A 144,179-nucleotide genomic window follows, 5' to 3' on the forward strand; every position below is an offset into this window, starting at 1 on the left:
TCAGAGAACAGCATTCAATTGCATATTTCTCTATTGATAGAGCCAAAATATATAACTCCTAGTTAAGCTTCTGGTTGAGTTCCTATGTGCTTCCCTGGGCCAGTCCTCATACAAAAGAAAAACTTGGCATATTCTGCCAGAACTTATACTATTTAATGGGCATAGTGGATATTAAAGAAATGCTTGTTGATTAATTGGTAGCCTTAAAAAATCCAAGATCATCTACATACCACAGTGCCGCTAGAGACAAAACAATATTTTTTTTGCTAAAATTTTGTAATGTGAACTTTCTTTTTTGTTCAGCATCAACAAAAATCAATATTTCAATATTTCAAAAACATAAGATAGTATTATATTTGGACTGATGAACTTCTATCATGTACAATTTTATTAAAAGTATCTTTGAGAAGGGAGTTAATGCTGTTGCAAGAAACTATGGAAGGGTTAATAGAGGAAATAATATCTGAGCTGAGCTTTGGAGGAGGAGAAAGATAAGGAATGTATGCAATTTCTACTCAGCCTAAGCAAACACATACAGGGTAGAAATGAAAACAAAATTAAGAAAGATCCACAATTGAGTTTGACTGAATTGTAATGTTATGGCATTTAAAAAGTTCGAGAGATATAGTTTCTGGGTGAACTAATAAAGCTAGCATATTTATTAATAAAAAGAGTTCAGTGATGCTTTCAAATGCCAAAAAACACTCATAATGGTGGGCTCATAATTTATATATTCTTCGGAGAGTGGGTATTCTTAAGAATGACAATCAACTCTGATTGGTGAACAATTAATGAGAGAATAAATTTATAATGGGAGGTGGGTTATATTAAAATGAGGGTCTTTACTACATTTACTTGGATCATCCAAGTCTAGGTCAAAAAGACTTATCAATTTCCATATCATCTGCCTGACAAAAAGGAAAATCCATATTTTCCCAGCCCTGTTAGAGTAAACACAATGAGAAGGATATTAGCCTTAGAATTTCTTTTACTGTTTGATTAATCTTAGCCTGAACAAATCTTTACCTAAGATTTCCCACATTGGTTGATTTCTGGATGAGAAAGAAGACAAGGGGGAAAATCTTTGTCTTAATACAATAATTAATTATTAATACAAAAGAGAAATAATTGTTTCTCTCAAAGTAATTGAAGGGCAATAATGTGAAACAAACTTGGACAATTAAATTAGAGCCAAGTTATGAAGGTCTTTAGATGGCAGGCTAAGGAATTTGAATTTCATCTTGCAGACAATTGAAAGTGACAGAAGAGAAAAAAAAAATGACTGAGAAGGAGAATTTCATGATTGTATCTGTTTCTTAGAAAAATTATTTTGGCATCTCTGTGAAGTTAGAAGACAAGGCAAAAAGAAAAAAAATTATTCTGATTTTTTGGACCTAGTCTTTCTTGCAGTTCCTGACTATCTCTGCTATAGTTGTGACCCCTTTTTCCTATAATACCACCTTTTTGGTAAATTTCTATGATGGAAACTTTAATGTCCTTTGTTTTGGGGGAGAAGGAATGGGGCTGTGGCTTCCATAGGTGTGGGCAAAGCTTCTCTTGTCCAGTCCTTGTCATGTGCCTTTCTATGACATCAGAAACATCAAACCAGTGAAACTAAATCCAATTCTGTCCTTCCCTTATAAAACCTATGGCCCTAGGCTTTATCACCAAGTGCCCTATCCCCATACTCTCCATACCATATTCTTCTCTGGCCCATAGGTGAAGGTTTGGGCTTATATTATGTTTGGGCTGCCCTAGTATTTCAGGAGCAGGAAGGAAACAAGCATTTATTAAGCACCTACTATGTGCCAACCATTGTTCTAAGTGATTTACAAATATCTCATATCACAATAGCTCTGAAAGATAGGTGATATCATTACCTTCATTTTATAATTAAGTAAACAGAGGCAGTCAAAGAGTAAGCGATTTATCCAGACTCACAGTTAGTAAATGTTTGAGGCTGAATTTGAACTCTAGTCTTCCCTACTCTTGGCCCTGATGTAAAAGAATAGGCTTCCCTAGCACATTGGTTTTTTTTATGTATAAAGGGGATGGCTATTGTCCTGTTGTTTCCCTCTATGCCTTAATTGTGTTCACTCCTAACCTTTCTACCTCCTTATCCTCTTTTAAAGTTCAGTTCAAATGGTACTTCAAATATGGAGATTTTACCATCTTCCTATGCTGTTAGATCTCTTTCTTTCTTCAAATTACTTTAATATCTGTTTTTAAATGCTGAAGAGAGAAAATAATGAGAATGAACCATTCCAGGGGGGTGGAAACCAAAGACAGATTGTAGTACTAGAAAAATAGATTGATTGATTAAACTATACACACACACACACACACACACACACACACACACACACACACTCACAATTTCCAATTTTTAAAAAATTATCACATAAACTTGGACTTAGGAAAGAAAGGATTCAATGCTGCTTTGCCAGAAAAGAAAGGACAAGATTTGTCCTCAGCTTTGCTATTTTTTAATGTATATATATTTACTTTCATTTCCCTCACATTTACACATAAAGCTTAATAAAAAACAATAATAAAAAAATTAAAAACTTTAAGAAAAACCTTTATCTACTTTGAAAAATGGCACATAATAAGGATTTATAAATGCTTATTAATTGACTGAAAATTTTGATGTAGATTTTTATCAAGCATACACATTCTTCTAGAATGTGAAATTCTTAAGAACAGGACTGTTTTAGTCTGCTGACTGTAATGAAATTCCTAAAGCTCAGGTATGACCATGATACCCAATTCAATCAGTTCCAGTGGCTCCCTAGTCTCGGTTCAAATATAAAATCTTTTATTGGGCTTTATTAAGCCCTTCATAACCTTATTACTTCCTATCTTTTTATTCTTTTTGCATCTTACTCCCTTTCATATATTCTGTACAAATGTTTGTCCATTACCTATGCTACCCCACCATTTTTTTATATGAACTTTGAACTCTTCCTGGCTAGTTAGAAGAGTAAAACCTAAGAAGATTCTAGTTTATTAAGTTGAAGATAGAGAGTTTGTAATAGGAAAAATATGTTTTAGTTTAAAGGATGATTAAAGGATGGATCCTGAATCCAGAATGAAGTGGTTAAGCATTTCTTTAGCACCTACTATGTGCCAAGTACTGTGCTTAGAAAAAAGCAATGAACTGGGCCTAGAATTGAACAGAAGAAAGCCCACAAATTGGATCAGAATGATGTGATACTTTCAATAATAATCTATTTTTTAACATCAATGGAAAGCCAACAAAAGATATATAGACTAATGAATGCTGCTAGTTAACTCTTGATTGAGTAAACCATAAAATATAGTGGAATTGCCTTCAAAATTTCATTAAGATTGTTGGTGGGTGAGAGCTGTGATACAAACTCATTTGAAAAGAAAGGAAACAAAGTTGTTTTAATTCCTTTTGATGTAATGCTAACAAATAAGGGGTATATAATTCAGAAAGTTCAAAACACAGTTAAACAAATGAAAATTGTTTGTCCAAAGTTCAAAAACAGTATTTGAATTACTTTTGTGCCCATCAACCTGGGCAGGACCAGGGTGAAAGAAGCTGGAGGTAGTCTTATCTTATCTGGTAAAAGTTCACAAGATAATAGTAAATCCAGCTGTAATATAGTTCATTGGTCTGGAAATAGTGGCTTAAGATTCTGTAGGATTTCTAGTCTAAGGGACTAGTATTTTAGTGTCTTTGCTTTTTTCTTTATAATGTTTTTTAAAAATGGCATTGTACTGAAAATACTTTTTAAAAAAATGACTCTCCTTTTGTAATGGAGGGAAAATGTATTGTCCTATAAATTTATATAAACTTTGTTTTTAATACATTGTTTTAATATTTTGCCATGTTATACCAAAATTTTAAAAAAGAGTCGTAACACATTGTAATGGATAGAGTTTATCTCAAAGTCAGGAAGCTGGGTTCAAGATCCTAGTCTGATTTAATTTGGCTATGTTTCCTTAGGTAAATCACTTAATCTGATAATGTTCTAGGAAATTCTCTAAAACTATTAGTTGAAAACAGCCCTGGCCTGCATCAGTGGAGAGAGTTTCCTCACCTGGGAGCTCTCTATACTAATGAAATCACAGGTCTGATTCTTATCCCCAAGGTTTAAAATGACCTGAAGGATCTTGAAGGGGACAAAGAAACAATATGTTGTTTGAACATTCATGTCATTTTCACAAATGCTCTTAGGAGCACTGCATAGCATTCCTCCTAAAACTACACCATTAGCTTTCCATGGTCAGTCATCCTTCCCACCATCCTCTAGTAAGTGGATCCATGCAGGATCTAGGCTTACCACACTTTACTTCCACTAAAAGGGTATTTTAAATGTGTCAGAGGAAGGATCCAAGGAATGAGCTGTATCCAATAGTACAACGTTTGTATAATTGGGCAGTGGAGTCAAGTGGTAACTCAGTTAATTTTCACTTCATTCATTTCAAGTGACAGCTATTTACACCAAAATAATTTTCTCTGTTTATTGACTCGTGTTTCCTAAATGTCACTTCATTTTTCTTCAATTAACATTTTCATTGGTCTGACATTTCTACAAGCTAATGGGTGGTTTCACAACTGCTGCCTATTAAATAAATGGGACACAAACAGCAGAGACCATCAGACAGATCCAGCTAGGAAAAAACAGGAATGTCAGGGAATCATTCTGTCAAAACAATGGTCAAAATTAGGTTTGTTTTTTTTTTTCTTTTTTTGGCCCACATACAATGTTAGGACCAAAAACCAGCTGAGAGAACATTCATTCCGATCCTCTTAGATTATAGATAAAGAAACTGAGGCTTGGAGAACTGAAACAACCTGATTAAGGTCATATAGTTTTAGAACCACCAATAAAACATGTATCTACAGTCATCCGTTCATCTTATTAAGCACTTGCTATGAACTGTGCTCTTTTTGTTGCTCTCCCTTTGGGAACAATACCAAGGGAGTTTGTGACATCTGTCCCCTCAATAATCTAGTTCTTTTGTGTCCTTGGGAACTAATACATCTATGTTGGAGGGAAGGGGACAGTAACAGCAATAATGACAAGAAATGACCTGGTTCCATAATGCAAGCTTCTCCCTTAAGGACACTCTTTCTGAGAAAGTCCCCTGCCCTAGAAGTATGCTTGTCATGGGCTGCATATAGGTCCCTTTCAAGGGTCAAGTACTCTGACATAAAGTTTTGCTTAAGTTGTTGTCCATGGTAACTATTACTTCTTGATGGACTTTCTGCCTGCCAGATGGCTGAGCCACTCTTTCTTTTTTGTAGGGATAGTAATTGTTCTCTAATTTTAGATTTTTCAGTTTTATCCACATGTGGACCCTGTAGCAAACTCCTCAGCACATACACAGAAGTTAACCCTTCTAGGAATGCCAGTTGAACTCCTACTTACTGGGAATAGGACAGTACTAAAAGAAGCAAAAAAAGAAAAGAAAAAAAGTCAGAGTAGTACAAAAGAGGAGACACTGAATTTAGAAGGTTCCTTTTCATTCACAAGATCAGATCAGATTTAATTTTACCACTACTTTTATAGGCATGTATACAGGGTATACCCAAGATCTCAAGGAAACAAAAGACTTTGTATTTAATTTGATAGCATTATATATTTTTTTAGTTTTAACAATGAATTATATTACATAATAAGTTCTGTTGTATGATTAAAAAGTTGTAGAAATGTAGAAAAAAAGCCAAGTTGGCTTAAGCATGAGTCCCCACTAATATGGAACTGCATTGCCATTGTCTTCCTCTTCTCTGATTTTCATTCTGGAAAAATCATGAGTAGTGTGGTGGAGGGGCAATTAGGCAGACTTCCTGGAACTCTATGGGAAGACCAATAAAGGATAATTGATGGAGATAGTTTAGAGAACATAGAATGGGACAAAAGGAGTTTGTAGGTAAAATGAGCTATTTTTGCTAGGAATAGGGGCCAGGAACCTGGAGTATCTCCAAACACATCAGTAGATCTCTAAAAATACCAGTAGATCTCCAAAACACAAAATTCACAGGTGGTCAATATGATAGGTAGCCAATCAGGAGGCAGAAAGGGAGATCAAATGAAGGTAGAGAGCCAGGGGCCTAAGATTAAGGGGGATAGAGGAAGGGAGTAGAAAAAAATCTCATGTCTACAATCTTTACTTGTTTATTTGAAAAACCTTTTTTTTTTTTGAAATGCCCACATTAAAATCAAAAGGGGATAATGATTCATCAATATTTTGATTTCCTCATGATTTTATATATTAAACAAGCACTGAATTCATCAGTTAATTATAATGATATTAAATCTTAGTGAATAACATTTTTTTCTAAGTAAAAAAAAAATCTATATTGTTAAATTTGGGGCAGCTCATAAAGATAAAAATCATGAGAACTGATGTTTTTGAATATGCCTAGTTATCACTATTGTAAAAAATTTGATATTCTGAGTCTCTTTTTAAGTTGTTGCAGAAACCTTATGTAGTGAAGGTACAAGACTGTCAAGAAAGTGAGGAAAAGGTACTAAGAATCACAACGTTTATAGATTGTCCATAAGCTTTATTTTGACTTGTCTTTAGAACACTAAATGTAAGGAGTTGAATTATATTAATCTTGACATTCTAACTATAACCCAAACCAAAAGAAAGATGAAAGCTGCTGTGAAGTGGAAAATTAGCTTACAGGTATTTGTTGGAGAGGCAAAGAAAAGAGTTAATGGGATAGAATTTTATAATATACCCAAAGATAACAAGAAACATGGTTTCTTGGGATATTTGGCCATCTGTACTGCAGTGCTTATGATAAGCATTTGTAAAAAGACCACTTTGAAAATGTTTGCATCTTATATACCAACATTGATTGTTGAGCATGAACTGGTATAGAAATTCTAGGAGGACTTGGTAAGACCCTCCAAATTAGAACATAGGAGAAAAGCCAAAGACTTAATAGATTTCACAGAAATTTTATGCCTCTCTCATACATTTTCTTTAAGAATTAATGTGTTGGAAATGGTGAGCACCAAATAATTCCTCTTGTGACGTGGAAATTCTCTCTGATTTACTGTTTTTATATAGTCAGTCTATCAATTTGATAGAAATAGGATCAGAAATAATAAAATAATAATGATGAAAGATACAGCATACAATTGAAACAGCTATGAACTTTTTAGACAAGGAGCTGATAACAAAAAAATGGAAAATGGACAAAAGAAATGACATCAATAGGCTTGGAGAGACTTACATGAACTGATGCTAAGTGAAATGAGCAGAACCAAGAGATCACTTTACACTTTGACAACGTTATTGTATGAGGATGTATTTTGATGGAAGTGGATTTCTTTGACAAAGACTCAATTTCAATTGATAAATGATGGACAGAAGCAGCTACACCCAAAGAAAGAACACTGGGAAACGACTGTGAACTATTTGCATTTTTGTTTTTCTTTCCGAGTTGTTTTTACCTTCTGAATTCAATTCTCCCTGTGCAACAAGAGAACTGCTAGGTTCTGCACACATATACTGCATCTAGGATATACTGCAACATATTTAACATATATAGGACTGCTTGCCATCTAGGGGAGGGGGTGGAGGGAGGGAGGGGAAAAATCGGAACAGAAGCGAGTACAAGGCATGATGTTGTAAAAAAATTACCCTGGCATGGATTCTGTCAATATAAAGTTATTATAAAATAAAATTAAATTTAAAAAAAAAGAAATGACATCAATACCCCTATAATATTTTATCAAAAAGCTAAGCCAATCAATGTAAATTAATTGCTGCAAAGAGATCAAAAGCCCATAAAGCAATCTTTAATATACTTGCTAGAGAAAGACAATTGTCAAAATAATACTGTATTAGAATATATGTAAAAATCTTATTAAGAATGAACAATTATGAACAATATAATTTCATAGAAAAGATAGAAAAACCAGTTTAAAGAAAGTTCAACAAAATATCCAACTAAGTCAAGTTATAACATTAAAGGATAAAAATGAAAAGAAGCTTACAAGCAGAAAATAAAACAAGATTTGCAAAAGTCTTTATAATTAATTATTTTTTTATCAAGAATTATGGAACTATCACACTGGTACTTTAACATCAGTTGCAGATGTGCTTATGGAAGAGATAGAAATGACACTAAAGAGAAAACATATAAGGGATAGAGTAATATTGACCAAATAGGTATGTAAGGAGATCCTTTCTTGAAATGACACAATTGTGAGGGCATTGAAAGGCTGATATGCAAGGTATCTGAAAGAAAGAAAGATACCAAAGAGGTAGGAGGAGGGAATCTTGTATTTAAAAGAAGTGATCAAAAGAACATAAATAGAAACTGACCTATATTCTATCTATCCTTTCATCTACACAAAAAATATGAAAGGCACCTATAATGCAGTTTCCTTGATAAGGATGTTAACAAGGATTAAGTAACTGGCTTTTATAAGGTATGTTCCACGATAGATTACATTTTTACCATTTCACAATCAAAATAAAAATGTAGAAAATATAAAATCAGTTCATTCTAAATGTTATTATAAAACTATATTAAAATAACCTCCTTCCAGGCTTCTTTACTGTAAGGTTTCTCCCATCCATCAAAATCTATTAAGGTTCTTTGATAACAGAAATATGATTGTCTAATAACCTTGACGATTAATTTCAAATGAGACATGGAACAGAAATATATATTCTCAATAAAGATATTTATCACTATTATAGAACATTATACCTATGAGGAAAATGAGACCCAGAAAAATTAAATCACTTGCCCAGACCATACAACTATTAACTCGGGTCTTCCTGACTTTAAGTTTACCTCTTTTTTGAAAAGATTCAGAATAGAATCCAGTTTGTAGATGGAGTTCCTATGGATAGTCCTTCAAATGTTCCTATTTACATATAACATTGGGCTGAATATGACAAAACCGTGGAACCTTATAGAATCTCCTGGATGAGCTTTATAATTCCTCAAAAGAACTTGGCTTGTCCATTTATACAAGAAAGGTCAAGTGGATGAAGAATGTCTATAGCCTACATTCCAACATACAGTTGGATGAAAAACTTATAGAGCCTGTCTGAGAGAGAAGGGAGGTGAAATCAAGGGAGGAGGGAGAGAGGGAAGGTAAAATCGAGGGAGGAGGGAGAGAGGGAAACAGAGAGGAGGGGGAAGAAGAAAGAGGGAAGAGGGAGGGAGAGAGAAAAACAAAGAAGGGGAAGGGAGAAGGAAGGGAGGGAGAGGAGAAGGGAGAAAAGGAAGGGAAGGAGAGGAGGGGAAGGAAGGAGAGAGAGAGAGAGAGAGAGAGAATGAAATAAGCCCACTAGGAGAACTAGCTAAATTTCCTTCAGGAAATTGCAATGCTCTTTTTATAGCCACAAACTTCTTATGAAAGCAAAGGCCCATATAAAAAATGTTAGTAATTTGTTATATGGTAGTAAGATATAGAATACAGCTCCAAAGAATAATGTCACACAGAGGACAATGGGGAAATGGATATACGATGGCTTTGAGCAAATTGTAATATGATTCTGTGAAGAACTTTGAAGAGGAACAAAAGATGTCATCAATAAATTGCAAGGGATGAGCTGGTCAGATGGTGAGAATAAGGGATAACAGGCAACATAGTATGAACGCTTCACTGGTACATTCTAGATGTTAGAAAATAAACAGAACAAACATTGGATAGACCACTTGTGAGAAGACACTAGTAAGAATCATATTGGATGAGCAGAATTGAATTTCTTATCTGCAATGTAGAGAATTTACAAGTCAGTGAAATTGCAAAGTCTAAATAATTTAAGAATTATTTTCTTTAAATTATTTTGTTTCTTTAGTTTGATTAAAAAAAATATCCTTCATGATTCAGCATTCAACAAATGCTCACCTTTTAAGGAAATAAAATTCCCCAGGTAAGCATTTTAATGATATGTGCTATGCTTTGGACTACTACCAGCATCAGTGCATTCCTCAGAGGTCCACTCTGCTAATTATATTGGTGCTTGTAACTGATCCAGGAGGTAGATTATCAAGGACAGGTCCAGGTGACAATAGCCATTGGGGATCTATATTCATGATAAAGTTTTAACTAGCTGTTCTTAAAAAAAAAATAGGGTCTGACCATACAGGTGAGGGCATGTCTTCTGTCAGTATTTTTTTTTTCCCATAAATTCCTACTGAGCCACAATATCTGGCCTGATATGACCAATGAATAGATATGACTAATTTAAAAAGACCTGATATTCTAGAACTAAAATGAAAGCTCTTTATTTGGGGTCTATAGGGTACTATGTCTGGACATAGTATTCATCTGTACCACCTAAGTTTTTTTTTTAATTAAAGCTTTTTATTTACAACTCATATGCATGGGTAATTTTTCCAACATTGACCCCTTGCATAACATTTTGTTCCAAATTTTCCCCTCCTTCTCCTCATTCCCTCCCCTAGCTGGCAGGTAGTCCAATCCATGTTAAATATGTTAAAATACATGTTAAATCCAATATATGTATACATATTTATACAGTTATCTTGCTGTACAAGAAAAATCAGATCAAGAAGAAAAAGAAAAACTGAGAAAGAAAACAAAATGCAAGCAAATAATAGAGTGAGAATGATATGTTGTGTTCTTCACTCTGTCCCCATGGTTCTCCATCTGGGTGTAGATGGTTTTCTTCATCACTGAACAAATAGAAGTGGTTTGAATCATCACATTGTTGAAGAGAGCCACGTACATCAGAATTGATCATCGTATAGTCTTGTTGTTATATGATGATCTTCTGGTTCTGCTCATTTCACTTAGTTTCAGTTTCATATAAATCTCTCCAGGCCTTTCTGAAATCATCCTGCTCGTCATTCTTACAAAACAATATTCCATAACATAATTTATTCAGCCATTCTCCAATTGATGGGCATCCACTCAGTTTCCAGTTCCTGCTACAAACATTTTTGTACGTGTGGGTACCTTACTCTCTTTTAAGATCTCTTTGGGATATAATGCCAGTAGAAACACTGCTGGATCAAAGGGTATGCATAGTTTGATAACTTTTTGAACATAGTTCCAAATTGCTCTCCAGAATGGCTGGATTCATTCACAGTTCCACCAACAATGCATCAGTGTCCCAGTTTTCCCACGTCCCCTCTAACATTCATCATTATCTGTTCTTGTCATCCTAGCCAATCTGACAGGTGTGTAGTGGTATCTCAGAGTTGTCTTAATTTGCATTTCTCTGATTAATAATGACTTGGAACATCTTTTCATGTGGCTACAAATAGTTTCAATTTCTTCATCTGAAAATTGCCTGTTCACATCCTTTGACCATTTATCAATTGGAGAATGGCTTTGAACTATTATAAATTTGAGTCAATTCTCTATTTTAGAAATGAGGCCTTTATCAGAGCCTTTGGATATAAAAGTTTTCCTAGTTTATTGCTTCCCTTAATTCCCAAGATTAGTCTTGTCTGCATTAGTTTTGTTTGTACAAATACTTTTTAACTTAATATAACCAAAATTATGCAATTTGTGGTGAATAATAATAATAATCTGTTCTTCTTTGATCACAAAGTCCTTCCTCCTCCACAAATCTGAGAGATAAACTATTGTTGGAAGCCGAAGGCCCCCGCCCAGGTGCCTTTCTCATGGCCCTAGCCCAGGTGCCTTTTCCCCACCCCTTGCTGCAACAGAATCGCGCAGGTGGTCAAACAATCCTGAGAACTGCAACCGGGCAAAACGGTCTTGAGAATCAATCTTGAGTTGTCACCACACTATGTTCCTGCTCACTGGACCAGCTATAGCCCATGTTCCTTTCCCAGACCACCCTACTTCTCTTTCCCATGCTTTTTCCTATATAAGTTGTATCCTGAGAGCAATAAACTGAGACCTTGGCAACAATCAGCCTCGTCTCCCTCCTCTTTCTCGCCCATTTCTCCTCAGGCTGGAAGCCCACACGAGTAACGAGGTCTCGGTGGACGAGACAGGTGGCGCCCAATGTGGGGCGCCACCTGTCATTTTGTGCTTGTGAATCATAAATGCAGGCGTGTCCTTTGCCCCAGATGAGGACCGGGTCAGGACCCTGTCATCTGTTGGACAAGGGGTCTCTCCACATGGCCTGTGCATAAGTATTGGCTGTGGATGAATGCCAAAGGCGGTCAGTGGCAGATTTGCCGTCAATATCATAAGAAAATTCAACACAAACATTGCATGATTTAAAAGAGTTTTAAAATTACCTGCTTTAGGGTATAACAAACTATCCTTTGTTCTTCTAATTTGTTTATAGTATCATTCTTTATGTCTAGATCATGAACCCATTTCGACCTTATTTTGGTATACGGTGTTAGGTATATTGCCACTCAAAATAGCCTGAAAAGGACATTAGAAGCAGGAAAAGAATGATTTGGACAGCAAATGGAAATCTGCCCTCTTGCAAGTTCCACTTTATCATGTGTGTGTGTGTGTGTGTGTGTGTGTGTGTGTCTACAATACATAATACAATCCCAAAAGTATCTACATTGATACATCCATATGTGTATATGTTCATAATTATGTAAAGATACCAGTACTAGGAAGAAAAGTAAGGTTTGGAGGGATATGGTGTATTTTATTGGCCCTATAACCTGCCCTTGAACCTGCTTATCAGTAATGTTCTCAGTTCATAGCAATTTCCATCAGTCTGCCATGACTACTCTTCTCCTGATTCTCAATAAATGGTTTCGGGGGACAAACTGCCCTGATACCCCTTCTAGGCCTGCATGTTTCTCTTATGGCTTTATGGCATCTTCTGACACTTTAGATGGCATCCTGTAACTCTCTTGGTATGCTTTCTACCATACTAGTTTCCAATTTTCCCAGCAGTTTTTATCAAATAGTGAATTTTTTTCCCAAAAGGTGAGGCCTTTGGGTTTGTCAGGATTGTTATAGTCATTGACTATTTTGTTGTGTGATCCTAACCTATTCCACTGATTGACTACTCCATTTCTTAGCCAGTACCAAATGGTTTTGATGACCGCTGCTTTATAATATAGTTTTAGATCTGTGTACCACCTAAGTTTCATGCAAAAATTGGATTATACAGTACTATGGTTCTCCACCATTACTAGAATTTTAATTAAGCTGAAAAATTTGCAATTGCTTTAAATTCAGGTCTGTATTGCTTTAGTACTAATCAATTATTTCAACTACTAATTGGAAGATGCAGAGTTGAAGGGATACTTACCTTTTGCTGGATTAAAAACTGAGGCTTTAAAGTCCATGGAAGCTCTTGAATCCATCAATACTAAGACCCTCAAAGTGATGGGAAAGTTTGATTTTGAGCATGAGGAATACTAGGTTAGGTAGTTAGAACTGGTCAGCTGAGAATAGATGGGAAAAGCCTATTATGACTCCTCCTCTTACCCCCAGTGGCAGATGATTCATCTGCCATGATCCATTCATGCTTCAGGGGCTGAATGTTAGGCAAAAAGGAAACAGAAACTAAGTCTGGGGATGTCTGCAGCCCTCTCTCTATTCCTATGCTTCTGATTCCAGTTTATCTCATTTGAACAACAAAACATAACATTGTGTGTATATGTATATATGTGTGTGTTTATATATAAAGAAATACATATATGTGTGTAGATAAGTATATGCATATATATGAATACATATAATGTATATATATTTATATATATTATGTACATAATATACATAAATACATATGGATACAAACACTCTTTTTCCTTATCTCAATCCACTAATTTCAATTTAATTTTTATCAGCCAACCAACTTTATCACAGATTAATAATTTAAAATTAAAAATAAATGTTTAGGACAATAACAAAGTGCTGCTATTAGGACTGTGAATTTATCCAGCCCTTCTAGGTGGCAGCCCTCCCAAAATCATTTGACCCAGTGATATCACTACTAAACTCATATTCTAAAGTAATCAAAGAAAGATGAAAAGAACTCATTTGTACAAAGACTCTTCCCTCTGGGATCATGTATGCAAAGGTAATAAATCCATTTTTTACCAGATATTCCCACCTCTCTCAATCTCTTGCTGGACTGGCACAGAGATAAATTTCCTACATCCCTGCCCTTCATTCCTCACTCCCTAATAGGCAATTTAGAAAATTTACTCATTTCATTTGTCTCAATTCTCTTCTTTTTTAGATGACAGGAAGGGTTCCCTATTGATTCCAGTTGACTCTTTGTCTAAAAGTCTATATAATTATGAGCCCTAAGGAGTTCTGAGCCTTTGATCAGAGTAGGAAAGCCATTGCATGGTTCTATGTCTGCAAATCACCTAGAGTATGCTGCCCTTGATTGGGGGCAATACAGGACCCCAACCACAACTATTCTCTGCTGGCATTGATGTTTCTGTTCCCCTTGTGAGTAGTAATAAAGTTCTGGTAATTGCTTTCTCTCCCGGCTCTACTATTCTTCACCTGAACTATCTTGCACTATACTATAATTATCATACCATAAGAAATAATGAAATGTACAGTTATCAGGGAATCCTGGGAACCCTTACATGAACCGATAAAGAGGAAAGGGAATAGAACCACAAGAACAAAATTGTAAACAATTTTTGAAACCCTTATGAATTCTCTTCAATTCAATGGTCAACCACAGCTACAGAAGATGAATATTGAACCAAATTATCTACTTCCTGACAGCAATAGACTCAAAGTGTAGAATAAGACACATATTTTTAGACATGGCCACTGTGTGGATTTGTTTTGCTTGACAAAGTTTATTATGTTTCTTGTTATTCTTATTATGTTATTAAGTTTATTGTATTTCTTTTGTTCACTTAAAGGAGAGGGGAGGGTAAGAAATAATGCTTCCAGAGAAAGGGAAGGAGGGGTAGAAAATGCATAGAGAAGCCCAGATATTCAGAAGAAAATAATCAAGATAGTTTTAAAAGTAACAGATTAAACAAATTAAAAAGCAAGATACATGTAATAGAGATTCACAGTTTCACATACTTTACATATTATTTTTATGTTCCACTTAGTATATAGAAATATTATATATATATATATATATATATATATAAAAGAATAAAGCTCCCCAACCCTATTGCCATTAAAAACTGCCTGAAACAGGACATTAGAAGCAGGAAAAGAATGATTTGGACAGCAAATAGAAATCTTCCCTCTTGCAAGCTCCACTTCATCATGTGTATATATTTATAGTACATAATACATTCCCAATATGCATCTATACTTATACATCCATATGTACATATGTGCATAATTATGTAAACATGCAAGTACTAGGAAGAAAAGTAAGGTTTGGAGAGGTTTGGGGTGTTTTATTGGCCCTATAACCTGCACTTGAACTTGCTTGTCAGTAATGTCCTCAGTTCATAGCAATTTCCATCACTCTGCCATGGCTACTCTCTCCTGATTCTCAATAAACAGTTTCGGGGGACAGGGCAGTTTGTCCCTGATACCCTGATACCCCTTCCAGGCCCACATGTTTCTCTTTCAGCTTAATGGCATCTTCTGACACTTTAGATGGCATCCTATAACTCTATTTTTCTCACAAGACCATCTAGTTCAAAGTCAACAAACCATTACAATGTGCCAGGGAATTCTAGGTAAACCTTCCTCACCATTCCTCCGAGTCCTAATTTAGGTCACAACTGAAGGAAAAAACTTGAACCAAAGACACAGCTGAACACTCACTTTTAGATGAGCATAGTTACATCCACCCAGGTTAATTGATAGTAATGTGTGTCAGAAGTTTGATATATTGTGGGATAGAATATCCCACCTCTTGATATTGCAGGGGCACTTAGAAAGAGAAGCAACTGATTCAATCTCTGCTAGGATGATTTAAGGAAATTGTACACGCGGCAAACATATTTAGAAGTCAGATCGGAAGGTATGAGGGTCAGTGATCATAGGAACTCACTTTCACGTGTGCATTTTAGCATAAAAATGGAAAGTAATTGTAGGAGATTATGGAGGCCAGGAGCATTATCTTGTATCTCCTTCCTCACTATGATTATCATGATATGTAAGGATATATGTGCACAAGTATGGGGCTTGTGGCCTTGTAGCTAGTTTCACAGATCTGCTCAAACTAATTCTGAGGTCTAGATCTTCTTGTGTCCTCTAGCACTCTGTCCATAGAAACCACAGAGATTGTAAATGTTCATGCAGATAGTGTACACATTTGATTAATGGCCACTCACTTATTGACTCCTAAAACTAATGTCTAACATGGAAGATCACTAGAATCCAGAGCTCGTGTCAAATTTCTCTTGAACATAGTCATCGTTCTTATTCTGATACTTCTGATTTATTCCTCCCAACTTCCTACCCATTCAAACTGCTCCATGCAATGATTTCACAAAACTAATTTCACTTATCTTTAATACAATTACTAAGAGTTAGTCATGATTCTCTTAAGTAAAACTGGAATATAACTTTCAGTTATAAGCAGCCTTGTGCCTTCCTATGGTGTTCCCCTTGAAACTTTATTTATCTATACCAGTCTTACCTTCAGGAACCACTGCTGGCCCACAGAAGTTGAGATATTGGCTTGCATTGATTTCAGTCCTGGAGAGCTTAGCCTCTAATGAGAAAAGGGTAAATTTCCTGTTTTCATACTCTTAGCTCAGAAGATCTCTACCTTAGTACCCCAGAAATGATTCCTACAATTTTATTGAGGAGGGAGTAAAAATATATATAATATAACATATAATACATATATAATGCAAATCAGCTACATGCAGGAAATTTATTCCTACACACAAAAAGAAAGCTAAATACAATACATTCATAAACATGCATTTGACAAAGGAAACTTGATTCGGTAACAATTACCATCTGCAAAAAAAAAAAAAGTTATAAAAAAAGATATGGTGACCATATGTCCCAGATTTGGGAAAACAGTTCTAATTTTAAGGAAAAAAAATACTTTTATTGATCCTTTTCAAAACCCTTCTTTACCAGATTGGGTATCCCAGTTTTTGTTATGGAAAATATTATTAGACATATGGTATGCCACAAGATTCAGAGCTGGAGAGACCTTCCCAATCAAACTAGTTGAACCATTCTACAGAGAAGGGAATTGAATGACCAAAAGGTAAAGAAACCTCTTTAAGATACAAGTAAGTAGTAAAGCCAAAAATTTAAACCTAGCTCAAAGGATCTAGGAATTGGAAGGCACTCAGAGACAATTTAGTCCAACACATGGCTGTGTAAAAATCCCCTATATGATATCCCTGTAATGTGGCCACTCAAACTGTGCTTGATGACTGCTAGAAAAGGGAAAAACTACTTCCTAAAATGTTCTATTTTTGGAAAGTTCTAAGTTTTAGGAATTTCCCTGTTAGGATTCTTACAAGGTGCCAAATCAGTGGAATTGATAAGATAATGATTCTCTAATTTATATGTACTTTGCACTTACTATAATTCCATAAGATTCACACCTTTAAGAGACCATATATAAGGAGGAGCTCTCAGGGCCAAAAAAGAGAAACCTATTAGAAGCTCTGAGCTTCAGCCAGGATCTAGTCAAGAAAATTCACAAGCCAGAGAAGGCAGCTTAAGCTCTCAGTACCAAGGAGAGAGATAGGCCTCTATTAAAGCTAATCAGGCCCCAGGAAAAGATTCAAGACTTTGAAGGAGAAAATAAAGGATTTAGGCTTTCCTCCTGGCTACATTTGGGGTGATTATATGAAACTGAAACTAAGGCTGCTCCCAGAAGCCCCCCAAGAAACCTGCACCCAGAGAACTTTATATTTTAGAGAACATTACATTTTCCCCCACCTCCAGTCTATTTCCTACCCCCTCTTTCAGCAACTTGTATAAATTGTTCTACTTTCTGTTTCCTGGCTCAAAATTCAAAGATGTCCACGATTTTCTTTTTTTTAAAGCTTTTTATTTTCAAAACATATGTATGGATAATTTTCAACATTTACTCCTGCAAAACCTTTGCTCTAAAGTTTTTCCCTCTCTCCATCCCCTCCCCAAGATGGCAAGTAATCCAATATATGTTAAACATATGCAATTTTTCTGTACATATTTCCACAATTATTTACTAGCTGTGTTATTTCAGCATATCACTCAGTCTATGTTCTGATAGACTCTAAACCAGAGATTTTTAACTGGGCCTCATAGGCATAGATTTTTATTATTATTTATTTATTTGTTTGTTTGATATTTTCCCCCAGTTACATTTAATTTTAAAAGGATTTTATTTTCAAAACATATGCATATAGTTTTCAACATTAACCCTTGCAAAACCTTGTATTCCAATTTTTTTTCTCCCACCCCGAGACAGCAAATAATCCAATATATGTTAAATATGTGCATTTTTTCTATATATATATTTCTATAATTAATCATGCTGCACAAGAAAAATCAGAAAAGAAAAAAATAAGAAAAAACAAAATGCACACAAACAACAAAAAAAGTAAAAATGCTTTGTTGTGATCCATCACAAGACCACTAGAACTGGCCTCAATCATTGTTGAAAAGAGCCACATCCATCACAATTGATCTTTGTATAATCTTGCTGTTGCTGTGTACAATGATCTTCTGGTTCTGCTCATTTCATTTAACATCAGTTCATGTAAGTCTTTCCAAGCCTCCCTGAAGTCATCCTGCTGATCATTTCTTATAAAACACTAATATTCCATAACATTCATATACCATAACTTGTTCAGCCATTCTCTAATTGATGGGCATCCACTCAGTTTCCAGTTTCTTGCCACTACAAAAAGGGCTGCCTTTCCTTTATGATATTTTTGGGACATAAGCCCAGTAGAAACACTGCTGGATCAAAGAGTATACTCAATTTTAAAAAACCCAAAATAAAATAAAATAAAATAAAAAATAAATGATTGGAATACAACAACAACAAAAAAGAGTGTACACAATTTGATAGCCCTTTAGACATAGTTCCAAATTGCTCTCCAGAATGATTGAATCAGTTCACAACTCCACCAACAATGTATTAGGATCCCAGTTTTCCCAAATCCCCGCCAACATTTGTTATCTTTTCCTGTCATCTTAGCTAATTTGAGAGGAGTATAGTAATACCTCAGAGTTGTCTTAATTTGCATTTCTCTGATAAATAGTGATTTAGAGCACTTTTTCATATGACTAGAAATAGTTTCAATTTCTTTATCTGAAAATTGTCTCTTCATATCCTTTGACCATTTATCAATCGGAGAATGGCTTGAATTCTATAATTTGAGTCAATTCTTTATATATTTTAGAAATGAGATCAGAATCATTTATCAGAATTCTTGAATGTAAAATTTTTTTGCCAGTTTCTTGTTTCCCTTCTAATCTTGTCTGCATTTGGTTTTATTTGTACAAAACCTTTTTAACTTAATATAATCAAAATTATCCATTTTGTATTCAATAATGTACTCCAGTTCTTCTTTGGGCAAAAATTCCTTCCTTCTCCACAGATCTGAGAAGTAAACTATCTTTTGTTTTGCTTATATCATGCTTTAAGTCTAAATCATAAACCTATTTTGACCTTATCTTCCTATAGGGTGTTAGATGTTGGTCAGAACTTCCTTTCTGCCATACTAATTTCAAATGTCAAATAGTGAGTTCTTATCCCAAAAGCTAGGGTTTTGGGGTTTGTCAAACACTAAATTACTATAATCATTGACTATTTTGTCCTGTGAAATTAACTTATTCCACTGATTGACTACTCTTTCTTAAGATCCACTATTTTCCTTTTTTTACTGAGGCAATTGGGGTTAAATGACTTTCCCAAGGTCATGTAGCTAGGAATTTTTTAGTGTCTGAGTTCATATTTGAACTCAGGTCCTCTTGGTCAGGGCTGGTGCTCTATCCACTGTGCCGTCTAGCTGACCCAATATCCACTATTTTTAAAAGGTATATTATAATAATAACATAGCATTTTAAAATTTGCTAAGAATTTTACAAATATTATATTGCTTTATTCTCACAATTCTGAGAGTTAAATGTTATTATCACCCCCATTTTGCTAATAAAGAAAGTAAGGAAGACTGTTAATTGATTTGTTCAGAATCACACAGCTAGTAAGTATCTGAGGCAGGCCTCAGGCTTTCCTTATTCCAGGAACATCACTCTATTGCCCATATAATAGATAAGAGTGATAGACTTTTAATTAGGAAATACCTGGGTTTGAATTCTACCTCTGATGTTTAATTAGCCTTTGTTTCCCAATTTGTAAAATAGAAGGTAATAAATCTATACAACCTACTTCACTGGGCTGTTGTAAGGATCAGAATAATTAACATACATACATACATACATATATAAATATATTTATGCCACACACTTATAAAATCAATCTTGCACATGTAAAATATTGATCAGCTATTATTACATAATATAAATAAGCCTTAAGAGTCATTTAAGATCAGATTTTGGTGAATCATGAATATCAGGTTCCTTCTATATTAATTTTCTTAGTTGCAATCAATTAGCAATAATAATAACACTAATATTTCACTTTAAGATTTACAAAGCACTTCATATATGTTATTTCATTCTATTAATATTATTACTCCTACTACTGCTAATCACTTAAGGCAAATGTGAATTTCTATTAGAAGATTTGTTTTGATATGTTTTTCTTTGTAGGGTATGGTATATAGTGGTAAACAATATTTCCTTTATTTCACAATATGCCTTTTTCCTCATTACAAAATTATAGAAAATAAAGTTTAAAGTAAAGGAACTAGCAGGCACTGCCCATTTTCAACACTCAAAAAATGTGAAGCAATGTCATGTCAACACCTAAAAAAATATATTGTCAAGAACTCTTAGAGCACTGGCAAAACAAGGTACCCAAGGCAGAGTAGAAAGGCTGTCAAGTTCTCCATATTGTTCTTGATAGTATTATCAATGACTCAGAAGATGCTCTTGTAGAAATATTTTTCTTACTTGGATCAGTTGGATCCCTGGGCACAGCACCACTAAGTCTGCTTTTTCTACACCAACTCTTATAGTAAGGTTGCCCTTTTTTTGAAAATATTTACTTTAAATCTCTCCCCATAATGTCTATGAAACTAATCTGTACTTTCTTTTCTTCAGGGGGCAGAGAAGGAAACTGAAACTGGAGAAAGAGAAATATTGCAAACAACCCTATGAAGACATAATTATTCCAACTGAGGAATGACATAAAAGAAAGGATTAAAAAGAGCTAGATTACCAACAAGTGAAAAATGGAAGAGGAGGATGAAGAAGAGAAAGAGAAGGAAAGAATTCTTCTTCTCCAAAGTAAGGATTTTGAGTATGGTTGAAGATTTTTCACATATACACACATACATGTATACATATAGGCAAACACACAACAAAGTAAGGATTTTGAGTTTGAATGTAGATTTTATAAATATAACAAATGTATAAATAAATACATACCTTAAAGCTTAAATTTGAACTTAAGATTGTTGGAACAATCCATATATAATAAGTACATATCTGTGTGTGAGTCATATGTTGAGACAACCTATTTATGTGTAATATTTACTTGTATGTATATATATGTATCCATGTACACATATAGAGGGGGTGGGGAAAGAAGAGAGAAATGGAGAGACAGAGACACAGAGAGAGGGACAAAGACTCTAGATAACTCTCTGAGGCTTTAAATTACAAAAAATTTGCCAGCCTCACGAGTAGAGGGAGTTTCTTCATCGGAGAGTTCCCTATATCAGAGAAATCACAAGTTTATTCCTCATATATACATATATATGATATATACATATCTAATAAACCTACATGTGTAAGTTTATATGCTTATGTATATATTTAATTAATTATTAATTAATCCAGAAGAAGAGAAGTTTAAGGATTATCTACTTTTTTCTTTTTAATTATTTAAAATTAAATATAGAATAAAAGAAAAAAAGAAAATTTTGCTCTGTGTATAGCAGAACATAAGAGAGGACTCAAAATATAAAACTATAAATTTGCATTTCAAGAAAGTCTATATAATAAATACTAAACACTGTCTATCTTTTCTATTTCCTTTTAGATTATCTTTTGTGTTCTGCTATGTACTTTTTTACTTTATTCTTTTTCCTTCTTTTCCATCACCCCTCCAAAAAGGCTACAATTAAGCATAGATATATTTACATATATATATACACATACATATATATATATAGATATCTATAATCACATATATATATATATGGTAAAACTGTACCCCACTTGTCTACTGTTTCCCTGAAAGTGGATAACATTTTTCGTAAGTCCACATTTTTCTAAATCCACCAACTCATCATTTCATGTACCACAGCAATATTCTAACCTTATACTTTCCAGTTATTTTAAATAGTCTAAAACAATGTTGATTAATATGTCTGACACATAATGTAGTTTCCCTATTTTTCTCTTTTGATTAAATGTACTTTTGCTTTAACTTTGTCTGAGATCAATGATTACCATCTCTCCTTTTTTTAATCTAATAAATTCTGCTGTCTATTTCTGAAAATGATGCTGATCAAGAAAAAAATTAATCACTGAAGTAGTAATCTTTTTTCAAAAGCAAGTTTCTAAAGTCAAGTCCTGAAAAATTAGACTAGGTCAGTCTCAGAAATAAAGGGACAGGATTTAATGATATGCTTTCGATTTAAGATATACAGTATTATACTTTTATGAGTTCCTTTAAAACTGTGAAATGGTGCAAAAAGGGGTTTCCGAGAACAAAATATTGAGTAACACCTGCCTTAAATATCTTTGGCAACTGTTATGCAAAATAAGCTAATGCAAAAGAACTCAGCTTTCATAAGTTGCTTCTGAACCACCAGAGGTTGAGTTCAAGGCTAAGTTTTTCTTCTAAAGGACCTTTTCTGAAAATTCTTAGCAAAATTTCTTTGAACCACATATGAGGGGATAAAATTGATGGTTCATATTAAATTGCATGGTTTCTGGTATCTAGATATTTCAGAGTAAAGTTTTCTTTGAGATAAATTTGAAATTAAATTATTTTAAAATTATATACTTAAAGTACTTCAAGTATAAAGGTAGAGGATATTTGATTATCATAATAAATAATGGAACTTCTAACATTTTGCCTTCTCATCTATATAACTTTACTAAACTACCAGGAATAGATGTCTTTCCAAATGATTTATTGGTTCTATTTCTCTCAATTTTCTCTCAGGATTAGATTTTATTCAATTCAATTCAACAAATATTTACCAAGGATCTCTTCTGTGCAGAGCACTGTGCTAGATACTAGGAGAAGATAAGGCATGATTCAACACAGTTCCTACCTCCATGGAGCATAAGCAGTTCCCAAGGACTTATCATCATCATTATTATATTATAACTATTACTAATATTAACAGCAACAATAACAAGTGACATTTGTACTCCAGTATTCCAATCTATCTGAGATCCCATCATTATTTCCAACAATGCTAAATACAATCGTTCCATTGATGCCTTTTGTTCTCATCTTGCCATGTACTCACTATAAGGGGGGGTCCAATATATAGTCTTTTAGAGTCTGCAAAGCATCTTTCTTACATTACCTTCATCTGTACCTCACAATAGTCTTGAGAGGTGATTGGTCTAGAGTTGATTATCCCTTTTTTATGGGTGAAGGTTCTAAAAGAATAGATGATTTGTCCATATACTTGTTCATATATTCTAGTTCTAGAAAGCTAGAATGCTCGAAATGAACTCTGGTCATAGGTCTGATTCCATCCAGTGGCAATGACTCTTTTGATTGATCATTGGTTTGAAAAGGACATGCTTCCTTCTCTTTCTTTTTCTCTCTCCCATTTTTTTTCAGTTGCCACTAACCTATGCTTTTGTTTTGTTTTAATCATCTCCTTTATACTATTCTTTTTTTTCCCTTTATACTATTCTTAAAAAGGAGTGACTTCTTTATAGAGTAGTCTATAATGTTTCTTTTTCTCAAATAAAAGAAAATATTAATATTAGAACTTCCTTAATTCTTGAGAAGAAAAATGAATTCTGTCATTCTCTGGTTTCTATTGGATTATTTCATTGCTAGGGTGTTACAAATGTGCTTTGCCTCATAAAAAGTCCTCAAAGTTTGGTAACAACTATACTGGAAGTATAAGAAGTTTTCAAGTATAGAAAAACAAAACAAAATATACTATATATGAAAATGACATGTTTTTGTCTAATAAAATAAAGCCAGCCACAGAGAATCAATAGGTATTCTTAAAACCCATAAAATGTTAAACCTTGAAAGAGTATAGACTTAGAGCTAAAAGGGACAATAGAAGGCATGGAATCCAGCACCCTCACTTTACAGCTGAGGAAACTGAAGTTGAGAGAGATTATTAAGTTGCCCAAACATCAGAAAGCCAGTACATATCTGAGGCAAGATTTGAACTTAGGTCTCCTTGCATCCATGCCTCCACTTTATCCACTGTGTCACTTAATTTTACACTCTTAAGAATTACAGAATAACAGAAGAACTCTTAAGAATTACATAATAACTGAAACTCAATTCCTTCTTAAATTTTCATTTAATTCCTACACATAATAATTTGGATGGAGATACTATGTAAAGAGATGAATTCATCTCTGACACACCAACAATTTTTTTCTGAATGTTATAAAGGTTGTTAAAAAACATGTTCGGTATACAGTCTTGAAGAAACATATTTAATACCAATAACTCTATATAAGATTCTGGGAGTGAGAGCAAAATTAGCACAAGGTAACTGGTACTTATTCTCTCAATAGTGATATGATAGTAATGGTGGATGATTTCTGTATTTTTCCTTCCCTGGTGGAGTTCCTGCTTCCATACTGGTCCCACCTTCTTGTTGGTCCACTCTGCTTTCTACTATGAGATTTTATACCCCTCTCTTGGGGCTGCCTTCCAGAAGCTCATGTTATATACTGGCCTTACATTCCTTAGGAATAGGGAAGAGAGGGGCAATCTTCAGGGCAAAGATCAGTCAAAGAGAATCAGCCATCTGGACACCATCAGGAATCCTCTGTAAAGACAGAATAATACATTCTTATACATCCGTGAAATGGGGACAATCATACTTGTATTACTTACCTCAGAGGACAATTCAGGGTAAACTATTTGCAAAACACTACCTAAGTATGATCATAACATGTCATATCTGCAAGCTAACCCTCAAAACCCTTCTGAAATTCTAGGGATTGGCACAAATAGAAAAAAAAAAACAAGAATGTGGATTACTAGGAAAGGAAACTAGAGTTTCACAAATGATAGTAAAAGTCCCTCTAGTTTATAACTGGAGCCTAGAGAGATCACTTAGTCTAAACCACTCATTTGAGAGATGAAAAAATTGAGGTCCACATAGATGTGGTTGTTGAATTATTAACCCCAAAATAAAGATCCTACTAGATATATTTACCTATCACAGGCTGTCAGGTCCCTTGGTTGTTTTTTGTCTCAATAAGTATTTGTCAATGGATTAAAATAAATGAGTGATCGAATATTGTTCATCTAGATAATTACTTCTTACAATGTTTGGAAAGAATTGAAATCAAAGATGTCATTCATCTGTTACTAGGAGAGAAGCTAAAGTTGTTAAAGGAATAAGTTTTAACTATCCATTGTTATAGAGTATTAAATGGATCTAGTGACTTCTTACTATGTCTCTTGTATAAAACAGAAGAAAACATTCAATCAAAAGGGAAAGAGAGTGCTTTAGGTTTAGTTTCCTCTCACTTTATTCTGTGCTTCCTTATTTTTCCTTATTTTAATATACTTAAAATTGCATTCTTAAGGATTTAAGTGGAAAGAAACTACACACAGCATCAATTCATGTAAGTCTCTCCAGGACTTTCTGAAATTATCCTCCTGATCATTTCTTATAGAATAATAATATTCCATTACATTCATATGTCATAACTTATTCAGCCATTCTCCAATTGATGGGCAATCCATTCAGTTTCCAAAAACTACAAAAAGGGCTGCTACAAACATTTTTGCAGATGTGGGTCTTTTTCTTTTTTCTATGATCTTAACTATGCTGGTCTTCAGAGAACAGCTGTAAAGTTTTACTCTGATTCTTCATCAAAGTGAAAATGTGATTCTGAAATTTTGAGAGTATTGTCAATAAAGTGTAAACTCTGGAAAGTTCTGCTCTGGAAAAGTTTCAGGTATGGGTTTAGTGGATATGAAGCTACAAGGATGAGTCCAGTGATGATTAGAGGGAATAGGATATTAATAGTTCCAATATCCCTTTTACTTGTTATTAATGTTGTTCATTTATTTCAATCATGTCTGTCTCTCCATAAGCCATTTGTGCTTTTCTTGGCAAAGACACTGAAGTGCTTTTCCTATTTTCTCCAGCTCATTTTATAGATGAGGAAACTGAGGTAAACAGGTAAAAAGACTTGCCTTAAATCACACAGCTATAAATGTCAGAGGCCAGATTTGAACTCAGGTCTTCCCAATTCTAGGCCTAGTGCTCTATTAGGACCTCCATAATTCATTTTGTAAAATATTCATTATGGTGTTCTGAAAGAGACTTGTAAGGCCAGAGAATCTGAGACAAGACATAGATTGGTTTTTAATCTTTTAAATATAAACTTTTAGGAGTTTAACAAACTAACTGACCAATAGGATTATTGTTCAAATCAATTCGGTCCAGAGTGACTAAGGAACAGCATTTATATAGGACTGTATCTAGCAAAGCAAGCAGGTGATACAGAATGCAGTTAGGTCATCAGACAGCTGTTATACAAAAAATTTTATTTCTCACAGCCTAAAGCAGTAACTGGATTCAGACGATGATGGGAATGGGCTTGGGATCTATACAATGGTGGGAATAACAGGATGCATGCATGGGTTTAGAATGTTTACAATGGTAGGAATGGGCTTAAGGGGACTTTCCAGGTCTGTATTTTTTGGGAAAGATAACTGATCTTATCTGTAGAAGCACCTCACAGGTGTGATGCCCAAGCAGATAGAAAAACAGAAATAGGCAATGTCATTCTATGATCATGCTTGTTACTGCTAATGTATGAGGCTAAGTTTAGGTTCTCATGAGAAACTTACAGAGTCCTTTTTGGTTCAGCAAGTCCACTACAAAGTCAAGAAGACTTGGGTGAAAAAATTAGGGGCTGCTAGATGGCACAGTGGATAGAACACCAATCCTGAAGTCAGGAGGACATGAGTTCAAATCTGGCTTAGACACTTAACACTTCCTAGCTGTGTGATCCTGGGCAAGTCATTTAACCCCAATTGCCTCAGCAAAAATAAAAGAAAAAATAAAAAAAATAAAAAAAAACTTGGGTCCAGGTCATGCATCTGACACATTCTGGTCTATATGTCCTCAGACAACACCTTAACTTTTAAGTGCCCTATGCAACTCTCTAAGATCACAACCTGAAGAGAATGTGGCTAGCTGTATACATCCAAAAACTTTCCTCAAACAGGAAGTTCCCCCTAACATATATAATCATAGGACTTTCTTGCCTCAAAACAGGCCTCAATTTAAATTGTCCCATTCCAAAGTTATCTTTCATCTTTAAAGATCACCATGGGAAAAGATTCTACAAACTATTTTAGCAATTCCCATTGCTTGTACAATAAACTATAGTTTAAAGCAGTATGTGACAATATTATAAGAATGGTGGAAAGTTATGGTGGTGTGTTTTTATTAGCAAAGGCAAGGATTAAACTTAGAGGAGAAGGAAAATGTAGAAGAAGAGAAGAAAAAGAAATGTTGACCTGAGAAAAGAAGGTTGCTGACTGATACTAGTACCTATTCTACCCTATTCACATCTTTGTTACTGCCAACTACGGAGCAAATTACGGAGTAACTATACGTCCTCCTCCCCTCCATATAGTCAATACCTGATTTACTGTCTTCTCCAAGGCAGTTCACACCCATTTAAAATACCTCATCCTGCTCTACCAAGACTGCTTTCTTTAGCACATTTCAAACCCCACACAGGAGTGGGTGTAGTCATACCAAATATCTCCTTCCACACCCTAACTCAATGAATCTAATTTAGATGACACAATTAATACCTCATAATAGCTCTGATGGGAGATTAAAGAGAAGGAATTAGTCACATATAATAAGAAGAGTTCAGTTTATATAGTACTCTGATATTTACAAAGCACTTTACATTGATTGCATTTGATCCTCCTGAAGCTTTGTAAATTAGGCATTATTACTATTCCCATTTTCAGAGTAGGAAATTGCAGATTTGAAAGGCTGGGTCATGTACCCAGGTCCACATAGCCAGTAAATCTTCCTAATCTTCAGCACCTTCAGCAATTTCAGCACCAAACACACTATCTTGTACACACTAGGCACATAATAAAAACTTATTACATGGATAAGTAAATGAATGCTAAAACTACAAATCAACAACATTGATATATATATATATATATAATATATATATACATGTATGTATATATATATGTATGTATATATAGGATTATGAATCGGTAAGTACTTTTAAGCACTTACTATTTGCCAGGAACTGTGCTAAGTATGAGAAGTACAAAGAAAGGCAAAGGACAGTCCCTGCTCTTCAGAAGCTCAGAGTTTAATGCAGGAGACAACAATCAAATTATCTAGTGACAAATTATATACAAAATAAATACAAATCAATCAAGAGAAGGAAGGTACTGGAATTAAGGGGGTTTGGAAAAGGCTTCCTGCAGAAGGGATTTTAACCTGGACTTGAAGGGAGCTAGGAAAGTCAGAAAGCAGAATGAGGAAGGAAGTTATTTTAGTCATTGGGGGAGAGCCAGCAAAAATGTCCAGAGGTGGGTAATGAAATGTCTTATACTAGGAAAACCAAGCTTGCCCTTGTCACTAGATGGCAAAGTACAAAGGGGAGATGGAGGGTATCAGAAGACTGGAAAGTTGGAGGATGGGGGGCAGGTCATAAAGGGTTTTATATTTGATCCTGGAGGTGAGTCACTAAGGTTGATTATGTTTGTTGACCAGCAAAGACATATGAATATCATGATACAAATTAGTCATAAATAAAACTTTAAAAACTTGAATCTAAGTCCTGAAGAAGCTAGTAGCTGCTTTACTTTCCTAACTTCCACCTCTCCAATCAATTGCCAAGTCTTGTAGCTCATATTCCACATCTCTTGCATCTATCCCCTTCTTACATGACTGCTACCTAATCATTTGCTTGGATTATTTTTATACGGTTTCTTAATTGGTCTTTTTAACTCAAGTTTCTTCTCTTTCTAAACCATCTAAGCTCCATGCAACTGCCAAAATCATGTTCTGAAGCTCAATAAGCCATCATGGCTCCCTATTATATCGAGGATCAAATTAAAAACTCAGTCTGACTCCACTCTACATTTCCAGGCTTTTTATAAATTGCTTCCCTTCACACCCTTATTGGTCCAGCCAAATTGACCTTGTTCACACAAGAAAATCCACCTCTCCTTTCTTTGCCTTTGTACAAGCTATCTCCAAGCTTGAAATTCACTTCCATCATATCTCTGCCTTTAAGAATTCCTGGTCCCCTTCCAAGCTTCTTCAAGAGGGGACTTTTATGTCAAGCCTTTGTTGATAAGAGCTTCATGTCTTCCACTGACATTATCTTGTATTTATTTATAGGTTATTGTCTATATTTTCACATGTGTACCTGTTGTTTCCTTTGATAAAATTTGTTTCCTAAGGCCTGTAAAAAGAAGCTTATTGACTCGTTTTACTGATTGTCAGTAGCCCATTAAATGCATTGCATTTAATGGAAAAATAATGGGATTTTCACCTTTTTCTTGCCATCATGCCACAGAAATCACTTAAACAGTTGGGTGTATAATAGAGCATTGGACATTGAGGCTGCAAAACCTGAGTATGAAATCCCTCCTCAGACACTTATTAGCTGTGACTTGGAGCAAACCACATAATTTGTCTCAGTCTCAGCTCCCTCATCTTTAAAATGGAGACAATGAGAATATTTACCTCACAGGATTGTTTTGAATTGTAAATGAAATAATATGTGAGTCACTTTGCATTCCTTAAAATGCTCTGTAAATATTATCCATTACTATTTTTAGTTATTAGAAATTGCCTATTATTTCTGGAATGGATTTTAGACTCTTGAATCATTTTCTCTTTTATATTTATCTTATCTGGACATACCAGAACAAGGCAATATCTGCTCTGTTGGTCGATAGTCTAAGTACTTCATCACAGTTTCATATCCCAAGGGGAACTTGATAATTAAGCTCAGATAAAGATGGACAAGGAGGGCAAACCTCTTTGGAGACAGAACACATTGGGAAAAATGAGGGATATATGTTGAATTAATTGAATGCTAATACAAAAATTAAAATTTCTGAAGAGCAAAAAAGCACATATGCAAAGATCACATTTTGCTAGAGAATAGAGTTCTAATTCTCCTCTCCTCACTTTCTGTCTTTTTTTCCTCTCTTTCCTTCTTTCACCTTTCCAATAACAGTCTAAATCCAGCCTCAGTCATTTACTAGCTCTGTGATATTGGGCAAATCACTTAATCACTCTTTGCCTCTGTTTCCTCAATTGTAAAATGGAGTAATAATAGTACTTACTTCCCACGGTTATTGTAAGACTCACATAAGCTAATAATTGTAAGGCATTTAGCACATCATTACAATAATAACTACCATTTATAAAAAGTTCTATATAAATGTTAGCGATTATCATCATCATCCTTAATGTTAAAGGTATATGCATTGGTTGTGGCTTGAAAACGAGATTTAGGAATAAGGACCCTTTAATCCCAGATAGTAACTACTCTGTAAGGCATCCAACCTATTTATCTAAATTAAAAGGTAGCTCATGGGGTATTACATTTACAAGTAGTTAGCAATCAGATATGGCTATGTATGTCAAAAATACATAAACAGCCAACAATTCTATAGGACTTTGAGTTACATAGTACTTTAGATTCATTATCTCTATTGTCAGATGTCAGAAAAGTACTATAGATATTACTAAACCAATTTTTATTAAGGAAAAACCTGAGTTCTAGAGTTGTTAAGCAATTTGTTTATAGTCACACAACTGCTAGTCTCAGAGGAAGATCTCTCTCTATAGTCCTCAGATTTATTTGCTTTTTTCGCTATATCCATCTCTCATACCCATTTTCTTTCCGAATCAAGCCCATTTTCTTCTGAATGTCTTTTCTTATCCAGCCACTTTCCCCAAAAAATAACATTCATTTTCATCTCTCTAATTCTTTTCAATTGGTTAGGGGGTGAGCATGCAGGAAGTAAACACTGTACAACTCCTATCAGCAGCAACAAGATGTAGTGGAAAGTTCACTGTATTTGGAATGATGAGACTTGACTAGTTTCGACTTCAAACTGTGCTATTCACTAGCTATGTGACCTCTAGGCAAATTACTTAATTTTTCTAGATCCCGCTTTTTTCTCTGTAAAATAAAGGATGTTGGAGTAGCTTATGGCAGAGTGTATAGAGTACCAGCCCTGAAGAGTCAGGAAGACCTGAGTTCAAATTTGACCTCAGGCACTTAACACTTCCTAGCTACGTGAGTCTAGGCAAGTCACTTAACCCCAATTGCCTCAAAGGGAAAAAAAAGGCTGTTGTGCTAGATTCAAAAGATCCTAGTTCTAAAGCTGGAAGGGACTTTAGAGATATTCTCAAACGAGATTGCAGTGGAGATTCCTCCCGCCTCTATTATTAAATTTTTGTTGCAAGCAATTACACCTCAGAAATCGCTACAAAAAAGGACTTGATTTATTGTTTTGTTGATTGTCTAGACTTAAGAAAGTGATGAAAACGTTAACAATACCAGTTCATCTTCTAAGTGTGTCTTGCGAACATTTTTTCCCAGACATCCAGTTGTTAAATATTTTATGCCTATGAAATTAACAAAATTTTGTGTGAATTGACCAACAATGCAGAGGCAGAGGACAAAAACCTGATAATTTCGTGGGCCGGGAAATGTGAAGAGAGCTAGGAATCAGAAAGCACTTTCCTTAAAAGCTAGGCTGCAGGTAGTTATTTTTGAGTAGTCGACTGGACCCCTCATCCACCTAGGACCCCAGCCAAGCTTATCTTGAAGCAAATGCCAAACTCACCGCGCCCTCTGCAGGACCCTGCGAGGGGCTGACTCTTTGCTGTCCCCACCTACGCGGCTGCTACTCACACCTCTGTGGGTTTCTTCGGCTGCTGGGAAATGATCAGGACACCCAACCCTCACCCCGCGCCTCGGAGATCCCACGAGGCCTGGGAAAGTCCACTGTGCTTCCACCAACCCCTAGAGAAGTCCCGGCGTGCTGAAGGAAACCCTTACTCAGATACCCACAGAAACACGCCCCTCCACCGCCCTCGTCACTCTCGGTCCTCCTCCCGACCTGTCTGGTCTCCCCTATCCTCTCTCCTCTTGTCTAGATCGAGAGGTCCCTGTGGAAATAGGAACATTATGCGGTTCTTCTCTTTTCCTCCCTTCAGCCCGTGGCTGATCTGCTGATCTGGGGGCGAGTGGAAACCTCACCCTACCTCATCCCCACCTCACTCCCACCCCCAAAAAAAGAAGAAGAAAGAAAGGGGAGGAGAAACTAGCCCGAGATTGGCTTCTCCTAGTCTTTAATGGGACTCTAGGGACGCCGCCGTCCCATCCCAGCAAGCGCACTCCACCTAGTCCTTTCCAGCTTTGACGAACCAGGGTCTCGCGGGAAGGCTGGGGGCGTGGGGGTCCTGTCCTGGAGCCCAGCTGTGGCACCTCGCCTGGCGCCAGTCACTAGTCCGGCAGAGGGCCTGACGAGCCCAGCAGAACCCAGAAGTGCCAAAAGAGCAGCCGGAGAAGCACTTTCTAGGCAACAGGTTTCCCCCTCGCACCCAACTTGGAGCAGCGCCTGAGAAGACAGAGCGAAAAGGGCAGCGATTTCAGTTCTCGGTTAGTTTCTCTCCCTCCCTCCTTATCGTTAGTTCTCTCTGATAATAGTACCCCACAGGACAAGAAATCGAAAACTCTCAGCCCTGATGGGTTTCTGGAGAGAGGTGATCACTGGGTGTCACTTAGGTATCTGGGAGGAGGAAATATACTGGTCCATTGGACGATATGTACCGCAAGAGAAAAAGCACTTTTAGCACTCAGATTTCGAGTCTGGAAAAATAGTGTTCTTTCAACTTTATTCTATGCAGAAGGAAACACTGTGGGATTTCAGAAAGCACTAATTTCAATAGATATTTATTTCTGAGGTGATGGAGAGGGTTGGGCTTGTGTTGTACTTATCTTTATTTAAAAGGCCACATAAAAATGACTCAGTCAGATAAAGACTTATTAATAGACTATTCGTATTATATTCTCCTTAAATACTTCATTAACAAAGTTATTTCAAATATGCTTTAAAACATTCGGGAGACTAAGCTTTCTGATAATTTATGTAAAGAGGCCATTCTATTGATTATTTCTTGAACTTCCTACTAGGCTATGTATCTTTTCCATGGCTTGTTCTGTCTTGACCGAGAATGGCAATGGGACAGGAAGTTAACAGGAAACTGTTGTGGCCTTGAAGCGGTTCCTTCACAAAACTTTTTATGGAATGAAAGAGAGTTTATAGTGCCACGAATGAGAGAATTCCTTACTTTTCAGAGAACTCTCCCTCCCAACCCATACACATCCAAACATACACACACTAACTTTTCTAAATTCTCTCTTAAAATAAGCAAAGATATGCTTTACTTCCTGTGATTCTTCAGCACTTATGTAGTTGGTTTGCTGTTTCTCAGCCCTGGGAGGAGTTGTTATTTCACATTGGCTTCTTAAAATGAGTCACTATGCTGTTTAATTATATAGGGTTTTGTTAATGAAGTTTTGAAAAATTAGACTGGCTTTTTATGTGTTTCAAAATAAGACTACAGATATAGTACATGCATTGTAAATGTGAGATGAAAAAAATGACAAATCAGACTTTCATTTCCTTTGGAAAGTATCAGTTGGTACTTTGTATCAGAATGAACTAAGATAACTATTAAATAATAGTAAGCTCTGCTACACACATACCCAAAAGAAAATTAATCTCATTCTCATTTTGTTATTTTATTTTCTTTTGAATGGTGATAATATTACCTTTCAGATAGTTCTAATCTTTAGGAAGTGGTTTCTAAAGTGTCCCTCTCCTTTTCTGTCCATAATATTGTGGAACTTCACTGCCACTGTACATAACCAGTACCTGAGCCAGGAACTATGCATTAAATCATTCTTTAGCATCCCAAAAACTCTCATTAGATTATTGAGCAACAAAACTCTGGAATAAAAGTAGACACACCACCAAAAATGAGAAAAGAAAACAAAGAAAGAGTATTTCTAAGAGAAACAAGTTGGAGTCAGTGGATGAACTATGGCAACATGACTTAATTTACCACAAATATTGGCAGATGAATGGTCTAGAGGTCAATACTCAGATATGTAGAAATGTAGTTAGGGTAGAAGTATCTTAGACAATAGTGGTAAATCATAGACTTTTCTTATAAGTAAGCAAATATTGGCAGATGAATGGTTTAGGTCAATGCTCAGATATGTAGAAATGTGGTTAGGGTGGAAACATTTTAGACAATAATGGTAAGTTATAGACTTTTCTTATAAGTAAGTCTCATTTTCCTAATAGTTAAGACTTTCATTTGAAGAGTAAGGGCCTTTAAAGATTTTTAATAATTCAGATTCATATTATTCTTTATTTTAAAATAAATTCTCTAAGGAAGCTAGGGAATAATGTTTTAAATTACATTGCTATTTTGAATAAAATAATAATACATGAATGGCATAGTAGCTTTTATACCCCACTATGCTGATGTAGCTTCCAAGAAATTATGCTCAGGATAGAGCATAATTATTTCTGTATCTTCCTCAGTACCTAGCATAGAAATGTACACATAATAGGAAATTAATTAATGGTTGTTAAATTTATGAATGAGTGAATAGTTTCACTCATTCATCTGGTCTTATTTTGAATATATGCTCTAACTGGCCAATATAACAATTTATTGTTAGAGTAGAAAACACTAAAATCTTTAGAAATACACACATTCAAATTGATACCAAAATATGATATTTTTCTCCACATTCCATGTATGGGAAACCAGACAATAGGAAACACTTCCAGTTAGTTGAAATTAACTTGACTTTTCTTAACCCTCAAAATTCCTCTGCTAGAACCATGCATTTATTTATTTGCCCTGTACTGGGTCCTATAATGATTGTACAAAATGGTACAATTATAGCCATACTTTCCATGGAATTGTTATTAATTCAAATTGGATTGCCTTCTTTTTCCAGTTCATTTTATAAAAAGCTTAAAAAAGCAGTCATAATTTACTGTTAAGTTCAGTTTAAAGTCTGGTGGAAAATTTCTGGTGGAAAAATGACAAACATAAGAACATGAAGCAGTTTACAGGACATATTTCTCTTCACTCTGTTCTGTTCCCTTCAGAATATTGTGTCCGATAAGCCAGGGTTTGAGCTCTGTCCTTTTGTATGTGGTAAATTATTAATTTATATTAGTGGAATTGAATTGAATTGTTTACATGTAAAGGGAGAATAGTTATTGAAGTTGAGTTTCTAGCTTCAGATTTTTTTTTTAATTGTGGAAGAATTATGAAAGCTGGATTACCTGAGGGAAGGAAGTTTCATACCCTGGTAATTGATAACTCCTCTAGAGAAAAAGAGAGAAATCTTTTCTGAAATCTGATATAACTATGAGATGCTCTATGATGGCAGAGAAGAGCAGAGAAAAAAGAAGAGAAGAGCTAAAACTAGCAATTTCTGTGCCAAGAAAGGGAACAAAGGGATTGGGAAGTGTCCTTCAAACACTTGGAAATAGAGTGATGAGAAGATGCTGAAGGGAGGAGGAAGTAATGCTGGGATAAAATCACTACTGCTGCTGCCTTGGTGGTAAAACAGAAGAGAGGAAATGCTCTCTTTGCTGGCAACCTCTCAATTCATTGCACTGGATCAAATCTCCATTCCTCCTACTCTGGCTTTGGCGGACAGAAGTGAATTGTTTACATTTACATGCTGTTGTTGTTGCTCTTACTTCATGACATCAGGGAGATGATGCCATAACTGTGCAAGGTCACCTTCCTCACTTTCTCCTTCAAAGTCATCTGGGTCCAGGATATAGATTAAGACAATTGGAGATAACCCTGGATGAAGTGAGACACCTTGGCTTTTTTAAGGCAAAGCCTTCAGGAGGCCTCAGTTTGACTGAAGCAACACCCATTCAGTGATTAAGGCTAAGTAACAATTGAGCAATTTCCTCTTCCACCTAGTCCAAAAAAAAAAAATCTAAATAAACGAATAAATGAATCTGGTAGAGGAAGACTCTCAGGGTTTCTGGACAAAGCTTGACATTTACATGCAACTTTAAGAGGCTGAGATAGGTAGCTTCATTTGTAAGCAGCATCAAATGTTCAAAAGTTGAAAGAATATATGCAATCTTCATCCGTAGAATAGATGGTAAATTTTTTTTCTTGGAATGTAATTGCAGTGGTTTTGGTGGGGGGGGGGGGAGGAGGGATTTGATGTACTTGGAATAATCACGGTTCAAAATTAAGGACTTCTCAATGGATAGTCATATATAAATTGTCATCTTGAAGCATATATAATGCTGGAGAAACTGAGGCAAGATAGAGATTAGAGAGTTTTAAATTTTTTATTTGGATTTCTGAGAGGGAGAGATTGTGCTGGGGGCATGTTGCCTTCAGGGCTGATGTCCAAAGCATCCAGTGTCTAATGTGTCTTTCCCATGAAGTATATATGCATGTGGCTCCAAGCTACCAAGGGATAGAGAGAGGCAGGCGGAGTCAGAGCACTGAGAGTGGGATGGACTATCAATCAGGTTCTGACTGGGTGTGGGGAGGCACTGGACATTCTGATAAATTGGGATCAAGAAGAACAATGACAGAATGCGGGGAGGCACCGAACATTCTGATAAGTAGGGAAGGTCTGGGGTCATGATGTCTAAGATAGAAGGTCTTTCTCCTTATCTGAATCATGATGATTAGGAGGGGGGATGTTCAACCAGCCAGAACAATTCAGGGAAACTAGGTAGAATAATCAAAGGAAACTGTGGCACAACACATTATATGGTAGAAAGAGTCCTAACCTTGGAATCAAATGAGATGATTTCAAATCCTAGCTCTGCTATTTATTAAGCTTGTTTCCTTGGGCAAATAACTTTTCAAAACCTCCTTTTCACTCAGCTGCAAAATGAGAGATTTGAACTAAATTATCTCTAAGGTTCTTCAAACTCTAGATCCTATAATCTAGCCTATAATCTGTGGCATTGATAGTTTGGGGGTTTTTAAGTTCTTAGGGGCAGGAGATTCATCAATAAAATTTATTAAGGCTCTGCTTTGTGCAAGAAAATATATCTGTATTTTAGATGATATAGAGTTTAGATGAGATGTGGTTTATACCCTCCTCCAGGGAGATAAATACAAATATAACTAAACATAATGTACAATATTTCATGATTACTACATATAGAAGTACAAAGCAAAGTAGAAGTACAAAGCAAAGTGGAGGTATCGGGGCTACTCTATTATTAATTAGACCAGCATTTAGAAATGTTTCTATATCTGATATATATTCTTATCCACATACATCTATGCACATATGTTTAAACCTGTGAATGTGTGTGTGTGTGTGTGTGTGTGTGTGTGTGTGTGTGTGTCCATCCAGCCTCAAAAACTTACTAGTTGTATCATGCTGGGCAAGTGACAATCTTTTTTTTTTTTTTTTTGCTTCAGTTTCTTCATCTATAAAATAAAGATAATAATAAAACCTTCTTCTCAGGATTGTTGTAAGGCTCAAATGAGATAAATTTAGTAAGGCACTTTGTGTGAATTTGACAGCACTTTATAAATGATAGCTACTATTAGCTATTATGATACCACAATTTATTGGAATTTTCTGTTTTCAGAAGCAAGAATTAAGGATGATTATTGTACTTGTTTATAGGCTAATTTAGTATATAAAATTGCTCTTCAGCTTTCTTTTCTGACTAGCTAACATGAAAGGGAATATCCATATGCAGAAAGATATATGATATACATATGTGTATACACACAGAGATAGATGTATTCCTAAAAAAGGAATATATGTGTGCATATATATATATAAATTCTATTGAATTTTTCCTACTTAATTCTCCATATTGGATTTTTATTTTCTCATTGTTTTTTTTAGAATCAATTTATATGATTCATTTCAATGGACCCTTCCTGAAATCATAGCCTTTTCTCAATATATACTGTTACAATTTTGTTATAATGAGTATAATACAATAAAGTGCTCAAATATTTTGAAGTAATTTTATATAACCAAAATATATATGTATATATACATATATGTGTATGTGTGTTTATAATATATGCAAAACAAATATAATTACTTATTTACAAATTGTGGAAAATTGTGGCTTATAATTGCTGGTCATATTACTATTAAGAGTATGCTTATTTAGAGACATCTGAACCTGGAGTCAGAAAACCCTGAGTTAAAATCCAACCTCAGATACTTACTAGCTATATGACCTTAAACAGGTCACTAGTTTCTTCATCTGTAAAATGAACTGGAAAAGAAATTGGTGAACCACTTCAGTACCTTTGCAAAGAAAATCCTAAATGGAGTAGCAAAGAGTTGAACACACTTAACAACATGATGCTTATTTAGAGGAGATAAACACTTGTATGTATGTTTATACATTTATAAAGCTATATTACATATCTGTTTAATGATATGTGCACATATATACATGTATCCATATTTTAATCATAAAGGATCAATTTGCTTTTCCCTATAGCTGCTTAGATTTAAAAATTTTAAATGAGCCTATCAAGTTTTGTTTAGTAGTTAAATAAAATTGCTCTGAAATTAGACTTCACAATCAAGGCTGATCTTTGAGAAAATTTCTAGTTAGCAAAGTCCTGCTTGCTATCCTTTGATTGTTAAAAATCTCTCACTGAGGTTATCACACCCAGTCCTGCCCTCCTGCTTAGCATCCCAAATTCTATATTTATCTCCACTTTCTCCATTTAAAAATTTTATATCATCCCCCTGGGACTTGTTCTCTACTTTCTAAAATGACAGCTAGTGATAAACTAATCTCTGATTAAACTGTTGGTTAATTGTATTAACTCTCATAAGTACTTCCATTTTAACAGGGGTTCTAGAATATTGCAAATCCATTAATCCCAACAATGAATCATTAAGGGTAAAAGGTCAAACTTGGTAGTAGACAAATAGGAATGGTTTGGGAGATGATGGTGGAGGGAAGTTTGAGTGTGATATCTATTAAATTGTATATCAATCATATAGATGCAACTATCTATATGACTGCCAATTCGTGCTTACTTGTAAGAAGGTTTATGGGCAGTTAGGTTAATTAAGCAAGTAATCTCTTTTAACCTGAGGAATTTAGATTGTTTATCTAGGCTATTATAATCCAAACTCTTTGCTCCTCCTTCACAGAATCCTTATCTTTCTGGCAGTTTAAAGTGAGAATTCCCTGTCTTTTTTTTTTTTTTTTTTCCTTTGGGCTATAATCTCTTCCTTAGCAAACTCATTCATTCCCATGGCTTTAACTTCAGACACAAACTTGTCTGTAATGTTACTCCTATTAAAAAGTATTCAGCAATCCTTAATATTCTCTAGGACAAAATAGAAAATCTTTTCCCTGGCATTTAAAATATTTCATTGTAGAGCTTCTATCTACCTTTTCAATCTTAGTTTCATAATTACTCCACTTCACATAGTTTTCATTATGGCCAAATAGTCCTGTTAGCTAGTCCCTGGACACATCGTTCCACCTGCCACTTGTCTGCCTTTACCTGGGCTGACCCCATGCCTGGAATGCATTCTGTCCTCACCTCTACCTCTTGGAATCTCTAACTTCCTTCAAAGCACAGTTTAGAGATCACCTATTACGTAAAGCCTTTCTAGATCTACCCAAGTTTGATAAAATTCTTTCTTTATATTGAAATTACTTTGTATAACTTTGTTTCTGCTCTCCTGTGACTAGCTTGTATCTTCTTAGGAGAATATAAGCACCTGTGGGGCAGGAGCCAGGTTGTGAGTGTCTCTTCTCTAGTGCCCTGCAGTGGACCTTGTATACAGCAGGTATTTTAAAATTATGTTTGAATGAGCTCTGTAAAAAGCTCTGGCCGTAAGCCTGGTCATAATAAATTGATTCAACCGGAGTCTTATCATTCTTGCCCAAGAAAACCACTTGAGGTTTAGCATGAAAGAAACTAGTGGGTGAATGAAGCAGACATAAAAGTCTACGTTATCTTTTCTAAAAAGTTTTAATGTTTCTGGTTTGTTTGATCATAAAGTTACCAAGTGAGGGGATTATCTACTCTCTTATGTCTTTTTCAAGACATTAAGTGGAGTGTATTTTTCAAATAGATTACAGAGAAATGTTTGTCTAGAACCCTCATCTAGCCAGGTTTTAGATAGATAGATAGATAGATAGATAGATAGATAGATAGATAGATAGATAGATAGATATAGATATATAGATATATAGATATAGATATAGATATAGATTAGCTTTAAGACTATCTTCAGTTCCATACCATGAGACTGTTATAGAATTAAATTCTTTTGGAATAACTGTAACTCAACTTCATTTCAAGGAGTATAAGATGTTCATTAGGCCAACTAGATGGTGCAAAATATAAAGTGCTGGACCTGGCATCAGGAAGACCCAAGTTCAAATCGCAGACACTCAGAAACTTGCCTCAGTTTCCTTATTTGTAAAGCAAGCTGGGAAAGAAAATGGCAAACCACTCCAGATCTTTGCCAATAAAACCTCAAATGGGGTAACAAACAACAAGAAGTTAGATCAATCCAGTACTAAATTCATCTTTAAGGATAGCAAAGCCACATATAGCCAGGTTAGTTGGCATTTGCATTTAAATATAGGGAAATGGAACTGAAGGCATATTTGTTCAGATACAAGAGACAGCCTCAGTTTTTATTTTCCTTACAAGTGAACTTCCTTCTTTAAAATATATAAGTTGAGAAGTGGCTCCAGTATTAAATCAGAGTGAGAGCCCTGTTCATGCTTTACCCTTAGGTCACAAAGAAAGTATATCAAATGAAAACCAACTTCTTTCTTCATCTACATAAGCATTTTAATTAAGAAGATTAAGTTGAGTGCTAAAAGTCCATTAGACCATAGTGTCATTTTAACAACATTCAACATTTTTTTTCATTCAACAAAATTTTTAAGGCATCTGCAATGAATATGACCATGTACTGAGAACTGGGGATCAAAAAAGACAGATCCCACACAAACCCTGTTGTTGGGAAGCTTATGGCAGAATAGGGTCCTGAGATAGGTAGAGATGTCCACAACTGTGATTAAGGGAAATGTGATAAATGTCAATATCCAGAAAAGCATTGTGCAAAATCTGAAAAGGGAAAAATCATTTTTGCTAGTAAGGTCAGGATTTTAGATAACAACTAGCCATTTTTGCTAGTACTACAAACCACATGGCAAAAGATTCCCTCTAAGAAGACTATGTGGGGTAGACGTGGCAAACTAGATTAATATTGAACTCAAATTGTGTGGCCTACCACAGACAGAAAAGAGAGAGAGGAGGAAATTATTTTCTAGTTTCATATTTTAAGTCATTATTCTTGACAGCTAGGGGCTAAACTCTGTTGTTCGTTTATTTGTTTGTTTATTTATTTTTGCTTTAAATTTTGTAATATATTTTACTTTATTATTTTTATTTCTAAATGGTATTTTCCCCCAGTTACATGTTAAGAAAATTTTTAGCATTCATTTTTACAAAATTTGAGTTCCAAAATTTTCTCCGTCCCTTTGTCCCCTCCCTTTTTCTGAAGATGGTAGGCAGTTTGATAGATACACATATGGTATCATGTAAAATATATTTCCATATTAGTCACAGTTGTAAAAGAAGAAACAGATCAAAGGGGGGAAAACAAAAGGAAGAATAAAGTAAGTGAAAAAAAAGTTTTGATCTGCATTCAAAGTCGATTAGTTCTTTATCTATTTATGGATAGCATTTTCCTTCATGAATCCTTTGTGCTTGTCTTGAATCATTGTATTGCTAAGAAGAGCTGAGTCAGTGAAAGTTAGTCATCACACAATGTCTGATGTATACACAGTGTCATTATATGCACTGTTTTCTTGGTTTTGCTATTTCACTCTATTGGTACAAGTTTTTTCAAGTTTTTCTGAACTCTGCCTGTTCATCATTTCCTATTGCAATATAATATTCTATTATATTCATATACTACAGAGCTTATTAGCTTTTTTGTTTCTAAATTACTATTGAACTTTTCACGAGTGCTATCAACTTTATCAAACTTTGGTTTCTTAGTACAAAGTTACAGTCTTAATCTAGTCTAGTCTAATCATTAGATCCAAAACGTGAATATTATGACTTCCAAAGACTCCCAGATTTAAGAACTGTGAATTTGGGAGTCACAACAACTTAAGTCATTTAAGAGATTTTCTTTGTTTTCTTATCTGGTGATTTTTGATAATAAAACTGCCTTGGATTCATTTTTGTCTGAGTCATTACACAGAACAGATAGGGTTTCTAGTGCAAAGACTTATTCAAAATTCCAGGTGGTAGTTCTTAACCCATAAGCAGAGAAATATTCCCCAAATTGATTCAGGCTTCTTGTGGCATTAGAAGGGTTATATATTCATACATTCAGCAAACATTTTGTTTTGATTGGCTGCCATTATGTAAAACAAATAGGGTTTACAAAGATCCCAATCTTCAATAGGATGATTTCAGAAAGGCCTGGAGAGATTTACAGGAACTGATGCTAAGTGAAATGAGTAGAACCAGGAGAACATTATGCACAGCAACAGCAAGATTATGTGATGATCCACTCTAATAGACTTGCCTCTTTTCAACAATGAGGTGATTCAGGACAATTCCAATAGACTTAGGATAGAGAAAGCCATCTGCATCTAGAAAGAGGACTATAGAAAGTGAGTGTGTATCACAACATAGTATTTTCACCTTTCTGTTGTTTTTTGCTTCTTTTTTCTTTTTCTTTTTTCCTTTTTGATGTATGATAAATGTAAAAGTATGGTTAGAAGAATTGCACAAGTTTAACATTTATTGGATTACTTGCTGTCTTGGGAAGGAGGCCTAGGGGAAAGGAGGGAGAAAAATTTGGAACACAAGATTTTGCAAAGGTGAATGTTGAAAGCTCTCTTTAAGTGTATTTTGAAAATAAAAAGCTATTATTAAAAATTAAAAAAAAAAAAAGATCCTAGGGGCAGCCATGTTGTGCAGTAGATAGAGCACCAGATATGAAGTCAGGAGGACCTGAGTTCAAATCTGGTCTCAAGACACTTAATACACTTCCTTGGCTGTGTGACCCTGGCTGGGCAAGTCGTTTAATCTAATTGCCTCAAGACAAAAAAGATACTGATCCTGCTTAGAAAAATGGAATATTATCTCCTTTGATACTAGATGACTATTTGTTCTACTTGATCTCAGAGGATAGAATTAGTAGCAATGGAAAGAAGTTACAGAAACAGATTTAAGCATCATGTAAGGGAAAATTTCTAACCATCAATCTAAAAAAGGAATGGGAAGCTTCAGGACATAATAGGTCCTTCTGCACTTAAAGACTTCAAACAAAGGCTGGATAACTACTTGTTGGGAATGCTAAAGAAGGAGAGATGTTCAGTAAGTGTTGGACTACATAATGGGTGAGGCCCCTTCAGCCTTTGAGGTTCTCTGTGATGTGGGGTTGTGGAAGCTGGGACCATTATTCTATTCATTGCTATAGAGGATTGCTGTCATAAGAGTAAAACTGGAATGTGACTTATTGATGTGTCTAAGCTTGGGGATATAAAGCTGACATAGCAAATGTCATTTCCTTTCTGAAGCCTTCTCTTATCCTAGCCATAAATTATTTCATCATCCTTGAAACTTATCCAGGGCTGTTCATTCATCTTTAGTGTCTACCTGTCACCCAATTCTCATTTGTGGCTCCAAGAATCTGTAGCCTTAAGAATTGTCTTGGCAAATCCACTAACCCAGATTGAGGATAACTGACAGATCTCAAAGCTCTCAATAAATTAGGGAAATGTCTACCCGAAAAATATGAAGACATAGTCCACCCAATGGAATGGGTGTGTGAGAATAATTTGTTCCAATTGCCATGAAAATGGCTGAAGTAGGCACTATGGAGCTTCTAGAGCTTGGTCAGACATAGAATATGGTAAGTCCATTCACTGTGCCCTGAGCCATCACCAGTTGTGACTTTATATCCTGCCACTGGATTTCAATGATTCTGGAAGAGAGTGAGAGAACTGACAACTTTGCACAACTCTTGACTCCCATAAATCCAATTCATGTGCAAGTTAAAAAATAGCTATGATGTCCCTAGTTCTTTTCAAAAATGAAGGTTGAACAACATCTCATCATTCTGAAAATTTACACAACTTTGTTTTTCTAGTTGAGGATTTTTTAATTCTATTCAGCACTGGGCCTTACACATAAATTATGTGATTTTGCTATTGTAAGGGATTTTAGGATGACTCTCTTACTATTGAAGATTTGAAATCTTTGAAATCTTTCTTGCAACTTGTCGTCTTAGATTAAGTTATCTAAAACACTTGATTAGCCCAGCACCATCAAGTCAGTATGTCTTACAGGTGATACTTCAACTCAGGTCTTCCTTGTTCTGAGTATAGCTCTCTATTCATTAATTATATGCCTTATTCATAATAGATTTTTAATAAAATTTTGTTTAATTCACTGGAAATATAGATTGTTGAATGTCCTTCTGGTCCCTTTCAACTCTGGCATTCTATGATTCAATCAAATATATATTTTTTAAAGGACATTACAAATGTTTTTAAATCTTGGTTTCTGACCTAGTTTTTTAATTTCTTTATTTTATCTAAACACATTAACATCCAATTTTTTTTTTTTACAGAAACCCTTTTTTTCATAAATTTCTTGGTGATCCATTTAGTTTATACTTTTTGCATAAGGAGTTTTCTGATGAAATAACTCTGGTGACTTAATTTGGCCATTTAAGGCAGGGTGTTTTGTCATCTGAGCATATCTTTGAAACTTCCTACTAATTGTTGGTTTGAACTCTTATTGTTCATTAGGGTACTATTCTACCTTTTATTTTCAAAACATTTGTTTTCATTTAAGTTGAATGTTCAACTGAAACATTAAATTTGTATAGTTATTATGAATATTATTAGTAACTAAGGGTATGCAAATATCTGAGTGTCAAATTTTAAAAGAATTATTTTATTTTAGTGCAAAAGTTTTTGGTAAATATTTTCTAATACAATCATAGCTCTAGCAATAGACAAATAAGGGAAACATGTTATTTGAGGATAAGTACTTTTCACATTTCTCTAGTATTTGTATTTGCTTTTTAGAGAAATATTCTCATAAAATTTTTAAAGTTTAAAGGGATGTTAGAGCTATCTAAGCCAACTATCTCATTTGATGGATAAGGAAACAGGACCAGAGAGGTGAAGGACTCACTTTAGTTGGCATTGCTAGCTTCTGACAGGGCTAAGACCCAAGTCTAGGTCTCTTGAATCATCCTTGCTTAATACTAAACCAAGCTGCTTCAAAAATTTTTATCTGTTTTGTGGTGATATTAGGGGCATTAAAATCATGTTTTTCTCTATATATACTGATTGCTATGAAGCCCATAATAATACTTCTAATATGAACAGTAAGTATAAGGACATAATCAAACCATCATTTATTTATTTATTATGTGTTTATTTATTTATTTGTTTGTTTGTTTTTGCTGAGGCAGTTGGGGTTAAGTGACTTACCCAGGGTCACCCAGCTAGGAAGTGTTAAGTATCTGAGACCAGATTTGAACTCAGGTCCTTCTGACTTCAGGGCTGGTGCTCTATTCACTGTACCACCTAGCTGCCCCATCATTTATTTATTAAACATGTTGAACATTATTCTAGGCTCAGGGATACAAAGATAAACCAGGTCCTGCCCTAAAGGCAGGTAATATTTTATCATAAGCATACAGTCCCACCTCCTACCTTTTTCTGGTTATATTTTATTGGACTTAATTTTTTAGATATAAATATTCATCCCAAAGAGATGCCAGGGCAATTGGTGGCACAATGTATAAAATACTGGGCCTAAAATCAAGAAGACCTGAGTTCAAATCTAATCTTAGACCCTTATTCGTTATGGGTTCCTGGGCAAGTCATTAAATTTATTTTTTGCCTCAGTTTTCTCATCTGTAAAATGGATATAATAATAGTTCTTACTTCTCAGGTTTGTTGTAGGATCAAATGAGATTATAATTTTAAAGAGCTTAGCACAGTGTCTGGTTCAATGTAAGTACTATGTAAATGTTAGCCATTATTATTATTAAGAGAGGAAGCTAAAATTAATAATGCTAGAACAGTGAATTTCTGAAATGAGTTTCGAAAAAAAGAAATTCAAGTAACTCATTGACTATTAGATTTTGGAAGCAGCAGAAGTACATAATTCCATGGGGAAGAACTTTATCATGTTTTCAAATAAATAAAAATCATATAATTATATTGAGGATGACAATATTAAAAGAGGCAGATGCTTTACAATAATTTTTAATTGCCTCTATCTCATTTTCTAGACATATCTTGCTTTGAAGTTGTTAGCTTCTTTTTTGGTCTAGATACTTTTTATTATTTAGTTTCTCATTAATTTTCCTTTTTTTTTTGTTCCCATGTATTATCTTTTGTCCTAAAAATGCTCCTCCTTCCCCATGACCGGTTTATACCTCAATCATCCTTTGTCTCCTATATTCAGAACTTTAAGAGTTATTCTTAATTTTTCCTCTCTTAGAATTCTCATGGTGAATTAGTTACAAAATTTATTGATTCTATTTATGCAGCATTTCTCATAGACATCCCCTTTTTCAGTCACACTATGCCCATACAGGCCCTCATTACCACCCATCTGAACCCCTGAAAATGTGTTCTCTAAAAACTGTCTTTAAAGCATCCCTCTTATATTACTACCAGATTAATCTCCTTCATAAAACCCTGGTTATATCACATCACTGTCCACAAATCTCTATTTGTTACCTACTGTACCTGAAAATAACACTATTGACAACTGATACTTTCTAGGTTATCAATTCAAGGCAGGTAGTATTCTGTCATAATCATATAATTCAAACCCCACCTTTTTCTGGTTTATATAGAAGGAAACTCCTAGTCCAACTGGTCTATCTTGGCATAAGGACTAGATATGTGTGGAATCTCTGAGAAAATGTTGATCCTCCAGACCAGGGGCAGCCCTGGGCAGAAAGCCAATGATGTGGCTAATGTAGACACCAAAAATTAGGGTTGGGTCATGTGAAGAATTCACAATGACCATTCTATTTGGCAAAAGGCAGATTTATTTAGGGAAGAAGTTACAGACAAAATGAAGCAATATAATAAACACCAGTAATGGTAAACATGAAATAGAATTGGGAGACCATAGAAAGGGATTTCAGTAATTAATGATGAAAAGGCAAGTTTCCTGGTGGAACTTGCCATTTACCAGGAGAAAGGCAGCATCCCATGAGGCTGGGGCATGCCCTTAGCTGGCAGGCTAAATCCTGAAAAGGACTAAGTGCCCCAAAAGAGTTAGTTACCTAATAAGGAGGAGAAGTAGGATCAAGAGAGATACCATAAGGCATATGGGGTTAGGAGAGAGTATGAGGCATGGGAGAGGGGGAAGGAGATACCTCGAGACAGAGTGCCATGGTGGAGTGACTCAGAGGAGGGCAGAGTATGGCATGGCCACAAATAGCTTTTAATAGAGAAAATTTAACCTCAGAGACATGACTAGGATTTCTGACAAGGTTTGTGCAAAACCCCTTTCAGAGGGTGGGCCCTCAGGGATTTGATGTAACTTGGATTTCTGACTGGACAACCTCCCCAGAGGGTGGGACCCTGGAGCTAAACTGATTTCTATCAGTGTCTTCTCCCACTTTGCCTCAGGGACCAATTTCGTTTCTCTATGCCTCCTCACCTACCATTCATGACCTCATCAGCTAGTGCAATTTCTGAATACTCTGGGGACAAGCAGTAGACAGTAATCAGACTCTTAATCATGATTCACTTACTAGGAGAAGGCAGTTCCAGAGACTTTTAGAAAACTCTATGTTTGCTGAATAGAACTTAATTATAATATTCTCCCAAATATGCTCATATTTAATCAAGGGTTCTCTAAGAGACAGTATGCAAAGAGAACTAGATTTGCAGACTTGGGTTTAAATTTGAATTCTGCCATGTAAACCTTCTGTATAATCTTGGGCAAGACAATTCAAGCTCTTAGGATTAGCTTCCTTGGTTGTAAAATGAAAGAGTTGAACTGAAAGATCTCTAAAGTATTTTTCAACTCTAACTCCTGCATTTAAATCAGAGGTTGCTAAGGTGATACAGTAGAACAACCTGGAATCAAGATAAACCTAAGTTCAAATTCAACCTCAGATGCTTTGGGGGCATTCTATATTAAGCACATGCTTAATATAGAATATTAGAAGATAATGTTCTAAGTGCTTGAGAGATAAGAGAGACAAAAATGAAAAACTGACTTTTCTCTGAAGGTCCTAACATTCTTCTGGGAAATACAACATGTGAACTGATGAATAAATACAAGGTTATATCAGGAGGGAGAGAGCAATAACAGTTAGGAGGTTCAAGAAAGATTTTGCTAAGAGGTGACCACTGACCTGAGTCCTCAAAAGAAACTAAGGATTCTAAGAGTTGAAGGCAAAGAAGGATTGTGTGGGGCTTTAAGTACAAAACTGAAGGACTGTATTTTATCCTGTAGACAATAGGGAACTACTAAAGGTGCTGGGGTGAGAGGACAGAGAGAATGGGGTATGTGACATGGCCAATCCCAAAGATTGGTGTTGAGAAAACTGTAAAGTGTTTAAGAAATGACTAAGATGTTTATCCCCACCCTAAAATTCTGTTGCCCAATTGAGCACTCTAATACTTCCCCCATTTACTGAATTTACTACTGAGAAGTAGATTAACAATGGGGAAGTTTTCACAGATACAATTTTGGTTTCAGTTTTGTTTCTTAAAAAAAAATAGCATTTGAAACTATTGATTATGTATTTCAGATTTTAGTCAGTTTTTTCTTTTAAATTCTGTATTTGTATATACATACAAAACATTGTTAAACCCAAGAAATACTTAGCATAAACAAGTTAATATTTAGCTTATAAACCCACTGTGAACTCCATCATCCATCATGTTCTCATTCCAAAACGCAGGACCAAAGGATCAAAAGTTTGGAGTTGAAAAGAACTCTAGAAGTCATTGAATCTAATCCCTTCATTTTACAGATTAAGAAATCCAGATCCAGAAAGGTTAACTTGACCTGGGTCACATAGTAAGTGGCTAAGGCAGTTGTTGAATATAGCTCTTCTTGATTTCAAAAGGAAAATATGTTAAGTTACTTTGGAGATCTTCTTAAAAGCTACATGTTATTGTTCAGTTATTTCTGAATCTTCCTGACTCCAATTGGAATTTTCTTGGCAGAAATAATGAATTGGTTACCTTTTTCCTTCTCCAGCCCATTTTACAGATGAGGAAACTGAGGTAGGTAGAGTTAAGGAATTCACCTAGAGGCACACAGCTGGGAAATGTCTGAGTCTTCCTGACTCCAGGCCCAGTACTCTTTCCACTTCACCACTCAGTTGCCAAATAGGTTGAAAAAATAAAACTCTTGTTAGAGAACTAAGAAATGCTTAATGGCTAGTTTGTTGTCTGATAATGATGATCCCAAATCTGCTTTTCTCCAAATATGTGATCTTGTAGCTCTCTTTCTTCTGGTTCCTCCTCTATGAAATTAGGGAATTGGACATCATCTCCACGATTTCTTCCTTTTCAAATATAATAATTCTATAATTCTGTATAATAAATGGAATACAGGTTCAGAATCAAGACATTTGAGTTTTAATCCTGGCCCTGAAGTAATATAACTTTGAATAAGTCATTTAACATATCTTATTGAAATATATACATATAGAGAAAGACATATCATATTCATTGTATATAAATATGTATGTACATGCATTTATATATATTTAACATTCATTTTATAGGAGAGGAAACTGAGACTTGTGTATGCATATATATATATATATATATATATATATATATGTATATATATATATATATATATATATATATATTCCATGATTGCCTAATTTCATGTTTGTATTAAACATAATAAGCATTCCATAGCAAATAATGATGCTTCCAGTTTTGAAACTGAATGGGCAAAACTTCTTCAGTATCTAATGAATTTAGGGTATTAATTTCCTCTTAATTTGACTATTAATTTATTAATTTACACATTAATTTCTGAAGTAGAAATAAATAAAATAGTCCTGAGTTCATTCACAGTAAATTATTTAGCAAGAAAGTACTCAAGGCTGCTAAACATATATATGTATCCGTTTATGTGTTGTGTGTATGTGTATATCCATGTATTTAGTTAAGAAAACACAAAAGTGAAAGTGTTTCATTGAAAAAATCATACATTGTGAAATCTGCATGAAGAAACAAACTATATTTTTAAAATCTTCCATTTCCTGAGAATAATACACTGCAGGGCTGCTTACCACAGCCATGGATAATTTAAAACACAGTATGTGCTGCAATAACCTGTTTGTGGATGCAATCATTTAAAGTGCCCATCAATGCTTTTATAAGAAATGTGAAAGGAACCCCTGGTATTTGGGGTCACCATAGGTCAATGGTTCATAAATATTTTCAGTCCTCAGATCACTGAGGTGAGAGTCTCTCCTTGCTTCCTATCCAAACATGCTTCAACATGCCACTACAAAAATAGTAATAAAATAAGTCAGCAAAATAAATGAGAATAGTATTTGATATTTCTCATGAAATTAAACAGACCCTAGAGCAACTACAAAGCATCCTCAATGAAACCCACACCAATTCAACCATATTGATCTTTTACATCTACAATTGAAAAAAAAAAAGGTGGATTTAAAACAGCTATTGCCCCCACTATGACACAACTCATTGCCCCCATTATGACACTCAACTGAATGCATGTCAGTCTGAATATCGTGGACAAGCATTATAGATGAATTATAAGATGGATTCAAAATTGAATTGGAAGAAAATATTCTTTTAAAAAAAATACATACTATATCATTATATTAAATTATATTAACGCAATTATATGTTGCGTAATTATATTACATATTGAATGTTATAATATGACTCATAAAGTGCTTTTTTTCCTCAATAGTCCTACGAAATAGGTGATATAAAGATGATTATCTCCATATATAGTGAGGGGCAAAGTCTAATATTGGACAGATATGGGGGCTCTGTGACCATGAGAGAACTTCTAAGTTCTCTAGGGAATTCTCTCGGATTATAAATTACAGGATAGTTACTCATCGTCATTCATACTTCATATTCATATTTCATCTACTCATAGAGAGAAATCCCTCTTTGAGAATTCCCTATACCAATGATATCACAGTTCAGACATAAATATATATGCGTTGTCCCCAAAAGTCTTAAGTCTGAAGCTATCAAAACTTTTCGCTCATACATATAAACATATACATGTGTGCACATTCTACATAAGGTACATATAAGGGGCAAACATATATGAATATATGATACATATAAAGGGCAGCTAGTTGGTACAGTGATTAGAGTGTCAGGGCTAGAGTCAGAAATCACTTCAATAGCTCTGCCCCCAAAACCCCCATAAGAAGTCGCAGAGAGTGGGCTATAACTGGAATAACAGGAGATGGCAGAAGTAAGGTTTGAATACAGTTCTTCTAGTTATAATGCCAGGACTTTGCCTACAATACCATAGAGCTTCCCATTGGAAAATGGATGCTCAATCTTGTATGCTTGGGGAATAATCACAGAACTGAGACCAGAGGCCCAGGCTCAAGCTTACCCAGTTAAGTGTGCCTCCTCCTGACAAGGAAACAGTTACCAAATTGCCAATTTTCCCTTTCCCCAACCCTTCATAGAATAGACTCACATAGTTTTAGGATTTTTAAAGAAAAGATAGATACCAATCACTGCTCAGGTCTTCCATCTATTATACTTTGCAAGGGCAAATTCTTCTTATATGCAAGAAAGAGGTACAGAAGGGTACAGAATTTACAAATTCAAAAAATTTATTCAAGCTGACTTATTCCTGCAATTATTTTTACAATGCTGTGTTTACTTATGGCTAATGGGAGCAAAGCAAGGCAAGATGACTCAGTCTTCCATGAAATGATGTTTCTTGTTACCTTATACAAAGCAAGGCAAGAGGACCTAGCCTTCCATGAAATGATGTTTCTGGTTACCTTATACACTGTGTTCACTATACTAAATATTTGTTATGAAATCATCTAACAATAGTAAGGAGAGATTTAAAGTTCATCCAGTCCCCTCATTTTGGTAATAATAATAATAATAATATCATTATAATTTTACAAATAAACTGCCATTCAGAGAATTTAATGTTACTTTATAGAAATTGCACTTAAAAATGAATATTTTGTGCATATTTTTTGTGCATATCAATTTTTCCCTTTCCAAATGTAAGAACATTATTTAAAGTCCCAAACAGAATATAAATCACTTATACGTTTTGCTTTGCATTTATGACCTTGTCCTTAGAGGAGATGGAGAGTTTGTCTCTTCTTCAAGAATTATTAGCAGAAGATTAATATATGTGTTTTATTATATACATATTCACTAAACAAAATAACTGAAATGATATTAATCATATGGCTAGGTTAAAAGATTCAGATGCGGAAGCAATCATCACACTCGATTTAAAATATCTTTATGTGAGAAGCAGCCAAAATTTGGGTTCAAATTCCAGCTCTGTGACTTGGTGTCTCTGTGTCAACCTTAGACACAGTCATTTCACTTTGCCAGACATCTGTTTCTTCAATTGCAAAGTAAGACATTTGGATTAAATTAGTCTCCAAAATTGCTTCCCAATTCCTCCTAGGTTTTGTTCTAGAGCATCTAACTCCTTTAAAGGAAAGGTACTCAAGTGATCAACTTCATTCTAATTCTGAATACCTCTGGGTTATTGTTTGTTTATTTGTTTGTTTTTTCAACATCTTAGGAAGTTCTTTGAGAAAGGGAATGTTTGGAATGTGACAATAAAGTCTGAGTAGTTAGAGAAACAAAACTTTTTTCTTCCATGTAATTTTTTTTAAATTTTGGTAGCCTAAACAGTGGATGCTTGGGATAAGTGTTTAACTAGCTACTTGTTTTTCAAAACTAGTTCTGCCTGGTTTGTTTGTTTTTTCCATCAGAAAGAGATCTCATCTCAAAGCAGCCAAATAGCATAAGTGCTGCCCTGACCTGCTGCAGCAGAAGCAAAAGGACTTTCACTATCTCATCTGGGTTACAAAACAGCTGTTGCTTTGCCTTTCCTGTGGTGGTTGACAGTCTGGGAAACGTTCCTTTCTCAGCATCGCAACAATTTACTACCTTCCTAGTTCTGTGACCACAATTCTTATTTTTTTTTAAGATTTTTTTTATTAAAGCTTTTTATATACAGAACATATGCATGGGTATTTTTTCAACACTGACCCTTGCAAAATCTTCTGTTCCAAATTTTTCCCTCCTTCCGCTACTCCCTCCCCTACATGGCAGGTAGTCCAATACATGTTAAATATGTTAAAATATATGTTAAATCCAATCTATGTATACATATTTATACAGTTATCTTGCTGCACAAGAAAAATTGGATCTAGAAAGAAAAAAAAAACTCAGAAGGAAAATAAAATGCAAACATACATCAACAGAAAGCATGAAAATGCTATGTTGTGGTCCACACTCAGTTCCCACAGTCCTCTCTCCAGGTGTATATGATTTTTTTCATCACTGAACAATTGGAACTGGTTTGGATCATCTCCTGGAACCACGTGCATCTGAATTGATCATCATATAGTCTTGTTGCTTTATACAATGATCTCCTGGTTCTACTCATTTCATTCAGCATCAGTTCATGTAAGTCTCTCCAGGCCTTTCTGAAATCTTCCTGCTGGTCATTTCTTACAGAACAATAATATTCCATAACATTCATATACCACAATTTATTCAGCCATTCTCCAACTGATGGGCATCCACTCAGTTTCCAGCTTCTAGTCACCACAAACAGGGCGGCCACACACATTTTTGCACATACAGGTCCCTTTCCCTCTTTAAGATCTCTTTGGGATATAAGCCCAGAAGTAACACTGCTGGATCAAAGGGTATGCACAGTTTGATAACTTTTTGAGCATAATTCCAAATTGCTCTCCAGAATGGTTGGATTCATTCACAACTCCACCAACAATGCATCAGTGTCCCAGTTTTCCCACATCCCCTCCAACATTCATCATTATCTTTTCCTGTCATCTTAGTCAATCTGACAGGTGTACAGTGATATCTCAGTTGTCTTAATTTGCATTTCTCTGATCAATAGTGATTTGGAGCACCTTTTCATATGACTAGAAATAGTTTCAATTTCTTCATCTGAAAATTGTCTGTTCATATCCTTTGACTATTTATCAACTGGAGAATGGCTTGAATTCTTATATATTTGAGTTAATTCTCTATATATTTTAGAAATGAGGCCTTTTTCAGAAACTTTGAATGTAAAATTGTTTTCCCAGTTTATTGCTTCCCTTCTATAATCTTGTCTGCATTAGTTTTGTTTATACAAAACTTTTTAACTTAATATAATCAAAATTATCTATTTTGTGATCAATAATGATATCTCTAGTTCTTCTTTGATCACAAATTCCTTCCTCCACAGATCTGAGAGGTAAACTATCCTATGTTCTGATTTGTTTATAATATTATTCTTTATGTGTGACCACAATTCTTAACAGGAAATTTTAAAAGAGCTACATTCAAATGTGTGGAATTGTCTTGTTTGTTTTTTCATTAGAGTTAATATTCATTTATTTTATTAAAATGGTCACTACTCAATTTGATGTCCTTTCTCTAGATCCTTCACTATATAATATTACATATTATTTAATTATAATTACATATTATGTAACACAAATAATGCAATGTTATATAATTATAACTTGTATATAATTATGTTGTATTATATTACATATTATATATAGTGAAAGACTTAGAGAAAGGATAGTAAATTATTGAGTATGCACATATGTGTATATGTGTATAGCATACACACATATATATTATCTTTCCCTCCACATTGCCACCTCCTGAAATCCCTGACTCTCTTTAAGATTCAGCTCAAAAATAATATCTGCATGGAAGCTTTTATTGGTCCTTATCCACTTGAACGCTCAACTCTAAGGCAACCTTTCTTTTCTTTTGTATTTATTTCATATGCATATATATCCTTTACATTTTGTTCCCCCTAGGATGTAAACATCTTGAGGATAAGAAACATTTGTTTATTTTTTGCCTTTTTATCCCCAGCACTTAGCACAACGAACATATGCATAGAAACATAGTCACATGTGTGTGTGTGTGAACAGAAGTGTATATAGAGAGAATCTAGATTTGAGGGGTGGCAGTGTAAAGAAGGTAGGATAGTGCAATGGTAACCATTGCATCTTGGAAACTGGCTACATTTGTTTGGGAATGATTATAATAGAAGTTTCCAGTTTCTTCTCTTTGGGCTGATGACCCAAGAATTAAAGATGTAGCACTAATCTCCCTCCTGAGTTCCAATCCCTCATCTCTAACTAACTCTTGAACATCGTGGAATACATGTCCCATCAATATCTCAATATCCCCAAAACAAAATTCATCTTTCCTTGATAACCTTTGTTGGGCGCTGCACACCCCCTCTTCCCTCCCTTGCCATTAAGAATGAAAATTGAGTCTGACAATATCATTGTGACACAATGAAGGATAGAAAAGAGAAATAATGATCCAGATGCCCGCCACTGTGACTCCATCTTTGTCCAAAACTACCCCGGAATAGAATTGTTATCTTGCCTCCTGCCTAAAAACTTAAGTTATAGTCCCTATCTATCCAAGAATGGCCCTCCTTCCTTCTCTGACAGGAACTGAGCCACAATCCAAGGCTGTAAATACTGCGAACTCCTCTCTCCCTGCTCTTTTTCTTTGAAGTAAAGACAGCAGCTGTAAAATGTTAGACTAATTGCCTTGTTAGCTTCTGTATCCTGCTTACAAATGCTTATATTAAAAAGTTCCCTGACTCAGTTCCTCAGGGCCGAGTGATTTTTGAACATGAGTTCTGTTTGGTCGGCTAACCTAAAACTCTCCATCTTAAAAAGATTAAAAACCGATCTCTGTCTTGCCTCATTTTCTCTGGCATTACACCTTTCCTTCTTCCAAGTGACTCTATTACTCACCATTCAGGTCACAACCTTGGAGCCATCTTGCGCTCCTCATATGTACTCACCCATATCTCTAATCAGTTGTCAGATGTTGTCCTTTGTACTTTCACAACAGTTTTCACATACATTCCTTTCTCTCTATTCAAACAACCATCATCTTAGTTCAAGCTTTCATCACCTCTTACCTGGACAATTGCAGTAACCTGCTAATCAACAACTCTGCCTCAAATCTCTCCTTTCAATTAATTTATCAGTTGCCAAAGCAATTATCATTTTCTCAGTTCCTCAGGTTGACAACCCAAGAGTCATTCCTGACTCATCACTACCTCTTACCTTCTTGCCATATCCAATTAGTTGCCAAGGCTTGTTGATGTCACTTTGCAATAAATGTTGAATGTGTCTCCATCTTTCTTATGATATTGCTGCCATTGTAGTACAAGTCTCATCATCTGAACTATTGCAAAAGCCTACTGGTGGATCTACCTGTCTCAAGCCTCTCCCTACTCCAATGTGTCTTCCATTCACCTAAGAAAGTGATTCCCCTAAAGCACAAATCTAGTTAGGTCACTCTGCTGCTCAATAAACTCCATTAGTTTCCTATTGCTTTCACAAGCAAATGCAAAATCCTCTGCTTGGTATTCAAGGCCCTTGCTAACCCTAATCTCCATTTATCTTTCCAGTTTTCTAACACCTTATTACTTATCACATATTAATTTAATGACACTGGCTTCTTTGCTGTTCCAAAAAAAAAAAATACTCATCTCTTGACTCAGGGCATTTTTTCTGGATGTATCTCATGTTTGGAATGTTCTCCTTCCTCACCTTCTCCTTCTGACTAATCAGTTTGAACCTAGTTTATTATTTAATTTATTAACCACTTTTTAGATTGAATTGAATTAAACTATGTTCCTTCTAAAGTTCCTTTGAATCTTCAAATTCTATTCTGATTAATGATTAAACTCCTGACAACTTCCATCCTCTAGAAAAGTCCCCTAATAAGATCAAAGTGAAAAAAGTTTCTGAACTCCAAAATAACAGGCATGAAGAACTAGTCCCATAGCTATGCTCTTTACTTCTTAGAGCTTTTTGACACTGGTAAAATACAACAATAATAAGCAAGCTTAATATTTCTTGTTTCCCAGCCCCTGTTGAGTAGAAGTGGCCAACTAGAAGTGAAAGGGGAGAGCTATCAGAGGTAGGCAATCTTCCTATCATGAATTGAGACAGACAAAACTTGAAAGACACAGAACTGTATTACTCCATAGTATAGGGATAGATGTTCATAATAATGAAGCTCAAACATCCAGAAAAGATTAAATTATTTTTGATATATTCTTAAAAAAAAAAAAAGACTGGAAAACATTCCATATGGCTTAGAAAAATGCCATCAAAATCATTCAAATTTTTAAAAGTTTTTGTCTTTGAAAAGTGAACTTTCAATTACTTGAAAAATTCACTAATAACATTGTGGAAATATATTCCCTTATAATGCTAGACAAATTATACATTAAGAAACAGAATAAAGTAGTGGAAAAGATCAGTAAACTTGTAATTAAGAGAGAATTTTGTAAGCTTTGTGACCCTAAATTCCATGCACCTCTATTTCCTTACCTGTAAAACTGAGACAGCAATACCTACTTTGTACTTAATCCTCCCATACACACACATACCTAACTTTGTACGGTTTAGAAACCTTAGTTTTAAAAAACATCAAGTGCTACATGTTTAACCTATATTGGATTACTTGCTGTCTAGGGGAGGGGAAGGGAGGAAGAGACAAATATTTGGAACACATGGTTTTATAAAGAGTGAATGTTGAAAAGTATCTTTGCATGTATTTTGAAAATAAAAAGTTATTATTTTAAAAATAATCAAGTTCTACTATTATTTTACATGAAAAAATTAGCCCCACATAATCCTCTAAAATACACTGAATAGCTATCATGTTATTTAAATATAATAGTCAACTGATTACACAATATCAGGGACAAAGGATTTCTCTAGAAAATACACTAGTAACTAACTCCTGATATTTATATAGAAACAGAAGTCTTTTGGGACAGCTGGGTAGAACAGTGGATAGAATTCTGGGCCTGGAGTCAGGAAGACTTGGTTAAAATCTAGCCTTAGACACTTAGTAGTTGTCTGACCCTGAGTAAGTCACTTAATCCTGTTTGCCTCAGTTTCCTCATCTATAAAATGAGCTAGAGAAGCACATAGCAAACTATTCTTGTATCTTTGTCAAGAAAACCCCAGATGGAGTCATGAAGAAATGGACATGACTAAGCAACAACAACAACAAAAAAAAAATGGATTCCAATCCATTTCAAGATTCTATTGTTTAATTTTGTTTAAAAATAGTGTACTTTGGGGCAGTTACTTTGCCTCAGAAAAAATGTATATATAGTGTACCTTGTATTCATTATAAATTTGAAAGAAGGGTCAATGAATATTGCTTTGGGACTTAATGATTTAATTGCCATTTTCTTCACTTTCTAGAGATTTGGGCTTCTTAAAAAATATGAATTATCCAATTAAAATGTTGCTTGACATACCTTGCTAGATCCAAATCAGATAGAGATGCAGCATTACCTGTTTTTAGTTTATAAAAGTTCAGTAATTTTAGAAGTGGAAGAACCTGGTTTTTTAACCATGACATCAGGATGATGCCATGAATGCAAGTAAATTGTATTTAAGTGAGAGGAGGCTGTGCAAGGTCACCTACCTCATTTCCCCCTCGGGAGCCATCTGAGTCCAGTGCCTAGATATAAAGCAAGAAACCCAAGAGCCTTAGCCATCTGCTCTTCTACCTCTCTCAGAGGTCTTATTCATTCTAGTGACTTAACCCACATACTTTCTCCACCCCTCCATACACACATACATAGTCATGCACACTTAATATCTGTATGACTTTGGGCATGTATGCCATTTTTTTTGAACTTCTCTCTTCCTCTATTCCCTCATTTGTGAAATGATAATGATTTTAGGTAGTCTACTGAATCTTAGATTATCTTACCCTGACTTGTATTAAAAGCCAATTGTTTATAACAGTGTATACTTTAAATTTTTGTGTGTGTGTTTTTTAATTTTAAATCTTATTTTAACATTTCTTGTCTCATGGAATCATTACTTTCTGTCTGGCCTATTCTAATTTTAGGGGGTCTAATTCTTAAGTTTTGCTTGACATTTTTCTTTGTTAGCTGTTATTTAATTTGAATCTTTTGTATCTTTTCTACCATTTCTTCCATTTCTTGAAACCAGGGCACTTTTATTCTCTGTTGCTCTATTTGAGCTTGTGAAGTAACTCTCTTCTGGGCTCATCTCTTTTTCTACTCTCTCTATATAGTATTTCTTCATTATACTGGTCATTTTTTTTCTTTTGTTTTCCACGTCTTTTTTCTCAATTTCTAGATTGGAGCTTTGTGTTTGGGTAAGATCTCCTCATTCCAATAACTTTGGAGAGTATAATCCTTTCTTGGTCCTGGATATCATGACTGACACTAGGCCTGGCTTCCTGCCAGAGTTCCTGGGTTTTGGTTCTTTCTCCTGGGGCCTCAGCTTGGGTTTTGGTTTTGGCTCCTTTTCTTTCTCCTTCTTGCATAGTACCAAACGTGGAAGTGATAATGTCCCTTACTGTGATTGTGACAGCCCCCAACCAGATGTTGTTTGTGTTGGTAATGCCTTCTTGCATAGTCTGTCTGGGCATTAATGCTAGCCCTGTCTACTACTGGGATTCAGATGTAAGCTACCAGATGTGAACTAGGTTGGGCTGGGTTCCCTGGATGAATGCCAGTCTGGCCCTGTTCTTTTTGTTGTGACTCACGTTGGGCTACATGGACAATTGTACTTCCTGAGTGATGATTTGCCCTGTTTCCTGCTTTAGGATCAGTTTGCTTGAATGTTTTGCCTACTATCCTCTCTATCTTGTCTCCACACAAAATCTTCAACAAGATTCTGGCAGTCTTTATATGAATTTTTGGATTGGTTGGAAAATCTTACAGCTTGTTCTCTTTGGTTTTCTTTTTAGCATTTAATTGGGTTGTGTGGAATCTTGGAATGTCCCCCACCTACTTTCCCTTAATCACTTTTCAAACTTCCTCTTTCTGTAAAATGAGAGCATTTGGACTACATAAATTCAGAAGTTATTTCTAGATCTAAATTTATGATTTCTCTAACATAATTACTAAATCTACACTCAATCCTAAACTTTTTTCCTGAGCCCCAGTCCCATATCTAACTTTATGCTGATTAGTTCCACTTGGATGTGTGCTCCTATCCTACCCCAGCACCTCAAACTAAACATATCTAAAACCCAACAAGTTATCATTTTCCTCCAGGCTATAGCTCACTCACTAGACTTCCCCTTCAAACTCAGCATATTTGAAGTTTAATGTGTAATCATCTTTATCCAGAAGACAACTCTCCCTTTAAAGTTTTCTATTTTTGAAAATGGTATTACCATTCTCCAAGTCATACAGCTCAAAGTCTTGTAGTCAAGAACTTCCCCATCTCCCCTTATATTCAATTAGTCATGAAAACCAATAGATTCATCCTTCATAATATCACCCATGTATGAATCTTCTTTTCCATTCCTTCTGCTTCCACTAGACCCTAGTCCAGACTTAATTGGATCAAAAGCTGTATTTGTAACTGAGTACCCTGTTGCATTTAGAATATGATGGTTGATTAGGTGCTTCCTAATAGTTAACTATTTGGCCATCTAGTATTTATCATACCAATATTCCCTGTTTAAAATAAACCTGTTGTGTGGCATCTTTTATTTATATTATTAATCAAAGAAGGGACTATTTGTATATAATTCAAAACTTTAAATTTAAGGAATTTTGTAGGTAGCATATACGTTTTATTGGGACAACTTTGATTGAAGTGGGACAATATTTGACTTATTAAAGTAATAGCCTCTTTATGACAGAGGCAAAAGAATAAGATTCAAGTTCCATTTCTGACATATTGGCTTCCTAATCCTTAGCAAGTCATTTGATCCATTAGAGCTTCAAGCCACTAAACTACTGCAAATGCTAATTTGTATTGATGAAGGGAATAGTAAACCTTATTGTTAATTGCCTATATCAATAAAATAACAACAGGTCCTATGCATCTAGTACTTACAGTGTTGCTTTATGGCTTCAGTCAAACTGAGACCTGTTGAAGCCCTTACTTTAAAAAAGGTCAAAGTCTCCAGAAGGCCATTTGCAGTCATCCTGATCTATATCTGGCCACTGGAATGAAAGGGCTCCGGAAGGGAAAGTGAGGCAGATGACCTTGCACAGTCCTCCCTCACTTAAATCCAATTCACTTGCATACCATGCCATTACTCCCTGATGTCATAGCTTTAAAAATGAAGGACAAACAACCATAACAACAAGAAGAAGCTTTAAAAATTTATGAAGAAGGAAAAGGAAAGGAAAGGAAAGGGAAAAGAGGAAAAGGAAAGGGAAAAGGAATATTTGTTAATTAGTTTTGTATTAAGAATACATTAAGAAATGTATGAAGAATCTAAAGAACATGGGAACGACTAGTATGACCTGAGAATAACCAGAATCAGGGAAACAATTTACATGATTATAATAATGTAAGGGAAAACCACAACTGAAAACTCCAAACTCTAATCATTGCAAACTCTAATCATATGCCTTCAGAAGACTAATATTAAAGCATGTTTCTTTCCTCTCTCAGCAAATACATAATGTATTATAAGTGTGATATGAGGTATACCATTTTTAGACATAGTCAGCATAATCATGTATTTTACTGGACAGTATTTATTTATTACAAGGGAGAGTTCTATTAGAAAATAGGGAAGTCATCAGGAAGTAGCAGTGATGTTAAAAAAAAAAAAAAAGAGCATTAATCAAATATTTAAAAAAAATTATAAGGGCCCAAAACCTGGTTTGTAGTTTATTGACTTTCTACAATAATTGATGAGTCATACAAATTATTTATCAAAGAAACACCAGCCCTAAACATTGCCCTTTTTTAACACTATGGTTAAGTAGGCAAATTTTATATGGCATGTGAGCAAAATCCAGAGTAAAATCAGGATAATAACAGTACCTACTCCTCCCTCCAAGGTTATTGTCAGGATCAAAAGAAATAATAATTGTAAAACATTTAGCACAGGGCCTAGCACATAGTAATTGCTATATAAGTGATATTAATAACAACAATTATTATTGATATTAATATTATCATGAATAGTATTCATTATTGAAAGCAGAACCAAAAGACAATAATGTACCAGATTATGACTAGGTAAATGAAGTAAAAACTCACATGTAAATTATAATGCATTTGTTGGTACAACCCTGTTGAAGATAATGTATTTGTTTTTCATTTCTTTTAATGATTAATTAAAAATATAGAAGGATGGGAGAACTGTGTGAGTTATCCCTCAAAACCATCCATTTGTTTTGGTTCTTCTCCTGGTTCTTGCTTATGGTTTTGTTTGTACTTTCTTTGGTTCTTTTTCTTCTTTTCCTGAATCTCCTATATCTTTCTGATTTCCCAAGTTATGAGTGTCCTTTCCACCACTTTCATCAAAGTACTTTGTATTTACTTTTAATATCTTATGTTGAATCTTGCTGTTCTATGAACAAGTCATTCAATATCTCCAGGCTGCCAACCTGTTGTCTTCCCTGGCATCAAGTCCTAAAGAAAAATCTTCTATAGGAAGCCTTCCCACCCTTCTTAATTCTATTTCCTTTCCCTCTCAATTATTTTCTTTTCTTTTCTTTTTCTTTCTTTCTTTCTTTCTTTCTTTTTTTTTTAACTGTGAACATTGAGAGCCCATTTGTATATATCTCGTTTCTTGTCTTCTCTACCATTAGGTTGTCAGCTCCTTGGGGGCCAGCCTCTCTTTTACCTCTTTTTATATACCCAGTGATAACACACAACACCTGGAACGCTTAATGCTTAATAGAAGGTTTATTGACTGATTACCTACTGTACCACTTAACTGCCACAGTTATCTTTTGAAGACATATCTTATCATGTTTAATATACCTTTAAATATTAACCATTATTTTTAATTTCATTTAGAAATTTGATCTTCAAAATTTCAATAAAAGTGGTTTTCTCATACCAGAATAGGAGATAAGTATTGGTCATGTAGTGGAAAGAATATTGGTTTAGGAATAAGAATCTGGGTATTAGCATAGATTTTGGACAATAAGGGTTCTCTCAACTCCAAAATGAAGCATCAGATTGGATTTTAGTGGAAAAAGGAAAGGCATCAGAAATGAATCTTGAGTATGGACAAAAATCTTAAAAAGTAGAAATGGAATGGAGTTATTAGATAATAGCCAATACAATTTACTAAGCATTTTATATGTACCAGGCATTAAATATTAGGGATATTGTAAACCTAGGCAACAAAAGCATGGAGTTGAAAAAGTACTCAAAACCTTTCCAATATGGTAAAACCTGGAGACTTTGCACAACTGGCATTGTTTTTGACAATATAGGGACCATCTTCATACCATGATAAAGCTCCAGATCTTTCATGGGAGATGTCAAGTAAATATTTACTTAATTCTCTTTTGCCACAATTTACCATGATCATATTTAATTATTAATATGTAACTACAATTGAATCTTTGTCTCCAGAGATTGTTCAATGGGTGTTGTAATACTGTGATTAGTCACTGCCAGAATAGAATATTGTAATTTTTTATGTGGTTTTGTAGAAATAACAACATAAAAAGATTTGGAGGGGAGGGAGAAGAAAAGTAATTCTCTTAATAAGTACCTATTTGTTTGAAAATCACTGGCAATTTAAAAATGAAGCCAATAATTGAGTGAGCAGCAAACTTAATTCACTGAATACATTTAGTACCTACTGTGTGCAAGGTATTTTGTGTACTATGAGATGGTGAAGCAAGATGAAAAATGGCATTTCCTACCATCAAGATTATTGACTAGTATCTATTTTAGGCAATAGAGATTTTAAAAATCTACATTAACACTGTGGTAGAAAAGGGGGAAATGTCATGTGCTTTGTCTGGCACAGATAGTATAGGGAAGAGAATACCTAATGAACTTTTGAATGGATGAATTTTTAGGTTGGACTTTGAAACTATATGAATTTATCAACTAACTAATTGACCTAAAAACTTTTTGCCCTCAAGAGGCTTATAACTATTTAATAGTATGGTTAAAGTATTTGTGTTATACAATTCAAATGACCTGTGGAAAGTGTTTCTTTAGGACTCTTAGGAATGCCTAGTGAGCAACAAGCTTTGTATTTTTGGAATTCTGAGAAAATGAAATCTCCTAAGAGCCATATTTGTGCTGCTAAACAATTAGCTTGGGGATATGAATATTTTACAAGATTTCTAATTCATTTGTTTTCTTAAATTAATTCCTTTATTTGAATTACCAGTTGCAAATATAATAACCCCCTTTCCTTTCTAGGATATTCCCATAGAGTGGATTTTAATAAGCAAATAAAACAAAAACCCCCACTATCATGGGTTATTAATTATAGAATTCATTTGTGGCTTACATTGGAGTTTTCTTGAGTTTTTTAAATTTCATTTTAACAATTTAGTGTTGGCAAAATTGAATAATGTTTTGAGTATTTGTTGAAGATAAATATAAGAAACATTTACACATCTTTACAGAAAGTATGTCAGATATATTAAAATCTTAAACTTGTGTTTTTATTGTTCTTAAAGAGATTGTTCCCCTAAAGCTTTGAATTTTCTTTCTCTTTTTTTTCTTTTCTCTATTTGAAAATATCTTTAAATTCTCAGGTCCTCATGACATAATATTGTCTTAGATGTAAAGAACTCTGCATTTTAATCCTAGTTCTACTATATCCTAGCATTTTTATTTGGAACAAATTAATTCACCTCTTTCTGAGCCTCAACCACAGAAATCTGAAATCTGGGGCTTGAACCAGTTTAGAGACTCTTTATAATTTCTGTGTCAAGGACCACTTTTGGCTGTATTATAAAATTTATGGAGCTCATACTGGAATGATATGCATGTGTGTTTAAATAATTAAGGCAATGTTAAGTTTCAGGTAGAGGTAAATAAAAATAAAATGACATTTTTATCTCATCCAGGTTCACAGATCCCCTAAAATCTATCTATGGAGATTTTGGAGGTTCGTGGACCTCAGGTTAAGTACCCTGAGACTAAATCTTCTCTTCTAGTCTCTTATAATTCTAACAACCCATACTTGATTCTTCATTCAGTTCATATGAGACATTAAGAAAAATATTCTCTAATAAAAGAGAAAAACAATAAATTATTTTAATGAATAATTCTGATTCATCCATCCATACTTACTCTTATTGTAAATTGAAGCAAAATTCATACTAGCTCTGATTATGAGAACCACCCCCCCAAAAGAGCATATTTTGTCATTTGTTAGTGAACAAAAATAAAAGATTATTTATTGGCTAAAAAGTTATTCAGGATCTCTAGGTACAGTGTGAAATGGAGAAGTGGAGAACAATGACAGTAACTTTGAAAGAAGTGAGAAATATTTAAATTCATTAATTTTTGTCAATATATGAGGGTCTACGGCATAGTACTGTGCTGGTCACAACTTCTAAGTATCAAGGAACTGTATCACCTTTAAAAACTTTATACTTTATTTCAGAGGTTCTTAATCTGGATTCCATAGGTCTCCAAGGAGGCCATGGAAAAACTTTGAGAGGAGCTAGGGGTCCATAAACTTGTATCATAAAAAAGAATCTTTATTTCAATATAATTGCTTTCCTTGGTAATCTTATATATTTCATTTTATTCATTTAAACATACTATTATGAGAAGAGGTTCATAGGCTACTAGAAGGGCCCATAACTGTACAAAAAATTAGGAGCCCCGGCTTTAAATATAATAGTGGAGCATGCAATTATTATCATCTAGGCTCCCTTCAATTATGGGTCCTTTGAAACTATTATATATTTATGGTGCACTTTGGATTAACATCTACCCAAAGTCATACCAGAAATGAGAGTACTAAAATTAGTGGAGAGCAACCATAGAGTGATTCTAGGCAAAGAAAGTGGTGTGAACAAATAAACTAAAGAATCCCAGAGCAGAATCTCAGAAGGACTTCAGGAGACCATTTTCCAACTGAACAGGGATTTTCTCTACCACATTGCTGACATACATTTGCTCTTCCAGCCTTTCCTTAAAGACTCTGTGAGAAGGAATCCACATGAATCAGATCACAGAACCATTAAAATATAGTTCTGTTCAGGATGAATTGGAGGGACCATGGAACCCTTTACCTTTTAAGAAGTTATAATGGTAAAAAAAAAAAAAAAAAAAACAAGCCTCAATATAAAATGCTGACTGATAGCAGTGGGAATGGAAAAGAAGAAATAGATGTTTCCAAGAAATAATCTAAAGTTGTTAGTGACTGAAAATGAGGAATAAAAAAAAGAAGAAGAATCAGAGATGATTCTAAGTTTTGAAATCTGGATGATTGAGAGAATGATGGTACCATTGACAGAAATAGGGAAACAGAGAGCAGAACATAGAAAAATTAAGGAATAAGAGAATGAGATTTATTTCAGAATCAGTAGAGCTCTATTTTACCTGTGTTCCTATATATCCTGTAGGAAGCCAGTGACTATCTCTTAGCCTTCTATAACTTTCTAAAATGGTTAATCATAGAAAATACTGCAGGTTCCTATTCCCTAATTTTCCCATTCTCATCAAAACATATTAAATCTCAATTCTCCTAAAACTTTGTTTTATATGAAAAGAAAATGTCAATGTATTAATCAGATAAACTAATCCTTGTTAATGGGTCAGCTAGTCAATTGTAACCCTGCCTTAGATCAATATATCAAAGATTTTGGATTTTGTCCTTTGGATGGTAGGTCATTTATATAGTACAATAATTGTCAGAGTGATCTGGGGAACCCTGAGACTGGAGTTCCTGAGACCATTTTAAGAGATCTGTGAGGTCAAAGCTATTTTCATAATAATTTTAGTTTCTAATAAACTGACGTGTATAATGTGCAAAAGTTCTTTGGAGAGGAGAGAGAGAATCTTAATAATTTAAGAGTGTAAAGGGACCTTGAGATCAAAAAAAGTTTAAAAACGGCTGCCTTACCAGAAAGTCTTCAGGAGTTGTGGTTAAAAAATTCATCAATCAGCCCATTGATGAGCCTTTCCAAATTAATCCAGTCTAGTTATTCATTAGGAAGCAAATATATAGCCTGTTCAGTTTGGTGGGACCTACTAGACCTTATGTCTTACACTGGCACAGCCTTCAAGAGCAGAGGCCCATTATCACAGCACAATGAATGAGGTATCAGGGCATCAGAGGAGAACCACAATGGAGGACCCCAATGGAGGACCCCAGCCTTTACTTGTTTAAAACCATAGTCCAAGAGGTCCTTTAAGGAGTAATGCTAATGGTAAGCACTTCAGACACAAAAAGCAAAACAATTTGGGCCTGATAGTTTTGGTATCAGAAGCTTTCACTGCTCCTCCCCCTTGCCTCAGAACAGAAGGCAGTCTCCAATTATGTCTGTGAGAAAGGGTATGGTTACAAACCAAAGCTATATTTGTGATCAAGATATATCTAGTGATGTTGAAAACTAGACCCACAGGGTAAGACCTTTCAAGTCAATTTCTATAAATAATGACCATGGTATTAGAACTATGGGAGATAGTTTTTCTTCTAATCTGTTTCTCATTAAATATAGCTGCCCAGCACCTTGTTAATATTGCTAAGAAATAATTTTATCTGCAGCTGAGGCCTTTAAATATTAGCAGATTGAAGTCTCCTCCTACCTTGAATAATTATCTGCAAAGTCCTACCACTTCCCTGGCCAATATCCAAATTACACAGGAGCAAGCACGTATCTGAGGCTATGAAAATCACTGTAGGAATGACATTACTAGAATTTTTAGCAAATGGAATTGCTAGTCAAAGAAAAGCTTTAGGAGCTTCCTTTCTCCCTTGGGAACCAAAATAGATGTAGAGCATACTCTCTGGCCTTGTTAAGCAAGGATACCAAGAGCACTGATGCAAAGTAATAGGAATCTACTAGATAGGGATCCCACTCCACCACAGAATGTTATTAAATGGACCCTCACGGAAGAAGCTGCAAGTGACCTCTAAGATAACAAAGATCCAACCATATTAAGGCAAGTTTAATTATTTATTACTTTAAATCTCAGATCTGTAGAGGCAACATCACAGTTTGTCACTTACTGGTGCTCTGCTAGAGCATTCTACTGTTATCACATTATTTGTTTGTAGTTGTTTAGTTTTTTTTTCAGCCACATCTGACTTGTCATGACCCTTTTTGGGGTTTTTCCTGGCAAAGATACTAGAATGATTTGCCATTTTCTTCTCCAGTTCATTTTACAGATGAGTGAACTCAAGCAAACAAGATTAAATAATTTGCCTAAAGCCACCCAATAAGTGTCTCAGGCTGGATTTGAACTCAGTTCTTGCCGACTTCAGAAAGTACTTTATCATACACCATATTCTGAAATCCAATTGGACATTTCTTTACTACAGAACATATTGCATGCTTTCTCCCTGCTGTACCTTTGCTATCTTTTATATGTGTGTATGTACATGAAATGCTCTCTCCATTCTTCCTCTCCTAACCATCCCCTAACTTTGCTGATTAACATCCTATCCATTCTCTCAGCTCCTCTGTGAAGCGTGCCCTGATTTCACCCATTCTGAAGTTCTCATTCCTTCTTATTTAATAGCCATTGTACTCTTTTTCTGTTCAGTGCAACAGCACTTAGAAATATAAAGATGACAAATGATTGTCTCTGTCTCAATGTAGTGGAGAAGTAAGTCATCTATAAATGAGACATTTGGACAAGTGGATTTCTACAGCCCTTTCTAACTCCAGGTCTTAGAATTCTATAACTGATGTAGAAGTAAGTATGAATGTGAGGAGAACAAAAGACAGGTGTAGTCAAAGTGTCACAAGAAAATTTTTCTATGGCTAGCACATTTTCAATTAGGAGATGAGAGAAATTTTCATCAAGTAAAAAAAAAAGTGAGTTAAGTCAAATGGAGAAAAGGATTTCATTGACTCATTAAGGAGAAGAATTATGTTTCAGGCTTGGTACATGGTCTGTATTAACTCACAGGCTGTGGAGAGGGGAGGATAAGATGGGGTAACAATCATCATTTGGTCGAAATGTAGAGTGTGTGATTTGTCATGTTTTACTTTGCATTAAAGGATAACACATTTAGAGCTAGAAGAGGCTTTAGAAAGGTCATCCTGCTTGTTCAAAAAGCTGGTGTTCCCTTTTCATTTTCTCATTTGGGATTATTTATTTTCATTTGTTGGTATGGGAAAATGTGAAGAAAATAATTGGAGCAATTTCCCAGTGAAATCTGAACTTTTAAATTGTTGATTAAGTACTGATTGTGCAAAATGCAGCATTTAATTCCAGGAACAAAGGATTCAGACTACATCTGTCTTTGGGGACTGTTGACAGCAATATTTATGTTTGTTTCAATATTTTAGAAAACAAAGTCTAGGAAGCCAGCAGCTGTCGTTAGTATGCTGATTACCATCCTTAAGAGATAATGTTTTTTGGAGGATTGAGGGAGTTTTTTCTTCTAACAAATCATTAAGAACTTCATACTCTCAGTCTCTGTGTCTCAATATATCTCTGTCCTTGTCTCTGTCTCTGCTTCTTTCCATCCTTCTCTTTACACACACATTCGAGGGCACACATACAAACACACACATAGTGCTTTAAAGTTTTCAAAGTTCCTTTATGGTATCATCTCATTTGCTTCTTCACAATAATTTTATGTAGCAAAGATATTATTTTTACTCACATTTACAGAGGAGGAAACTAAAATTTTCAAGTCAAATAGTAAGTAGTGATACCAGGAGTGGAACACTAGTAATTAATAATGATATACTATACTATTATCATATGAAATCATAACTTGCATTATCATTTGTATAGCTAGCATGTACTTTAAGTTTTGCAAATTGATCCTCATTCTAGTCCTGAAATTTGTATTATCATCCCATTTTTCTGATGAAGAAGCTGAGGCTCAGAAAGGTTATGCAATTTGCCCAGGATCACATAGTTGGTATGTGTCTATGACAGGATTCAAATTCCAATTTTCCTGATTCTACATCAAGCTCTCTGTCTGCTATTCCATTTAACTTCCTGGAAACTACCTTTAGAGTCAGGATATTTATGTATTTTGACTATCTCATGCACTTGCTGTGTGATCATGAACAAATCACTTCTCAAATCACTTCCTCACATTAAAAATGGGATTAATACAGATACTACTCACTCAGTATGGAGGTTTTATCTTGCCCTGCAGGAAGGTGGGAGGGGAGGGTTGTGTGTAAGGGGAAGGAAGAGTGGTGGAGGAGAGGGCTCATTGGCAGAGTTGATGGTCGGAGGCAGAGAACTTTTGAGGAGGGCTGGGGTGAGAGGAGAGAGAGAATAGAATGAATGGGGGAAATTCAGTTGGCAGTAGTAATTGTGAAAAGAATTTTAGAGTAGATATTTTTGAGGAAGACTTCATTTCTCCAGATGTGTAGGGAACTGAGTCAGATTTATAGAAAAAAGTCATAGCCTTCCCCAGTTGATATAGAATTAAGGGATGTCATCTATGCCCAAGGAGTCATAGTCACGCATATCCTTTGACCACTGCTGGGCATGAATTCCAAAAGAGAAAAAAGGGGAAAGAGCTATAGAAGTATTTGTAGCAGTTCTTTTCTCAGGGCAAAGAATTGGAAATTGAAGGGATACCCATCAGTTGGGGAATGGCTGAATAGATTGTGGTATAGAATTGTGAAGAAATATTATTGTTGTATGAAAAATGATGAGCAGGATGATATCTGAAGAATTTGGAGAGTCTTTCATGAGCTGGACAGAGTGAAATGCACTGTGTATATTGTAGTAGCAAGATTGTGGGATGATCAGTTGTGGATGACTTTGCTATTCCAGGACAACTCTGAAAGATTTATGATGAAGGATGCTGTCCATGTCCAGAGAAATAACTGGTTGTGTTTGGGTGCAGCCTAAAACATACTTTTGTGGGGGGCTTTCTTTTTTTCTTGAGGGTTTTTTTTGGGGGGAGGAGATTTATGTTCTCTTCTGCAGAGTAACTTTTGTGGAGATGTTTTTCAAGACTTCACAGGGGTCTTCTCTATGGGGAGAAGATGTGAAAAAGAGAGGGAGTCTGGAATTCAAGGTTTTGAAGGCATGCAGAAGAATTGTTTTGCATGTAATTTGGGGAAAATAAAAATATTTAAAAGTGAAAAAAAAATACAGGTACTACTACCTCACTGGGTTGTTTTGGAGAAAGTGCTTTGAAAACTTCCAAGCACGATATGGGTATGAGTTAAAATAATAACAATATTTATAATATAATGTATAATACATAACATCATTATTATTATACATTGTTACATCTCTCCAAGCATTTGACGATTACTGGAGAAACTCTTCAAAACACGAAAATGTTGCTGAACTCATCATATTCTGCATTGTCTATTTGCAGGCAAGATGAAAGACCGGCTCCCAGAGTTGCAGGAATTAGCCAGGCAGTATGACCAACAGTTTTCTGATGGAGAGGATGAAAGTGACCTGATCGACGAGAATGTGGTATTTGAGACAGACTACATCCTGGAATCTTTGTACAAAGACATCCGAGACATCCAGACGGAGAACCATCTGCTGGCCGTGGACGTCAAGCGCCTGGGCAAGCAGAACGCCCGCTTCCTCACCTCCATGCGCCGTCTCAGCAGCATTAAGCGGGACACCAACTCCATCGCTAAGGACATCAAAACCCGGGGAGAAGCCATCCATAAGAAGCTGCAGCGCATGAAAGCTTTCAGCGAAAGAGCGGAGGAGAAGCACGGGGCCAATTCCGCCATGGCCCGAATCTCCAAGGCCCAGTACAACGCTCTCACTCGGGCTTTCCAGGACGCCATGCACGACTACAACCAAGCCGAGGCTAACCAACGGGAGAACTGCAAGATCCGCATTCAGCGGCAGCTGGAGATCATGGGCAAAGAGGTCTCCGGGGCTCAGATAGAAGAGATGTGTGAGCAAGGCAAGTGGGACGTTTTCTCCGAGAACCTCCTGGCGGACGTGAAAGGGGCTCGGTCCGCCCTGAACGAGATTGAGAGCCGGCACAAGGAGCTGGTGAAATTGGAGAGCCGGATCCGGGAGGTGCATGAACTCTTCCTCCAAATGGCTTTGCTCGTGGAAGAGCAGGGGGACACACTGAATGTCATAGAGCTGAACGTGGAAAAGACCCAGAGTTACACAGGGGAGGCAAAAGCTCACGTGAAGAAGGCGGTGGAGTACAAGAAAAGGAATCCTTGCCGGACATTTTGCTGCTATTGCTGTCGGTGCCTCGAGTAAGAAGGATGCGCTAGAATCCCTGGGCCCCCATCACCACCAACTGACTGTGACTAGAATGTGCTGAACGAACACATTTTGATCAAGACTTTTACAAGAACAAAAATGAGTTGGACCTTCCTCACGGGGCTTCGGGGTTGGCTGTTGGTCAATCTTTCTGTCTCTCAGAGGAAATCAGCAGCAGCAGCAGAAAGTTGGTCTCTAAAATATTCAATTCCACCTCCTCTATAAAAGATAATTTATGCTGCCAAAGTTTTCATCAGTAAAAAAAAAAAAAAAAAAACCAACCAAAAAAACCCAACAACCAAGATTTGTTATAATACTAACTCTTATTAGCTCTGTGTATGATGTATCCAAAATGCTTTCATTCTTTTAATGGAAAACAACATTCTTATCCTTGCAAAGTTCGTATTATAAAAGTTTTTCTTAGTATTCTCAGCAAGGGGAAGAACAATTATAGGCCCGATAAAATTATGAGGTTTTTTACTAATTTGATCACGGTCAAATAGGCTGATTCCAATTGAATTGGAAAAGTAAATTACTTCCTCACATAATTAGATGCTGGAATCCTCCTAAGACCTGGTCCTTGAAATTTTGATTCACTTGGAAACAAAGAGAAAATGTAAAATTGCTTTTCTCCTTTGCTGAATTGGGTTTTTTGTTTTGTTTTTGTAAGGTCACAACGCAGACAATCTCCTGGGCAAATCTTTATTATTTTATTAAACATTCACTAGTTCCTTGTTTCCATTCTCTTGGAAAACATTTTGGGGATGGTTTTCAAATATTCTTAAGCACTAAAGATTGAATAGGTACAAAGCACTTGCATTACAGCACCCATATTTTTAGATTTCTGTATATATTAAAATAATATAAAGTTCACTTTTTAACTTGTCGATTTTATGCACACATGAATATCTTGGCACATACAAGAATAGAATATTAGAATATACTCTTGTTCATATATAAGTGCTAAGCCAACTCACTTTCCTTTAGACTGATGAATACCCCCTTTAAAAAAAAATACTAGGTAGATCCCAGTACCCTAAGTAAAGAAAGAAGGCCTTTCATTTCCACACCTCTGCTGGCTACATATTTTTTGTAAAATTTCTCTTCTGTCCTGTAAAACCTACCAAAAATATTTTGGAACTCTCTGTAATGATCCTATATAGCAAAGACAGGAGAAAGGAGTCAGAAAGACATGCAGAACAATCACACCAGCACTAATTCAAGGCTGTCTTAGGACAGATGACAAACAATTAGCTACAGCTAATTCTTCCTTTTCACAGGATGGTAGATTAGAAAGAGCTCTAACTTTGAAGTGAGGACACTTGAGGGCTTACATCTTGCCAGTTCAGTGTCTTTGTAACGTCGGCCATGTTACTTTACCTCTTAGTTTTTAGTATCCTTGTCTGTAAAATAATGGGTTCCATAATATTTGAAAACCATAGTTATAAAAGGCAAAATTTTATCCATTTTAAGAAATTAAATTGGACAATAAAGGCCTAAATGATCTCCTGAGTACTTGCTGTCAGATTTTATTAATTTAACTTATTAATTCTATTTGATGTGGGCCATTCCTTCTCTCCCTTGGAATTTAGAATTATCTATGAAATACAAATATTTAGGAATTCAGATTATTTAAAAGTAGAATTATTTACTAACCATCTGCCATTATTTATTAATATTATTATATTAACTATAGTTTTCCCCTATAGGGAATATGTGCAATTCTTTTAAACATATTTCCATATTTGTCATGTTGTTTGAGCAAAATCAGATCAAAAGGGAAAAAGCCATGAGAAACAAACAAGCAAACAAAAACAACAAAAAGTTGAAAATACTATGCTTTGATTCACATTCAATCTCCATAGTACTCTCCCTGAATGTGGATGGCATTTTCCATCCCAAGACCATTGGAATTGCCTTGAAAGAGCCAAGTGCATCACAAAATTGATCATCACATAATCCTGTTATTACTGTGTACAATGTTCTCTTGGTTCTGCTCACTTCACTCATCATCAGTTCATATAAGTCTAGAATTCTAGGCTTTTCTGAAATCAACCTGCTCATCATGTGTTATAGAACAATAATATTCCATTCATATACCATAACTTATTCAACCATTCTCCAACTGAGGGGCATCCACTTAATTTCCAGTTCTTTGCCACTACAAAAAGGACTGCTATAAACATTTTTGCACATTCCCTCTTTTATGATCTTTTTGGAATACAGAATCAGTAGACACTGATGGATCAAAGGATAATGCACAGTTTTATAGCTCTATGGGCATAGTTTCCAAATTGCTTTCCAGAATGATTGGATCATTTTATAACTCCACCAACAATGCTTAGTGTCCCATCCCCTCCAACATTTATCATCTTTTTCTGTTATTTTAGCTAATATGAGAGGTGTGAAGTGGTATCTCTAATCAATAATGATATAGAGCATTTTTTCACATGACTAGAAATAACTTGAATTTCTTCATCTGAAAATTTTTTGTTCATATTCTTTTATCAATTTAGGAATGACTTGTATTGTTATAAATTTGAGTCAATTCTCTATATATTTTTTAAATGAGGCTTTTATCAGAAACATTGGCACAAACAAAAATTTTCCCCAGTTTCTGTGTCCCTTCTAATCTTGATTGCACTGGCTTTGTTTGAAGTCTTTAACGTAATCAAAATTATCCATTTTCTTTGGTCATAAATTCCTCCCTTCTCCACAGAGCCAACAGGTGTCAGACTATCCTTTGTTCTCCTAATTTGAGTATAATATCACTCTTTATTTCTAAATCATGAATCCATTTCAAACTTATCTTAGAAGAGGGTGTTAAATGTTGGTCATTGCCTAGTGTCTGCCATACTATTTACCAGTTTCCCCAGTAATTTTTGTCAACAATAAGTTCTTATCCCAGAAGTTTTTTTAGGGGGTTTAGCAAACATTAGAGTCATTGACCTATCTCAATTCTACTGATTCACTACTATATTTTTTAGCACTATCAAATGGTTTCAATGACCATTGCTTCATAATATAATTTTAGGTCTGATACAACTATACCACCTTCCTTTGCATTTTTTCTCATTAATTCCCTTGAAATTCATGACCTTTTGTTCTTCCAGATGAATTTTGTTATTATTTTTTCTGTCTCTGTAAAGCAATTTTTTTAGCAGTTTGATTGGTATGGCACTAAATAGGTTAATTTAGGTAGAATTTGTCATTTTTATTATATTATCTCAGTCTAACCAAGAGCATTTGATATTCTTCCAATTGTTTAGGTCTAACTTTTGTATGAAAAGTGTTTTGTAATTGTGTTCATATAGTCTCAGGCTTTGTTTTGGTAGATAGACTCCCAAATGTTTTATATTATGATAGATCAGTTTTGGATGGATTTTTTCTACCCACTTGCAGATTATAATTGGGACAATAGGCATTTTTCATCCACATGGTTTCTCTCATGTGGACAGTTAAACTAAACTCTTTTGAATTATTGTGCATATTTTAACAGACTGCAAAATGAATAAATAAAACCCTGAATAACATTACAAAAAATTGAAATGAATTATGTCTCAACATACAGGAAATGATTAGTTTTTGATGTGGTAGACTTTTCTGAATCAGCTATCTGTGCAGAGTCAGATCACTGAATTGTTGGCTCAAAGAGATCAAAATCAAGACCAAAATTAAAGGAAGAGTAAAAGAGTATGCAATTAAAATAGCTCAATCTGATTTAGCTGAACAAGAAATTGACATAAGTTGGGAAATGAATGATGTGAGATATCACTATTTCTTATTGAAATTTAATTGGAGCAAAACTGTCAAAATGAGAAGGCCAAAAGAATCTATTAACATTTTCAGGCAGCAAACACTTAAGTTTCTTGCTTAACTGTTTAGGGGAAATATCATTGTGACCAGTATTTGGGATATGTCTGTTTTATCAAAACAAAATGTACTGTTTATAGTGTGGAACAATGGAAAGTAAAACAAATATGCAGATATTGTAGCTTGAAACTCAATTAAATCAAATTAATCAGAGATATTTAAAGATGAAACAGGAAGTAGCAAATACGAAAAAAATGGAAAAGGTCTGTCAACATATGTAATATGAGATTCTCTAGACTCTCACAAGCTGAAAGCCAGGTGGCTGATATTTCAGCACTTCCTCAAGGTTCTTTGATACTATAAGAAAGTTGGGAAGAGGATCTCTTGTTTCTGCCATTGGCTTAAGCCCTCAATGATTTTCCCCCCCAATTTTAGTAGTCTAATCATATCAATTCTATTTTACAAAGGAATATTTACTTCAAAGATATCTAGCAAAAACATACATAGCACTGACATATCATACCCCATCTTACCCCAAATATCTTTTCTTATTCACTGTCAAATATTCAAATGAGACTATTATCTCATGAATGTGGACAATTCTTCCAATGATACAGATCACAGCTCATCTCTTCCTGTCCATTTTATGCTACTCATGTCCATTTCCTCCCAGAAGTTTGACACACAGCTACCAAAGCTATTTTTCTAAAGTTTAGGTCTGTCCAAGTCACCACCTCTACTCAGTAAACTGCAGTCGTTTTCTCTTACCTCTAAGATCAAATATAAAATGTGACATTTTGCAATTAAAGCTCTTCACTCCCTGGCCCCTCCATACCTTTCCAATCTTCTCAGACTTCACTCCTCTTCTCAAAGTCTATAAGCTAACCAAATGATCTGCTTGCTCTTCTTTATCAATGATTCTCCCACTCCCATCTGCAAGCTTTTGTACTACTCTGTTTCCCAAGGTTCAGATGTTCCCTCTCTTTTAGAATCCTGACTCCCATTAAAACTCAGCTCAATTGTATGACAGGGATTCACAGTTTTACAAATGGAGTCTCACCCTAGGCAAGCTTGGTGTCCCCACGGCATATATGTGAGGGGATATGGGAAAGAGAAGTAGAGGAGGTAAATGAGGCAAGAGAAAAAAGTTAGGGACTTTGAATGGGAAATGGAAAGCCACTGGGCTTTTAGGGAGAAGCTAAAAGCCCCAAAAGACAATGAGTTCCTAATACTTGCAATCCCACAGACTGCAAAGAATGGATTCATAGAATATAATCTTTTTATCCTCAGTTAAGCTGAGATTTCATATCATTCCAGGCTCCAGGTTTTGAGTCTTGTTATGTTTTATTGCCTAAACTAATCTATATAACTTCCTGATTACAATTTTACTTCTTGCTTTGATCAATGTTTGCTTACTGTTATTATCTGTCATATTATAAGCATATAGTGAGAGGAGAAATTAAGGATGCCAAGATTAAGTGAACTGTTGAACTCCTTGCCTGAGCATAACACTATGTACTACAAATGATCAGAAAAAAATACTTTTATTTTAAATCTCATCCAAAAAGAATCATACACTAGAAATATCTGAAATATATTAAATAGATATAATTCTGACCTCAAAGTCCTCTTATAGGGGAAAAAGGCATGATTTTTCCAACCATAGTTATCATCTTATTCTCCACAAAGACCAAACTGTAATCTATGTAAGATGTAAGGATTCAGAATCTATAAATCTTTGTTAGATAGAACCAACCTATCATTGTTAGACATATAATCTTTATTTTGTTTTCTATTTTGTATATGGAAATATTTGCTCTCCTTTTTCTTCTCTCTCCTTCTCTTTCTTTGTCTCTGTCTCTCTCTCTGTCTCCCTGTCTCTCTGTTTTTGTCTCTCTCTGTCTCTCTCTCTGTCTCCATCTCACCCTCTCTCTTTTTCTTCCCTTCTTCCCTCTTTCTCTCTTCTTTCCTCCCTCTTTCTCCTTCTTTCTCTCCCTGTCTCTATTTCTGTCTTTATTTCTGTCTCCCTCTCTCTATCTCTCTGTTTCTGTCTCTCTCTATCTCTCTTTTTCTCTGTCTCTGTCTCTCTGTCTCCATCTCTCTCTCTTCTTGTTTCTCTCTCTCTCTCTCTCTCCTCTCTCTCTCTCTCTCTCTCTCTCTTCTCTCTCTCTCTCTCTTTCCCCTCTCCTCTCCTTTCCTCCCTCTTTCCCCCCTTTCTCTCTTTCTCACTTCTCTGCTCCTTTTTCTCCTTCCTCTACCCGGAGTAGATATTTTCTAATCCTACATTGCAGGAGTCCAGCCTCTTCAGGGGATCTAGGGGGCTGAGCAGGAGGAATAGGGTCAGCCTCAAAGGAAGAGTCGTGGGGTAGTTTGAGTGAGGAACTGATGGAAGTGATGCTCCCACTTCTCTCAGGCTTCTTCAGGCTTTATTTTTATACTATATCATGATCATATACTTTTCTTTAGCTCAACATAGTCTTCAGATATGTGTCTGACTTATTGACCTTTATATGTTACTACATTTGACATTTAATATTTGATTAAGTTTTTTATGGCTAAGTGTTAATTATTGATTACATTACAAGAAGCTAAAAATGAAAAGGTAAATGTTATACAAGGTTAAATGTCAGTGAATTTTGTTAGTTTACTTATGTCTTCTTTGTCAATTCTATGGATTGTCTCACTCCTCTATTTCCCTGACTTGAAACCATATACATAGGCCTTTAGGGCAATTCCTAGTTATACTTTAACCATCTTTTAGTTCCTAGATATACTGATCTTTTCTGAGTCTAAGTTGGTAAACACCATTATTTCCTGAACCTTTGGATTCTCTCCCATAGTGACAATGCTTTCCATGCTGTTTTCTCCTTTCTCATTTGTCTCAGTGAGAGATCAGTTTTATTAGGATAGAATATGCATGTGGAATCATTTCTGGTTAACTTGCCCAAATTCCCCTTGTCACCAGATTTTTTTAAGATAATGTTTAATGCTGTAATCAAGCCAATTATAAATAATATAGGAAATAGTAATATAGGAAATAGAATAGGAAATTCCACTAATAAGAATCATAGAAGGAAATGTTGTTCCTGCACGAGTGCTGTGCACATTTGATCTCAATGCTGGGCTTTGCCAATCAGCTTAGAGATTGTGGCTTCCAACACTACAAGATAGTCCTAGGGCTGATCACATACCTGGTACTTTGAAAGTGTTTAATGCATGCTTGTTGATTGATTGACTGAATGAAATGAGAATGGTGTAGTGAATGAAATCAAGTGGGAAAAAGTTGGATTTTAACTTTCTATCTTGACAATGTGTCTCTTATTTTGTTTTTCAGTCATTTCAGTTGTGTCTAACTTTTTATGATCCCATATGGGATTTTCTTGGAAGATACTGGAGCGGTTTACCATTTTTTTCTCATTTTACAGATAAGAAAACATAAGCAAATAGGGTTAAGTGACTTGACCAGGATCATCTAGTTAGTAAGTGACAGAAGCCAGATTTGACCTCAGGTCTTTCTGACTCCAAGCCTGGAACTCTATCCACTGCAGCATTTAGCTGCCCCTTCCCTGTATGCTATGTAATAACAGCAACTAGAATTTATATATCCTTGTAAGGTATATAAAGTGCTTTATGTGTTATCTCACTTGATTCTTATAATCCTGTAAAGCCATTGCTATTATTATTTCCATTTTATAGATGGAGAAATTGAAACCCATAAAGATTAAGTGGCTTGTTCAGGGCCACATAGTCAGTTGGTTACTGAGGCAAGATATGAATAAATCTTGACCACAAATCCAAAATTCTATCCTTTGAACTACTTAACTATGATATTATTTAAATGTTCTATCAGTCTAAAAGATCTTTGCTATTTTTTAAAAAATCTTCTCCCAGAACAGAAAATAGATCTCTATTTATGTGAAATTCAAATCAAGAAAAGTAAAAGAGAAAATGTTTTTAATGTAAGGTCACCAATTTATATTCTCCTAATTCCATCTGTTTTTAATCACCCAGGACTTTTTCCTTTAAACATTCTATATCAATTCTCTTAATGAAGAAAGTGAAGTGTTCTGAGTAGTTCTCTAAATTCAAGAGATGTTCATGTTAATTTTCTAACATAGTTTAATTCCTTATACAACTAATTAAAAATTATATATTTTATATGAGAGAATTCAAGAATTTATAAAAGTATGCTCCATCTGAAAGTTTTTAAATTATATGTTAGTGATATAATAAAAAGAAATTCTGGAAAAAGTCTTATTTCAGATTTCAGTTGCAGGTAATAATATCACTAGCAGAAAAACCTCAGAATCATTCCTGAGCACAGAAATCTGGCAAAGGCCAGGTCCACCCTAACCAAGTGTCTCTTGAGGCTTAGTGAAGCTTTAAGGTGATTTGTTCAGTTTTGGGGAGGACAGAAAAAGACATAGAAGGAGTTTAAAGGAACTGATCCACCCTAACCTAACTATTAGGGGAGCTTAAAGGACTTTCCACTGAAAGGATAGCATTTGAGTATGGAGGGAAAAAAGACATTAACATGAATGACCTTTTTGTGGATTATCAGCCCTGTGGCTGTGAATTGGATAGAGTTGAAAATGTATTGATTAATCCTGAGCATATTAGCCAGACAATCTCATAAGGAATGATAATACTCTCTGAGAAAGAAACTCAAGCAGTAAAAGACAACTTCAATGAGATAAAACTGGCAACTACATTTGAAAGCTTGGAAGGTACTTCAGTTTGATCACAGTTCCAGAATCATGAGTAGACAAGGAATCATTCACTTTTTCTTCAGCAGAAGATTAATCTGTGAAAGACTGCAACCATTCTCACCAGCTGCCACATAGGTAGGGTCAGAAAATTTGCCCTAAAGATTTAACCCTTTACATAGATGCCCTGGGGCTGCACTAGTCCAATTAAGAATTTATTCCTGAGATCAAGGAGGCTCCAGCTATACTTTAATTCCCAACCATCTTTTTGCCAAATGCCTTTTCCTCATTCCCCAGCATCAGTGCTGATCTATTTTCCTGAGACTCTACTCACCAATTCAATTCAATAAAGATTTATTAAATGCTTGCTATAAGCAAGTCACTGTGCTAAGTGCAGAGAAGACAAATAAGAAAAAGAAAAGCAATTCTTGCCTTTGAGCAGCTTACAATCTAAGGGGTAGAGAGAGACAACATATAGAAGGAAGGTGAAAAGGGGGTGGAAAGACTCCAGGGGAATATACCAACTCAATAACTTTCCAAACCAAAATATCCTTCTGTCATTTCTCTAAGTGCTGTCTCCCCTTATTAGAATGGAAAGTTTTTTGAAGGTAGGGACTACCTTTGGTTTTGTTTTACTATTTCAATGCTTAGGGCAGCTCTTGGGACACAATAAGAATTATTTTTCATTCGTTCTTGCACCATTTACTTGTCTATTCTGTCCTAAAGACTTAATATTTGAGATGGAGGGATGAATTTTTGCTGACTGAAAAAAATTTTTTTTAAACTGTCCTATTTGATTTATGGTTTTTGGTTCTAATCTAGATGATGCACTAGATTAGTGCTCAATCCATATTTAAATAACTATGTGTTAGGGAGAGGGGATCTTAGTCCTCAGGGGCCTCCAAACCACTTCTGTGAATATGAATTGCAACTAGTGATCCAAGGAGGAATGCTCCTCTGATGTATCCCCCCAAACACCACCATACTGAATATAAAGTATTAAAAGATTCCAGACTCCTGTATAGTAGATAGCTCTGTACCCCAGGAGTAGTGTATTCTCAGTTAAAAGAAGAGTTAGTTCTTGGGGAGAGGATTCTGGGAAGAAGTCAGGAGTAAATTGGTACATTTCAGCTTCTCCTGATTTCCCCACAAAAAGAACAAATTTGTGCCTCAGAGCAAACATAGAGTGGTGAAAAATCAAGAAGATTTAGGGCAGAACTTCAGTCCTCCTGGTACAACCCAGGAAGATTTGAAGATTGACCCAGGTCTGGGATTAACCCATGTGAAGTGCAAACACCTCTGGGCTAGCTCCACAGAAATAAAGAATGGGAAGCCCTGAAGAGATCTGGGTGTGACTAAAGCCTCAGCAGGAACCACAAAGACTTTCACCTTCTGGACTGTCTGTGGAATTGGGCTCTGAGTCTAAGAAAACTGAGTGAACCTCAGCTGACAGGGAACACCAGGCTCAGCTGTGCTGCAAGGTCAAGGCCCTGGGTCAGAGGGAATCAGTGCCCAGTGAGTGCAGAAACACTGGGAACGGGGAAGATGCTGGCTGTGGACACTTGCTAGAAGTAGGAACTCTTGATTTTCAATTCCTAGTCAGAGGAGAGAGCTGAAGTAAAGCCAGAGGCACCATCCCCCCACTCCAAGATTAGTAGTGTTTGCACTAATAGCATTTATTAAAAAAAAAAAAACTGGCTAAGAAGAACACCATAGAAACATACTTTGGAAATAGGGCAGACCAGGGTTCATCTTCAGAGGAGAATACTGACATAAAAAAACTTCTACCCCAAAGAGTAAAATGAAATGGCTCCCTGCCTAGAGAGAATTCATAGAAAAAAAAAAAAAAAGAATTTTAAAATCAAATGAGAGACATTGAGGAAAAACTAAAAACTAACTAAATAAATAAAAACCAAGAAAAACAAGAAGATTATGGGAGGGAAAGGTTAACCAATTATATAAAAGGAGATAGAGTCTCAAAGATAAAAATAACTTTTTGAAAATAAGAATTGGACAAAGGGAAGCCAGTGATGCTATGAGAGACCAAGAAACAACAAAACATATTATAAATAATGAAAAAAAAATCTAACAGAATGTGAAACATCTTATGAGAAAAATGACAAATCTGCAGAACAGATCAAGAAGAGAAAATATAAGAATAATTAGACTGCCTGAAAGAAGTGACCAAAAAAAAGACCTTGACATAATAATGCAAGAAATAATCCAAGAAAATTGTCCTGGAGTGATAGAACTCAAGGAGAAAGTAGAAATAGAAAAAATCCACTAATCACCACCTCAAGACATCCTTTGTAGAAAACACATAGGAACATTATTGCAAAATTTAACATATAAGAGTCAATGTCAAAGATCAATTTCAAGAAACTCAACATGGAGAAATTGCCTTTATTTTACATGGGAAATATATAGCTTACATTTATGTTTAAAATTGACATCAACAATAGGGCAGCTCAAAAGAAAGATTGGAACAAAGGTAAATACTAATTAGGTCATGTAAATGAGGTGAAGAGGAAGACTAGACATAAAGGCATTAGAGGAGGGGAGGAGGGCTCATAGTTCTGAAAACCTACTCACATCAGGAATGGATTAAATAGGCAATACTACATACATACCATGAAGGGTATAACATCCTCCAAAATCTATTAAAAAATAAGGGAGGAGGGATGGATGGACAGGGAAGCAAAGGGTTTGGGAAGAAGACAAGGGAGGGATCCATGAATGGAGGGATGTGAAGTGATAGTAAGGCAAGTTAGGAACAGAATTAAAGCAAAGAGAATAGCAGGAATAGGAAAGATATATGTGTGGGAGCATGTATATGTGTCTAAATATCTACATATGTATATATATGTATATCCTTAACTATAGCCTACTTGGAGGTGGTAGGGGGATGAAAGAGAAAAAAAGAATAAATTTTAAAAAGGTATGAAGCAGAGAACAAAAGAACAGTTTACAAGAAAGTAAAGATGAACACTCATGAAAATAATTTCTTCTACTAATAATATATAGATTTTCTTGAACTGATATTTGTTGTTATATATTTTGAATCCTCCCTGATGTTCTGCTAGATACATGACAATATTCTCTTTTGTTTTGAATTCCTCTTCTATTTTTCTATTTTTCTTAATGTTTCTTTAAATAAAATAAATTTTAAAGAAAGAACACAAAAAATAGTTCTTTTAGAGAACTGCATTTAGGTAGTTCAGGTCACCCATTCATACAAAGTTCATACAATGTGGGATTTTTATTTTACCTAATTATAGAAGAGATCCAATTCAAATCTTATTATGGGAAGGGAGAAAATAGCTTCACAATAGGCTCATTCCTTCACCTATAATGTTTTATTAACTATCTTTTTCCTATGGCAACTGTTCCATAAACTTATATTTTCTCCACAAATCCTTTCCTCCCTACATACTTAGCATATAGTTTGACCTACTACTTCACTGATTTGAACTTCCTTTATTCTTTCAAACTTCTCACCATCATCATCTGCTCTTACCCTTTTTTCCTACCTCAGAGGAAGAGATGTCCTTCCTCCTTGCTAAAGCTACTTCCTCTAACTGCTTATATTATTTCAATTACTTCCACTCTCTTCTTCATTCATACTCCATATCATCTTTCATATCATGAATAGAAATCAACCTCATATATAGATACAGTCATATTACTCCTCAGTTCAAAACCTTTCAGTGACTTCCTATGCCCATCTAATAAACTTGTGTCTCCTTTGGCTGACATTCTCTTATTTACCTTTATCTGCTTCCCTCTGTATACTCTGTGCTCTAGTCAAATTGAATTATTCATATTCCTCCCTAACATTGCCCCCTTTCACAACAATGCAAGTGTTTCCTATGTCACTATTCTTTTTCATCCTTTAAAAATCCAAATTCTACATCCTTTAATTCTTCATAACATTCCACTCTACTCCCTAGATAACCCATTATATTCTGTTTGCACTTTACTTGTTAATTTTCATCATAGTTATTTACATATTTATTATACTCTCTGTTACAGCATAAGCTAAAGATCTCATCATATTACTTTTGTCTCTTGTACAGTAAATACCAAGTGCAGCACTGCATACAGTAGACATTTGAACAAATTTTTTAATTGAATAGATTGCATGGAGAAGAGTAAACAATTATAAGAAGATCTTTGAAGTGCTTTATGATAAGAAGGATGATCAAATGTTTCCCTACACCTATTCCCAACAATATAACTAAACACAAAGAGAATATGCTTGACAATTTCATATTATTGGAGCTTCTCTGAGTTGCCAGCAAAGAATACTCCCACATGAAACCCATTGGTTGTAGCTAGAATGCTTTCTTAAACCTGCAGGAAAGTAATGTGTCATTGTGTTAATTATCCAGCAAGAAAGTTGATTATGAAGATAGCTAAGTGTCATATTTATTTTATCGACCAAGTGATAACCCGACGTAAGATACCGGTCCTGATTTCCCAGCTGCTCTTTGGCATATACACCCTGTAGTGGAAATTGTTAATAGATTACAATATCCACACAGAGACATCAAAAAGCATTCAATTTTAAAAATAGGCTGCTCCAGAACCACAATTCCTAATACATAGAAAACCAACTTTTGTTAAGTCTTTTTGGAGTCAGATTCCAAATTTAATCTCAGAATTAAATGGAATATTGCTCAAATTTGGCCAAGCTTCAAATCAGTATAATATTTTATTCTCTTCCAACATTTTGCTCACTTCCCAAAACATTCAGAGACTAAGTATACTGTGATTACATAGTTTATTATAAAAAAATAAAAGAAACTAGATCATACAATTCTATATGAACATATGTACCATCAATTATTTCCCTTTTCTAAAACTTCTTCTGATTTCCAAATCTTTGGGTACTGAAAGAATGAAGCCTTATATATGTCCTTAATTCGTGGAAAGAAATGTATTTTGGGGCATTTACCCTCTGTTTCAGTTTCATGGACTAAAAAGGGAAAGCAGTTACCCTGAGCTCTGTATAGTGGTAGCCAGAGCCCAGGAACTTGATCTCAAGTCTATAGACAATATAAACTACTTTGAGTAAATGTAAACAGCAAAAGAAGCTTCAAATGTCCCACAGGAGAATTTACATATGGCCCTTGGTCATCCCTGGCACTATGCCATCTTTATTCTGTTTCTATATAATACTTGACTTGCTTTGAAAGTAGTGCAGGAGTCCATTTTGCCTTGTCACCCAGGATGACTGGCCTCTTTTGAGTAAACTCCTCCAATTAACTTAATTAACCCTAATAAAACCTATTAATAACCAAGTTGGCATAGGGTTCTCTTTCTTCAGTGTCTCAGGATTCTCTTGAAGGGTATGCCATCCTACCATTGGCATAATTAGAACAGAACAGATATGCCTTCTTACAAGCTCACTAGCCCAAAGGATTTTTAAATAATTAGCACTTCCTCAAAACTCTGTATCTCTTTTCTTCTTGTATCCATTGGTTATTGTTTCAACTTCAAGCTTAGAAGTTGTCTTCCTCTCCTGATAAAGAGAATAGAAATAAAGAACTTCTTGGTCCCGGTTCACTAAAAACTGGTAGCTAATATTCCTCTGCAAATTGTTTCCTGAGCTCCCAAGCCCCCCATAGAGATAAAACAAACAAACAAACAAAAACACATGGGCACTGGAACTACACATCAATTCAACAAATCCAATTCTATTAAAAAGAATATTTAGGAAAGTACTTACTAAGTTTTTATCATGCATGTGTAAGGAATTTCCTACCTGTTTGTAGTGGCTAGAAACTGGAAAATGAATGGATGCCCATCAATTGGAGAATGGTTGAGTAAAATGTGGTATATAAATGTTATGGAATATTGTTGTTCTGTAAGAAATGACCAGCAGGATGAATACAGAGAGGATTAGTGAGACTACATGAACTGATGCTAAGTGAAATGAGCAGAACCAGGAGATCATTATATACCTCAACAATGACACTATATGAGGATGTATTCTGATGGAAGTGGATTTCTTCGACAAAGAGAAGATCTAACTCAGTTTCAAGTGATCAAGGATGAACAGAAGCAGCTACACTCAAAGAAAGGACACTAGGAAATGAATATAAACTGCTTGCATTTCTGTTTTTCTTTCCGGGTTATTTATACCTTCTGAATTCAATTCTCCCTGTGCAACAAGAAAACTGTTCAGTTCTGCACATATATATTGTATCTAGAATATACTGTAACCTATTTAACATGTAAAGGACTGCTTGCCATTTGAGGGAGGGGGTGAGGAAGGGAGGGGAAAAATCGGAACAGAAGTGAGTGCAAGGGATAATGTTGTAAAAAAATTACCCTGGCATGGGTTCTGTCAATAAAAAATTATTTTTTAAAAAAAAGGAATTTCCTGGATGCTAAGGATGCAAAAATGAAAAAGAACCTACTCTTGCCCTGAAGAAACTTAAAAGAAAACTTAAAACATGGTTAAGCAAACTTTCCTCCTGAGTTGCCTCAGACCTGTAGGTACCTAAATTTGGCTGTTTTAGCTACCACTGGTTGCATGGTTGGCACCTCTTCATGCAGTCATCAGCTACCCTAGCTATTCCTATCTCTCTTTGAAGCCTGAAAGAGAGAGAGAAAAATGAAATAGGAAATGAAAAGAGACCATTTACATATTAAAGATAGCAGCCCTTCATCCTATTGTAACCTGGGCTTATCCTAGCATGCGCAATTCAGATGAAATGAAGATATCCTTGAGGGTTCTTTAGAACATGTCCAGGTTGCTTTTTATGAAGGCCTTTGCATCCCCTACAATAAGGATGGGGGTAGCTTCTTTTGATTGACTGCCTGAATCTTTAAAACCAAAGAGACCAAGTTAGCCACTCCTTTTTTCCTTCACCCTTTTATGTCGCCTTCTCTTGTTCCAATTTCCTTCTGATCACATTTATCTGCTGCATCCAAAGAGTGAAGTTCTCAATTCACCCGCAGCATGGGTACCATGAACTAAATTAATGAGAGAAGGACATCCTACCCCTACCCTCCTTCTTTTATCTTGGCCCTGAGAAATGGCCCAGAAGGTTTTTGTTTCTGTTCTGTGTCATTTGTCCTCATTTTCAGGTGCCAGAGATGATCTCTATATGAATAGGAGTTCAGGTCATGATGATTTTGAAGCTAGGATTGCAGTTAAGATGACACAGTGTGCCAGCTCATGATAGAAGCCAGAAGAAGCCAAGGATGTCTGGGACTCAAGCTACAGAATTTGTTCTTTCAATGCCTATTTTACCTTCTGATTCTATTACATCTGGATAGTTCTCTTTAATGATTTCCTATAAAATAGTATCTAGGCTCTTTTTTTCATCATAATTTTCGGGAAATCCAATAATCTCCAGATTATCTTTCCTAGATCTATTTTCCAGGTCTGTCATTTTTCCAAGTAAATATTTGATGTTTTTCCCTAATCTTTCTGTTTTTTTTGGTTTTGCTTGACTGATTCTTTCGGTCTCAATGAATCATTGGTTTCTATTTGTTCAGTTTTGATTTTTAATGAGTTACATTCTTCATTAGCTTTTTTTACTTCTTTTTGTATATGTTCAATTGAGTTTTTAAATGAGTTGTTTTGCGCTATGGAATTTTTTTCCATTTCACTAATTTTTTTTTTTTTAGTGAGTTATTTTATTTTTCCAATGCACAAATCCTACTTTCTTGGGAATTCTTTATCCTTTCCAATTCATAAATCCTACTTTCCTGGGATTTTTTTACCTTTTCCAATTCACAAATTCTGTTTTCCTGCACTTCCTGGGAATTCTTTACCTTTTCCAATTCACATTTCAGGAAGTTGTTACTTTCTTGCATAGCTTCTCTTTCCTTTCCCATTTTTCTTCTAACTCTTTTTAAAGACTTTTAATGGTCTCTTCTAGGAGAGTGTTATGTGATGGGGGCCAGGTAATATTCCCCTTTGGGGTATTGTCTGGAGACTGTCTGCTATAGTCTCCTCACGGTTGCAAACCTGCTCTTTTTCTGTATAGAAGCTATCGATGGTCTTTTTGATTTTTTTACTCATTTTTTTTTAAAAGCTTTTAGGTTATGCCTTCAGGGCAAGGAGGTTACCAGCTTCCTCTGCAAAGCAGGGATAGGTATAAACAGGTTGCAAAGAGCAGTGAGATATGGGAGTGCTCTGGTAAAAAGTTCCCACACACACAAAGGAAGTGATGCAGACCTGGTTAGCACTGGCCCAAGCTGGGGAACTGCTCAGTGAAGAATCCCCATTGTGCAGATTAGCGATTTCCCTGAAGACAGATAATGAGCAGTGAAAGTGTCAGTACCCCAGGCCAAAGCCCACTGGGGAACTGTAGTATTAGCAACTGACAAGGGAGTAGTCCTGCATGGACTGGAAGTGTCTCTGCCCAGCGAAGCCCAGTCCCGCTGCGGAAGTTCTATTGTCCCAGGCCAATCCCCACACTGTGCCGATTAGAGGCTGCCCCAGGCTGTGCCCACTTGCCCAGCAGATTTGTAACTGCCCCGAGAAAAGCCATACTGTGCAATGTGGCTGCAGAGCTCTGTTACAGTCTGTGCTGAGTCACTTCCAGTTTTGGGTGGGTGTAACCAGATCTTGTTAGGTTCTGGCATTTTTTAGGGTACTTTCTGCCTTTGGCTTTAATTTCTCTGCCGGTTTACTGCTTTGTAATCAAGGCAGAGCAATCAGCCTATGCCAGAGTCACCTCTGTAATTTTCTAACCTCAGAGGCCACCCCCTCCCATCAGCTCTGTTGGCTAGCCTTTCCTACTTCCCTGCCTGCGCGGGTCAGTTCCCATCCCTCAGGACAAACCTTTCCTGGTGATCTTCCAGATTATCTTCGGCTGGTGAGTTGTTGTACTTCTAATCCTCTTGGGTTTTATCAGTCAAGCGCTACTTTTGAGGCTGAATTTAATAATTGGTTGTGAGGTTATGAGAGGAGCTTAGAAAGTCACGAGTGCCTTCTCTGCCATCTTGGCTCCACCCATCAAGAATTTGTTCTTGAAACTAGGACTGTTCTCTATGGTAATTAAGCTAAGCTATGAATCCAATCCTCTTCTTCTCCCCAAAGACTAAGGTGGTTCAAAGGAGTAGGATGTAATGATGGTGAAATACCATCACTGGGGAGTAGAGTTATTTGCAGAGAACCTAGACACTCCTAATTCTCTTACAGTTACCAGAGAACCATATGGGAGAGTGAAATCTAATTTATATGATCTTTAAGGAACAGGGAACTAGTCTTGACCCCCTACCCATCGGTCTATATGCCTTCCTCTCCTGATAAAGAGACTAGGAATAAAGAACTTCTTGTCCCAGTTCACTAAAAATTGATAGCTAATATTCCTCTGCAAATTGTTTCACATACACATGGGCACTGGAACTACATATCAATTCAACAAATCCAATTCTATTTTTAAAAAAAAAAGAATATTTAGGAAAGTACTTACTAAGTTTCTATCATGCATGTGTAAGGAATTTCCTGGATGCTAAGGATGCAAAAATGAAAAAGAACCTACTCTTGCCCTGAAGAAACTTAAAAGTCTAATAGAAGGGATTTGATAAGCACAGAATACATGTTATATCAGGTAGAATGTGGCAGGGGGAAAGGAAAGGTGCAAACAAAATATTCTTTAAAAATATAAGGAAGGAAAGATCACTTTCAGAAAGAGTGGTCAGGAAAGCAATAAACTGTGAAGTTGAATGAGCAAATGAATAAAGGGCATTTACTAAAGGGGAGGATATATAAAAAGAAAAACAAGACATTCATTCCTCTGAAAGCATCTGAAATAAGTTTTTTTTAAAAACTTTTTATTGACAGACCCCATGCCAGGGTAATTTTTTACAGCATTATCCCTTGCACTCACTTCTGTTCCGATTTTTCCCCTCCCTCCCTCTACCCCCTCCCCCAGATGGCAAGCAGTCCTATATGTGTTAAATAGGTTACAGTATATCCTAGATACAATATATGTGTGTAGAACCAAGTTCTCTTGTTGCACAGGGAGAATTGGATTCAGAAGGTATAAATAACCGGAGAAGAAAAACAGAAATGCAAGCAGTTTATATTCATTTCCCAGTGTTCTTTCTTTGAGTGTAGCTGCTTCTGTCCATCCTTGATCAATTGAAACTGAATTAGCTCTCTTTACCGAAGAGATCCACTTCCTGAAATAAGTTTTAAAGAAAGAAAAGTATTTCAACAGGTACAGGTGAATTGGGGACCATTCAAGGTATAGGGGATAGCCTATATAAATTCATAGAGGCAAATGAGATCAGAGGACAAATCACAATCCAGTCTAGCTGAAACATACATGGCATTAGTGTGAGAAATGCTGAAAAGTTGGGTTTCCAAAGTGTTGCAAGCTTTGAGGTAGTGTGGGATAGTGGGTATCACTGACCAAGAGGTTTTCAGAATGTGACAGATTAAGGAAGATTAGGATTCACAGAACAATTATGAAATCAACAGAAGCTTTGAGCAAACAGGAAATTGGGGTGCTAGGAAGGCACAGGTGGATTCAGCTAATCATAAAGCTTGTAGTTTTGAGAAAACCACAAACTTAAGATAATAGCCCATTCAGCCCAAACTAGTTTGGGTAAATGACCTGATCCAGTAGATCTGCTTAATTGGGCCTGCTTAATTGGGTCACTGAATATTAAACAATATACTCCAAGGAGGAGTTTTCCACCATTTTCGAACATGGGATGTATGATGGGGTTGAGGGGGGGGGAAGGGGAGAGAGGAACATGTTTTATATATATTAAGGGGAAACATGTAGTGGGCATGTCAGAAAGACTATAACCTGGATAAAACAGACCAATCCATTCTCTGAAGGGAAGAGCTGCACCACATGAGCAAGTATAAAGGTTCCCCCATTTCTACCCATTTCTGTATTCAGTGCTTCTTCTTCTTGAAGAGGAGAAGGGCCCACTTCTGGTCAGAAACCTTAAGACAATTCCTTAAGATTCTTTTTAAATAAAATTTCCTTGCTATCTGATTTTCAGTGTCAAGAGTGTTATTTCTAACATTAGAAAGATTATTTTGTCAGGATTCAAAAGAATGGATAAGAGAAAAAGAGAGAAGAAGGAGAAGAACCAGTTAGGAGACTATTGTAGTAGTCCAGGTAATGTAAAACCTAAACTAAAGTGGTAATAGTAGGAGTGTAAAGGAGGAGATGAATGCCAAAGTGATTATGCAGATAAAGTAAATAGGACTTGACAAGTGACTGGACCAGCAATTCAAGAAGTGAATCTGGAAAGGTCGAGCAGCTAGGTACTAATAATACTTTTCCTAGCACCAAAAACAAATAAAAACAAAAAAACCCTACAATTCTTTACATTTCTACAGTACTTGATCATTTAGAGACAACTTCCATATAAGTTCTAGTTATTAAAATAGGAATTGCTCCTAAAGATAGGAGTATGCAATTTTGCCTGTTTTTCTTTCATTAGTTTCCTAGGTTTCTGTGATTTACCCTGATCCAAACACACCCTTAAAAAAGCATCCATGAGGTGACATTCTTTCCCTTTGCAATCTTCAGTTTCATTTTGTAACCTTGTTTCTAGAAGGAACCTGTCTAACAAGAAATGTTTCTAAGTAGAGCGATGTTACAGCATGCACTTTGACAAATGAACTTGAATTAGACAGGAATAAATAGCTTTACTAAACTGAATACTTTTATTTTTTAAATGTTATCACTGATAAGCACTATCATTGTTCAGTGTCTGCTCTGCTAGGTAATTATCAATAAATTCAAAAACTTTTCAGCAGTTTCTCATTTCCTTAAGGAAACCATAGTTTGACTAGGAAAAGTTTCATCATAATTTGACTTGATTATTCTTACTCCTTTTATTGATAGAATTTAAAAGCTCTTATTTTCAAATACATTAAAAACAGATAAGCAAAATACTCTGCAGTTCAGGAACAATATAAAAGGAAAAAATATTGTTTAAAAAAACTGTTTATTGATTCTTTTTAAAACATTATTGATAATTTTTCACTAACTTCCCATTAAATCCTCTCTTGAAACAAAATACAATTAGGAAAAGCAAACCAACACATTGATCAATTGTCAGTATATGTCTCATTTTGTAGTTGTAGTCCACCAAATAAATCTCTATCACAAGGAATTATGTTTCTGCACCAGTCCTCCAGAGTCAAGTTTAGATATTGCACTGATCTAAATTTATTGTCTTTAAATAAAATGTTCTTTTAATTATAAAAGAAAACCTTGTTCACTTTTCCCATCTCCCCATGGGGAGAAATTGAAGTTAAAAAAAATCAAAAACAAAATTCCTGTTACAAACATATAGAATCACCAAAACATATTGCCCCAAGCAGTACATCCAAAAAACATGGCCTCTGAGTCTACCTTTTTCTAGCAGGAGGTGGGTAGCATGTTTCATTATTAGTATTCATCATTCATCATTGTGATTGACCACTATATTGATCTGTGTTCCTTAGATAATTCAAAGTTGTATGTCTTTACAATATAGGTCTTATTGGATAGAATGTTCTCATGATTCTCCTTATTTAACTATGCATCAGTACATAAAAATCTCCCCAGGTTTCTCTGAATCCATTCCCTTCATCATTTATTGCTATAAAATACTATTCCATCACATTCATGTACCATAACTTGTGTAGTCATTCCCATGTGATGATCATCACCTCAATTTCTAATTCTTTCACACCACTAAACACAATTGTTATAAATATTTTTGTTCATTTTTCTCTTCTATCACTTTGGGATATATTCCTAGTAATGGCATTGCTGTGTAAAGGGCTGAAACTCTGAGTAGGTGCACTGGAATCAGACAACTGAACATTAAGGCTAATTACTTATTGGCCAATATTCTATTAGCGTATGCTTGGAAAATGGCCCTTCCCACTATTCTGTGCTAGCTTGAACTTTTGGTGTATACAGAGAATTGTAGGTGGAATTAGGAGGTGGAGTAAAACAAACCAGAGTCATTTTTGCGGTGGAGGAGGAAAAGAGAGGTAGTGGAGAGCTTGTGTCCATTCCCTTCACAAAGACCAAAAATAAAGATCAAAGACTTTTGCTTATCCTGACTCTGGCTGATTCTAAGGCATCCAAGATGCTAACTTGGGTCTTAACATTGCTGGATTAAAGGATATATACCATTTCATACCTTTTTAGGCAAAGTTCCAAATTACTTTCCATAATGACTGGACCAATTCAAAGTTCTACCAACAATTTATTAATGTAACTGTTTCTTTCACAGTTCTTCTGGGATTTGTCATTTTTCCTTTTTGGCAGCTTTGCCAATCTGATAGATATGAGGTAGAAACTTGAGTTGCTTTATTTTAAATTTATCTAATTATTAGTAATTTAAAGCATTTCTTTCATATGGCTATTGATAGTTTAGATTTCTTCCTTTGAAAAGTGCCTATTCATATTCTTTGACTTTATCAATTGGAGAATGGTTCTTATTCTTAAAAATTTGAATCAGCTCAGTGTGTGTGTGTGTGTGTGTGTGTGTATAGAACTTTATCAGAGGAACTTGTTTCAAAGATTCCCCCCCATTTACCTGTTTCTCTGCTCATTTTAACTATATTGATTTTGTTTTTACAAAAACTTTTATTTTTATATAATGAAAATATTTTTTCTTCTCTAGCTCTCATTTCTATCTCATGAATTCTTTCCCTATCCATTGATTTGACAGTTAATTTCTTGTTCCTCTAATTTATTTATGATATCTCCTTTATGTCTAAATCATGCATTTACAGCTTTTCATAGCATATGGAGTGAAAATTGATCTTTACCTGGTTTCTGTCAGGCTGTTTATCAGTTTTTGTCCTAATAAGTTCTTATCCCAATAGCTGGGATCTTTGGGTTTATCAAACACTAGACTTCTATGCTCATTTGCATATAGTCTACTGAATCTGTAGCAGAACCAAATTGTTTGAGATTACTGTTTTGAAGTATACTTGGAGATCTGATACATATTGATAAAGCAACCCTTCCTTTTCATGTTTTTTCATTATTTCTTTTTGAGTTTTTAAAATCTTTGTTTGTTCCAAACAAACTTTTTTGTTTTTTTTTAGCTCTATAAAGCAACCCTTTGATAGTCTGATGAATAAGTATTGTTATTTTGGTTATATTGATTCACTCTCCCCCGAATGTTTTATAATCATCTTTATCTAGTTCTTCTGTATATCTTGACAGATTAAACATTTGTTTTTGATTAACCATATTTCATTTAACAATATTGAGCTATTTTGTGATTATTTTCAGGGTGTCATAAAAGACAAAGGCCTTTCTCTTTCTTTCTCTCTAAACATAACATATAATGTTTAATTCCAAAGAAAAATATTTGAAAAGTGAAAAAACTCAAGCTGGTCAGCTTAAACTGTTACAAAAAGAATGGCCATTGCAAACTATTATAACACAACAAGCCATTAAAATTTCTGGGACATATTCTAATTTTAGAAGGAAAAAAAAGTCATAAGGACCTAAGAAATCAGTTTAGTCAAAGTTTCTCATTTCTTCGAAGAGGAGACTGAGATCCAGTGAGAAGTATCTTATCCAAAAACAAATAGCACTAGGATTCAAAACCAATTCCTCTGACTCTTTCTCTCAATCCTAAAATAGATACTACAAATCTTATTATGTCCATTTTACAGGTTAGAAAACTAACAGGGGAAACAAGAGAAAGGAACAAACATTTATTAAATACTTTTTATGTGCCACATGCTTAACAAACATCTCATTTGATTCTTAAACAATGCTGGGATGATAGGTACCATTTTAATTCTCCAGTTTACAGCTGGGGAAATTAAGGCAAATAGGGATTAAGTGGCCCAAGGTCACAGCTAATATATATCTGGGGTTGAATTTGAACTCATATCCTTCTCTGCCTTCAAGCCTAGAGTTTCATCCATGGCACCACTTAGTTGAAATATGTATTATGAAAAGTTAAATAACCTGCCCATAATCACAGAACTAGTAAGAGCTAGAGACAAGATTTGAATACAGATTGCCTGATTCCAAAGATGGGGAGATAAATAGATATGTTTTCTATACTGTAGGGTACAGCAAAGACTCAGGCCTAGCTGGGTAAGTACACAGGAGAGAGAAGCCCCATTGAAAATGGCATTTGGAATTTGTGCCACAGGGAAAGAGATAATGGATGAGACCTATCACTCAGTTACTTCCTGTCTTAAGTCCTATCAGACATTGCAAACTAAAGGAAAATTTATTTTCAAGATGAACTTCAGGCAGCAGTATAATCTGAGCAAAGGCACAAGACGGATCTTTGACATTCTGGTCTTGATTCTGATTCCCAATGAAGAACTGAACAGTGAACTAGGAATCACAGGTGCATGTATGGAAAGGCACCATGTTATCTTAGAACAGAACTGGTAGGATCCAACATGTTTCTTAGACTTTAGGGAAATGGATTACAAAAATAGGAATTAAGCCATGACCTGAATCTCTAAAAGGGAAGTTAGCTCAAAAAATATGGGAGCTTCAGAAATGACTTTTTTTTAAATCAGTGTTTTTTTAAAATAACTTTTTATTGACAGAACCCATGCTAGAGTAATTTTTTACATTATCCCTTGCACACACTTTTGTTTTGATTTTTCCCCTCCCTCCCTCTACCCCCTCTCCCAGATGGCAAGCAGTCTTATATATGTTAAATATGTCATGGTATATCCTAGATACAGAAGGTAGAAATAACCCGGGAAGAAAAACAAAAATGCAAACAGTTTACACTCATTTCCCAGTATTCTTTCTTTGGGTGTAGCTGCTTCTGTCCATCATTGATCGATTGAAACTCAGTTAGGTCTCTTTGTCAAAGAAATCCACTTCCATCAGAATACATCCTCATACAGTATCTTTGTTGAAGTGTATAATGATCTCCTGGTTCTGCTCATTACACTTAGCATCAGTTCATGTAAGTCTCGCTAGTCCTCTCTGTATTCATCCTGCTGGTCATTTCTTACAGAACAATAATATTCCATAACATTCATATACCACAATTTACCCAGCCATTCTCCAATTGATGGGCATCCATTCATTTTCCAGTTTCTAGCCACTACAAACAGGGCTGCCACAAAGAAATATGACATTTTAATGTCTCGATCTTGAATGACCTTGAAGAGCAAGAAAAAAAGAAAAGCATCTAAAAAGACTACATAAATCCTCTGAATTGGAACTGTAGAGAAGCCTTTCCTGATCCCCAAAGCTGCCTACTGCTTTTCCTGAAAATTATCTCATATTTATTTTGCATATGTTTGTTTGTATATAGTGTTTCTCTAGGTAGCATGTATCCCCAGAATTTAACACAGTGCTTGACTTAATAAATGCTTGCAGATGGGCAGATTGAATGATTGATTGCTCTAACCCAGCATGTACTAAAACAGAAATCTTCTTTACAACTTCCCCAAGAAATTCTTTGCATCGTTGCTCAATGGGGAAAACATTGTATTTGGAAACAAAGAACTAGGATTAGAATCTTGCCTCTGTCATTTTCTACCTGAGTAACCTTGTTTAACCTCTCTGGGTCTCAGTTTCCTCATATGTAAAATAAGGAGTTGAGTTCAAATCCAGCCTCAGAAGCTTATTAGCTGGTGACCCTGAGCAAGTCACTTTACCCTGCTTGCCTTGCTTTCCCCATTTGTAAAACAGACTGGAGAAGGAAATGGCAAACCACTCCAGTATCCTTGCCAAGAAAATCCCACAAAGAGTTGGACGTGACTGAAACAACTGAACAATAACGAAATGGGAATATTTAAATATGTAGCCACTTTCTTATTATATAAAATATATAGCCCTTTCTTATTCTAAATCTAATTTTATGATCATACAATCTTTTCCTTGAAGACTTTGAGGGAAAAGGAATACATTACCAACAAATATATTGCATTCTAATTGTTGAAAACTCTTGATTGTTAAATGTTTCTTTACATTAAGCCTAAATTGCTGCTTTGCACTTCCTAGGTATTGTTCCTACTTTCATTTTAGAGACGGAAAACCAAGGTCCAAAGAGAGTAAATGAATCTCCAAGTTTACAGAGGCAGCAGAACTAGAATTCTTTCCCTTTACAGCAAGTCTTTCATGCATTTTAAAGCATAATTATGAGAAAGAAAGAAAAAAAAAGGCTGAAGAACCCCAGCTTTTGACCCAATGAGAAAAATCCATTGGCTGAAGTGAAATGACGCCACACAGGAAGTGTATTTCGATTAGTTGAAGAGATAAGTCCCTCCCCGCAGATTTTTTATTGAAAAAAAAAAAAAAATAAATCACAGGGATTTGCGAGCTATGTAGCCCGAAGAAAAACCGTGGCTTTTCTCACAGTTGGAGAACACGGAACAATTGCCCTAACCAGTCCCGAATGCTCCACAATAAAGCCGGCGGCTGTGCCGTTCTGTCCCAAGCCCCGCAATCCCTAACCACATTAAGAGAAAGAGACAAGCCCCTCTTGGTCTCGCCCCCTCCCGTTTAGTTAAAGGCTCCGTCTCCCGCTGCGCCCGCTCCGCCCGCGCTCTCCGAAGAGTCGGAGGCCGCGAGGAAGCAGGCAGGGGGAGGGGGAAGGGACGTTGTTCGGTTGGTTTGTTTGCGGCGCCCCACCGCTACCGTGATCTGAGTTCTGAATCGAGCCCGAGAACGGGGCGCGGAGCGTAGCCCCGACCCCGAGACGGAAACGCCGGGGCTGTCACCGTCCCCGCTGCTATTCGCTCGCCCCCGGCTCCCTCGCTTCACGGAGGCGGCGGCGGCGAAACCAAGAGAGAGAGAGGGAGGCCGGGAGAAAAAGCAAGCAACTCTGATATAAATAAACAGGATGGGAAGTGGCGTAGCCTCTCTAGTATTCAAGGGAAAAGGGGATTGGCGATGGAAAAAACTATACATACACTAAAAAAGAATGAGAAATTAGTATTCTTGCCGCCCGCCCTTTAAGCCTTGTAGGGCGGGCGGAGAGCAGCCTCCATACCTGCACCAGGATGGCCGAGTGGTTAAGGCGTTGGACTTAAGATCCAATGGACATATGTCCGCGTGGGTTCGAACCCCACTCCTGGTACAAAGGTTTTTTTTGTCTTGTAAATAATAAAAACATCCCTATAAAGCCATGTTGAAGATTTGACTCGAGTCCGTGTCCCTCTTCGTGGGCTGGGGCTAGAAGAAGCGCCTCCCCCGGACGGACGGCCCCGTTTTCCTAGGGCCTGCCAGGCAGCCCTGCACGAGGGCGGGGGGAATGGAGAGACTAACTAAATCGCGCCTTGGCCCAAAGTTCCGCCCGATGCCCACTCTTCCTCTCTCCCAGCGGGGTTCCAGCCCTGCGAGACCCCAGCACAGCGGCCTCGGAGGTTAACTGAGGCAGTCCTCTAGAGCACCGAGGCTCAGCGCCAGGCTCCTTGCCAAGGCAGAGGCACTCCGCAGGAGGAGCGGGGCTGCTCATGCTTCGGCCCATGCAGATGTTGATGCTTTGGGCCAGACCTCAAGGGGACATCTTAAGAGTGGGCATTCTCATTTCGGGGCTCAGCTGCAATTGTTCACGCAGGCTTCCTAGAGGGGATTTAACTAAGTTACTTAAGGAGGAAAGTCACCATAAGCGCATCTGTGGATTATTACTACTTTTCTCCACCAATTCATGAGCCCCAGTTTTCTTTAGACGTTGAGGGAGAGTCTGCAACAGCACTTTGAAGGAAGAAAAAAAGTTGTCTTTAAATATCAGAGCTGAGAGGAACTTTAGAAGTCTCCTTAGCCCCGTTTTACACTCGACTAAAACAGGTTCACCAGAGGTGAAGCGACCAAAGTCACCCAGGATGTGGGCTGGGGCAAATAGGATGTAGTAGTCATTTTCAAACCTAAAGACCTCTAACTCCAAATCTTTTCTTCCACAGACTCCCAAAATTATCTACACCAGAGGGCCGAGTTTCAAAAAGACGAAGATATCTCATTCAGATCTTTTTTGACTGCTAATGTAGTCAATAAACCCCCAGGCATCCAACTTGGGGGAGCAAAGGGGGCATCAAATAATAACTAATGATACTAGGAACTGACATTTGTATAAGCACTTTTTTAAAATTTGAATTTAACACACAAACATTTCTACGTATAATATAGGATTTTATATGAAACCAAAAATACTTATTCCTACAACATTATTCCTATAATGTTACTTCCAAATTTATCCTGCTCCTCTCGAAATTTTAAAATGCTAAAATGAAATGACCCACTTCTATTTTTAAATTATCATTATTATTATTTCTTCTCTTCTCTAAACCCTACCTCTTCAAAAATGGGGAAAGGAGAAAAATGGAAAAACTTTTAAAATATGCATAGTCAAGATCTGTAATGGAAAGAGACATCTGCAGTCAGAGAAAAGACTATGGATAGAATATGGGTCACAACATAATATTTTCACTTTTTTTTGTTGTTTGCTTGCTTTTTGTTTTCCTCCTCATTTTTTCTCTTTTTCATGTGATTTTTCTTATGCAGCATGATAATTGTGGAAATACGCATAGAATTGTACATTTTTAACATATTGGATTACTTCTGTCTAAGGGAGGATCTGGGAGGGAAAGAAGGAGAAAAAAATGGAACACAAGGTTTAGTAAGGGTGAATGTTGAAAACTATGCATATATTTGGGGAGGGTGAAAGAATTCTTGAAAAAAATGTGCATAGTCAAGTAAAACATATCCATATATTGACAATGTCTGAAAAAATGCATATCTCTGCATCTTGAGACCTAATCACTTGTCAAATGATAGGTAGCATATTTCATCAACGATTCTCTGGAGTTATTTAATGATCAAATTTCTTAAGTTTCTTCAAAGTTGTTTTTCTTTAAAACTTTATCTTTGTTGTAGAAATATTTATCTTGGTTCTGCTTACTGCATTTGTATCAGTTCATACAAGTTTTTTTTTTTTTTTTAATTAAAGCTTTTTATTTACAAAACATATGCATGGGTAATTTTTCAACAATGAACCCTTGCAAAACTTTCTATTCCAAATTTTCTCCTTCTTTCCCCCATCCCCTCCCCTAGATGACAGGTAGTCTAAAACATGTTAAATATGCTAAAATATATGTTAAATCCAATATATGTATACATATTTATACAGTTATCTTGCTGCACAAGAAAAATCAGATCAAGAAGGAAGAAAAAAAACTGAGAAAGAAAACAAAATTCAAGCAAACAATAACAGAGAGAGTGAGAATACTATGTTGTGGTCCACACTCGGTTCCCACAGTCTGAACAAGTGGAACTGGTCTGAATTATCTCATTGTTGAAGAGAGCCACGTCCATCAGAGTTGATCATCATATAGTCTTCTTGTTGCCATGTATAATGATTTCCTGATTCTGCTCATTTCACTTAGCATCAGTTCATGTAAGTCTCTCCAGGCCTCTCTGAAATCATCCTGCTGATTGTTTCTTATAGAACAATACTGTTCCATAATATCCATACCATAACTTATTCAGCCATTGATTGGCATCCAATTGATGGGCATCCACTCAGTTTCCAGTTTCTTGCTACTACAAAAGAGCTGCCGCAAACATTTTTGCACATGTGGGTCCCTTTCCTCACTTTAAGATCTCTTTGGGATCTAATCCCAGTAGAAACACTGCTGGCTCAAAGGATATGCACAGTTTGATAACTTAGCATAGTTATGGAACTCTGATAACATAGTTCCAAATTGCTCTCCAGAATGATTGAATCCATTCACAGTTCCACCAACAATGTATCAGTGTCCCAGATTTCCCACATCTCTTCCAACATTTGTCATTGTGTTTTCCTGTCATCTTAGCCAATCTGAGAGGTCATACAAATTTTCAATTATTTTCTAACTGTTTCTTTAATGCTGTCTTCATATGCTTTAATTTGTCTAGCCATTCTCCATTTTCTGGACAACCAAGAGTATCTGTTGTTTGCTAAGCACAAAGAATATTGTATTAAATATACTAAAATGCTTATTCTTCCAGTTATTTTCTCTAGAGTTCTTATTTCATTCACAACCCTGATTTTTTAGCTCTTATTTCACCTCTTCCAAGAATACTAGTAGACCTTTACCTGAGGCCCTGCTCATTTTCACTATAGTTATTCTCTCTCTTTAGTTTTATATCTGAGATATTCCTGTAATGTGTTCAGGGTAGTAACACTAAGTGATGAGATTGACATAGGCACCAAATGATGTGTTCAAGGTAGGAATTCCTATCCAAATAATGGAGTTTAGCATCAAATATTGGTTTCATCATGTGGAGAATTTACAATGGCCATTCTTCTTGGCAAAAGATAAGTTTATTTAGGAGAACATATTACAGAAAAAATGAAGATATACAGTAGTCATTGGGAATGGTAAATGTGACATAGAGTTGGGAGAGTATATTGGTAAATTATATTATGAATTTAATTATAAACTTTGATTATACATTATATTATTATTATAAATTAAATTACATAGTATAATTAAAGAAGTTTTAACAATTAACTTTGAAAAGGACAAGTTCCATAATGGAATTTACATTTAACAAGAGAAAGGGAATACTTCATGAGTGGGAGCATGCCCTTAACTGGCAGGCTAAATTCATAGAGAGATTTAGCACCCTAAAAGAGTTCCTTAGCTGTAAGAAGAAGAAAGACACCACATAGCATGGTGGAGGAGAAGGGAAAGATACCAGGAGGCAGAGTACCATGTCAGATTTAACCCAAAAGGGTTCAGCAAAGATGGTGTGGTCTCTGGACATATTTATAGGGGAAATTTAACCTCAGGGATTTGACATAACTTGGATTTCTGGGTGGACACAGCAAGGTAGGGTTACACATGACCTCCATACAGGTTGGTACAATAAGATTAACTTGGATCCACAAAATGTCTTTTAAAAAAAAATTTTTTTTGGTGATTGTCTTCTTCTGATTATTCACATTTCCAGCTTTAATTTCCTAAATTATGACTTTTTTCCTCTTTGGTCAAGGACAGATCTCAAAATGCTCTTGTACAATGATAGTAGACCCCTATTCTTTCCTAATCTGTATTGTTTGTAGTTTTGTTGCCAGTCCTCTTTTCCACTGGTGTCTGCTGTGCCCAAGGTGCTACAGGGTTACTTGTATCTTAGCTCTTTCTCTGTCAGGAGCACTCAGGTCAACTTGCTACAAGCAAAAACATTCAGAGTACTTGGATTTTTTGGACTGATCACTGCCCTATTTCTCTCTTAATAGGAGTTTTGTGGTTTTAATGTCTTCTTCTTTTCCCTCCTCCCCCATCCTCACTTTCAGGCTTTTTGCTCCCTGAACACTAAAACCACCTAGGGCCACCTCATTGGAGCACCTTAGTTTTCTGGGTCTCCAACCTTGGGTATGCTTGATCATACAGGGGATTTCTAGACAAGGTACTGCAAGGTTGTCTGAACTGGAAGGCCTCCTGCTCCTGTGCTCAGCTCCTCAAGCCAGCACCTCTAGCTGAGATCCCTTGTAGTACCAGCAGGCTTCTGGGTGCATTTCATATAGAACTTTAAAGCAATATCTCTTTATAACAATCCTGTAATGTAGATGTAACAGGATGTGTTATCCTCATTTAATAGATAAAGAAACTGAGGTTCAGAAAGGTTGGGTGTTTTGCTCAAAGTCCCACAGTTGCGATGGGATTTGAAGTCAATATAATCCAAGTCAATGGTACTCAACCCTCTGAAAGCTATTACTATGTGGACAAATTCTGGGCAATTTGGGGGCTTACTTGGCTCTGCAAGAGTACAGAACTGAGAGGCATAATTAGTGCTACAAATTGAAACTGAAATTTACTCTGACTCCATTCCACAGTCCTACGGAATAACTTCAGCCTGTTAAATGCCAGATATTTTCATAAATATGATTAAAATTGATCAGTGACTAGCATTGTGTGTGTCCCTTCTATAAAAACAAAGCTTATTAAAATATGTTTTAGGACTGCTTTTGTACTACTGCGAAAAAAATAATATTTCTGAATAGCTAACAAGCTATACTTGTTTTCAATAAAATATTCATGCAGGCTGAGTATATTTTGATTTCTGATCATGTAACCCACTACTGAAAGAATTAAGATGGCTTTGCACTAGATGCTGCCAGTGAAAATCATTGATCTGCCTCCATGACTTTGCTTATATTCTTCTTCCTCCCCCTGTTCCAAGTTTTACCTGACAACAACTTTCCCATCTTTTGAAGTCCTGATCAAATATTACCTACATATGGTATTCCCTGATTGTTATTCGTAGTCATTTTTTAAGAGAATCAGTGACATCATGGTGATGTCTTAACTTGGATTTAAGTGAAGGAGAGTTGCACAAAGTTATCAGTTTCATCCTCTCTTCCAGAGCCATCAAAGTCCAATGGCAGTATAACCTTGGTGTTTCTAATGTCTGACTAATAGACACCTTCATGGTTGTTATAACAAATTGTTCTCATCCTCCCATTCCACCACAGGAAATCTTCACATGTTTAGGGCAGACATCCCCCTAACCCATCCAAGGGTTTGAGGCTTATCAGTTACCATCAACTGGTTTAACCTGTATGCTGAGACACAGTGTATATACTACCGCTTCTTGTAGCCACAGGTGAGAATTGTATGGAAGATGGACATCAAAAGTTAATGAGCATCTCTGAAAAGAGTTCACAAAACCCCACAACAGAAGGGTTAGTCCTCCTGAAACACTTTATATATCCCAGATAACCCCTGCACAAAACCATCTTTCCTTACTCTAATGTCTCATGTCATTTTATTTATGTCTTTGTTGTGCCAAATGCTAACTCCTTTTAACTAAGAGGCAGTGTTGTCACCCATGATACAGACTGATTATGTGACCCAGAAGAAGTCTTAGTAATATTTCGTTACCTCCAGGCAACTCTCTAGCCTATAAATTGCAGAAAAAGCACTCGACTACATTGATAGAAAGAACTTCCAGGTCAGGAATAAATAATGATTACTTTTGAAGGTATCCAGAGACACTGAAAAACAAAAGTTTAGCACAATCAAAGAGGACAGGCATTATTGACTTAGAGTATGTTAGGTTCACATCCCACCTCTGATACTATGAGACTTTGAGTAAATCACCTAATCTGAGCTTTAGTTTCCTTATCTTTAAATGGGAATAATAACACCTATATCATCTACTTCACAAAGTTGTTGGGAGGCTCAAATAAAATAATATTCTTTAAATATAAAATGTACTCAGAAGCCTGCTGGGAAACCTAGTCAGAGGTAAGACTTCTATGCTAATTAAATCACAAACAAAAATAACCTCAAATACAAAATCTCATTCATTTAACACACTTTGATTTTGGATTTTTGGAGTTCTTGTGTCCCTGTATTATTTCCTGTAACAGACTGTGAGGTTCTTGAGAAAAAAAAAAAAAAGGCAGTACAGGCTAAGATAGTACTTTGCACATAATAGAAGTGGAACAAATGTTTATTGAATTGAATAGTTTCATGTATAGCAGCATATTTCAAATATTGCCTAGTCTTGAGCAACCTAAAGAACTTGTTTTGCTTTTGCTTTCCATTCACCTTCCCTTATGCCCATCCAATAAAATCTACCGAGGGAAATTGTAGCAGATTCTATATAAAGGATCCAGTTGTAGAGATGGGGGTAGGAAGGAATGAATTGGATTACCTCCCATTTTGTGCCTGACTATACTGAATTGATTGTTGCTAGGTTTCCACTCTAGTTTGTACTCTATAAATCTGGTCTTTAATGTCATGTCAAAATCATCATCATCCTTATCATTATACAGTTACCCAACAAACATTTATTAAGTGCCTATTAAGTGCCCCTTCAGGGAAAATAGAGATACAAACTCAAAAGTGAAATAATCACTTCTTTTCATGAACTTATATGGGGAAAGGAGAAGAAGGAAGGAAAGCACATATATATACAGAAAAGCAAATAAAATGTGACACTAACATAGGCTACATGGAATACTTCGTGGGTATCATATGATTCCTGAAATGCACAGGAACAGTATCAAAAAACATCTCTTGTGTGCTGCCTTATTTGAATCTGTAATAAAACTTTATTGATTACCTTGCAAGGGAATGTAATGGACTCTTTTTTTTTTTTATCCATCTACTGGCTCCACACTCAAGTTAAGAGGATTCTATAGTTTCCCTAATAGATATGGACAATACCCTCTCCATTGTATACCTGCTACCAGGAAGCTTCAAATATTTGTTCTGATCTCAATTTTCCAGTTATTGCTCCTAGATTATATGGCAGGCTTTAGTCTATGTCTACTGCTGACATGGCCCTTTTAGGATGTCCTCACTCTCAGGATTAGACAAGAGTCAAAAAGGATAGAGGTAACCTGCACACACCCTGCTGTACCAAACCTTACCATATCTCATTTTCTTCTTCCCGCGGCTTCCTCCTGTCCTGAGCAAATGTTTGACACAATCCTGTGTTTTCCAAGGAGAGAAAGAAAAAAAAGCAGAACAAAGAACTTAAAAGCTTTATTATTCCTTTTTCTGTCTCCCAAAACTATCATCATGCTAAGCTTTGGGACAAAGAATAATTTGAGTGAGATAATATGATATAGCACAAGCAACTGTTACCTAAAATATATACAAAGTAGATACACAGTCATTTCCACCATAGAGGGTACTAGTAACTGAGGGGATAGATGTCCTACAGGATGTGACATTTGAACTTTGGGGAAATCTTTTTTCTTTTATTCTTTTCAATTAACAAAAAAATTATTTTCTCTTCCTCTCATCTTCCCTTTCCCCTTCCTTCCTCACCCTCAAAACTTCCAGAGTCAAATTCCAACAGAGTCTATATAAAGAACCCCTCTGTCTGGACGGGAATGGGAGAAGAACTTTGAGTCTTAGAAGAATAGAAAGGGAGTTATTTTTTAGGAAAAAAGCTTTTTAGTTCAGTCATAAAAACAATTTTATAAATATAAACAGATAATAAAATGCTACTGTGATAACTTATTTTATAATTTTGGGGTTTGGGATTGAGTTAGAAATAATGTATTAACAACATATTGATATGTTTCAATATCTAGAGAACTCAAGAAACACTCTCCCATATACCTGTGGGGAGATAGGTGAGAATCTGAGAGTTCTGAACTGCAGACCTGGTTTTTAAAAAATGTTTTTTTTCCACAGTCAGTGAGATGGCAGATCTATTAGAATACTGGAGTAGTATACAGCAACTTTGTTTGGGACAAGCTTTTGTGGAGACTGAAATTTTTTTTAAAAAAGGAATGCCTATACTGTATGCTAAGCCACTTTTCATTTTGACTATGTTAAATTTTTCTTTTTTCAATCAATCTCTAGATACCTCCATGTAGAGTACTCAGCAGAGTATTTCCTTTCAGGCTTTATTAAATATGTTCAGCTGCAAAGACAGAGTAATACTTTTGAAGCCATAAAAAACATGGCCAAACTATTATTGATTTTGCATGTGTTTTGTTATTTAAATTTGCTTAGTGCTTTACAGTAAAATTGACTTCTTCAGGAAATGCTGTTTTAGCAGGCACCAAAGAATTGCTATCAGACTAACTCATGATGCCACTATAATTCAGTTTTAATATCTATAAAATAAGAAGCAGGTATAACTAGGAAGCTAAGAGTAAAATTATAATTGTTTTTCACTTTCCCCCCTTTTTGCATTTTTATGTATTCATTTGTTTTTACAAGCATTTCTTTTCTCTCCCTTACACTGCCACTTTCAATTAAACAAAAAATAAAGGGAGGGAACCATCATAAGAAATGTGAATAGTCTAGGAAAACTAATTCCCACAAAGGACATATCCAAAAACCCATTTCTCACTTTACATCATAAGAGGTATGTGGCAAGTTTCATCTTCAATCCTCTGGACTCATGGTTTATCATTGCATTGATCAGAGTTCTAAAAGTTTTTCAAAGTTGTTTTTCATTATAATATCATCATATGAATTGTATTCCTAGTATTTCTCATAGTGTTTTTGTTCTTTAGTTATTTGTCACATCAACTCTTCATTTGAGGTTTTCTTAGCAAAAGTGGTTTGCCATTTCCTTCTCCAGCTCTTTTACAGATAAGGAAACTGAAGCAAATAAGATTAAATGACTTGTCCAGGGTCATACAGCTAGTAAATATCTAAGGCTGGATTTAAATTCAGTTTTTCCTGCTTCCAGGCCCAAAACTCTATCCATCCCTACACATTACTCAGTGGTCTTCCTGGTTTCCTCCATTTTGTCATTTTTCATAGAAAATAATATTCCATTACATATCACAAGTAGTTTAGCAGTTCTCCAGCTTTTGGGCACCTCTTTGCTTCAAAAAATTCCCTCCTTAACTTCAAAATAGAAGTTTTAGGGTTCTATGATAAAAGCTTTCTCTCTCTCTCTTTCTCTGTCTTTCTCTACACACACACACTCACACACACATATATGTTCTTCTTTGATTTCTTTGGAACATGGGCCTAGTAATAGTATGCTATGATTCTGGATGAATTTGCATTTTAATGTCACACAGTACACGAGTTATACATAAATATACTATTATACTTTAATTCACTAAAAAGAGCAGATTGTACATGCATCTTTTTCCATCCAAAACAATTCAAGCAAGGCTTTTAGAACATGGATAGTTCTAAAACAATGAAGGTCTATCTTTAAAAAAAGAATAATATAAACAAGGTATGTGCCATGATGAGTGCTCCATGTGGCTACTGGGATGCTGCAGTAATACTATATACAACTTTCTCAAAAGATAGAGCATTATTAATTAACCTCCAAGAAAATGAATAAATTATTTGTCCAGCAGGTGGTGCAAGAAACAAGCAACCATCCCAATAATCTTTTTTAGGTCTCTCTTACATTTACATATGGAGAAAGAAATGGCAATCCACAACAGTATATTTGCTAAGAAAACCCTCCAAAAGGGGCAACAAAGAGTTGGACATGACTGAAAAATGACCAAACAACAATATGCAAAGGAGAGTTTCTCAGGTACAAAGGTACAAGTTTCCTATTGTGACTAAACCACACAAATTTAAACTACCAAACAATAAAGAAACCCTTGCTTACTGTGTTCTAAATTCCATCCTAGAAGTTTATATTAAATATGGATTTTTTAAAAAAATTTAAAATCTCTCTGGTTCCTCCTCTACCACATATCTTGTAAATTTCTTCACTCAATCTATATACCCTCTATATCACAAAATCAACTTTCCATAGTCGGTTCACTTCAGAAGAACAAAAGAACAAGTGGAAAGGAAATAGAGCAAACATCTTTATGTGAAGAAAGATAGAACCATCCTCCTGCTGGTTGTGGAAAGGGGAAAGCTATTTCATATTGGCATCCAAGATCTTAGACTGAAACAGTGAAAGCAAAGGAGAAACTACTCAATGTCAAGGGTTGGATTGATTGCCTGGCCTTCTCACACTTACCTGATGTTTTCATAAACTACTCAGCTTGCCATTCAGTTCAGATTTGCCTCTCTCCACCTTTCCCCCCAGTAAGATGCTCTGGTTTCCCATTCTATTTCAACCCTATTACCAAGGCTCCCCATGTGGACTCCATCAAAAATCAAAGTCAAAAGGCTCTTCCCCTGAGAAGCCATGATTTTTAAGGGAAACTCAGAAAAGCCAAGTACTTGCCTCTGTTCCCTAAACCAAAAGAAATAGATGACAATAAGCTGTCTCTTAAGAGTAAAGAGTAAACAAGGAGCTCTAAGAAACTGCCTGCCAATGGCTAGTTTCACTACTTCCCTAATCTGTCATTGTTTTTTTCCCCCTCATCAGGAACTTCTGATGAGAAGTAAGCACGGTTTTCAAAATCTGAGTTAATATTGCCTCTCTTTAAATTAAATTATGATTATCCCTAGATGAAAAATAGGATAGGGAGCTAACTTGTAACTTCATTAGTGTAGAGAACTCCCAGGTGAGAGAATTTACTCTACTAATGGACCCATACACTTTCTCTGCAATTTAGAGAGTTCACAGAGCACTGAGGAATTTTCTTGAAAAAAGTAAAACCAATCTATTAGGCATGACATAATAGACTACATCTATATATTAAAGACAATACTTAAAATATTTTTAAAATGTTAAAAACTAGTTTGTAGAGTCTTTTGGATGTGGGAACAATGATTTTCATAGAATGATTTTAATAATGGGCTAGGCTTGGAAAACGCTATTCAACATCATGTAGCAATAAGGCATCTGAAGTGTGTGTGTGTGTGTGTGTGTGTGTGTGTGTGTGTGTTGGGAGCAGGGCAGGAAGAGAGAGGAGGGAGCTCACTATCTGGCAATAGGGACACTTGAATTACAAACACAGAAGAGTAACTCTAAAACATCTATAAGCAAAGCTTCAAAGAAAACACAGCTTGTGTGCAAGTTTAACCAGAATTCCTGGAAGATACGAAGCAATAGTCTTCTTTTTTTTAATTAAAGCTTTTATTTTCAAAACATAGGCATAAATAATTTTCTACATTCACTCTTGTAAAATCTTGTGTTCTAAATTTTTCCCTCCCTTCCCCAACTCTCTTCTCTAGACACAAGTAATCCAACCTATGTTGAACATGCACAATTCTTCTATATATATAATTCCACAATTATCATGCTGCACAAGAAAAATCAGAGGAAAAAGGAAAAAAATTAGAAAGAAAACAAAATGCAAATAAACAATAACAAAAGGAGTGAAAATGCTATGTTATGATCCACACTCAGTCCCCATAGTCCTCTTTCTGGGTGCAGATGGCTTTCTTCATCACAAGTCGATTGAAACTGGCCTCAATTATCTCATTGTCAAAAAGAGCCACGTCCATCAGAATTGATCATAGTATAATCTTGTTGTTACCATGTATAATGATCTCCTGGTTCTGCTCATTTCACTTAGCATCAGTTCATTTAAGTCTCTCTAGGTCTCTGTCCTGCAACATTTCTTATAGTAATTTATTCAACCATCCACTCAGTTTCAGTTTCTTGTGGGGCATTCTCTTAAACCAGTAAATTTTGGTGGAGTTTTATAGGGTTCTTTTATAAGTAGATCAGGAGAGTTTGGAAAGAAATGGAAGGACCTAGATCTGGAGACTGTATTGATCAGTGTTGGAGGACAGAAAGGAAGGTGGAGAAGGAAATTCCTGGCTACTAGTTAATATTCAAACTTCGGTAGTAAAGAAACTCTGGGCTGTCACTGTTAGTCTTTCTCTAACTGTGTGACTTGGGAATTTGAATTTAGACAGTCCTTCTTTGTTTAGACAATCAGAGAGACCTCTTACAATTCATCTGGAATTAGCATTCCTCACAAATGTCAAGATAGAACTGAAATAAGAAGACATAAAGAAATTTACAAATTGCCAATGGGGTTATCAGTGTTCAAATTTGTAATGTAACTAATTATCTTGCAGTTCACTTTAGTTATATCACAGTATCAATTAACTACCAGGAGAAGGACATTATCCAGATAATTGGAAAGGGATCAGGGTTAAGAAAGGGATAAACTTACTTTAGAACCAAAAGAATTGAATAATACAGTAGAAAATACACTAGATTTGGAATCATTGGATCTAATTTAAATCCCACCTCTGTCATTACCTATATAATATTGTGAGTCATTTAACTTTTCTGAGGTCATATTTGTTGTGGTTGTTAGTCAGTTCAGTCACATTTGAGTATTTGTGACCCCCATTCAGGGTTTTCTTGACAAAAATACCAGAAAAGTTTAAATTTCAATCTCCAGTTCATTTTGCAAACAAAGAAACTAAAACAAACATGATTAAGTGATTTGCCAATGGTCACACAAATAGCAACACCACATCTGAACTCATTTCTTCCTGACTCCAGAGCTGGCATTCTATCCACTGCACCACCTCACTGCCTCAGTTTCCTCATTTGTAAAAGGAGAGGGATAAACCAATTCTGAGATCTGTTTCAGCTCTAAAAAATCTGTGATCCTTTGACTATACACAGTAATTATAATAATGCAGTTGAAAACAACACTAAAAGGCAAGTGAATCTTGAACAATTTTGGTTCTGGAGAAGTAAAGGATAAAACACATATCTCTTCCTCTAGACAGAGAGGTAAGATTCTATGTTATTAGATATAGTTACATTATCACTTGTTTTTCTTAAGGATTTCTCTTTGTTACAAGGGAAGGTTCGATGTGATATAGAGGCATAAGTGAATACTACTGTGATTAAAAAAAATCTATAAAAGAAAAACATGTTAGAGAGTTAATTGCCCAAGCTCTCTAAGATCTAACTTAAGATAGCTCTGTATCATTTGACTAAACTGACAAGATAGGGCTTTAAAAGTAAAGCCAGAGGGCTTTAGAAAAGAGTCAGGCCCAGGAACAAAAGTGGAGATGTGCTCAAACTTGTGTACTAATTTGGCATTTATACCTTGATTGCAGAAGCTATTTCAAATATCACTGAAATATTACTGGATGATATAAACATCTGGTTATGTTCAAAGTCAACTACTTCTGGAAGTTCATTAGTATAGATGTAGGGAACTTAAAAAAAAAAAAAACACCTCTATTCATTATAGCATATATCTAGTATACTTTAATAGATCTGGGTTTCATAACATAGCCACTTTTTGCAGCTGTGCAGATATAACCCATTCAATGCCCTCTAGTTTTGGATGGCCTCTGGTCCATATCCTTCTATATGTTCTCCAAATCCAAAGTGTTTGGAACCTTCTAATTCTTTTAATGTTGCATGGATACCAATAGAGCACATGGGCAACCCATTGATTATATATCTTCTGGCAAAATTGTATAAATGACTTTTCTTTATATCAACCAGAAATAGAATGTTTCTGAGATAACATATGCAATAAGTTAAAAGTAATCCACAGATAATTTGATCCTTCTAACGTCATAGCAGCCATAATTGTGATGACAATTTAGAGGAGAAGTCAATGAGATATGACTGAAAATACACGAGAAGTAGAAATGTTGAATAATAATATATACACTAATAAACTCTTGGAAGATCTGTGAATTGTCCAAACATTCTGAAAAGCAACTTGAAATTATGCTAAAAAATGACGAAAATATTCAAACTTTTTGGCTCAGAGATCACATTGCTAGGAGGTGCAAAGTAGCATTTCTTCAAGGCCTGTTTTTATGACAATCAGTTTAGTAGTAAAAAAAAAAATTTTTTAAGGCATAAAAAAAATGAAAAACCTGGGTAGAGATGTGCTTAGACTTATGCACTTTTTCTCCAGTTTAACTTGGCACTTACTAAACCAATATGGAAAATAATATTGTCATATACAAACACTGTGAAGTGACTAAAAAGGAGTAGGATAAGAATTTTGGCTTACTATAAACTTCTAAGATACATCTATAAAGAAATGGTTTTTAGATAAGATTTCAATACTTTAGACAGGATTTTAGTTGTGACATAAATATAAAGACTAAAATCACCTTGTAAAATATGTAGTATCATGCCTCATTTTTATGTGATTGTTTAATGAATTTTAAAGGGCAGAAAAAAGCCTTTTATTCATAAAAACTGGAAAAAGAGTACAAAGAATATTTGCAAGGGAAAAATGTGATGGCAGACTATTGAGAACTTAAATATTATAGATCATTATGGTCCTTTATCTCATTTGATTAGATATTTCAAGACTTGAAAAGATAAGATTGGAAAAAATCATTTAAATATTTGGCTACTGAAGTATGATTTTAAAAGAACTATTCATTTAATAGGGATAATTAGCCAGTAACTGTGAGGAGTTTTTTATTTAAGCCATTAAAGGAGAGGCTAAGGCAAGTAAAAACTGGAGAAACAGCAAGGGATCAGAAATGTAGTTTTGCCTGAGATATTTGAAGAGACCAACAATAGGATCTGACAAAAAGGCTTCTTTGACTGCTAGTTTCTTACTGGTTGAATAAAGACTATATTTCTAGCTACTGCCCTTTGCTTCCAGCTAGAGAGATAAAGACTTTTAAAATTTCCTATTGCTCTTTTGTGCCTTGCTGATTTAAGAGGGGGGGGGAAATTAAAAGGTAGTTTTTGTTTGTGCTTTACTGATAATGGAATATAATTGGATAACATAGAATCCTGGTTAGTGAGCAAGCTAGTCCCAGCACTGAGCCTGGCATTGATTGGATAATTCAGTATCCTAATCGGTCTATTCCAGAGCTTCTTAAACTTTTTCTAATTGTGGGCCCTTTTTGCCAGAGATATTTTTACATAACCCTGGGTATATAGACATATAAAATTGGCATGCAAATCAAGCATTTACTGATAATAAATCATAATTTTGTAATCATCATATTCAGTTACAAGACCCCAGTTGTGACTAACAGTTTAAGAAGCTGGGATCTAGTTTATAGGATTCAGAAGCAATATTTTTAAGCCATTCTCCCCTGGGACCTCTGCTCAGAGAGCTGAACTCATTGCCTTCATCAGAGCTTTAGAGGGAAAGGAATAAGAATGAACATCTATACTGACTTTAAATATGTTTTTCATGTCTTGCATGCTCATGGGGCTATATGGAAAGAAAGGGGATTTTAGACAGCCAAACATTACCCCCTTAAACATGCAAAGGAAATTCTACAATTACTGCAAGCTGTCCATGGACCAAGCAAGATTTCTGTTATGTTTTGAAAAGAACACCAGAAGGGGTATTCACTTCAAGCCAAGGAAAACAGGCTTGCAGATTCAGCCACCTATGCTGCTGCCTGGTACCCCTGATAGCACCTTTGATTTTCCAATTCCTATACTCCTTCATATAGTTCCCAGGAACAGACTCTTGCTGAAGAAAGGGGATGCACCCATTTTCCTTTTGCCGTGATTTCAAACATTCTCGGGTCAACTTCTAATCCCAAAGGATTAGATCTAATTCCCAGAGGAAGTGGAAACTTCTCTTAGCCCTACATCAACCTACCCAGTTGGGAAAGAAAACTCTCCAATCCCTTGTGAAACCTACTTTTCCTGGTCACAAGCTGGGAGAAACAATTACACAGATCTGCCTGCCCAGTTTGTCCCCTAAAGGGATGGTTAAATCTCACCCCTCCTCAAGCACTCCCAAAGGGGGGATACATACCCAGGAGAAGACTGGCAGATAAATTTTACACATATACCCCCTTGCAGGGGCTTGAAACTACTTCTGATTTTTGCTGACTCCTTTACTAACTGGGTAGAAATTTTCCTTTATAGAACTGGAAAAGTCCAGGAGGTATCAAAAGTGTTTACTAAAAGAAATCATACCTGATTTTGGCCTGCCCAGCTCTTTACAGAGTAATAGTAGCCCAGTCTTCACTTCTCAAGCAACCCAAATTGTGACTGAGGCACTTAAGATTATTTATTATTGTTCAGGACAGCAACCCTTACCCAAATTAAAATAAGAGACTCAAGATAAAAAGCATAAAAGAATTTATTATGATCTCATCAGAAAAGTCAACTCCCAACAGACAAGATGTTAGTAGAGGAGTGCAAAGTGCAAATTGCAAAGCATAAGATTCTATAAACCCTAACCAGAAGTCCCCACCCGGCTTTTGATCTTTTCTCCTTGCTGGCTGCAGAGTTCTAATTTACCCAGAGCCCAGAAACAAAGAATACTAGTCAATAACATGCTCTTTATTACATTAGGTACTGAAATTCTAATGAAAAGGTGGTGGGAAACAGGATGGAAATGTTTATTTATCTAAAATATTCGAGCACCTGCAGCTTTTCGCTATAGCTCAACTTATTATTTCAAAGTCTCAAGTCACAATTATGGCATAGATCAAGGCTATATTCTTATGAAAAGTCTTCACTCATTTTATCCCATTCAGTCCCTCTTATTTATTTATTAACCTCTGAAGACCTCTCACATCATTGTTTTTTTAAAAAAATAAAGCTTTTTATTTTCAAAATACATGCATGGATAATTTTTTGACATTACTCCTTGCAAAACCTAATATTTCAGTTTTCCCTCCCCTTGCCCCACCCCCTCTCCTAGATGGTAAGTAATCCAAAATATGTTGGACATGGTAGAAGTATATGCTAAATCCAATACACATACACACACACACACACACACACACACACACACACACACACACACACATTTATACAATTATCTTGCTGCACAAGAAAAGTCAAATCAAACAGGAGAAAGACATTTAATTATCATCATTTTCTCACAGCAAGTGGATAAATTTAATTTCCCACCAACTCTATCTTCTTCAGCCAACAAGTACTCTAATATCAATCATGCTGGAATACTACTTCTCTATTCTGAGTGGCCTGCTCTGCTAACAAATCCAGTGCCTTTGTCATCTGGTTAATATTTATTTTGACCATGGCCTAGAGTCCAATGAGCCTATTCAGCATACAAATTGGGATTCTGCACCCCCAACTCCCATCTGAGACTATCATCCTAAACATTTGTGTTCCCTATAATTAGAGTAAGTAACCCTTCCTAAAAGTCAGCAACAACAGAAATGCTAAAAGAAACAGACAGATGCCTCTAGCAAGAGAGAGATGACTAGGCCAAATACTTACTTACCTACTTATTTAGAATATAATGACCACATATTTTCCAAAGGGAAACTGAAAGTTCTTACATATTTGAATTGTACTCATAGCTTCTACTGACCACTTGCCCTGATTATAGACATATGCTGTAACAGGAAAAAACAGGGATGTGATTATAATCAAAAACTGGTCCTTCAGGACTCAACTGAGAGCACATACATGACATGATAAAGCATCCTTCATTCAGTTTGACCTTAGATAATTGTATGCGATAACAATTCCAAGTTATAGCCAGGCTCAAGAATAATCAGATGGGTTCTTATTCAAAGGAATACCAATGGAAAACTGAGTCAGAAGGATCCCACCTTAAGTGAAGGCCGAAGTTGCCCTCCCAATTCTTGCCCAAATACCAACTTCCACCTGTAACAATTGAGGATCACATTCCTCTGAGTAGCTTGTAGCATATACCTTTCAGGTGGTGGATTATTGGTTTGATGATCCATCGGCCAATCATACTTGAATTTGAAACTCCAAATAATATCAGCTCTAGTACCAAGAGATTTTATCTCAAATACCAAATCTCATTAATCAAAGCTTCCGGTGAATATAGTTGTCAAGGATCACATATCCTAAAATAAGTATTGACTATAATCTTACATTGATAATAGTAAGAGATTCATTCTAGAAAGTTCATAGCTTATCTTCATATCTAAGTAGATGGGCTTTAAAGTTAACATTACCTAAGTCATTTTACTTTAAGATACTCAATAACCAATCTATAGCAAAATATATTCAGGTATTAACCATGTTCATAGGGACAAAGACATAAACCACTGTTCTTAGAATTTCCCTAAACAATGGGAACAACTTTAAGATGACTCAGTATAACTAATTAAAACTTCTATAGTATGGAATATACTCTCCTAATTTCACATTAAAGAACCCTATCAGAATTAACATTAATAATTTCTTCATCCATTTCAGAGAGGCCTGGAGAGATTTGCATGAACTGATGCTAAGTGAAATGAACAGAACCAGGAGATCATCGAATATGACAACAAGAAGATTATAATGATTAATGCTGATGAACGTGGCTCTCTTCAACAATGAAATGATCAGACCAGTTCCAATGATCTTGTGATGAAGAGAGCCGTCTACCCCCAGAGAGAGGATTATGGGAGTGTAGTTCACAACATAGCATTTTCACTCTTTTTGCTGTTGTTTGCTTGCAGTTTATTTTTTCTCATTTTTTCTGGTTTGATTTGATTTTTCTTGTGCAGCAAGATAATTGAATAAATATGTATGCATATATTGGATTTAACATATATTTCTACCATGTTTAACATATATTGGACTACTTGCTATCTAGGAGAGAGGGTGGGGAGAGGGAGGGAAATTGGAACAAAAGGTTTTGCAAGGGTTAATGTTGAAAAATTATCCGTGCATATGTTTTGAAAAATAAAAAGCTCTAATAAAAATAAATAAGTAAATAAAAAGACTGGCAAAAACCCAGGTAGACAAGTCAGATAAATTTTCTGATCTTGATTATTTAGTCTTCTTTAAAAATAAGTCTTAGGTCATTCACATCTTTATATGCAAGAAATAGCAATAAACACATTCCCAATAACTATTCAAAAAAATAATTTCTTCATCCAAAAAAAGGTTAACTCAACTTCCTCCAATTGAGGAGTTCCTATAAACTTTTCTGGAAATATAAATAACAGGAACAATACCAATATTGTTAAAATTCCTCTAAGCACAATTAATCTCCACTCCCACCAAAACACTCCTAATTATGCCGGTACAAAGTCAATTTTAGAAGTTATAAATTGTTCTTAACTGTCACCAACAGGTCCTTCATAGGACCATCAACAGATTCCTTAACCTTGCTGTTCTCAGTCTCCAGACTTCAGTCTCAGTCATCTGTAACATCTGGTAAATTCTTTCCCACTCTGCTTCTTCCATGATTTAGTAAACACCCACTCTCCTGGAACTGCAAACTCCAAAGGTGTTGTCTGGGCCAGCAATCATTGCTTCCTAAGGGCTGACAGGAATGAGAACACTGCCAATATATAATTCCTTAAAAACTGTATCCTTTGTTTCAAAAGAGGGTCTTTCCCTTTCTCCTTCCAAATAAAATAAACCAATCTCATATGGGGAAAGTCCCAGATCACTTCTGAGAACAGTTCTAATTCTTAACAAAGCAATAGGCAAACATTTGGTCTAAGGCAATTTATTCTCTAACACCAATTTAGTAATCAATTTCTTAAGAATCTGATTCATTCTTTCCACTTTCCTTGATGAGGGCAGATGCCCAGATATATGGAATTGACATTCAATTTGCAATCCCTCTTCATTATTTTTTATAAAACTTAGAAATAAATTATGTTCCATTATCAGAATCATTGGTCTCTACCAATCATACTTAGGTATAATTTGTTCCAATGTTATTCCATTAACCCTCTTAAGGCAGCAGAACTCAGGGGAAAACTTCTAACTATCCTATCAAATAGTTCACTATAATCAGTAAATAACTCAGTTTTCCCTTTCAGTTTCATTTCAGTGAAACCTAACTTGAATATTCTAGAACCAGCTCCCTTCTTCTAGAGGAACACTTTCTCTATACCTTCTTATTTATCTTTAGACATATTACACACTTTTCAGATACAATTTGTTTTGGGATTATACATATCCCTATACACCAAATTTTCTTGCTTTTACTTCTTTGTTAAAGGGAGAAAGCAAGACAAACCTTAAGATTCAGAATATAGGTAATATTTAATTAACTTTGGACCAAATTTCACAAAATTTATATTACATATCCAGCATGGCTGACAAAATGTTAAAGCACAGCTCATACAATTTTTACAAATAGCTAAATATACAATTTAGAAAGCAACATGATCTTATTAGGAGATAGAAACATGTGACCTCTAAGTAAAACATAACCAGAGAATTTTGCTTTAATACCCAAATTTTGTAACTTAAAATCAAATCAAATACAGATTTAAATTTCTAGTAATACTTCAATATTAATGCATATATATTTCTAAAATCTTATACCAAAACAAACAAGTTCACAATTTTAGTACATACTAATTAATAGTAATTATCTCATGCAATTTCAGAATCAGAATTCCAATTTAAACATACACAGCTTCAAATTTTATGGTGACAGAAAACTGCCCTTTTAAGTCCATCTACAAGGCTTTAAAAAATTGGCAGACTTTAGGATCTTGGGGAGAGGGTTGGAGAAATTTGGATCCAAGTGTCCTGCTACAGATCTGGGGTCCACTAACTAGACCATTCTTCATGTCAGAAATGCTGGGGATGTTGGGACACTAGCGCAACCCCAGAAGAATCCAGGTCAGCCAGGGATACCAGCCTAGCGAGGACAGATTCCACTAGCCTCTCCAAGGTAGAGAAATATGGAAACTCCCAGAGAAGGCAGTTGTTTTTCTTTTTTGCAATTTTCCTGTAAGCCTCAGGTTCAGGCCCTCAGAAAGCTTTTAGTCATGTAAATTAGATTTACTTAAAAACACACTAGACTAATTCATATAAGCTGATAGAATACCAAGCAATTTAATAATTAGTCTCAAAATCCCCAGAATCTGCTAAAATGTTTTAGTGGTTCTATAACTATTTTTTTTTCCCTGCCCTGAGGCAATTAGGGCAAAGTAACTTGCCCAGGGTCACACAGCTAGGAAGTGTTAAGTATTTGAGGCCAGATTTGAATTTAGGTCCTCCTGACTTCAGGACTGGTGTTCTATCCACTGAGCCACCTAACTGCAGACCTAAATTGGCTAGTTCAAAGTTCACAGAAATGACAGCTTTTTTTTTTTCTTTTTAATGTGGCAGTTAAAAACTTTCCCCATCTCAGAATTAGTCCTTCCTCTCTCTCTAGCTAAAAGCTATTTGTGTAAATCCCATTACATACAAACAAGCGTTTTTTAAACTCTAAATAGCCAGATTTTTACTTTTGTAATTCAGCTGAGAGAAACATAGAAGACAAAAAACACAAACTCTTTTTCTAAATCAATCAAGCTCCTGTTCTAGATCCCACCTTGAGGTGAAAGTGAGGAAGGGAGTTCTTAGGAGCCAGCAGCTGGGTCTGGAAGGCTCCTTTGAATTTATAACCAGCCCTCAGGGATTGACAGATCCTAGGAACGGGACATCAGCCCAAACAAAACAATAGTATTTGATCCCTATAAATTTTTGGTACTTTATCCCAATTCTTCCTAACAGGCTACCTTCCCAGGATACTAGATAGTTTTTGTTTGTTTGTTTGTTTGTTTTTTAACGCTAGCCACCTTACATTGTTCCTTTTCCAAGGTTCACAGTATCTTGTCCTCTTTGATGGAGGACTCGGGCAGCTGAGGACAGTTTATCCCCCTCATCCAGGACTATGATGTTTGTTTATTTAAAGGCCCACAAAACAAAGTTTTTGTTTTTACTATAGTCCGGCTCTCCAACAGTCTGAGGGACAGTGAAGTGGCCCCCTATTTAAAAAGTTTGAGGACCTCTACAGTCTAGACCATACTTTGAGAACCACTGCTCTAATCTCTTAGTCTTCTAATTCCAATCCCAATCATTCAGGTGGCTTGCCAGTTCTTGTCAAAAGGAAAGTTCTCTTATGGACTCTAACCATTGGAATTATTGAGGCAAGGAAGGGGATCCCAAAAGTTTGGGGTCATGGACTGGTGTTGCGAAGTGTCTCAAAAGAATTTGCAAGTTTGAACCCATATCCAAGTCAAGGGACAAAGTTTATTGTATTTGTACACCATTACAATCGAGCTGAATTCCAAAAGAAATTAACCAAGTCCTAAGAGAGAGGAAACCCCTTTATCCAGCTTTCTATCATTGACATGCTAATTCTATGGCTCTGAGGGGTGGTCTCTGGAATTTGGTTATTGTTAGAAAAAAATTGAGGAATTTGATTATCACTGACAAGATTATCAGTCAGCAATGAAGGAGTGGTCTATTCAGAATCAGATTATTGTACTTAGACTGGGAGTGTGAGAAGTCCTTGAGGCAGACTTCAAAACCAGAAGATTTAGGTTTACAGATTTCTTGTTAGAACAGAAGGCCCCCCCTAAAATCAGGGGGCCTCAAAATCATTGCTATATTACATCAGAATCTCTCCCTCCCCCAACCAATTTCTTACCCTATTTGGATGTTGTTTAATTTACCTGACTGATTTCAAACTTTTCCCAGCTGGCTTATTTCCTGAGCCTAATTAATCCACTATCTTCACTAGCCTACTTCCCTTTCTGTTTTCTCCAAGTGTCTCTCTTTGGGAATTTACCTGATTAGAGCAGGAGTTCCTAAACTGAGTCTAAGCACCACTGGAAAATTTACTAGAGGGTTCCTGTCCAGGGATTCTGTATAGGAGAGACCTCTCATGAACAGGAAATATCCCAGAATGAGCCCCCAAAACTGTGTGGGACAATGACCCTTACCCAAATGAAAATCAGAGGTTCAAGGTTAAATGCAAAAAAGAAATTATTATGATCTTGTGAGAAAGGGCAACTCCCAACAGACAAGGTGTCAGTAGAGGAGTGCAAAGTGCAAACTGCAAAACACAAGATTATATAGACCCTAACCAGAAGCCCCTATCCCCATTTCTTATCTTTTCTCCCATTGGCTGGGGAGATATGATTTTCCCAGAGGCCAGAAACAAAGAATACTCTCTCTATGTACTTAAATACTAATGAAAAGGGGGGAGAAGGAGGACAGAAGAGAAATGTTTGTTTATCTAAAATAATTGAACAAAGCTTTTAGCTATAACTCAACTTATTATTGCGAAATCTCAAGTCACAATTAAGGCATAGGTTGAGTCCACAGGGCTTCACTCAGTTTATCACATTCATCATCTCCATTCTGCCTGATATCCTCAATCTCCTAGAAGAGTGGAAAAAATAAATCACATCCGTGAGAGCCCTTACTAAACTGTGCCTGGGGACTAGAGAGAATTGGGTAAAGAATCTCCCATTAGGGCTTCTTAGAGTCCCCATTGCACTTCAGGAGAACATTAAACTGGATCCTTTTTGTCTGGGAGGCCCTTCTCAACCTCTGACATTCTTGCAGATTTAGAGCATTATCTGATCATTCAGTTTGCCATCAGCTTGGTATAGACCTGAAGGCTCTTTCTGAATACAAATGAACATCTCCCTAAATCCACAGATGCTCATGTCCAGATTGTCACTCCAGTAAATCCAGAGGACATGGTATACTTGAAATCTTGGAAGGCCCCCTGGGTATAAAATGGAAAGGATAATATAGGGACATTCTGACTACTCCAACTTCAGTTAAATTCAAAGGCCTTCCTAGTTGGACTCACATTTCTAGAATTAAAAGTGCCACTCTTGTTACCTCTTTTCCCTCAGATCTTCCTAAATATGTCTTTGAACTCATAGAGGTCCTGAAATTACTGTCCCACAAGACTCCTGGAAACACCAGAAATGTTCTGGACAGAGAAGGATGAACTTGTCTTTTTTGTTGTTATCCTCCACTTTCTCCAAGTTAATTATTTTCTCTTTCTTTCTTACAAGCTTTTATCTTCCAGACTCCAGGACATGAACTTCCCAACCTGAATATCACTCGCTACCTAATCCTAACACTCAAAAATCCTGGATGCTGCTGTCACCATCAAGTTTCCCCTCCTAAAACTGGACTCAGCCTATTAAGCCAGCCTAAAGCGGCTCTAGAAAAAGATGACTTCAGTACCTTTTCCCCAAAAGAATTTGGGTTTTAATTGCTTGAAGGGGAAATGAAGATGTGGGAGAAAGTAGCTATTCCTGAAAATCTGGCCTTGGGAGTACCACAATCAATGCTGGTAAATAACAATTTTCAGTATTGATTTTGTTGGTCAGTAAACTGTAGAATTCAATGATAGGAACCACCCCCACCCATACCATTCCTCAGTTGTACCTCTAAACCATTTTAGCATATCAACTTAATCTTTGTTTCTCTTTTTTACAAATTATCTGTTAGATTCCCCTGGAATTATCCCATTGTCAAACAGCAGTAATTTCTTTATTTCTTTGTTGTTGTTGTTGTTGTTTTATTAAAGCTTTTTATTTTCAAAACATATGCATGGATAATTTTTCAACATTGACCCTTGCATAGTCTTGTGTTCCAAATTTTCCCCTCCTTCCCCCCATTCCTCCTCTAGATGGCAAGCAATCCAATATATGTAAACATATTTATATAATTATCTGCAGCAATAATTTCTTCTTGTTTCTGCCTCTGCTAAAAATTCTTTTGGAACTTTAGCCTGCTATCAAGCAGCATAATAAATCTTTGCCCCTTAAATTGAAGACAAACTGAGCATGCAAATTCTTTCACCAAATCCATGATACCAACTGGGGGACCCTATTCTTGTTGGGGTGTCGTTCTCAACAGTAATACCAGAAAAAGAACTGGCAACAAAGTAAATGTTCATTAATTGTGGAATCAACCATATTGTAGTAAAAAAATACTGAAATAGTACTATTTCAAAATGTAATGCTGGAGAAACTGAGCCAAGATAGAGATTAGAGATTTTTTAATATTTTATTATCAAGAGATTGACTAGTCAGCTGGATAGAACTATTGTCTCAAGGTATCCAGCAGGGAGCAAGGGATTCCAGGGATTCTTATAGGGCATCAGCGATAAGGGACACAAAGGCAAGGTAGGGGTAGAGCACTGGTGAGCGGGAACTTTCAGGAATGGATCATAAATTCAGTTCTGACAGGTTGGGGTAAAAAAGAATCATAAATTCTGATAAGTTGGGAGGCTAGAAGCCAGAATGTCTGACATAGAAGATATGCCCCCATCTTGAGATAAATCATCTGCATTTTATGACTCTTTGGAATGCTAATGGTCAGGATTCCCAGCCCTAATTATATCAGTCCCAATGACCAGGAAGGGGGGTTGCCACCAAGGATACTGAGGCAGAACAACTCATAGAAACTGAAGCATAACAATTCAAGGAAACTGAGGCAGAACAATTCAGGGAAATCAATGCAGGGAAACTGAGGCATAACAATAAAAAATGCTAAATAAACAAATTCAGAGAAGCATGAGAATTAGAGGTACAGAATGAAATATTGTTTCACAAATGGATAATATGTGAATTTTTTGTATGACTATAATTATTTGTTATAGGAGATTTTGGGGGATGGTGAGAGGAAAGTAAGGAAAAGTGGGAGATAATGATACCTAAAAAAGGGAGAAAAGAACATTTATTTTACAATTAAATAGGAGAGCAGAAGAAACTTCAAAAGGGGACACAGACATACAAAATAATGTTGAAAACACCATGTTAAATTTTAACTATAAGGGAAAAAACCCCAAACTAAACATAATAAAGGTACAAGATTTCATGTGAAATCTTGTTTTTCTTTTCTTTGTAAATAAAAGCATTTGTTGATCTTCATCAAGGTCATAATGTTTTTATTTCTTTGCTGTTGTTGTTGTTGGTCAGTCATTTTTCAATCACTTCTGACTCTTTGTGACCCCATTTGGGTCTTTTCTTAACAAAGATACTAAAATGATTGCCATTTTCTTTTCCAATTCATTTAACAGATGAGAAAACTCTGGCAAACAGGATTAAGTGTCTTGCTCAGGGTCACAAAGCTGTTGAGATTGGGAAAGGGGACCCCAAAAGATTGAGGTCACAGACCAGTGTTGTGAGGTGTCTCAAAAGAATTTGCAGGCTCAAACCCATTTCTTGGTCAAAGGGCAAAGTTTGTAATAATTGTAATGCCATTACAAGCAGACTAAATTCCAAGAGAATTTATCAGAGAAACAGAAGCAAGGAGACACATTTATCTAGTTCTTCATGTTATAGATATGCTAATTTTATGACCCAGAGATAGGCCCAAAGAGTGGTCGCAGGAATTTGATTCTCACTAACCAACAGATTATCCATCTAACAGTCAACAAGGAATTAAGGAGTGGTCTCTTCAGAATCAGACAGATTGTTATTCTTAGACTGGATATGGGAGTTCCCTGAGGCAGACGCCACAGCCAGAAAATTTAGAATTACTGACTTATTGTTAGAACAGAAGCCTCCTAAGGTCAGGGGACCTCAAAATCATTGCTGTCTCCCCTAGATGCTATATTATATCACAGCTAGTAAGAGTTTGAGGATAATTTTCAGGAAGATAATTCTTCCTGTCTCCACACCTGGTATTTTATCTGCTGCATCCCTTAACTGACCTTCAAATAATAATTTTAAAAGAAGAACAGAAGAAGGCTTATACAAACTGATGCAAATTGGAATAAGCAGAACCAAAAGAACAATATACGATGAGTACAAAAATGAATGAACAACAACAAAAAAGATACTGATGTTGTGTAATTATAATGATATTGTTGAGAAAATGTGTCTTTCTTCCCTCCCTAGAAAAGTAGGAGATGAGTGTAGCATATTGCATATGCTTCAAACAAAACTGACATGTTGTTTGTTTGTGCTGAACTGCTATTTTATTTTCTTTTTAAATCTTTGTAATAAGAAATGGCTTTCTGGCAGGTCAAGAGAGAGAGTTATATTTGGAGAGGGAGATGATATAAAAACAAAAGATATCCACAAAAATTAGATAAAGAAAAGAAATGCAAAATAAAGAAAAAGGCAGAGGGTTTTTATATTCAGAGATTATATTAGTCTGCTTTGTTCATTAGACTTCATAAAGAAGTAGTGGGAGTTATTTTCCTTTAAGACTTATTTATGGTTGATATATCATCATCATCAACTCCTTCCTAATGAAAAAAGTTTTTTGTTTTTTTAATTCCTTGAGTAATCCCTAGGATCAAAGATAAAACAGGGTTTTAAGTTTGAAGTTTTCAAAATGCATGGTAAGTGAATTTATTGTTTTCTCCTGGGTATCACACCCACTGGGTTAGTCACAAATAGCTATATTAAGGATGTTGTTCACATTTTTTCAACACTAGCCTCACCCAGTTCAACTTCAGTATTCAGTACAATCCAACAGCAAACTTTTATATTCCATAAAAAATGTCAGAAGTTTTTTTCCAATGGCTTTAAAACTATGTAAGGTATCACAGCATAACATTTTCACTCTTTTTTGTTGTTGTTTGTTTACATTTTGTTTTCTTACTCATATTTTTCCTTTTTGATCTGATTTTATAATATTAGATGTAATAATATAATATAGTAATATTCTAGGCATCGTGCTAAGTACTTAAAAAAAAACACAATCATCTCATTTGATTCTCACAATAACCCTATAAAGGGGGTACTAGTGTTATGCCCATTTTACAGTTGATAAGACTGAGATAAACAGAGGTTAAGTGGTTTGCACAAGGGCACACAGCTAGCAAGTATCTGAGGTCAAATTTGAACTAAAGTCTTGCTGATTTCAGGCTCAGCACTTGATCCACTGTGCCAACAGTTTTCTCGCATAGAAGCAGTTTATTCTCATAGAGTGAAAAGGTATTTCTATCCCCAACTGATTCAGAGAAGAGGCAGCTTGTATAGGATAGTGAAGAGAGGGTTAGCCACAGGACTAGGAAAGTGAGGTTCAAGGCCTAACCATAGGTAATTACCTAACACCCAAAACTAGAAATGAGTTGAAACTTCAGTGACAAAAATCTACACCACTGAAATCACAGGGCCAGACTCTTTCTCCCTCTTCCTGAGAGAGAGAGAGAGAGAGAGAGAGAGAGAGAGAGAGAGAGAGACAGAGAGACAGAGAGAAAGAGAGAGATACAGAGAAGCAGAGAGACACAGAGGGAAAGACAAAGAGAGAGACAGAGAAAGAGACAGCAAGAGAGAGAGAGAGAAAGAGAAAGAGAGAGACAGACAGAGAGAGAAAGAGAGAGACAGAGAGAGAGAGAGAGAGAGAGAGAGAGACAGAGAGAGAGGAAGAAGGAGAGAAAGACACAGTACAGACAGACAGACACATGGAGAGACAATGAAATGCTTGAGCTCATTGCTATATTACAAGCACTTGAGGTTCATGAAGCCAGAAGAGACCTCAGATGCTACTAAGTCTAACACTCTCATTTCATAAATAAGAAAACCAGGCTCTTCAAAGTTAGGTGACTTGCCCAAGATCACACCGCTAATGTGCTTCAGGTGGGATTCCAATTCAAGTCCTTTAACCCAGAGTCCCTGCTTTTTCCATAAACCATATCACTATTTTAAAGGATCCATAGACTCAAAATGAAATTTAAAGTGGTCTAATTAGATGAAACATGTTCAATGATAATAAATTAGTCAATTCCTTTCATATTAATTTTAGTTCTTCATGAGATGTCAAAAGGAAGATTTAAATATACATACATACTTAATACATACAATATAAAACTCTAATACATATATACATAATATATACAAATGTATCCATTCATTCATTCAACTAACATTAATGAGGACCCAATATAAACAAAGTGGTGTAGTAAAATGCAGTTATAAATACTGTCAGTCAGTTAACAAGAATGTATTAAGTGCCTACTATGTGCCAGGTTCCATGTTAAATGCTGCAAATACAAAGAAAGACCAAAAGCAACAACAACAAAAAGAAAGGTAAAAAAGAGTCCCCAGTAATAGTCTAAAGTTTATTATAGATATTACTGGTTCCCAACATTTTTTACCCCCAAAAAACTTTTTCATCAACAACAAAATGTGTTATGAAATTCCAGGGTAAGAATATACACGTGTAAACCTGTATGTGCATATGTACAAGTAGGCATATGCATGCATATGTATGTGTGTACATATGTATATGTATCTGTAAGTGTGAACATAATGTGTGATTCAATTTAACAAATTCTTACATACCTATCCCGCCAGGTACTCTGCTTTGTACTGGAAAGATGACAAAAAATCATGACATCATTCATGGTCTCTAAAGCTCTCATGGTACAAATAAAACAAGGTAAAGTGTAAAGTTAATAACTTACATTTGCAAAGCTCTTTAATATTTACAAAATAACATAATAATCCTATGAATAATAAGCTAAAGCAATTTGGTGAGAGATCTCCACAAATTGCACTTAGGCTACTGTATCTGAGTATCATGATACTCAGATACTCTCCCTACTTCTCTAAGCTCCCTTTCTTCTGAAAGCCAGAGTGAGAGATATCAAAGCCAAAAGCTGAGAAACTTTCTACTGGGAGTTAATAAATGAATAATTTTCACAAAATATGGGGCTTTTAAATGGATTTGAATTCTCTCATTTTAAAGAGAGTGAGAAGAGGTATAGAAGAGATTCCATCTTCTCTCCCCCACACATCAAAGAAGTGTCTCTGAATTTAGAGAATGAGCCTTTAAAAAATAACGGAGACTTCAGTGACATGGGACACTTCATAAAGTTTATCTATAAGTTTCAATTATAGGGGATAGGACAGAAGCAAAAATACTATACACAACATGCTCTCTTTCTCAGGGCCAGACTTGTTACACCTTTGCCTTAGGGTTTTTAAGTAGGAAAAGGGGTTGGTGGGTGTCTCTTTTCTTTGCCATAGGCTGTAGTTGCCACAAACTGTTTCTCCCAGTTATATTATGCTATGAATCCCACTACCTGTTTCTGAGAGGCAGGAATTTCAACTTAGTTCAATTTCTATGTAGCATTTGTCTTATTACTTCACATGCAAAGATGGTATCTCAATGGAATGATCTTGATCTCAGCTTCCTGGGGCCAAGATTCCAATGATCCACCCAAAGATTGCTTCAAGGCCTTGGTGATATAGATCAGCTATAAAACTCCACTTGGGCTCTGACTCTTGCATTCCCGTAGTTCACTCTCCTGACTTTTAAATACTCCTAAGGTATACTTTTCCTTCTTTACCAGATACCACGAGCAAAAGAGTCACTGAGATCCCCTAGAAATGAATGAGACAGAGAGGCAATAGCTGAAGCTGACAGTCCTTTTTGAATGTCTTCCCAGCCAATTAAAGAGGCTCCTCTTCAACACTTGGTTAGCCAAATGGAAACTATTAGTAAATGTTTATCCATCGTCCAAAGCTTGTCTCTCCAAGGCATTTCCCTTTCATATCAACACAATTATCCCAAAAGCAAGCTTCCAAGTGCTTTCTAAGGAGATTGTTCTAGGCACTTCAGAGCAATACAATATAATGAATGTACCTTAGCTATTGGTAATTGATTTTGAGCTTATGAATACAGAATTTCCACACTAAACCCTGCAATTCATGTCTTATCATGTGCCCCTGGCTAGTCAAAGGCATAATTGTGTGGTGCAAAGTTTGAATGTGGTAGGCTTGCACCCCTCAGAAAAAAAAGTGTTTTTAAATGTACAAAATAAAATACCTAGAATTACAAAGGAAACCTTATTTTAAAATACAATTATGAAAATACATTTAATGAACAAGTTCCTGGGCCTCAGGTTAAGAATCCCTGTTTAAGGCAAGGATGCATTGTGGTCTACATAGGAAAGACATGTCCACATTTGTGAGCTGATGTATCAGTATGTATACAAAAGGAAAATAATATTTTTAGAAAAAAAAATTTCTTCCTACTGACTTGATAGATGGTAGCTTTATACAGACAAATAATAGAAATTATTAGAGAGCCCTCTTCTACTTCTCACTACTCCTATACCCTTCTTGACAGAAGACTACCTAGTCTTGAACTCTTCAAATGATAAGGGAGTTATCCAACTTGAAAGGAAGTTCATTTTATCATTGTTTTGTTTGTTTTATTCCAAAGTTTCCCTTATATTGAGCCAAAGTATGCTTCCTTGTAAATTTGAGCCTTCACCCCTACCTCTAACCTCTGAAATTCACAGTACAAATTGAATATTTTCCCCATCTGATAGTCCAATTAGAATTCGAAAATTAAATTCTGATACTTCTCTTCTGTCTTCTCTTCTTCACTCTATCTTCAACCATTCCTTTTATTAAATGATTTCTAAAATTATAAAGAAGGGAAAAGGATCTACATGTGCAAAAATGTTTGTAGCAACTCTTTTTGTGGTAGCAAAGAATTGGAAAATGAGTAGATGCTCATCGATTCAGGAGTGCCTGAACAAGATAATGGAATATTATTCTATAAAAAAAGATGGATTTTAGTTGCTTTTAGAAAGACCTGGAAGGATTTACACAGAACCAGGAATACATTATACACAATAACAGCAAAAATGTGAGATGATCAACTATGAAAGATTTGGTTCTTCTTAGTAGTTCAGTGATCCAAACCAATCCCAATAGACTTGGGATAGAAAATGCCATCTACCTCCAGAAAAAGAACTATGAAGACAATATAAATCAACACATGCTATGTTCACTTCTTTTTTCTGTTGTTGTTGTTTTTTTAATCTCTTCCATAGTTTTTCCCTTTTGCCCTGATTTTTTTCTCTCAACATTTATAAAGCAATGTATATTAAAAATAAATAAATTTTTTAAAAAATGGTTTCCAAGGCTCCTATCATTTAGGTTGTCTAGAAATCTTTTCTTTTTAGATGAGCCAACCAGCACAGAATGTAGTGAGATTAATACCACTCTTGTTCTAAAAAAGGTTCTAACTTTAAAAAAAAAATGCCTTATAATATAACATTAGTGTTTTTGTTCTAATACTATGCTTTTAATGCAATCTAAAATTATATTAGCAAATACAAAAATTATTTCAAGTATCCATCCTTCATTTAACCAGAATCTATGATAGCATTTGCTCTGCCAAAAGCAGAACAGCAAATAACTTCTTGATTTGTCTTACTGATTATTTCATCCTTTAAACACTGGAGGGATGGAAAAATTATATTATGTTTCTTTCTCTCACCAAGTGAGAAATTGGTTTGCTGGGGGTGAAATGATGGAAATAATCTGTATTTTTTAAAACCCTTCGTAATCTATCTCGTTTCTGCCTTTCTAGGCTTAAACATTATATATGTTATGATCTCTCTGCTTTTGTGTTCTTTTCCTATACATGGCGTCATAAAATGTGGGGATAAGGAGGTAGAAGGTCTAGGTTGGAATAGATCCTTCTGGACAACTGACGCAGGATAGGGACAGAAGAAACATTGTATATATTCATAAGCTACTATTCTTCAGAACCTATCATGCTATATTCTGTCCCAAGAGTTTAATTAACCAACTTACCAATATTTATTCAGCACTTACCATGTACAAAATGCTGTATTGGGAGCTGGAGACAAAACAGTCTTTGGGGAGCTTATATTCTACTAGAAGAAATGACATGTATGGAGATATGAGTAGACAAAACCCAGAATAACAGGGACAAAGAAGAGATCCAAGTAAAGAAGTCTAGGGAAATTTGAGGAAGGAAATAATCTTTCAGGGAAAGATATCAGTGAAAGCTTCACAGAGGAGCTGATATTTGTGGTGAATTGAAGGAGAAGTATAATTTTAAAAGTTGAAGAAGGATTTCATGGGAGACAGGAAAGATGGCCAATGAAAATGCATAGAGGTAGATGGTATGTTGAGTTCAAGGAATGGTTAGTATCCCAATTTGGCTGAACAACAGAAAGCATAAAGAATACTGGGGAATAAGCCTGAAGTTAAGATTGCAGAGTATTTTAAATGCTAGATTAAGAGTCTATATGTAAGAAAGACAGTAGGGGTCTCACATGTGGTATAGTGACATTCCACATATGGCAAAAATTCTGTCCTTGTGTAGCTCAAAGGGAGATATAGACACATCTAGCATCTTCTCCCCCATCCTTCTCCAAGGAAAACTTTCCTTACTATCAGAAAGAAAAGTAGGAGGTTGGGCTCCAAAGCCACAATTCTACTCTCTTTAGAGAGAAAGAATGCCAAACTAGAATTATATCTTTCTTCTCTATTATGTCTTGTCCATCTAGGGACAGGGTTTGATTGGGTTTGAGCTAACTTCTGATCACTTGGTCATTTTTATGGAAAAGTAGAATCCCACGCTCTATATCCAAGGCTTGACCCCTTTCCCATCTAATATCAGTTCTACAATTAAGATACACAGAGAATAGCAAAGAAGCCCACTTTCCAAATTGTAGCAAAAGAGAAATCAGAGAAGGCATACATACACTCCATTGGGAGTAAGATAACTTAGCTCATCCAAGAGAGAGATCCTGGATCTCACCCAAGGGGAAATTCCTCATAGTTTCTCGTATAGCAAACTGGGAATAGAGATAAAATGGAGATTACCACCTCCCCTCATGTCTTCCCAGAGTTTTTTTTTTTTTTTTCAGAGTTTTCTCCTTCAGCAACCTGAAGTAGTGTGAATCTCTTATATCTTCTCTCTCAAATCTAGAGGCCAAAGTATCATATAAATGCTCAAAAATGGAACTGGCTGTGAGGAATATGAGGACTGGCAAAAGCTAGAGCTCTCTTGCCCCTCACCAATGCTACTCTTCTCCTTTTATAGGACAGAGCTTTCATCTCCATTTATAAGGAGAGAGTCTTATACCAACAGGCTTTGGAACAAGGGTTACATGTATTTTATACAATGGGCAATATGGTGCCACTGGAAGTTTTCTTTAATATTTATAAGATTTATAAAATTAAATGTAACATAGGTTTGCATACATTTTTCTGTGTGACTATGTGAGAGCCAAAGTGGCTGGCTTCTGAACATGTCTGGTTTATTGCTGAGAATCCTCTAATTGGCTACTAATATAGGAAAACTCATGGCTCAGGGGACCTTTTAGAAAGAAGCAGCTTCCCATTGGAGCTTCTTAGTTTTAGCTTGTCTGGTAATAGATAGATTGCTCTTTTCTGTTATGGTATCAAGATAACCCCAACTTGCTAGGGAGCTTTAACAAGATGAACCTTGCTAAGACTGTCTGCCTTTGCCTCTTTTTTGTATTTTCTTGCTTAAGTGAGTTTTGAAAAAGCTAGGAGTCTTTGATTGCAGTGGGGACATCATCTTCTGGCACAGTGGCAGCAAGAGTATTCACTGGCCTGAGAGCAGTAGTGGGCAGTAGCAATCACAAGAGAGGGACAAAGACTGGTTAGTTGGCAATCTTATACTAGGAGTTAGCCAAGCCATGGTGAAATATGATTTGGCAAATTAGAAGCTTTTAAAAATGTTTTATGTCTCAATGAAGCTTAACTATCAGTCTCTTAGAAGATTAGAACTGTATGTTGTAAGTTGCTGAATCCTATCTAAATTATTTTATTAATGTGTGCTATAATTCTAGACTTAGCATTGCCTTCTGTGCCTGTCCCATAGCTGATTCATATTATGAACTGGGTATTATTTTACTTTCCCTATTGGGGAGACCTAGGCATGAGCCATAACTTTTATAGTATGCATCACCCCAAGGAAGCAAGACTTGGAATTTGTTATTGAGCCAATGACTATATGTGTGTTCCTTAATTAGAGACAAGTTGCCCCAGCAATTAACCTAGTCCAGGAACTCATGATGTGGTGTAAGATAGGGAAGACAGGATTACCAACCTCTGTAATCCCAAAGGTACCTTTTTTAGATAAATTTCTGTGTATATGAAATAATTAGTTGTTATTTTTAGAAAGGCAGCTTGGTAATAGAAATCATATTTTACTTGGGTTAGAAGACTTTTTCTTTAGTCTTGTCTTTCCCATTCACTAGCTATCTTGTTGCTAAAGCTTTCTGAACCTTTGTGTTTTCATCCATGAGATAGATATAAACTTGTCCTACAACTTCCTAAAATTGTTGTAAGATTCAAATATAACAATGGATGTAAAAGAATTTTCTAAATTCTAGTATCTTATACAAATTCATATAATTGTGTCAGAGATTTAAAATTAAATAGCAGTAGTTTTATTATTAAAGCAATTTTTAGTCTCAATTGACAAAAATATTACATAAGATAATTACATTTTTCTCCTTTTTTTTTTCCTTTTGAAGGCACCTATGATTTTATTCAGACAAGGAACTCAATGATATGTCTCTCTACTACTTCAGATTGGCAGCTGCTCTCCTCCATTTTGTAGACTTAATGATTTGTTCTAGGTCATACTATATGTCTGTAAAGCAATAATAAATCTCTATTCAACATACCAGGTTTCTTCCTTCTCTCATAGCATCTTAAATCAATAACTTAAGTTTATAATACCTACAAACATGCAACTTCTTAATACTGTTGAATTTTTTCAGTCCTACTCTTTGTGGCTCTATTTGGGATTTTCTTGGCAAAAATACTGGAGTGCTTTGCCATTTTCTTCTTCAGCTCATTTTACAGATGAGGAAACTAAGGTAAATAGGGTTAAATGACTTGCCCAGGGTCACACAGATAATAAGTATCTGAGGCCATATTTGAATTCTGGTCTTTCCAACTCCAGGCTGCACTACCTAGCTGCCAATAAGTAACTTAAGGAAGTTTAACTCACTATTCGAAAAAGGCAAAAATACACAAATATGCATGTTCATAAAATGCAAATCTTTATGAACTCCCTGTGTTGGTTATCAAAGGCTGCTTTCTGGATAAGAAAGAATTTAGTGTGCAAAGTTCACATTCTTGAACTATTGTCATTTTGAAAGGAGTAAATAGCAAAATGAGAGGAACTATACTGAACAAGAAAAGTTCCAAGTTTTGTAACAAGAGAAAATCCCAACAGTTGAATCTATAGTGCTATTGAATAAGCAGCTAGAGAAAGTGGTGGGTGAGTGTTCTAGTTTGAACAATTTTGCAATGAATTGAATAAAATAACAGAGACTCTTCTGTGGGGAATAGGACAATCCAATGCTGGCAGCAGCAGTTCAGAAAAAAATGACCTATAAGAGTTTGGCCAGCTATGATTGAATGGTTCTATGAAATTGCTGGAAGAAAGTGGGCTCTCTATGGGCCCTTAGAAAAATGAGCTCTGGGTCCTAAGTTCCTTGTGGATCAGCAGATGCTCACCTTTCCAGCTGTCAAGGAAAGAAATTCTGTGCTTAATACAGGGTGTATCCAAAATCTCATGTGAGTGACGTGTAATTATTTCACTTTGTAAAGTAAAGAGAAAGTTATTATTATGCTAGATTGCACAGTGGAGAAAACGCTGGCCCTAAAGTAGGACTTTAGTTCCAAACTAGCTTCAGACACTTACTAATCATATGACCCTAGATAAATCACTTAACCCTGTTTGCCTCAGTTTTCTCCTTTCTAGTTGAGCTGGAGAAGGAGAGGACAAACTGCTCCAGTGTCTTTGCCAAGAAAATCCTAAATAGGGCCACAGAGACAGACATGACACAACTAAAACAACAATAACAGAAACTTATCTACCAATGTCATTTTAAAGGAAACTTTTAAAGTTCTTGTCTCAAATAAATCTTTTGGCCTTTTGTATTTTTGTCTTACTATTACTGCCCAGCTAAAACTTCACATTCAGAACCAGTGACTTTTCTAATAAAATCTGCACATTTAATTTAATATCATAAAGGGGCTTAGAAAGAGGGGAAACTTAATATGTTTTTTTCCCCCTTTCTTAAACACTATGCCAAGGGATGAAAATCCAAGCAGGAAAACAAAAATAACACTTCTGGGCAAAGGACAGTCTTTGAAAGCAGTTTTTATATACTTCTAATCAGATAGCTGTTATATTTATGTTTCATCAACTATTTAAATTCAATGATACCAAAAGAGAATTTCTTAACCTTTCCCTCAAAAAGTACCCATTTTCTTTTGTGTTATCAACACTTCCAATCTCTAAAGCTAGAATCCTTGGCTCTATCTTCTCTTTCATGTGGTGAAATCATAAGACTACCAATTTAGAGATAGAATGGATTTTAGACATCATGGAATCCAATGTCCTCATTTGACAAAATTAGATATAGAGACCCTACGGTTATTAAGTCTCTAAGGCAGAACTTGAAGCTAGCTTTAAAACAAAACAAAACAAAACAAAACTTAAAATTCAATGGTAAAGGTATTGAGCTAGATGACCTCAAATTATGTCTGATTTGTCATCAAATATTCCTATTTCTTTTTTTTTTTGAATGATTTTCTCTCAATTTCCCTTCCATTGTGAGCACTGCACACTGGGACAAAACCAAATATAGAAATTTATCCCCTTGTATGTTGTTTTTCATTAGAGGCTTTAAACTTTTACTGTAATAACTCTGATTTAACTTGAGACAGTGTGGTCTATTGGTGAGTGTTCTGGAGTTGGAATTTTGAAGACCTGACTTCAAATTCTACTTCTAAAACATACCAGCTATGTGACCCTTACCAAGTGACATAACTTCTCATTGTCCATAGGCAACTTTCTTTCCTTTTTTTATTACAGCTTTTTATTTTGAAAACATATGCATGGATAATTTTTCAATAATGATCCTTGTACAACCTTGTGTTTCAAATTTTTCCCTCCTTCTCTCCCACTATCTTGCTGCACAAGAAAAATCAGATCAAAAAGGAAAAAAAAATGAGAATGAAAACAAAATGCAACCAAACAACAACAAAAAGAGTGAAAATGCTATGTTGTGATCTACAATCAGTTCCCAATCCTCTCTCAGAGTGTAAATAGCTCTCCTCATCACAAGATCATTGGAACTGGCCTCAATCATCTCATTGTTGAAAAAGACTGGGTCCATCAGAATTGATCTTCATATAATCTTACTTTTCTAGGCAACCTTCTAAAATAAGATGCAGAACAGCTGCAGATCTGTATTGGTAGAGAGAAATTTCTTCCCAGGAGTTCTCTATAAAAAAGAAGTTACTACTTGAATCTCTCCCCGCTTAAAAAAAAAAAAAAGGTGCTAGACAATGTATGACTTAATTGTTTCATGCATATTAGTTTTGACTCATTTAAAATCATAAGCCTTTTGAAGTTAAGGATTGTTTCTTAAACTTCTTGTGTATTTATTACTCAGTCATTAATGAAGTATTAGAAGCTTTAGTACTCCACAAATGATAGGCTGATTTTTATTGCAGCAATTTTATAATCAATTTAATTTTTCAAAGACATGCTCTTAAACTGTCTACCTTTATTCAGACTTCTATGTAGATACTGCCATACATAGAAGAATCCCTACAGTCTCTTTTTACTTAATTGAACAGGGCAGATAGAAGTGGATTTCTTTGACAAAGAGACCTGAGTTTCAATGGATAAATGATGGACAGAAGCAGCTCACCCAAAGAAAGAACACTGGGAAACGAATATGAACTATTTGCATTTTTGATTTTCTTCCCGGGTTATTTATACCTTCTGAATCCAATTCTCCCAGTGCAACAAGAGAACTGTTCGGTTCTGCACACATATATTGTATCTAGGATATATGGTGACATATTTAACATACAAAGGACTGCTTGCCATCTAGGGGAGGGGATGGAGGGAGGGAGGGGATGGAGGGAGGGAGGGGAAAAATCGAAACAGAAGCGAGTGCAAGGGATAATGTTGTAAAAAATTACCCTGGCATGGATTCTGTCAATATAAAGTTATTATTAAATAAAATAAAAATTTTAAAAATTTTAAAAAATTGAACAGGGCAAAGTTCTTCTTTCCCTGTAGGATCTCCTCCCAATTAATGTTTAGCGCATCAGTATGTCATTAGGAATACCTTTGGGAAACAGAACAAAAAAGTCATTTGAAGCAGTGACGCCTGCTCCACTGGACAATGTTTAGGGTTCAGATCATTGAGGAACACTTACATAAGGGAATAAAAAAAGAATTTATGAAGGAGAACCCTCCCAAAAAAAAATTCAGTTAGAAGTAATTGTCCACAGTAGTTAGTGCTGCAAAGAGATCAAGAAAAGATGAAGACTGAGAAAAAGTCCTTAGCTTTGGCAATTAGAAGACTATGGGCTCCAACAAAAAAAGAGAAATTTCTATGGAATAATCTGGCTCATGGAAACCAAATTGTAATGGATTAAAGAAGTGGGTGATGAGGAAATAAAAGCACTAGGTATAGAATCTACCTTCTTAAAATTGGGTAGTAAAATGGAAGAGAAAACACAATATTTTGAGGGATAGAACTGGTCCAGGAAACTCCATCCTTATAGCTATATCTCCAATTATATAAGGATAAGAAAAACTGAATTTTTTTGGAGGTAGATGGAGAGGAGCCAGAAAGAAAAGAAAAAAATGAACTAATATTAATAAAGAGACTGGAAGAGATTGGATCAAGGGAATAGGGAGGAATTTGTCTTAATTAAAAGGAATAGTTGAGTGCAAAGAACATGATGTAGTAAAAATGAGCACACTACTTTGGAATAGGAAGGTCAAGGACTGAGTTTTAGCTCTGATGTTTGGTTATCACTTCCTTTTTTAAGCTTCAGTTCTTTTGTCTGTAAAATGAAAGAGTTAGATAAAAACAATGGCCTGCTAAGTTCTAAATCATTATAATCCTAAGGGGGATGGAGGAAAAGGGTCCTACCTCTTGCTCTGAAACATGGGGAGAGGAAAAGATAAGCAAAAACAAATAAAAATTTCAAGACAGATGTTCAGTTATTTTCTTTTATGTCTGATTTTATGCCACCATTTGGGATTTTCGCGGCAAAGATGCTAGAGTAGTTTTGCAGTTCCTCCTCCAGCTCATTTTACAGATGAGAAACTGAGGCAAACAAGATTAAGTGACTTCACACAGCTACTAAATGTCTGAGACTAAGTTTGAACTGGAACATCATTTAGTTGTCCTCTAAGGAGATTTAAAAAAGAAAAGGTACAAAGAGGAGCTAATGACAGGGAGCCTCATTCTTCTCCATAAGTTAGAAGACAAGATTCTAACAGTTTCATCAGAACAATCAACCTATTTGTAGAGATATCACCTATCTCTGGGGCAAATAGTTCAATCGAAATAAAGGTAGATGTTAGTCTTATTTCTTGATACCTGTTGTATCTCCTGATTGGCCACATGTCTTTCATAGACTCCTGAAGTCTAATCTATCTGATGGTGGAGTATTTTAAAAAGACTATTAAGCAGGCTTTTATTTAAAAAAGAAACCAAAAAGCCCAAAAGAATATAAGGTGAAAGCCCCTTCATTACTAACTATTGTTTTTTCTTGATCTCAGATTTATTTTCACGGCTATCAAGAGTTTGATGTATGCTGAGGGGTGGTTTAACCAGCATTACCCAGATGTTTTATGGTTTTGTTAGGAAAAATCTCCAGAATGGTTTGAAATTGTAGACTGATGCTTAACTATTTGTCAGGAAATTAAAAAAAAAAAAAAAGAATTTTCTAATTCCAGGTTAGATAGTGCAGGGGCCAGAGATTTTCAAGAATGAAAAACTGGTTTACTAGTTATCCTGGTCTCTCTGCTATGCCTTGGAACTAAAAGAGTTTGCGGACTAAAAGTTTAATCTTTGCTTGCAAGGGAGTAATTTAACAGGAACTGTGCCCTAGCAGATATTAGCAGCTTATAAATATGGCAGTTGGAGAGCAGCAAATACTGTCATTGTAGAGTGGAAACCATACCCAGAGATCAGCAGAGAGTATATCAAAGATATAACTGGAAGACATTGGCAGGCCTGTAGCATTGAAGGTATGAGTTGTCTCTGCTATGCATATGCCCTGGCCAATAATGTAGCTTTGTGCCCCACACATGTTCCATGTATTTATTCCTTGGCCATATGTATTTTTAATACATGTCCCTCCATATATTCTCTAATACTGTTTGGTTTTTTTCTATACTCTTTTCATTGGTTCTATGATAATATGTACTCCTGTGGGTAGGGGGAATTTTTTTTTCTTTTCTTTGATTTGTTATGCTATTTGATTGTTTTTTGCTTTAAGGTAGTATGTTCTTATGTAAAAACAAACATATCAGCTGCAGCTCATAAGCTATGATTTTGAGAGGGTGTTGATCCCACAGGATGTATCAAAGATAGGACACTTTCAGGGATCCTGCATCTAGGTGACCTTCTGGGTACAAAAATAACATTTTTAGTCCTGATAAGCCTTCTATTTCAGTATTTTTGATATTTTCCAAATGGTTATGAGTCTCTCATTGCTTTCATCTTCACAATTGATGTTATTTTTATTCTTCTGAATGAAAATAAAATAATGTTTTCTTCATATCAAAGTGAAAAAGTCATTAATTTGTCCTGAGGATTAATAGTTGTGCCTAATAGATTTGCCCTTCCTTTTGCTGTTGCAGCTATCCCTTATTGCATCATAATTTTATAACGTTTTTATTTTTTAACTTAATATTTTTATTTTCCCCAGTTATATGTTTTTTAAACATGTTTTTAAAACTTTGAGTTCCAGATTCTCTCCCTTCCTCCCCACCTGCCACTCCTATTGAGAAGGCACATGTGAAGTTATGCAAAACATTTCTATAAAAGTCATGTTGCAAAAGAAAGTATAGATCTCCCCTTACCTCCAAAAAAAATCCTCAAGAAATATAAAGTTAAAGAAAATATGCTTCAATCTGAATTCAGACACAATTAGTTCTTTCTGTGGGTATGGATAGAATTTTTCAATAGTCTTTGTAGAGGGCCAAACTTTGTAAAAGTATACTTGAAACAAGCATACTTACAACAGTACTTGTTTTACTCAGTGTGCTTGATGAGATGATGGTTCTCTAGTTCCCTTATATTTAGTACCTAGTATGGTGATGTAATGGTTCTACAGTTGACTCATGCTAAGTGTGCTGTAGTGATGTAATTGTACTAAGGTATATAAGGACTGAGAGGAGCAGAATCGAGAGAGACTTGAGTGAGAGTGTACTTGAGCTCGATCTTAAGACTCCAGATTCCAGAGAGATCCTCAAGAAAGCTAGCCCAGATATTACAGTCTTGGATCATTGTATTGCTGAGAATAGCAAAGTTATTCACAGCTGATCATACCACTAGATTTCTATTACTTTGTACACAGTACATTTCACTTTTCTTGAGTTCATGGAGGACTTCCCTGTTTGTAATGTATTTTTGCCAGCTGAGTCATCTCCCCTCTGATGCACAATCTCAAATTTCTACTTTCTTAATCATTGTCCAATATGCTATATTGCTTTTCTATGTCTATGCAAGACTTTGTTACGCCTTATTTGTGTCTGTCCCTCTGGAGACATAACAATCTTTGTTACTTAGGCATCTTAATGGTCACATAGCCTCCTGAAATAGTAAAAGAAAGATAAATTGTAATAAAGGTAGTTTTAATGCTGCTATGAATAATAATATGGATGTACTTAAATTGCTCAAGTACTTATTAAGTGCCAACTATGTGACAAGCAGTGTGCTAAATGCTAGGGATACAAAGAAAGACTTTAAAATTGTTTAAATTCATAAAATACAGCAGCCCAGTAAGATAGTGGAGCAACTGGGAACATCCCTACTTCTTGACTCATAGAGTAGGTCCATCAGAAAAAGCTATATCAGGTTCAAGATACCCTGTGGGCCCATATCTACTCAAATCCCCAGTAGCATGAATTTCCATCAATGTCTTTAACTTCAACTTTAATAGAAAGCTAAAAGATACAATTATTTCAAAGAAAACGCATTTAAGAAAAATAGCCACAAAAGATTGTTTCCATAAACCTGGAATGCACATATCCAAAGCACAAATACTATTAATGAGGAAAATGAACACACATAAAGCACCATTGGACACATGTATGATTAGCCAGAGGGACACACATAAAGGGAATACCTGTAAACATAAATGGAAGGGAGACTGCATGGTCACTCATTTGGATATGCTATCAAGTGATCCTTGCCTGCTTGCAAAATATAAGATAAGGATTCCTTTAGAACATAGCTTTTGTTGGGATAGCCTGCAGTTAAGAACCATAGCCTTCTCTTGAAGGCTCCTGAAATTAAGTCCTGGAACTGTTTCTAATCTCTGACCCAGAGAAGCCATGGAACTGGTAGATCTAGTATCTAGAGAGCAAGGAAGGCTTATCTTTATATAGAGTGGGCAAAGTTTCATCATATGGACTCACTATATAGGACAATATTGGTGGGATATCTTTTGGGGGAAAAGGAAAGGAAGGGGAACAAGCATTTATTAAGTGTCTAGTATATATGCTGTACATCAGTTTTCATCTGACATATCTACCAGATACTACTGTATTGGATATTCATTCTCTGGTGTATGCTACGAGGAAAATCTTCACTGGACACTTCTCTCTGTAGCTTCTGACTGCAGCTAGAGCCTTTGACTATAGTGATATCAATTCTTCATGAAAAAAAAAGTGCATTCTTCCATGTTATTTTTAACTTGAAACTCTAAACTTTTCCATACCTCGTTCAAATTAGTCCCTCTTAACAGTTTAGTCATTTGATTTGAGTGGGGGGAAATATTTTCTCAGACTTCTTCCTTCAAGTGGTCTGTCAATTTCCCAAATCCTTGATTAGATGAAACTATTTCTCCCCAGCAAGAGCTTCTTTGCCCCAGACAACAATTTCTTAAGAACATCTAAAGCTAAATATGGCTTTGTGACCATTTTCATTTAAACCACTGGGATTCTTAACCTGAAATTCATGAACATATTTTATTTTAAAGATGTTTTGATAAATACTCTTCAGCATAATTGATTTCTTTTTTAGTCCTATGTATCTTGTTTTGTGCATTTAAAACATTTTTCTGAGAAGTGGTCAGGTTTGACCAAACTGCCAAAGAGATCTAAGACACATGAAATGGTTAAAACCCCCTGGTTTAAGAAGTTCCTGATAAAAATTGGTAGGAACCATGAATTTTATCTCTAAAACAAATCCCAACCTTATAAAGATCCACAACACTAGTAGACTCATTGATGGATGCTTCAATTCAATTCAAGCAATGCTTGCTAGATTCTCAGAATCTAAAGATCACCATCTTCACTCAAGGTGTTTGCCTTATCAATAGTTGATGGAGAGCAGTGGAGTTAGGTAAACTTCAGTGAATCCTAATTTTATTAGGGTGGTTGTGGTTATAATTCATGTTGGACAGAATATTTCATTTTCTTTTTTGGGAGATAGAGGTGTCCTAGAGAGCTTAAAGTCCCTGGAGAACACAGCTTAATGGCTTTTAAGTTAGGAAGTTTGAGTCCTGGCAACTACACATATTGGCTTTATGACCATAGGGCAAATTACTTAACCTCTCAATGCCTCAGGCAGTTGTCTAAGATTGTGTTCCCAATGAGTTACTGTTGTGTACATACACCAGGAATTCTCTGCAGATCCCCAAGATGATGAAATCACAGGTCTTGAGCAAAACAAACCAAGGTAAAATCCCAAACTCAAAATACTGTAGTGCTTCTTCGAAGACACTGATTTTTTTATGTCCTTTCCCACAATCCTCTTTCTAATTTTCAAATGATTAGTTCAAAGATTTGGGCAGAAACTCTTGATTTCTTGAGGCAAACACTTCAAATTTGTATACCTCCTGTAGTAGCCTTTACAAAAGAGAAGAAAATGTTAATGACCTCTAATACCATTTGTTCTCTAGTTATTGCTCTTCAATAACTCCTTAGACTACAGAAAACTTTTTATTTTCATTTCTGCTTCTTAGTGCATTATATTATGGGTGGCTAAATATATTGCTGCTACATTATTTACCTCAATTGGAGGCTTTGCCATCATCATGTAGCTTCTTCACAATCAGAGCTAAGCTGCACATTTCAGAGATAATTCACTGTAATTATTTATACTCTTGAAAAGGAACAGGAGGTGCAGAAGCCAAATTAATGTGCACCTTCAACCCATCCTGATTGACACTTTGGAAACTTATTGCTATGAACTCTTTGCTCCAGCTCTGCAGTTTCAGATTCCTTAATAGGCTGACATAATTAAGGTTTATATTGAGGAAGCTGGGTGATTTTAACTTTCTTTTTCAAGA

The 144,179-nt window shown here is 35.6% G+C and overlaps 1 protein-coding gene, 1 long non-coding RNA gene and 1 other non-coding gene across 5 annotated transcripts; 2 read left to right on the top strand and 1 right to left on the bottom strand.

The window, feature by feature from the left end:
* Positions 1–20,994: 20,994 nt before the first annotated feature.
* On the top strand, positions 20,995–74,165 carry STX11 (syntaxin 11). 3 transcript variants are annotated; one of them, XM_051997897.1, is made up of 2 exons: positions 20,995–21,206; positions 71,782–74,165. In XM_051997897.1, the coding sequence occupies exons 1-2, from the start codon at positions 21,152–21,154 to the stop codon at positions 72,648–72,650; spliced, it is 924 nt and encodes a 307-aa protein (XP_051853857.1). In that variant the 5' UTR covers positions 20,995–21,151; the 3' UTR covers positions 72,651–74,165. The 3 variants fall into 3 exon arrangements, with proteins under 3 accessions (XP_051853857.1, XP_051853859.1, XP_051853858.1); XM_051997899.1 differs by lacking the exon at positions 20,995–21,206 and adding an exon at positions 32,305–32,801; XM_051997898.1 differs by lacking the exon at positions 20,995–21,206 and adding an exon at positions 67,370–68,411.
* On the bottom strand, positions 24,561–32,149 carry LOC127562293 (uncharacterized). Its single transcript, XR_007953648.1, has 2 exons — positions 31,984–32,149; positions 24,561–24,919 (listed from the first exon to the last, which is right to left on the bottom strand). It is a non-coding gene; the product is annotated as an uncharacterized LOC127562293 (long non-coding RNA).
* Positions 74,166–99,119: 24,954 nt separating the features above from the next.
* Positions 99,120–99,202, top strand: TRNAL-UAA (transfer RNA leucine (anticodon UAA)). Its single transcript has one exon. It is a non-coding gene; the product is annotated as a tRNA-Leu (tRNA).
* The last annotated feature ends 44,977 nt before the right edge of the window (positions 99,203–144,179 follow it).

The sequence above is a fragment of the Antechinus flavipes genome, chromosome 4, assembly GCF_016432865.1.
Source record: "Antechinus flavipes isolate AdamAnt ecotype Samford, QLD, Australia chromosome 4, AdamAnt_v2, whole genome shotgun sequence".
NCBI lineage: Eukaryota > Metazoa > Chordata > Mammalia > Dasyuromorphia > Dasyuridae > Antechinus > Antechinus flavipes.

What these genes read in the sequence shown, in the direction of transcription:
- STX11 (XM_051997897.1), top strand. Translation starts at nt 21,152, where the DNA reads ATGGAAGAGGAGGATGAAGAAGAGAAAGAGAAGGAAAGAATTCTTCTT. An exon ending in AAGAATTCTTCTTCTCCAAA is followed by an intron (nt 21,207 to 71,781) that starts GTAAGGATTTTG and finishes GTCTATTTGCAG; the next exon opens with GCAAGATGAAAGACCGGCTC.